Consider the following 102,222-nt stretch of genomic DNA (forward strand, 5'->3'; position numbering starts at 1 on the left):
GTCCGCACATAAGAAGAAATATCATCATCAATGGCTCATACCCCCGTAAGCAATCAAAAAGGTGTAATGGCTCATAGCCCAGGAAGCCAGAGGCAACAAGCACTCAGCACAGTGAAGTGGACAGTGCTTACATTTTTTCTAATCACGCATACAACATACAGAACAGCAAGTTGAAAACTATCAGCATCAGTGGCTCATACCCCCGTAAGTCAGCAGGAGGAAAGAGAAAAGAAGAAGGCAGGGAGGTTAACCAGAATAACGTCCGGTTGGCTACCCTACACCGGGGGAATGGGAAAGGGGAAAGCAATGATCACAGGGAGAGAGAGGAGGGAAGGAAAGAAGGAAATTGCGGCAAGTTCGCTGACGCGTGTGGTTTTACAACGATTGCCTTAATAGTCACAGGTGGTCGCACAAACCCGTCGTCCACACAAAAGTGCCTTCACCGCTTTATGGGCCGACGGGCGATGTGGGCGGTGTTCCAGCAGCACCTGCACAGAAAGCGGCCAATTGTCCAGTTTTTAGAAAGCTTTGGCAAGTTCTTGTCTCTCTAGGGCATATCTTGGACAGTGGCACAGCAGGTGGTCGATGGTTTCTTCGGTGCCACAGACCTCGCATGCCGCACTGTCAGTCACTCCAATTAATGTAGAGTATGCCTTTGTGAAGGCCACTCCTAACCAAAGGCGACAGAGAAGCGTAGCTTCACGTCGAGGAAGTCCGGGTGGAGGTCGGAGCTGCAGGGAGGGGTTTAGTCGATGTAGTCGTGTCAGTCGTAAGTTTTGCGAGTTCCACTCGGTCACTGTGAGGCTACGTGCCAGGTGTCGAAGCTGCCTTGCAGCGTCAGTCCTTGAAAGCGGAATCAGAACGCTGTGCTCTTCTTGATGAGCTGTGCGAGCAGCGTTATCGGCGGAATCATTGCCACTGATTCCACAGTGGCCAGGTACCCACTGAAAAACGACTTCGTGGCCTTTTTGTTGGACGCCATGGTGTAGTTTCACGACTTCGTATGTCAATTGGTCATGACATCCGTGTCGGAGAACTGACTGCGTGCACTGTAATGCCGGTTTTGAATCACAGAACACAGCCCATTTTCTGGGTCTTTCCGAATCAATGAATTCCAGTGCTCGACGCAGGGCCGTTAGTTCTGCCGCCGTTGAGGTCGTGACATGCGATGTCTTGAACCGCAGTGTCATTCCTCGCGTTGCTATAACCACGGCACCACCAGAACTGCATGACGTAGTCGATCCATCGGTGTAGATGTGCACGTGGTTGCTGTACTTTTCATGCAGAAGAAGTAAGCTCAGCTGTTTTAGAGCAGGGGCCGGTAGATCTGTCTTCTTCTGTAGTCCTGGAATCATTATCTCAACTTGTGGACGGCTCAAACACCACGGAGGAAACGCTGGCGTGGCCGCAGGTGCGTACCCTGAGGTAAACGACGCACGATTTAGGCCAATCGGTGCACTGGACGGTTCTGGAAGACTTGGAACTAGTCAAACCTTCGATCTTCAAATAGGTTGGGATGTGGTCGCTACCCCATGTTTCTAAATCAGAAAACCAGTGCACTCTTCTCGAAAGCGACCGTGACACGAAGGTTATGTCCAAGCAGCTGCCATGCGCTGATCCACGCAGATAAGTAGGGCTACCATCATTTGACAAGCAAAATTCCCGTTCAGAGGCAAAGGACACCAACGTTCTGCCCCTAGAGTTAACTTTGGAGCTTCCCCATAGGTAATGGTGGGCGTTGAAGTCACCAGTGAGCACCCACGGCTCTGGAGTAGATGTCAAAATTCCCCGTAGGCGCTCACAATCTAGACGGCTTGTTGGAGATAAATAGGCTCCAAGAATATTAAACGTGAGCTTTTTCTTCTTCACTGTTAAGCAAACGTATTGATTCGCTTCGTCAGGAGGCACTGGGTGATGTACATAAGTCAAGTCACGGCGTATAAACACAACAACCTTGCTGCACTCTCCGTGGGTAGAGGACATAAAGCACTCATACCCGGACAGTCTGATGGGAGCTGACAGGTGGGGCTCGCAAATCACGATAATGGGGAACCGGTGCGTAAAAACAAACTGTCTAAAGTCGGACATGTGTGACTTAAGCCCTCTGGCGTTCCACTGCAAGACAGATACATGCTTGACTTTCTCTTGAAACGACGGCATCGCTCGGGCCATGGTTTTACCCTAGAGCCGCAAGCACCGGACTCAAGGTGTCCAGCACCTGCAGTGCGCTCTGTGCCCATGGGGTTTTCATGCTGCTCAGTAGAATGCGCATGGCGTCCATAAGTGACTTCAGCACCACTATGAATTGGCGATCCTCAGTCGTCGTCTCATCCGCGGTTCGTGAGGTCATTATGGGCGGCGCACTTTGGTGTAAGTCAGCAAGCAAAAAAAAAATATACGATGGCTCATAGCCCCGTAAGATTCACGGATACTCATTTTACGTGGGTTAGCTGCGATGACACCACACCTTCGGTCGTTGTCGGAGATTTTAATGTGGACGTGTCGGGGCTGGAAAAAGAGTGGTTTACGTGTTTCGTGTTGCGCACATATATCGCTTGAGATGTCACACCGATGCGGCCCACCCGACCACCCAGCGGTGTACGTGTATCGATTTGGCGATATGATTTATCCAAGAATGTGTTTGCATTTGCGACTATGCCGATCAGTGTATATCATAGCGACCACAAAGCCACTGTTACCGATGCAATAAAGTATTTACTACAAGATTTCTTACCGGGATGTTTACACCTCCACTCGTCATTCACCTTTACAGGGCGGAATGAGCTTGAATATTTTGTTGTTGCTCGAAGGCTGCTCCGAGACGTAACACACGAAGGGCGTCGATCTCATGTATACGAAAAAAATGCATTTAATTGGAGTTAGTGGCAGATTCGTTCTTTGGATATTTTCACGTATAACACGTTGTACTAAATTATGTCAATACCACAAAGCCCCTCCCCCTCCCTCCCGCTGAACTCGGGGGAAGAATGACTTCCATCTCCCCGATTCTCCCAGCATTTTTAGTGGCACTCGGACAAATTGATAATAGTAGAAGCTTTCGTTTCCTCATCGGAATAATACGACATAATATCGTAGCGCCGATATTTGATTTGATTTATTGATTTCCATTTACACACACACATGTACAGAGGAGTGGTAAATGGAGGTGGATGAGGGAAAAAAGCCGCACAGACGCGGCTTGAGGTAACCTCACCCCCTTAGGTACAATATGGCTGCATGGGGTTACACATCAAGCGCCATATAAATTACATTTATCTAGTGGCCATAAAACATTGCAATTATATAATATATGAAATAACAGTGAAATGTTTCCACAATAACAATGCCAAACACACTGCGGCATTGAAATAAATAAATGATATACACTTGGTAACAGACAAAAAAAGAGGAACATAACACACATTACTAATCACTAACAAACGTGCTCTGAAGTGAAAGCAATAGAGTTTTAAATTCTGACAGTGATAAATCCTGTAAATTGAAGCCTGCTCTGTCGTATAAATTCAGTAATCTTGGAAGGTTATTACACAGCATTTGACAACCATAGTTAGTTCTAGAGCGCGGAACCTTCCAGACTTCAGGTGTACGAATGGAATAACGGTATGAATTGACGGATAGATTTGCAAGTTCTACAAGTAAAGTATTGTTACGTTTGGTATTAAAGTAATACTCGCGTAATAGTCTGCAGTTATAGATTTTATGGGCTGTCGCAATGTTGTATTTCTTGAACAGGTTTTCAGTATGGGCGGCAAACGGTACATTAGCGATGACACGTATTATTTTCTTCTGCATACGAAATAATTTACTCAAGTTACATTCAGTTGTGGTGCCCCATACAAGATGCCCATAATGTATGTGAGACACGAATAAGGCATTATAAATTAATAATTTTACAGAGACGGGTAAAGTATATTGTCTGTAATTATTATTAGCGCTATATTTTGAACGTATCATGGCCCCCAGAACGTTTACCCCTCTTTAACTGTCGTTCAAGCTTATTGATGGTCTCGCCCATATTACTTGAACAAGCACACAGAGCATAGTTCAACTTAAATATGGAGCTTCCAAGGAGCAACTACGCAAAACACCTCTTGTGTAGCGTTATTAAACGGAGGGGCTGCTAACACAGTTCTATAATAGCTGTGAGAAATGAAAATCCATAACAAGGAAGCCTCTAAAAATAAAGAAAAAAATGTACTGAGATATTCACGTCCTAGCTTTCTTTGAAAAGGAAGCCGGCGCAAACAGCTGACACGCCGGGCTTACGAATATTTCGGCATCGTATGGTGGTAATATAATCTGTTTACGGATCACAATAACTATGAAAAGCAAACAAACAAACAAAGAAACAAAGCGAGAAAAAAACGCGTGTGCAAATAAACAAAACAAACGTAGAACAAACAAAAGAAACAGCAATTCGAAAATTCGAGAAAAATTAAACCATAAAAAAGCGGATTACATCAGGACGATGTCTTGATAACATTCTGGCTGCCACAAACCCCACAATTCTGACTCGTAAAGCGCAAGAGTTAACGTGTCTTTTAACGATCCTCGCCGACTATAGAACGATTTGCAGCACAAGCACACAATTGTTAAGCTCCGGGAATTATAGCTGCAAGGGCGTTCAAGAGAATGGACAATATACGCCGACTTCACTCTTTTTCGAGCACTTGCTGCCTGTCTTTCAAAAACTAATAACCCTCGTCGCCCGGTGCACCATTACGACGACTAAGGATCTACAACATCGTCTCTCTTCTCGTCTTCGTATAGATTCATTGGTGGAGTGAGTATCTTGGAATTCCTGTTTCTGAAGGTTTTCATGTACCGCGTATTAAGTACATATCCTCGTAAAGAACATGCGGTCTCGAAGCCCTTGACGTGGTCACGCTATTTGAGTAAGCCTTACGCGCAGGTCTTGCTTTGCCCGAAACAGCAACTATGGAGAAGAAATTCGCCGCTCGCTCGTCCTGGCACTGATAGCCATCGGTCTTCTGGCAAGCCTTACACCGGAGAACGGGTACGTGTTGACAAAAGTTTTTAGTCAGTTTCGTTCCGTGGCCTTTGTTTTTTTAAAGCGAATTAGGCTTCCTTTGCCTGTTCCTTAGAATTTCCCACTGCTGCTCCTGCTGCTGCTGTTGCGCAAATCGCGTCGGAGGGGGGGGGGGGGGGGGCGAGGAGTTCAGAGCGTGTATATAGATGACAGGTGCGAGTACGTGAGTAAGAGAGGAAAGGGACCGCTAGAAACTCGTTTTCACCCCGCCGCGTCGAATGTGCACAATGCCCTCTGGAGCAGTCTGGGCGTCGCCGCTTAGCCTCTTGACAGCTGTAATTATCCCTGACCACCCTCAAAAGCATTGCAGGAAATCCAGCACTTCTCTTTCTCTTAACGTGCGAGTCCAGAGGGGACGTAGATAGAACTGTAGAGAAGAGGGAGGAGAAGAGGTAGTTGCCATACAAGGGGGAGGGGGGTGAAGGTGACGTGAGAAGGCAAGGAAACCCTACTACTATACGACAATGGTTGCGGGGAAAGTGGATAACCTTAAGTTCGGGGTACGGTACAGTATGTTCCTGCTATGTCTGAAAAGTAAACACGATGCAAATATGTCAAGGGGTCAAATTACGCAGGGCGCGCAGAAGCAGTGTCGCATTAATTAATGCGCACCGCAGGGCCCAGACGACAGTGTGGAAGTGGTCCACCGTAAAACACACATCTTTGTGCCCGCCGCGGTAGCTTAGCGGCTATGGCATTGCTAGAGGAAGTGGAATTGATCCCAATCACGGCAGCCGCCTTTCGACGGGGCGGAAATAGAAAACGCATGTGCACTTAGATTTTCGTGCACGCTAAAGAACATCACGGTGTCAAAATTATTCCGGAGTCCGCCACTACGGCTTGCCACCTAATCCGAGTGGGATTTTGGAACGTAGAGCCCCGTAATCCAATTCAAGTTTAGTACTGCCACAATGCGATGTGGAACGTGAGGAAATTACAACACTCAACCATCTCAGAGGTTATAAAATGTGGCACGCAACAACGCCTCAAGCAATCACCTCTCCCTCTCTGTTCTGTGTACTACGCAGAAAAACAGCAGTGGTGCACGCAAGGTAACGTTTAACATCAACTCACGACTGTCGTGTTAGCCTAAACGTCGAAAAAGTTAAGCTTCAGCCGTTCACATCACGGCTAATTATCGTCATTCAAAGCATCCACAACGGAAAGCTTCGCTTACATCGATTCCCACAGTGCGTGAGATCTGCATAACTTATTTGCATAGTACTTGTGAGCAAGGCGAAGGAACTGCAAAATGGAAACTATTAATTATTTTCATCTACACTAAAGAGGAAAAAAGCGGGATGAAAGAAACTTTCGTGTTCTGCACCCCGGACTATCAACACAGTCCAAACATTCAATGACAGTAATATTACAACTATAGCCTAAAAGTTCTAGCCTAACTACTGTAAAATAAAGTTTATAGGTTTCCTCACAGTCCTCGAAACTGACACAGATGTTTCGTCTAAACGGGAGTGTGGAAGGAAGCAGCGTGTCTGACGTAGGAAAAAGCTGATTGGTAAAGGATGCACGAGAGCACTGGCTCAAAGTTTCTGAACACTCTCGCGTGCCCTGCCTGCAATGATGAACCGTGACCCAATTCTTGGCAACGTTTTTACACACGACACTCATTTACAGCCTAACAAAGTCATAATGAACAAATTAGGCGCATGACATGGTCAGCTGATTTTTGTTTGTTTTAAGCGCTCTCTGTAAAGTGTAAAACAAGAAATGTAAATACATCGACAGCAGTAAAGGCAAACTGTGGACGCAGATGTCGTTCTTTCAGTGTGCGATCATCATGACGGATGCTATTTTCTTTTCTTCCGTAGTCTGGTGAGAACTTTTTCGTGATTATTCTTGGAAAGTTCACTATCTTGTAAACAGCGGTTAGCAAAAGAAATAGCCATTGCGAATCGTCATAGATGCCCTGCTCACGGCACGTGACTGACTAATTTGAATAACCAAAGTGGAATGTTTGCTTTCGCGCGTTCCTTCGGCCACGCGGTTTGGAGCGCGCTCGAAGCCTAGGGTGTCGCAGTAGAACTGCAAGGACACCATTCCTTCTCTAACGTAGTTTATAACTACGTCAGAGATACGTCACTGCACACACAACCTGGGCCACACATGTTGCCGCTTCAGGGACACTCTCACGGTGGACTCGTTGCTAACGGTGTTGCCACGTTGCTTAAAACAATGATCCCGATATGCCGATATAAATATTCGCTAGAGTCCTCAATAGTGTCGCCAATGCGCTAGAAATGTGTTTACAAGAATAGTGTCAAAGTAGGGTACGAAATAAGAATCGTCAAGTAGTGCAATGGCATTTTATAAATCATGTTCCATAACCTTCTTAACGAATACCTATGAAATACCATAGGTTTCACATATGGTTGTTTATGACCACATGATACTCTTTCATGTTGAGGTAATCAAACATGCGTGTATTTATCAGGGAGATATCATCCACCATCACAGCCGAGGCCTTTTCAGATAAGAAAGAGCGCAACCAGATTGATCGACAAATAGCTACTAATCGGTTCTGACGAGGAATATCACTTCTACAATGACTGGAACTCCCAGTCATGCCATGACTCCGATTCACTTTGTCGCATTCACTACGGAGTTTTTGTTTATGTTTTCTTTAAACTATGACACGTGGCAGGCAATTTCTTATGGTATTTACCATCCTCCATTAATATTACCGTAATAATAGGCCGACATCCGAAGTGGCCATGTGCTGTTGCCCCCGAGGTCTCCAACTAAGGAAATACAACTAAGAGTTGGGTTATTTTGTCATGGTTCATAATGATGACAGACGCATGAAAAAGAAAGAAATCATGAATGCATGACGATAGAAAACAAAAGAAAGACACCAAATGGAAAAGGGACTGTCCCTTGTCTTATGCGTTCTTGTTTTTCTGTAGGCCTAATTTTTTGTCGTAATTATTCATCTGCGGCCAGAACCACTACTACGACATCAGGTTGCGTATTTCCCTCTACTTTGTCGCAAACGAGCAAAACAAAAGACGTAATCTTGGCACTTCATTCGAAGTCACGTATCCGCAGGCTTTTTTTTTTTTTCGTAATCGATTTCTTTTCGCTCGCTTGCTGGTTACACAAAAAACTCCGAGATCTCCCATATTTGTGTAATCATGCAAGGGTTGACTGTCAAATGAAATATACAAGTACATTGAGCGAAAAGTAGATTTATAAGAAATGCAGAGAGTCCTGGCCCGAGGCACATTCTTCTAGCCAGCTACTCTACACCAGGGGCGGGGAGAAGAGTCAAGGAACGATGACGTAATAGGGGAAAGGCAAAAACACGTTATCGCACAGGTCTAGTCATGGCCTAGAGCCTAAACGCGTACTTTCTGGAAATAAAGTAAGGCTCGAAGTTAGTGTTTAATAACAAATGTACAGCCTCATAAATAAATGAATGAATAAATAAATAAATAAATAAACAAATAAATAAATCCTATATAAGCAGTTTACGAGAAGATATATACGAAGTATCTATCTTCTTGCTCGCAAGTCGCTTTGCCAACGTTTCGGCAAGGGGACTTGTCTTCAATCCCGCAACTGTTTTCGTTGGCATCATTTGCTTACGTAGCTCACTCGCATAGACGAGTAGGATAGAGCAAGCCGGAGAAAGGCGAAGGTGAGGGAATCGTTAAAGGCATAGCGCGTGAACGGTCGTTACGCATGTAAGGCCAACAGATAATGAAGCCAAGAGCAGTTATTTGTAGTTTTAATTGAAATTTAGAAATGACAAACTCAAGGGAAATGAAAGGGGACCGAAAAACAAGCAACTTGTCGCCGGTGGGAGCCAAACACAACTTAGACATTACGTGCGCGTCACAAAATTTGTGCCTCGGCGGCAGCAGTACCCGCGTCCCCATCCTCGGGTATTTTATATGTGTACGCGAACTAACTCCGGTTGTGTTAGCCTGCGCCACTCATGATCCTGAGGGCGGATGTGGGACGCCCTTGTGACTGACGCATCACGTAATCCGTTTACATTAGGAGCAGACAGCTGACCCATAAACCTTCACATGCCACCTGAAGTAATCAGTCATGTTGAAGTAGAGAACCTCGCCATGAACGAGAAGGGAGACCAATGTTCATTAATCCCGATCATGTGGGCCCAATAGATGACGAAGCAACGGGAAGCATAGCAAGAGTTATTTGTGGCTTTAATCAAAGTGCAGAAATGACCGCCCATTTTCATTTCCCTTTAGCTTATCATTTGGTCACTTCAATGAGAACTACAAATAATTTATGTGCTTAGCTTCATTATCTGTTGGCTTCAAACGGTTGATAATAACTAAAAGAGGGTCCCCTGCTTACTCCTCACTTACTCTCGCTCGTACGCGTAAGAACGCTTTTCTAAAGCGAACAGTTTGCACTACCGGCAGCGATTTTGTAAACGACGCGTGCAGTTGCCGCGGCCAGTACTAACAAGTTGACGTGATCTTGGGCGCTGCAATGGGAAGCTCTTCTAATCGGTTTCCATTCCAATTCTGCAACTAGTCCTCCATGAGAGGTGAAAAATTTTTCGGGCTACCTCCCACTTCGCCCGTCTGTCACGCGATGTCACGTAAATTGCAAGAACTCTCATCCTAATATGATGTGTACACACTGATTAGGCATAAATATATCGAAAAAGAGCAAAAAAAATATTGCTGATTGTACGCCGTTGCCATCAGCCCTCCGCTTTCAGCGAAACTTTTGCGGGCCGCGCCCACTACAACTGTCAGTGATGCGATGGCGCAAAACCGCGAGAACTCGCCCCGTCCAAGTGACGTGCATGCCCTAAAGACACATTAATGTACCGAAGAAAAAAAAATTGTTTTGGAATAGCCTGAGATTGTCTGGTTCCGTAAGAAATATTAGATGAATGCACACCCACTGCTCAGGCACTGGCTACTCGGAGCTACCAGCGAGACTGGATTTCTCAGAGTATAATAAAAATAAAAATTGGGGGCTCAGTGCAACGTTGTCCAGGCCTTTCGGCACGTACAGGATATCTGACAACGATTCTTCGCTGAGGACAAGCTTTAGCGGTATTTTTTAACCTTGCTTTGCATAAGTAGCGATTTTCGGCCAGCCACCGCATGCTAGAAGCAAGGGGAAGCGGACCAATTGCAGACGCCGTCACCACCCTCCCCATTCGGTTGTCGACTTTCACTGCGCTAGGTCGGACCCACCGAAACCCTCTGCACTTGTGGGCGCTCCTCGGCTCTAGTGAGCCATAAAAAAAAAGAAACCTGTCAAGGCAGCCAGCGCTATTGGCTTTCAAAGAAAACAGAAGTGATCTCCTATAAACCATGAGAGCATTTGGTAGGGCTGTTCAAACAACGCTGCAGGCCGCCTTCCGATACTTGCGTTGGCGGTTACGTAAATTTGACGTGCGGAGATTGGAATAATAAATGGATTGCAATAGTTTTCCGTTATAGGGCCCCTTATAGGCTGCTTATTGGGGAGTATAGCGACAGCGCTAGAAAGGCGGGGTAAGATAAGACTCGCTACGCAATTAAAAGGGTTCCAGTAGAAATAAGAAATTCCGACTTGCTGATTCCGAATCCTAACTTTTGGATTGAAGCTTATGCACGTCTTATCAACGCTACAGATTTACTGGCGTGTGCTTAAGCGATCAGTGGCTGACATTGCTTGCGCCTCTCACTACGTTTGCGCTCACTTTAAAAGCAACGACGACACCTTTTGCGGGAAATGAGTGGCTGCTAATCAGAACTTTACAGTTATTTTTTTTTCTTTTGCTGAAATAAAAGATTTCAGTTGAACGATTACTTAATGAAGCATTTCTGCAAGCAGTGCTATTTGGTGCTCATCTAATACATTGCTTGTTTCCTCCCCATTCAACACAGGGGAGCATGCAACTTCGAGTACACGCACATTCTTGTCTTTCGCCCCGGGTCGTAATGGTTAAGTAAGGAATAAATTTTATTAGAATTGAAATAATAATTTCGAAAAATATTTACGCGTCGTTGTGGGACTTAATCCCGATTTCATCACGCTATATTGTGATGCTCTATTCAATCAGACACATGCTCGTTTTATGGCTCGTTGTGATAACCTTTCATTGACGAGCGTTGCCTACGGATAACATGCCACAAAACAATTTGGGTGAGAAAGCGTGACATGGCCCATTGAGCGAAAACGTCGGTGGCGCCTGTAGCAGTGAAACGGCACCCAACTTTCCATTGGCTGCGACACTAGGTCACGAGCGTGCCTCGCGCTCTCGTACCCTCGCTCACGGAAGCCTGTGTTATCCGCGCATTCCTTGTCTGTGCAAGCTCTAACCTGCGCACTAACTACGCCTCGGTGAGGCCAAATCAAAACGTGCCAAGCATCTCAGCGCGTTCGCTTGTCCGCAAGGAGTTCATAACTCGAAGGACCGTTCAGCAGCGTTCAGTTGGATATTAATGCTTTCGTATTTACAACTCAAAACAAACGCTTACGTGTACTCGGACTTTCTTCCTGAGTGTCGGTATCGAGTACGAAGTTCCTGGCTAAATGTATTCGGCCAACACTAAATGATAGACAGTAAGCGTGATGTGTTGGTTTAGATTGGGAACACAGGAAATGTATTTCACGCAACTCGCTTTCTTTTTCGAGCACGCTCGGAGGAGACAGACCGATGCAAGATCTCTGGCTGAGGTGGTCTGACACATGTGATGTAAAGAAAATGAAATCTGCACATATGGTTCACGTATTATGAGAGCTGTCTGTACAATGGCGTAGCTAGGTCGTCTGGCACCCGGGGCCCTTAGCTCTTCTGTCATACCCCCACCTTCGGGTGTAGTCGGGGAAGGCGAGGATATCGACAATTTTCGGGTGCCTTCAGACGCATAAGACACCCCCCCCCCCCTCCTGGCCCCGTGCACCCGGGGCCCACGGCCCCCCGGCCCCCCCTGTTGCTACGCCACTGGTTGAGTGTCATCAGCCAAACATCGCACCATTCTTGTACCCGTCTTCACTCGTCTGTTATTGTGGAACGGTAAAAGCCTATTTATTTATTGAGCTGAAATAAAACGCTAGCTTCGCTGCAGCTATTTACTGTCAAATTTCACTTCAATTGGCATTGGACTTTCATGGATTCAGTGAAATAAACTGTACCGTGGACTTTTGAAGAGTGAAATGCTCAGACTTCATACACTTTGTCCACGTCTGTTGCACACCTCATTGCTTCCGCCTATGAAAGGACTCCTCAAGAGCAGCAGATGCTCAGGAGGTATCAAGTACGACGTCATTTTGAAAACGTCGCATGACGACTTCGATTGCTTCTGTGATTGGCTAGCGGACTAACCCCGGGCGGTTCGTGTGCCTTGGTTGCCAACTTTTTTTAATTTGTGTCCTACTATAGTAAGCTGGGGTTAGCGTTTACTACACCAAATATTGTGTACTTTGGTTCCTGTCAACTAGGCAAGCTATGGGTCAATGATTACTGCAATATACAAGTTCTCCTCACTGTCTCAGAGGATGTGACGATCTCCTGGCCGCTCCCTCACCTTCATCGTGGGTGGAAGTGCTGCTTAGCTCCAACCCGGACCTGCAACTCCGAGCCGTGGAGCGAGCCGAAGAGGTCGCCGTCACGCATTGCCTGGTGGTCATCTGGCCTTCCTGACGGGCCCATGAATTTGCTTCCCACTCAGGTGAATAACGTTGTGTCTCTCTCTCTATGTATAGACAGGCTCATTGAAGAGTCAGTAAGGTTTCGCTGCTAGGGTACCGACAGTGGGACACTTTATTTATACACTTTACACTTTATTCTCAATTTATGTATAGGCCCTGTAGAAGTTTCTGTTAGCATTTAGTTGCATAATGCTTCATTTTGAATATTTGCCTTCACCCCCTTTTGGTATTTTGTTAGATGCACTTTTCAATCAACGCAGTGTGGTTAATCCCACCTGTGGGTACGAGCCATGTTTTGAGGCAAAACTCTAACAAAAAGGCACATCGATTTTACTCCATTTTAGGAGTAACTGACCCCTGACAAGCAGTTTCCACCCTTCGGGGTGTAACTTGTCCCACAAGAATAATTGTTTGCCCGCATTTTCTTTCTTTGACGTTGCGAGCCCAGTACTTACAAGTCACGAACGGCATGTGCATTATCAGCGTGACATAGCATTCTTGACAGGAAAGTAGCGGGCGCAGCGTTTTCAATATAGGAAAGGTAAGCGAGGCAGCTGACGATTATTGTTGTGCGACAAATGTACACCCCAAAGGGTGCAACTATTTTGAGAATGCTTGCGGCTTCTCCTTCAAGGACTACCAGTGGCCCTTTTTCAATGGTCTTTAAGGGAATAGCGGACATACTATGCTCATCAAATAAGCAAATAACAACGTGAGCTATTTATATGCTGCTAAAATAATTTTTGAGCTGAGAAAACAAGAAAATAAAAGCGCTCCAAGGCAGGACTCGAACTCGAGTTTCCCAGCGGCCCGGTGTTGATGAGAGACAATACTGAGACCATGGTAAACATTTCAGCCCAGGTGAGGCATGAGGCAAGAGACACGGCATTTTGTATATGCTTTGCAGGAAAAGTCTAACGTTGCATGCTTGCACTTGCAAACATATATGCGACTACAAAACGAAAGCCCCCCATTATTTTTAAAACGAACTTAAGAATAGTGACTGGCCGAGCTTTTTGGTACGAACACATACTTTAGGAAACAGCGCAAGTAACGGGACAAAGAAAAGGGGGCACACGACACAGCCGCTGACTTCCAACAAGAATGTTTATTGCGCGGTCGCGGAATATGTAGGCAGAGAAGCAAGAATGAAAACATAAATGGCGTGATAAACGTGAGTAGAATGACTTGAGCTTGCAGGTGGGCGGAATTTGCAGATCCGTGGTTTTCTTAGTTTAATAACTGGATGGATGGCTAACTAACGCATGAAGGAGCGCGTTGGATGATGGCAAATGCCTCGATAATTTCACGCGTGCGCTTGTCAGCGTGCTTTTGGATGACGGTGACCTTTCTAAAACAAGGGATGCATTTGCAAGACCTGCAATGCAGGGCAAGATTGCTGCTGTATTTTTGTTTTATGTTAGCGTGTTCCCTGAGGCGATCATTAAGGCAGCGTCCCGTCTCGGTCGACGAATCTGCATAAGGAGTTCAACTCGCCTGGGCCTGAAAACACAACCGAAACACCCAACCTTCAGGCGGCCTTCTTCAGTCTACACTATGGGACATCCCGTGCAAATCGGGGATGACAGCCATTTTTGAAGTATTGATCTCGGTATTGCGTGGCATCCTCCATCGGTGCATTTCCGCTAACATGTCTGCTGCTAGCTGTACACGGAGTACGCTCCGAAAACCAGCCCGCAAAAGCAGCTGACCCTGGCCTTCAAAGGCCACTTCAATCTCGTGCACGCACGATCTTTGCAGTGCATTACGGAAGGCGGCTTTTGCGATTCCCCTCTTCACTAACCTAGGGTGAGCCAACGAAAAAGGCAAGATGCTTTTTGCTGAGCGGGATGCATACCGCCAGCATACATGTTCTTTCCTGAAAGAAAGATAGAACGTCCATAAAACGCAGGGTGTTGTCCTCCGGTAGCTCCTTTGTGAGGCTGATACTCTTCATAGCATCTACAAAAATGTAGATACGGACGCTGTCACACGGATGCTGATTGCCTATCCCGTCTCCCTTCGCCTCACACTAAAGCTGAGGATGATGACTTCGATGACTACCTAGTTTCCATCTCTTCTGACTTTCCAGACTTGCGTACCTTCGAGAGCGAGGAACGTTGCGACCTTACCTTGAAATCCCTACGGGCAGCTGCACGTGAGCCGGCAGGAACAACACCGTTTACTTTTCGTAATGGTTTGCTGTACAAAAAAAAATTACTCGGCTGATGGTCCCCCATTGTTTCTAGGTGTGCCCGAAAACCTGCGCCCTGCTGTCCTTCGTCCCATGCATGACGATATCACGTCCGGGCACCTTGGCTTTGCACGCACACTACACCTACTTAGAGATTTTTCTGGCCCAAGCTCTGGAAAACAACGAAACAGTATGTCGCCAGATGTACTGTTTGCCAGCACCACAAGCAAACGACGACGACCCCAGCAGGCTATTTACAACCAGTTAGGCCACCGACGTTACCCTTTGAAAAAGTCGGCAACGACTTGCTAGGCCCGCTCCCAAATACGTCAGCTGGCTACCGCTGGATTATAGTATGCGTAGATTATCTTACTCACTACACGGAAACGGCGGCACTTCCATCTGCCACTGCAGCAGATGTCTCTTCATTTTTGTTGCATCCTGTCATACTCCGTCACGACGCTCCCCGTGTTGTAATCAGTGACCGTGGACGGCAATTCACCGCCGACGTCGTTGAAGAACTTTTACGGCTTTGTGGTTCTGCATATTGTCATTCCAATCCTTACCACCCGCAAAGCAGTGGCCTCACGGAGCGGACGAATCAAACTCTTACCAATATGTTATCAATGTATGTCACTGCTGACCACAAGAATTGGGACGCCGTCTTACCTTTTGTAACGTACGCGTACAATAGTGCCAAGCACGAAGTTACTGGATATGCGCCGTTCTTCTTGCTGTACGCACGCGCTCCCCAGACCTTTCTGGACACTGTTCTACCTTTATCGTGCCAAGAAGATCCTTTCATCGCCCAAACTCTGTGTCGTGCTGAGGAAGCACGTCGACTGGCGCATCTTAGGACGTTGTCCTCACAAGGCAACAGCAAGATTCGCTATGATGCGCGGTATATCTCCGTCAGCTTTTACTCCCGGTGATTATGTGTGGTTGTGGACACCTGTTCGCAAAAAGGGATTGTACCCCAAGTTTCTCGCCACTTAAACTGGACCATTCGTTATACTCAGCCACTTGAATGATGTGAACTATGGCGTCGCCAAAGTGCGGCAAGTAATCGCCGTTCACGGGCGACGCAAGTTGTTCACGTGGCCAATGCCATCACAGGTCCCTTTAACTCGCTCAGCGAGCTTCGTCTGCCCCCGGGGAAAATGTCGCAGTCGCAGCACTGCGCGGCTGAGGCAGAGAAAGAAGAAGTAGAGTGCGCGCGTAATTTCGTGGTACTCTGCGCCGGCTGGGCCTAATACCTTGAGAGTACTGCATTAAACAAATAAATAAATAAATAAATAAATAAATAAATGCGTTCTAAGAACAACTGCAGTCGGGGCAACTCCATTTCAGGGAGTAAATTATTGTCTCATATATTTAAATCTATTTTCGGGAATTCTTTTTCACTACGCACGCCGTGCAATAAGCTCACTCTGCTTGTGCTCGGAGTGAATATGCTAAACACTAAAAAAATTACACCCTTTGGGGCTTACCTTGAACCCAAACAACAATCTTTACCTTTGTGCGTGCGTCTCCTTTCTTTAACACTCTGCGCTCGGTACTTTTTTGTAATAAAAACAACAACGACATTTCAAGCTAATACGCGCATACCTTTCGCGACCGGACTGCAGCTGGCGCTCAGGAAAGGTGCGCACAAAAAAAAAATCATGAGCCGTACCACTCTGTGAAGGTGGATGACCAGCGAAGCTGTGTAGCAAATGACAAAGAGGTGACGCGGAATTTCGAACAAAGGTATGAACATGTTTATGTCTTGATCGGTAGTCGTCGGCACGAAAGGCACGCACATACATTTATTTTTATACTTTCGCGTTCATTCGTGTTACACATTCATTACATACATTCGTGTTTTCATTTCGCGATATACTGAAGCAAGGAATCTGAGACCGAAATCACCGTACCGATAGGCATGTGGGCCAGTGCCGTCAGCGCCTTCGCACAGGGAGGGGCAGTATGGAAACGCTTGCATGATGGGTACCATCAGAGTCAGCTGTGGAAATTACAGTGGCACAGCTCGGCTTGCCATTTAACACTCCGGTACTGCAGTCTTTCGGAGCTTCTGTGCTTGGGCACTCACGCAGGAATGTGTGCATCGCCATAAAAAAAATTCATAATTGAATCAAACCGTTTTCATTGTTGACCGTATTATTCATTTTATTCCTCCTTTATTGCCTCATATATATTACATATACTTTTTTATCGAATGACTGTTTACTAAATTGTTTTGAACTTTCCTCGCTTTTATTCATGAAAATTATAGATTTTTATATGTATTACCTTAGCACTATGCACTCTTGCCCAATCTCCGTACGTGGTTATGCGCCAAACGCGTGAAGATCATCATCACCATCATCAAAAGAATCTGAGACCAAAATCACCGCACTGACTGGCAGTGGGCCAGTACCGCCAGCGCCTTCGCAAACGGAAGGACAGTGTGGGAACGCTGGCACGATGAGCACAGTCGGAGCCAGCTGTGGAAGACGACGAAAAACACGTGAGCAGTGGCACGAGCCATTGCTGATGATTATAGTTTTTGCTCACACACATGAAAATTTCACGGAACCCTAGCCGTAAACAGCTTCCCTGTAAAAGTTCGGCAGCATATTACACTTCTGTAACACGTTAAGGCTAAAGCCTGTTCACCTGGTAATGCAATAAGTTTATACGATCGGAGGGTCAGTCTTCTTGCAAGACATATAGCAAGCCACAGTGTGAAGTACACGTGTGGCGCTTTAGGTCGACCCCCTCAACGACACATGCGAGCACTTAAAGCACTGCCTAAAGATGCAGCATGCTTGTCGCCAGTAAGCGTTACAATTGCGTAACACAAACCGGACACAATTACGCTGCATCCTCTTAGCAGAGGAGAGCGGCACGCCTTGCTCCCGCCACTTCGCACGTCGCGCCTCGTTTGTCGCCTGGCGAGCATCCTCGACCGTAACGTACTCCCGAGGCCTACCGCGCAATCCGTTATGCCGCGGGCCAGCGCCCTCCATCGCCGTCTCTCTCGCTTCGCAGTCGACTGTCGCCACAACCGCCGCCGCCGCCGCTGCGTGACGTCAGCAACGGAACACCTGTCTGCGCGCGCCGCTCGTTCCACCCTCCATCGCCCATCGTCGCTCGCTCGGAGAAGGTCACGTGGTCTTTTTTTTTTGTACTGCTCGAGTAGACGCTGTGTTTTTTTTTTCAAGGCCATCGCGCAACCAGCCATTCCGAAATGCTTTTGTGGGATAAGCCCAGGGCCGATTTTAATGAAATTCCTGGCGTTTGACTGAAAAATTAAATTCTAGTGACTGTTAGAAGTGGAATTTCGATTTATGGCCTTATTTTTTTACAAGAATCTTTATATAATTTTGTGTTTAAAAACATGGAAGCCCTAAGTTTACAAATTTGTCCCTCTGCGTCAGAAACAGACATCGCCGTTCTGTAAATAGCATCCACCAGAACATCCAAGGCGGGCAAATTTGATACAATAATTTGTCTGTTTACAAAGGTTTTGCGAAAATACTACTCGCATATTATTGGTGTACTTGAGAAAAATGTATAATAGATACATTTTTTTCGCTTTAGATGTGCTATTAGACGCAATTTACAGAATTGTGATATCGTTTTGCATTGCTGAGTTACGGAGTCGTGAACTTTATAGTTCCGTTTCCTGAGAATTTGCGATGTTTCATATTTAAAAAAAAACGAACGGCCTAAATAAGAAATCCGCTTCCATCAGTCAATAGATTTTGACTTTTTCTTTTAAATGTAATGAATCCCGTCAAATTCGTTGCAGTGGCTGTTGAGAAAAGCTATTTCTCCTTTCCTATGTATTTATACAGGAGCCCCCGAGCTAAATCTTTTGTAGTCTGGGAACAAGGTAAGCATCAAAGTTTGCAAACTCTTCTTACAGCGTACAATAAGTTGCGTTAAGTGGAGTTAAATAAGACTCAAAGCAAGCAGTTACTCTTGAAGAAAGAAAGAAACGTTTCCAGTACTCGCTTTGTTCTCGGGGTTTATACAAGACGATTGCAGCACTGGAAAAGCGCGCGCAAACGTTGACAAGTTTTCCTTCGTCCGTATCCTATCCGTGCAGTTTCTCGAAAATTTTCTAGACGGAGTTCTGGCGTTAGTGTCTACGGGAGCTGCCAGTGTGGTTGTTCAGCCATCGTGGGAATTATATTGAGAGTATGCATTGATTTGCTTAAACCTCGCCCTTCCGACTTTGAGACTTCGCATGTTGATTGTTCACAGTTTATATCACACTATAAGTTCAAGAACTCGCAATGATTATGCAAGCACGCAGAGACTTAATGCCTTCCGGCGTTTCGAAAAATAATTTTCGGCGATTTAGACACATAAGCCCAATAAACGAAGCCACAATTATGAAGACTTACGACACGATTCGGCCTATCAAGGTAGATTATCTAAGAGGCGGGCATTAATTAATGTCCATGTAGCTAAATAAAATATTTACTAAAGCTAAGCAGTAGTGGAACCATGCCTGCTTAGCCCAAAGATAAGACTAGTGCTACTCTTGAAAGATCCGTTCCAAAATTCTAAAAAAAAAACGCATTGGCCTTACAGTTAAGCTCATTTCAAACTGCTTGACCTACGCATGAACATCGGCTTGATAAAAAACAGATAAATTAGTTGCGGCTAGGGCCGCACTTGCCTGCTTCCCACTGACGTCGGCGTACAATCGTTATCGCGCTCACATACGACTGTTTCCAGTATGACTGCATGAACATGATAGCGATTACAGATAAAATAATTGATAAAAAATGTTCTAATGCGTTATTTCGCGTTGCCATTGCAGGATTGGGCATTCCGACCAGTAAGCCTTCAGTTGCCCAGCTGAATAGGTGCTATAAAAACTGGCTGTCGGTCTCTTTAACGGGCCGGATATTAGGGAAGTGGTGCTAGTTTTACGATTTCTGATAAGCAAACATGGCTTCACTGCTGCTCAACTTTAATTTTGTAATTGGATCATGTGCCCCAACATTAACAATTAAGAAAAGGAAGGTAACACATTCTTAAACTTATCCACCTGTACATAGCAATTATTCGGGCAGGCAACGCTGCCCTAAAAGTAATCCACTTGAACAGACCTAAATCCGCTGTGTTTCATTGGCTATTCCAAAGTTTCGATCTACGATATACACTAAACTGAATATTTAACGACGATGACGCGTACATGGAAGAACCAGGTACTAACGCACACGCTTTTCCTCACGTCCTTAAGTAACAGCTTATTAATTGAAGCACGTTCCGTACGGAGATTGAGGCAAAAAAGCAAATGCGCAAGCAAAAATTATAAATGAATCAGGAAAAAAGTTGAGCTGCATGGAACGCAACATCTTTCGTACGTTGAAATCTTGATCAAGAACTGCGCTTGTCCCTATGTGCCTTCTTTTGTCGCAACTTTTAATCGCGCTACCGTACTCCCCTTGAAGATACATTACCCACAAGCCCACATTGCAACCCCCGTGAGCTCAGGCGAAGTATTAAAAAAAAAGAGCGCAAAATTGTACTCATATCGCACGTTATTTGCAATTCATAAAACTCTGATGCAAAACACTATGGGCATACAAACGAATGGTGCCTCTCGAAGGAACTCGGCAACCACTGTTCCATATTTGGCGAGATATATCACGCCTGCTCAAAGAAGGAGCACTTGTCGGCGCGGTTCATGGGCGCATCGGGTTTACAGGAGAACGCGCGGCTAAACGCAGCCATGTTGCTCAGCACCTTGGGACACAGTTCACAACGGCCGCACAGGCTGCGGCAGAGAGTCACGAAGAAGAGCATGTCCGGCGTCAGCGAGATGTCCTTGCTCACGGCGTAGCGTCTTGGCTCGGCCGCTCGGTGTTCCTGAAAGGCCCGGTACGCGACCTGGGCGGCGGCCACGTCCATGAGCACGGAGGATCTGCCGCCAGCGCACGAGATCTTCTTCTGCAGCTCTTCGCGCGTGGCTCTCGACATCCAGCTCCTCACGGTTCTGTTGGAGTCCAGGAACGCGCCCTTCTGCGATGTTGATGTTTTGTGGAGCGTGTAAGCAAGCGTGGCCTCCGAGATGGAACAGCGCTCGTGATCTCGGGGGTTGTAAGTGTGTGCGCAGAGGGAGTGCGCTCAGGACATTGCCAAGGTCTAATTGGCACACGGCGTTGCCACGGCCTCTCTGACTGGCTCAAAGTACCATCGTTGCAGAATTCGATTTTAGGCGGAATCTATACAATAGCACCCTCTGAGACCGCGTGAGAAAATACGGTGCTCAAGTTACGCCCTCCCCGTGGCGGCATCCTCAGAACATAACGAAATGAATCGCGAAGGCATTAGCTTTCATATATACTGGGTCTATTCTATCATCCGTCCCTGACAGTCCCTGACTGCCCATACAAGGCGGTGCTTTCAACCAATGAGCGTCGCGCAGTCCTGGACGGCATACGAGACGGCCAATCGAAATGGCCCGCTGAAATGCCGGAACCGGATTGAAGGGGCCAGAAATACGTTATGGCGCCCCACGAGCGTGTGCGCACACACGACCTTCACACGATTACGCGCACCCGCGGGGTCTCGGCCAAGCGCGGCGGAGGAGGAAAACCCACCTGCGGGTCAAAGCCCCTGACCAGCTGCCTGGCGACGGCCCAGCCGAAGGCCGCGTAGTTGACCGAAGTGGGCGCGTCCGTGTAGAACATGGGCGGCGCCGCCACGGCCAGGTGCAGGTACACCGAGTTCCACCAGTAGTCGTACTCCACCGGGAACGAGTACTCGCCGTGCCGGTGCAGCAGCGAGTCGTTGAGGGGCCAGCCGGGGAACGTGCGACGGTGCAGGTCGGCAGCCTGCGCAGTCATCGCCGCTGGTGCAAAGGCTGTGCACGCATAAGGTTTGCTCGATTCCGAAAAAAAAGGTGCACGGCGCGACAAACGAAAAGGTGCAGGGCGTGGTGCCAGTTATGGTGTGCCGGGCAGCGCCCACTCGCTGCAAGGTTCAAGGGTGCACTGCACCGCGGCGGCACCTTGCCTTGCACACCGTTCAATCGTGCACTGGGGTGCAGGGCGCACCGCTGCACCTCGGGGAACCGAAGGCCTAAGTGCAGCGCACCGTGAATAGGTGCAGAAGGTGCAGAGAAACTTGGCTGAATCGAACAGACCTATACTGCATACTGAGCGTGTCCTGTTTTTTTCGTTGCTTAGTAGCTTAGACAAGAACGGCATGCTCGTCGAGAAGAAAAAAATTTAAATTATGCGGTTTTACGTGCCAAAACCACTTTCTGATTATGAGGCTCGCCGTAGTGGAGAACTCCGGAAATTTTGACCACCTGGGGTCCTTTAACGTGGACCTAAATCTAAGTACACGGGTGTTTTCGCATTTCGCCCCCATCGGAATGCGGCCGCCGTGGCCGGGATTCGATCCCGCGACCTCGCGCTCAGCAGCCCAGCACCATAGCCACTGAGCAACCACGGCGGGTTCGGTTACGAATAGTGCACGTTGTTGGGCGAGACGGTCGTTCATCGTTGTAAGCAAGGTGAGGGCCCGCCCTTGTTCTCTTCTCGTCCACGTTTGTATTGCGTAGCACCTTGCTTTACGCACGTTACCATCCTGGGTACACGCAATAGTCGTCGCACTGGAAAAGCCCAACGTCTCTACGACCAAAACAAAGGCCGGACAAGTGTACAGCTCGATGAAGTACATGCTCACCGCCTTTTTTGGCTGTTGTGACATTGTGCGTCAGCAATTTATGCCCAACGGCCAGATGCTGCTGCAGTTGCTGTACGGCGATAAGGCACCCAGCAACTGAGCACTCCGCATACGCGAGCATCTCGCCCGAAGGAACAATGTTTCTCCTCAACGCTCACCCAAATCGCCCGATTTAGCTCCCGCTAATTTCACTCTCTTTACCAAAATTTAAATACGTGTGCTTATGAAAATCCAGCTAAAGTTGCAGTTTTGACCCAATCGCTGAAATGAAGCACGAATGACGGAAGGTCTTCGAACACTTCTGGAAAGGAGACTTCTAGGACATGTTCGAAAGGATGTAAAAAAGTGCTCCGAGCGCCGTATTGCTCTGCAAAGGGACCATTTCGACCGTGGCAGTGTATGAGAGCACACTGATAAAATCCTTGTTTCCAAAACAGAGTCAGTGTCGAAACTTTTTGATACCACCTGTTATGCGATCAAAACATTTCATTACAAGATGCGTGGATCATGTTGAGCGTGTACAAACAGGGGCCGTACATTGTAAGACTATTACATTTCGATTTTATTCCAATCTCCTGACGTCAGGTGTACTTAATCGCCGACGCAAGCATCGCGTTGTGACCCGCAGCTTGTTTGAAAAGCCCAATCAAGCGCTCCCCTCGTTTATGGGAGATCGCTTTTGTTTGCCCTCAAAGCGGACAGCATTGCCTACATTCACGGGTGTTTCTTATATAACTGGCCGAAAAGAGGGGAGGAGCACGTAAAATGGGAAAGGGATGCAGTGGGGCCGGGCTAGCGCAGTTAAAGGGACGCTAGAGAGAAAAATGATTTTTTCTGCATCAGTTAATTAGCTCTATATGAAACCAAAACCACCACTCTTACCACGATAAAACGCTTGGTAAACAAGAAAAAGAGCAAGAACGAAAGACGGGTGGTGACGCCGCCTTGAAGTTCCGCACCTGGTCGCCTTGACGCCATGGATTTTGGTGGCATCTTCTAGGGCCTACTTAATTATATGGCGGTACAGATTTACTACATTGCGTTCTAAAGGAACCAACTATTAAACATGGCAAGTTTCGAGAACCGTTACACAACAAACGCGGAGTAAACGCGAAAACATACTTTGGAATCCCTGACGTGCTGGCGTCGGGGTTTTGGCGCGAAATTCGAATACTCATACTTCGACCTTCATTTTCTCATCTTATAATCAAACTATTATTTTGAAATGACTGTCTGCAGGGTTCTCAAACAATGCTTTATTAGTATCAACTGATTTATTATTTCGCTTTAGTGTACCTTTAAAGTAGTAACCGGGTGAGGACAGTGGCGCCGGAATCTGCGATTGCTCCGCTTGTCCTTCCTGAGCTTGCGGTGGCTGGTCGAAAAGCACGGAGGCGTGCAACTGGGAGTCAAATATACCACAAGAATACCACGTGCTGAAAGGGCTCGACAGCGTTATATTGCCGCGGAATTTTTTTCTTATCGGGGAAGGAATTCGTTCTCGCCGGCAGCTCCGAGAGGCCAGTGCCAGAGTAACCTGAGACCAGTCATCGTCTTTTCCTTTCGGAACGGAGCAGTCCTCGGCAATTAAAAAAAAGAATTGAGCTTTGTTCGGCATATGAATGAATCTTTAGTGCCTATGCGTCACCGTAACGTGGTTAAGTTTTTTTTTTTTGCGGTTTTGTGACGTCGCGCGACAGATGGGGGAAGTGAGCGCAGCCTGAGAAACTTGGCCAATAGTGGAGGACTAAGGACGAAAAACGCATATAATCGGAATGAATTGTTATTATTTCGTTCGCCCTAATCATGCGTTATCTTGTGTACGTGTCACAGCAGACGGAGTTTTTTTTTCGCAGTTTTCGGTGACGCGAGTCACACACCTGAAGGGGGCATGGTCCGGGAATTTTCGGCCAATCGTCAAGGGCTAATGGCAGAAATTAAATAGAAGCAGAATGGAATAACTTTATGTTAGCGCACCCTAGTATACATCATGGAGGAATACACCTCACACTAAATAAATACTTTGAACACAGCAATTAATGAAATTTGGAAACATGTCGAATTGTTACTTCGTACAAAATTTTACTGCAACAACGGTACGCGGCTCACACAAGGCTCCAGATCCATCACGTCGTCTGAAACTAACGACAGTGTTCTAGTTCCCAAGCGAGCGGAAGTGTTTTTGTGAAACTTTTACGTTACAAGTCAACGTTACCACATGTCTAGCCAATGCATGCACCTCCCCTATGAAAATGGCCATTGCCTTTATGTTTCCTTTATGTTTCCTTCTTGTGTCCTATGTGACCTTTATGTTTCCTTGTCCTTTGTGTGACCTCCAGGATGTGAACTTTGTGTGTACTACGTGTTTACTCATCCTAACGTATACCTCGAGGAAGTTACCTTTATTATGCCTCTAGGATGTGTCCTTTATGTTTACGGCAGGATGTTAACTGGATGTGCACTATGTGTTACCTGAGTGTACACTTGAGTGCACATGTAGGTAACATAGAGTGCACATAACAGCTGTCTTTACATATAATATAGGCAGATCTATCTGTACTGTGTGACAGGCATTGATACACTCAGCAGAGTCATTGTAAGTACTAAATCTTGACTTATGCTTTCATTTGGTCCAAGAAAACAACCCTTATTATAATTCTTGTAGGATGTGTCCTTTGTGTTTACGGCAGGATGTTACCTAGGTGTGCACTTCAGTACACACGTAGGTAACATAGAGCATATAGTGGGCGAGTTGGTTACAATTCATCGTACCTTTAGCAACAGCGCAAAAGCAACGCGGAAACAAGGAACACTCCGAAGAAACAGAGCCGTCTTGTTGTGTTTCTTCCTTTTGTCCGTGTCGCTTTCGCGCTGACCACAAGTACGAGTAACTGCTGTGTCGATATTAGCACGCGTAGAAGCAGGGCAGCGCGGATCCCGTAAATGCTTGCTTGGGCGTACAACTGAACAATTTATAATTGTGAGTTGGCTAAGTATGAAAGTTGTGTGCGGAGTATGGCCGTATTTGATTACGCGAGCATGCAAGCAGTACGCCTGTTTCACTTTGGCCGAAGTTCCGCTGCCGCTGCAAGCCAGCTATCGCCACATTTTGTCGCCTTCATTCCTTACGCTACGAGCAAATATGGTGCCACCTATGCAAGATAAAGCCTGACATTCTCAAAAACACGCCACTGGGCACCATAAGAAGCGTGTATATGTGTGGCAATTCCGAATTTCTGATCGGTAGGCGTCACAGCTCTCGCAGCTGCCCGCACACCGTGCGCCATCCCAAGCGACGGAACAGCACATGATGTGCGCTGATTGGCTCGTGTCCGCCGACAAACCACAGGACAAGCGTTCGCGCATAGTTCGTCTAAAATCTCTGCATATACTTTAAAAAAACAAGGCAGCGCACCAAGACACTTTAAAATCAATAATTTGTGTTTAAATACCAGCCTTCCTTCCAGCAACGACGTTTTTAAATCTCGAAGGCCGTGCTTTTCCAAAATGCACGCCCTAAAGAAAAATGTAGATCTCGGAGGCTAAATTCACGTTTTAACCGCAGTGCGGCGCTGCCGCAGTGTAACGGTTGACGGTGAGATGGGTCACGTTGTTTTGCTGTGAGCGGTGAGAGTGTTCGTTACACAGTAATTTAATCATATTTTCGAAGTGCCTAAACAAACTGTGATCCGTACCGTGTGCATTAACCATCAGGAAACCTCTGGACTCGTGTAACGCCATTAGTTCGCCTTATGTTTCATGTGATACGCCAGTGTCTTGTGTACTATAGCGCCCGTCCGAGCGGCCTTTGTTCTCGCCTGTCCGCGTTCGCTCGTGGAATACCTGATACTGTGGCTTCGAATTATGGGGACGTATTCTGAAACGTTCGCCGCGGCGAACTTTTCGCACTGGCCACGCCTCCGCCGTTGCGGCGCGCGCTGAATGGCTGCTTTGACAAAACCGGAAATTCACTTGCGCCACCTGAATTTCCGGTTTTGTCAAAGCAGCCATTCAGCGCGCGCCGCTACGGCGGAGGCGCGGCCAGTGCGAAAAGTTCGCCGCGGCGAACGTTTCAGAATACGTCCCCTGGTGCGTGAAAGAATTTGTTGACAGTTGTGCTTTCGTGCGCTGGTGTTCATCGGCGATTCAACAGTGTTCGCGCTGGAAAGAGTGTCGTCGCGCGGTGCGCCTGCGAGACGAAGAAGCCGTTTGCTGACCACATTGAAGGTAAGCAGATCTGACGCTTGCGCGCATTCTCGCAGCTTTTGGTTCATGTAGTAAGCTTTGTGGAACGACAACAGAACACTTTCTGAGCGTACGTTGACCATGTTGCTGTGCACATTTAGCAAAGCGTTTCACGAGGGGAGTTTCCGTGAAATGTATCATTTCTTACCGCTTACTTGCTTTATGGAGTGATGTGCTACCACCGCCGATTGTTGGGACTTAATGGGCAAATATTTACGTAAACGCTGAAAGGTACTGTTTTCTCGGTAGTTTCCCGGCAAGAAATTCTTCCGTAGATATGAATTTCCGCAAGTTACGTTTGTAATGCATGTCGATGTGTCACGGGCATCGCGAGTTGGCACGCGACTGCGATGTTTGACACTTGAACAGGTATTAGCTTGTGTGAAGATTACTTTATTGATAGTGTTCAGATTGAAGTGCAGCTTCGCGAGAACTTGTCTGCATTGTTTGTGTTCTTCGACGTGCTCGTGTATTTGTCTTCTATATTGTAGGGCAAATGTAGACCGACATTACAACAGCGAAATTTCTTTTTATTCGAGGCATCTCAATCAGACGCTCGTTTTCATTAATATTTTCATCCGAAGAACGGGATGTGAGTTCCTGCGATTGTTAAAGACAGTGGTTTGTAGCACTGCCTAATAAGGGATGCGATTTTCTTGCGATGCTTTGCGCTCGATGTTTGCCACTCTTATAACCCACCTTTCACGGCTGGCTGTTATAGTTAATAACGATAGCGGAATGTCGGTCAGATCAATGAGCAAAGGAGTAGCATCGGAAAAGGGATCGCTACAAAATCGCGGTCTAGGTTTTAGACCCTTCGTAATCGATTGTTCGTTTGATTTACTAGATCTTTAAGTTTTGGTGATAATTTCCCATGTAGTCTGATGTTTGCGGCTGGTTTTATTCCCGCCTGAATTTTACCATATAACAGTGTAACCACTTGAGATATAACTACGAGACATCTGTACAAGCAGGCACACAAAGATTTGTTGGCCAGTTGCCTACTCCTATAGGTCATGTACTACTTAGCAGCTGCTGCAGAAATGTTTAAAAAAATTTGTGAGCAATTTAATACCTGAGTGGACTGGCAGCTCAGTCTCTTTCAAACAATTAGTTAAAAGCTTCTGTGTTGCCCTGATGTTTTTATGATCTGTTTTTGACTTCTCCACGTTTCTTCGCTGTGTGCATACAGGCCAGGCTGTTCTTGCTTAAATGAATATTTTTGAATAAGTGAAAAAGATTGGCTTTTGTTTTGTTTTTCAGGTGCCTTGTGAGCTCTCACCCAAGCAACACATTCCAGAGGTCTGCAGTGAGCAGACGTGGCAAACTGAAGTAACATTCAGATAGTCCAATAAACTGTTCGTAGTTTCAGACAAACTTTTGCAAAGTATAGTCAAAACTTTCTTTTAAAAGTGCAAGCACTGATCCAACCTGATCTTTCCATCCAAACATTACATATTATATTAGTCACAAAGACATAACTAGAACAGCAGCACTGCAGTGAGGAACGTACAGTGGTTCTCCAAGTGTTATACTGAAATAATCTATGAAGGCTAATTAGTTTGCAATTTTAGAACAAATTATCATGAATTTCTGTGCCATAGCAGAGTTTCAATCCATGCGCTGCATCATGTAGGGAACAGTAACCTTACAATGAAAACCAATGCAAAACTTTTTAACTCAGTAAAAATTTATAAATATAAAATGTGTACACGGAACTCTTCATCTATGCATGTCTACGTAAAATACAGGATTTAGTCACTGCGGCCACATAAAGGATGCATAAAGGTAGGACACACGAAGGAAACATAAAAGCAGTGGCCAAATTTCAACATGGAGGAAACATAAAGTACGGTAACATAAGGGATACATAAAGGGAGGACACACGAAGGAAACATAAAAGCAGTGGCCAAATTTCAACATGGAGGAAACATAAAGTACGGTAACATAAGGGATACATAAAGGGAGGACACACGAAGGAAACATAAAAGCAGTGGCCAAATTTCAACATGGAGGAAACATAAAGGATATTTCCTCATGTGAACTGCGGGAAACATACAGTAAACATAAAGGACATAACCATTTTCATAAGGGCTTACTTGGCGAATTTTCTGAAAATGCTGACTTTGAAAACTTCACTTACTGAAAGGCGCCACCAGTGCTATGTGGCGTGTCAAGAACAAGGAGACGTCGCAGTGTGTAATGAACGGCTGTCGAAACTGAGAACATGTATATCTGGTCTTCCGAAGGCGTGTTGTCATCGACTGAGTCCAGATTTGGATAACGTAACACGACTTCCCGATCTCGTAACAACAAAGTAATGCCATCAGCATACGCTGATATTTTTATGCATCCTGGGGCGCTATAACGTAAAACTATTCCAAACTTTTCTATTCCAATTCTGAAACCAGCCTTCCGCGATTGGTCAAAAACCTTTTTGGGCCACCCCCACTTCACCTGTCTGTCACGCGACGTCACGAAAACCGCGATAGCTCCCTATCTCATATGACGTGTACATACTGACTATGCATTATTTGACCGAACGCAAGAAAAATAGTTATTTTTGATTCGACGCCTTTTCGCCATTAGCCTTCGGCTATTGGTCAACAGTTTTCGGGCTGCACCCACTTCACCTGCCTGTCATGCGATGTCACAAAACCGCAAAAACTCACCGCGCCAAAGTGACGTGTACGCGTTAAAGATGCATTAATAAGCTGAACAAAATTGAATTTTATTCTGAATAGCCGCAGGCTGCCCAGTTCCGAAAGGAATAAAAGATGGCTGCCGCCGATCGCTCAGGCACTGGCTGCTCGCACTTGCCAGAGAGCATGGGCTTAATTGCGTGCAATAAAACTTTTTGCGTGGCCGTGTAACGTTCGTGGCCGTTCTGGAAACTCTTCTTTACTGAGGATTAGCTTTAGCTTAATTTATAAGCTTCCGTTGCATGCCGCCGCGATTGTCGACGAGATAACGCAAGCTATGTAAGGTAAAGCGGACCAATCACAGACGCCGGCACCACCCTCTTCATCCGGTTATCGATTGTTAGTGCAGTTGCTCGGCCCCATCGAATCCCTCTCCACTTGAGCGCGCTCCTCGCCTCTTGTGAGCCAATTAGATAAGCCAAGCCGCTCAGTGTAGGCAATGTTATTTGTTTTTCAAGCAAACAAAACTGATCTCCTATGAACGAGGAGAGCGTTTGATTGGTCTGTTAAGACAACCTTGAGGGTGACCGCCCGATGATTGCGTCGGCGGTTACGCAAGTTTGACGTCAGGAGATTGGAATAAAGGCACATTGGAATAGTTTTACGTCATAGGGCCCCTGTTCCCTGCATAGAAAGTCCTCTTATAAACGGGCTCTCACTAAAACGCTTCAAGAACGAGTCGATCGCAAGCACGAATACAGGTTACAAAGGAAAGCTCTGCCACATTCCCCTTCGCTACGTGCCAAAAGGCTATTAAGTAATAGCTCCCATTGTTCCCAACTACAATATGCACAGCATGCTTACAAACACTTTGGGGAAGTTATACCTTTGTAGCACCTCAAATGTATACGGGTGTTCTGAATTATGGTTTTCACATATTCGAATTACAATACAACGGTACCATGTCTGCAGCCTGTGCGCAAGCTGTATTTTACAAATTTTCTCGGACATTAAACTTTGAGCAACTGAGTTAGATCAATAACGCACTTGCGCTAGGTGGAAGGCCTACAAGGATGAGGATGTATGCTTTTTCCAATGACTCCGCCACCAATTCGAACAACAATTCGAAGCTATCATCTCCGCGGCTTGTGCGCAAGTCGAACTTGACGCATTTGAGAGCGCAGGCGTTTCAGCGTTTAGCGTCGGCGTCGCCCCTCGGCGATCGAGCGCATCAAAGGATGAAAGAGCGAACGTGGAGAGCAGCGGCGGATGAAAGACGGCGAAAAACAGCACCATACTGTGACTCCATTGTCAACCTTCCTGCCACCAGACACCTGGATCAGAGAAGTCAACGTCGACGTACCTGGCGCTTTCCCACCTTCCCAAGATTGTTGCTACATTCTTACCTGTGTCGATCGCTTACTCGCTGGCCAGAAACCTTTCCTATGCGAGATATCTCTGCTGAGACCGTCGCAAAGGCAATCCTTGCAGCAATGGATTGCACGCTTCGGAACACCATACACCATCACAACAGACTGCGGACGCCAGTTTGGGTCTTCCATCTTCGAGGAACTTCTCGCTCTCCGTGGCACACATTGTATTCGCACCACTGCGTACCACCCAGCAGCTAACGGCCTGGATGAGCGAATGCATAGGCAGCTCAAACCTTCTACAACTGCCTACGGAGGAACATGTCGGTGAACCGAAGTCCTGCTAGTCATTCGTATTGCCTTAACGCGGAAAAGTCACTTGAAATGTACAAGCGCTGAGTTGCTCTATGGCACAACCCTTCGCCACCCTGGCCAATTTATGGAAGCGAGCAAAAACTAGCACTTGCCCGATCCTCTCCTGTACGTGTCACGCTTGCGGACTATGATGCACAGCCTCCACCCCACGCCGACCCGAGCGAAGGAGAACACTCTTCTCTACGTGTCCGAATTTGGCAATGGAACTGCCGTGGGTACCGCAGGAAGAAAGGGCTGCTGGCACAATTGATCGCTCATTCCTCAAAACCACCAGGGGTCATAGCCCTACAAGAGCCCGGTACCCGACCAACACTACATGGCTACGAAGAATACCACACAAGTCAAGACGGCAAGTGGAAGGTAGCCACACTAGTAGACAGAAACATCACAACCATACAACACAAACCCATAGACGACGTGGACGTACTACATGTACTTCTCGAAATAATATACAAAGGCAACCAGAAACAGAGCGCCTTCGTACTCAACATTTATTGCCCCCCTAGACAAAGGCGGGCAAACATAGGAAAACTCCTTGGGGACACCCTCCGCCTCGCTAAAGACAGTCCCCTGGTAATCATGGGCGACTTCAACGCTCAGAACACCCTGTGGGGCTACCAGAGGCAGGATTGGAAGGGTCTCCAGCTACAAACACTAATTGAACAGTGTCTCCTCACACTCATCACAGACCCGAACATACCGACGAGGGAAGGGAACAGCGTAACACGCGACACCACTCCCGACCTCGCCTTCATCACTCAAGCCACTCGAGCCGAATGGCTCAACACACTCGAAAACCTAGGCAGCGATCACTTCATATTAAACATAACACTACAGACTGGACGCCTACGCAGGCAGATCGGCACAGCTAAACTCACTCACTGGCGAAAAATCAGGGAAGCCCAAGAACAGGACGCCGACACAATCACGAATCTGGAAGATTGGTGTGACAACCTCCGTCGACATAAACAGCGCCACACAAAGGAAATTGCAAGAACGGAAGAGACCCCAGAGGTGGATCCCCACTTACTACACCTGTGGGATGCGAAACGGGGCCTTACCCGCCGCTGGAAAAAACAGAAATATAACAGGAAACTGAAGACGCGCATAGCACAAATAACAGCGGAAGCAGAGGAATATGCCATGCAACTCGCTTCTGCGAACTGGTATAGATTCTGTGACTCCTTCGGTGGCACGCTGGACACGGCCAAGACGTGGCACATCCTCAAAGTCAACCTGGACACCACCAAAACCAAAGGAGAAGGACACAGGGCTCTGGAACGGTTACTACACACCTACCCAGGCAGCCAACAAGACCTCATCGATGCCATCAAGACCAAGTGCTATGGAGATCCCACTCCCACGCAACCATGTAGAACACCCTACACAGGACAACCCAACCCGCTAATGGACGAACCTATCACCGAAAATGAAATGAGAGCGGTCATCGCAGCCACCACCCGTAACACAGCGGCGGGCACGGACCAGATCACAAATTCGATGATCAGAAACCTGAGCGACAAGTCTATCTCGGCGCTCACGGCTTTTCTCAACAAACAATGGGAACAAGGTACGGTACCGGTGATGTGGAAACGCGCACGAATAATCATGATCCCCAAACCGGGCAAGAAATTGGCAATTGAAAACCTCAGACCCATATCGCTCACGTCCTGCCTCGGCAAGGTGTACGAAAAAATTATGAACACGAGACTACAGAGACACTTGGAAGATAACAAACACTTGCCGGACACCATGTTCGGTTTCCGCGCAGGCCTGTCCACACAAGATGTGCTACTCCAAATCAAGGAAGAAGTCCTCAGCAACGTTTCCCGCTGCGGCGAACACGTCCTCCTAGTAATCGACATTAAAGGGGCTTTCGACAACGTCAGCCACCAAGGAATCCTAGAAGGGCTGGCCAACATCAACTGCGGCGTGCGAACGTACAAGTATGTTCAGAGCTTCCTGAGCCACCGCACGGCGGAGCTGAAGATGGGAGAGATCCAGACCCCAGTCTACCACCCTCCCAACACGGGAACACCACAAGGTGCTGTCATCTCTCCCACGCTGTTCAACGTCGCCATGATCGGCCTCGCAAGCAAACTGCAGGACGTAGCAGGTCTGCAGCACGCAATCTACGCAGACGATATAACACTCTGGACCACAACAGGGTCCCTCGCTGAAAAAGAAAAACTCCTGCAAACTGCAGCAAATCTAATCCAAGAATACGTGAGCCAACGGGGACTACAATGCTCGCCCGAAAAATCTGAGCTCCTACGAGTCTGGCGAGGCCGGGGTAACCACGCAGTCCCCACAGGCCCAACAAGAAGACTCGAGGTACGCCTCAACGGGGGCCTCATACCAGAGAAGCCATTGCTGGGGGTGCTGGGCATGTGGTTGCAGTCCAACCAGCGCGCTACACACACCCTTACACTCCTCAAAACCAGTGTCAAGGCGATATCACGCATGATCTCCCGCGTAACATCCAAGAACAGAGGAATGAAGGAAAGGGACACCCTCCGACTGGTCAGTAGTCTGGTGGTGAGCAGAATCACATACAGCCTGCCTTACTACCACCTCACACAGTCCGAGACGAAGCAGGCCGACATACTTTTGAGGATGGCGTTCAAGACCGCTCTCCGCCTGCCGATGAGTACATCGACTGAAAAATTATTGGCGCTAGGGTTGCACAACACCCTCAGCGAACTGACAGAAGCCCATTACGTCTCGCAACAACAGAGATTAGCGCGGACTCACACGGGCCGGCAGGTCCTGCAAACCTTGGGGTTCCCAGCAATAACAACACGAACCCAAGAAACCTGCTTAATACCTCGTCACGTCCAGGACAGGTTTCACGTTGCCCCGATACCACGCAACATGGACCCTAACCTACACTCCGGCAGGAGGAGAGCAAGGGCCCAGTACATGGAGAAAGCGTTCGGGTTCAATACCACGGCCCGTTTTACGGACGCCGCCATGTATGGGATGAACAACAAGGGCGCAGTGGCAGTGGCATGCGACCACCGAGGCCACGTTACCTCCGCTGCATCGACCCGCCCCTGCACGATTACGGAAGCTGAAGAGATGGCCATCGCGTTAGCCATCCGCGAGGGCCTACACGCAAACCAACCACTGACGATCCTCACGGATTCCCAGCAGGCCTGCTGCAACATCCTACAAGGAAGAATTGGAAGACCTGCTGCACAAATCCTAGCCCGAATACTTAAGGAGGACCCTGAGGACTTCACCACCCAAACCATCATCTGGATACCGGGCCACATTGGCATCACGGGCAACCTGAGGGCCGACAGAGCAGCTCGAGGATTCGTACATAACCGAGCACTCATCACGCCGGCTGCAGAAGACCCGGACCCTGTCGACCTCGAGCATTCAGCCATCGTTAACTACCACAGAGGGCGTCGCTTGCGATATCCACCACCCCATCGAAATCTAAAGACAGAAGATGCCGCTGCCTGGCGTAGGCTCCAGACAGGCACTTACACGAACCTACACATATTACATCGGATACACCCCACAGCCTACAGGGACTAATGCCCATGGTGTGGGGCCACGCCAACCCTATACCACATTACGTGGGAGTGCACACTACAAAACATAGAACACCTAGACACGAACACCACGAGGGAGCAATGGGAGGCACTGCTGGCCAGCTCAGCCCTCGACGACCAGCTCAAGCTGATAAAGAGAGCTGAGAAGATGGCAAGAGCCAGCGGAGCCCTGGACTAAGGGCCCCGACCATTAGCGGTTTTCTGATGATTCTTTTTATAAAGTCTATCTATCTATCTATCTATCTATCTATCTATCTATCTATCTATCTATCTATCTATCTATCTATCTATCTATCTATCTATCTATCTATCTATCTATCTATCTATCTATCTATCTATCCAAATACTTGCCTAACAGCACCCACGCTTTCATGTGCCGCGATGCTTCGAGCAACCCCTTCAGCCACCACACGACGGCCCGTTCAAAGTACTTGTCGCAACCCGAACCCTTCCACAATTGAAATTCTTACGCGATCCGAAGTCATCTCCGTAGGCCGACTGAAACCAATGCAAGTAGATCAACAACTCAACCACATCGACACCGAATAATGAACGAGATTCCCACACATGTGCGAAACGAATTCAGGAAGAACTGTGCATCAACCTCAGTGGCTTGGGACATGACTCACTATTAACCTATACTTGTGCTGTCGACGTCCTTGCTATAATATACTTGTCTCTTCATATTTGGGAGGAAGGGGAGTAGTGTGGGAGCACACAGTTTCGGTTCAGCAAGCTTCTGTTTCGCCTCCGGCGTCTGGCAACCACTAGTGGCCCCTGTACGCCGCCGGAGGGCGCCGATTAAAAAAGAAATATGCAGATCCTACGCACTGTGGGAATCGATGCAAGCGAAGCTTTGTTTGCTGTTTGCTTTGAATGACGATAACTCGCGGTGACATTGGCGGTGAATGTGTAATTTCTTCAGCGTTTAGTCCAATACGAGAGGGGTGAGTTGATTTTAAATGTTACCTTGCGTTCACCACTGCTGCTTGTCTGCGTAGTCCGCAGAACCCACAGGGACATGTATATGTTTGCTTGAGGCGTTGTTGTGCGTTATTGTTCATAATTTCTGACAGGGTTGAGCATTATCATGGCCTCACATGGTACATCGCATCGGGACAAAAATGTTAAACATTAATTTAATTCTGAGCTGTACGTAATTCGATTAATTAATATAATTGTGTGTACACACTGCATACATACATTCGCGGTCTGCAATAAATTTCGATGAGTAGCGTAGACATCCCTGCTTCGCACGCGCGACGCTTCTTTCGGGCCTGGATGTCCTCGACGCTGAGTGCACGCTTGTAGCCATTTTGCTCGCGTATGTTTACGTGCTCCTTCTGCATAAGTGGCCAGCACGCTATTGAGACGCCAGCTCCAAGCGCTGTCTTCAGACTATGGACGATTGTAGTGTATACACTATCGCAGCCCAGCACGCGACCTCCACAGTCCAACACCTGACCTGCATTTGTGTCGCATAGGACAGCTAAAGTCCATAGATTTTTCTGCTCTTAAAGCAAAAAAAAGATATCTAAGAACTTCAATTAAGGAAAGCAAGCACAACACGTGCCAAACGCACAAACTGTGAAACGGTGTCGCGGTGGGCCCGGCCGGGGAGTAGGGATGCGCCAAAGCGAGCGCCATCTGGTAGTGTGGCACGAAACCCAGCAGCGCGCGCGAGGAAGATCTAGGATGACCTAGGGTCGGGGAGCCTACATGCAAGCTCTGTTCTAGGGTGGTGACACCCTTTGTAAAGGCACTTGCCACCGCCAGCTAAATTGACGGGTTAAACTTTCCGAAAAAAATATAAGATGTGGGACAAAAAACGGTGAGAGACCAGCCGACCGATCACGTTTCCCGCAAACCTTGGTGACGTGAAAATAATTAACTTTTTTAGAAATAAACATTGCCCTCAGCAGCCAGAGACATATAGCGTGTCTGAGCGCAGTGCAGGGCACGTGTACATTTTAGTTAAAGAGGCTAGTAAGCACGGTCCTTATTAAAGCAGGTTTCGACAAACACCCCTTTATAGATTATGAACAAGTGGAAGGCAACGACAATGCTTAATGCAGTTCATATTCTTGGCGTGAGATAATAATACTACGAGCACGCCACCGTGCCTTATAACTCGTTGCTTTATACGTGTTTTTCGTTCTTATCGGCGACAACGCTTGCGTGGTTGACCAGGCGTAGGTGAATAAACTTTTCAGCAATAAAATGTGCTGACCGCCTGCCATGCCAGTTGTTCAGGCTCTCTGGGCAACATAGAACGGGAGAGTCTTCCACATAGGCTGTCACAATGAGGATGAACACTTCCTCAATTCTTCTCCGGTAGAGATGATGCACACTTTTTTTGTTTTGAAAACACTAATAATTTGGTATAGGAGTACCAGAAATTCAGGGTCTAGGCAATGAAGACCAATTATTTCTTGGTGTTTTATAAACAATACATGTAATTATCTTTATTGCTCCTCGAGAACAACATATATACAACATACATACTCACTGATGAGCTTTACTGAGTAACCACCAAGGTATGTCACTTGCAAAGTGGCACAAATCAGTGCACCATTGTCGCTGAGCCGGATTCAAGGTGTAAGAGAGATATTGAAGCTAAACATTTCGACAGAATTGCCTGTCTGGTTGGGAAATTGATTAGAACTTGAGACTGACTCCAACCAAATAACTGAATTTTATTAGCCCGACGTTTCGGAGCCCATTCGGCTCCTTCTTCAGGGGGTTGTTCTTCGGGGGATGGCGGTGTGCCGCTTTTAAAGCGTCTTTTTTGAAGAAAGGAGGGGGGGGGAACACGGGAGGTGGGGAGACACTCCACAGACGGAAAGGTGGGGGTGAACAAAAGGAAAGGGGGGGTTGTGTTGTTGACCGCTTCCAAGGTGCTGCGATGACTGGTGCTGGGTGGAGTGCTCACGAGGGTGCCCTTGATGGGCCGCGGGGGGGGGGGGAGGTTACAGGGTCGCGCCGACGTTCTGTGTTGGTGAAACGAGCGGGAGTCTATCTGGCTGTGCGTCCTTTTCTTCTTTTCGTCATGTCGCCAAGGCCATACACATAGACCGAGGGTAGGTTGCCCTTCACACGGTTTATGTTATTCTCCGTATTCTGAATGTGCCATGACTCCAGTAGTAGTCTCTTTCGCCAGTTCGTTCGTCCACCAAAAGAAAAAGCTCAAGGCGTCGTCTACAAAATCAGTTGTGCTGACTGTCCGGCGTCGTACATCGGGGAAACCAAAAATCTAAAAGAAAGGATCAGACAACACGAGAACGACGTCAGGACACCCAGTTGAAAATGACAACAGAGGTTGTGTTCAGTACTACAGAAATTTCTGTTGTACAACAGGATTTTTCTGTAGTAACTACAGATTCCTGATGGAGCGACAGACTTTTCTGATGTACAACAGACATTTGTTGTTGCTACTACAGAAGTACAGTCTGTCGTATGTCTGTTGTTACAACAGAAAACTGAAGCTCTACAACAGATTTTTGTAGTACTACAGAAATTTCTGTTGTACAACAGGATTTTTCTGTAGTAACTACAGATTCCTGATGGAGCGACAGACTTTTCTGATGTACAACAGACATTTGTTGTTGCTACTACAGAAAACAGTCTGTCGTATGTCTGTTGTTACAACAGAAAGCTGAAGCTCTACAACAGATTTTTGTAGTACTACAGAAAAAATTGTCATCACTACAGGCACCCTGTTGTCCCAACAGAAATGTTCCTGAAGTAACCCGAAAAACTTCTGTAGTGCTACAGAGAGCTGTTGAAATACTACAGAAACCTATTGTGGCAACAGGCCCCCAATTGTCACAACAGAAGTGTTCCTGAAGTAATGCGACCAACTTCTGTTGTACTACAGAAAAATGTTGTTGTATGACAGAAGCCTATCATTGCAACAGGCCCCCAGTTGTCATAACAGAAGTGTTCCTGAAGTAATGGACAAACTTCTGTTGTACTACAGAGAACTGTTCCACAACGCAAACCTATCTCCGCAACATGTACCCAATGATGACAACAGAAGTGCACTGAAATTGTGTGATGCGACAAGCTTCTGCAGTGCCCGGTTGAAAAAGACAAAAGGAATTCCTGTCGCAACTACAGAAATTCTGTTGTACGACAGAAGTTGTTGACATTTCTTAATTGGGAGACATTTCTGACATTACTACAGAAATTCTGATTTCGAAACAGAAGCATTCTGTCGCGACAACAAGAGTTCTGAAGTCGGAACAACAGCTTTATATCCTGACAGCGACTCCGACGTTACGACACCAATTCTGACGTCGCAGCAGAAACATTCGGTCGCGACGGCCAAGAGTTCCGAAGTAGCAACAGAAGCGCTTTCCGTCGCGGTCCTTTAAAATTGTATGTTTTCGCATCGGTGGTGTACACTGTACTTTTCTCTTGCGCGGTATTCAATCGCGCTCCTCTGAAGCCGGCAATGCTGATGGCACCGACACCGGTAATAAAGTCGACGTGGCGAATAGTTATAATTGTGCCGTGACGACGCGGCACCAGCAACGCCCTACCGGCCTCCTCAAAATCGGCCGCTGATCAAAATCATACCATCTGCGGGAATGGCTGCGTATCCATTTTTTTTTTTTGGTAAGATGTGGCACACAGGCCTGTGGACTTACATGTGCTGTTACACTGACACATTAGTTAATTTCCCAGGAATATTTCACAGGCTTATGCGAAGCGGAAAAGAAGATTTCGGTTGTTCCACAAAGTTGCGTGAAAAGCTGTCTCGCTCGGGTCTCATTAATCTGGTACGGCGCTGCCGTGAGAAGCCAGTATGGTGTCAGAAAGAACTCTCATCCACGAATGTTTATGTAGCTATTTTGCATTGAACACGCGAATTATATGCGCGCTCAAAAGTGTAAAGAATGAGAGACGACTGTCGAAACTAGCAGTAATACCCCAAAAGTCAACGCGTTGTCTATTTCTGAATTTCTTATTTAATATGGATATCATACATCAAAATCGATGTTCTAGCACTGCACGATGTACCTGTCGATGGTACGAACACTCATGCTCTTCTAGAGATGCGGCACTTGACGCGGTCGAGTGATAGCGGATCTTGGCTCACAAAATGCAAATGTAAACAGCAGCGCATCAGCACGTCGTACTGTTCACATGGCCAAAACGTACCCTAAATAAGCATGTCAGTGGTGGCGCAGTGTGGCGATTGTCTCGGATGTGGTTCTGGCGTTCGGTTTACCCATTACCAAGGAACGAGTCACGCGCGTCTGGATCGGGCGTACGTATCTGTTGGACTGATACCGTACTGCAGCGAATACAGCGTACAACCAGTGCCGTTCAGTGACCATTGTCTTGTTGTATTCCATGTAGGTAAAAGACAAGGAACGAAAAGCAAATTTGTGTGGGAAAACTGGAAACTTAATGAGAAGCTTCTAAACGACGATATCTTCGTGGATCGCGTTACGTCGGCGATACATGAACTGCCAATGGAGGACAACGAACTTCTGGGAGCGAAATGGGAAAGATTTAAGCAGGCAATGAAAATGATGGCAATTGAACGATCGTGCGCTATAAAGCAAAAGCAAAGGCTGCAGGAAAACACGCTGAGAGATGACCTAAAGTTTTTGATAATGCAAGAAGGAAAGCAGCCAGGCACTTGCACCGAAGAAATGCGCACCGTCAAGCAGAAACTAGAGGCAATAGATACGGAGCGTTATCGAGGAGCGATCGTGAGGGCGAGGGCACAGCGGCTGATAGCGGGCGAAATGCCCACAAAACGTGCTCTCGGCTTGGAAAAAAGGCACGCCCGCAAGAATGACATACCAAAAATAGAGTGGAACGGTGTAATCTACGTAGACAAAAGAAATATAGAAAGGGCCTTTTATGAATACTACAGCGGGCTCTTTGGTTACACCAAAGTAAGAACCGAAGACTTCAAGACCCGTTTCCTCTCTTTAATGCCGCGGCTTAGTGATGATACGAAAGAGCGGCTAGAACTGCCCATTTCAACAGAAGAAGTGCGGAAAGCCATAGAAGACCTCAACCCGGGAAAGTCTCCAGGACCAGACGGGCTAGTAGCACCGCTTTATAAGGCATTCAAAGATGATTTAGCACCGGTTTTGGCTACACTGTTTAATGAGGCTTATGACAAGGACATGCTTCCCCCTTCATTTTTAACATCCCATACAATTTTAATACCAAAAAGCGAAGATGAAGCTAAACTGCGACAGGTTACCGCTTACCGACCCATATCCCTGTCTAATGTAGACTACAAGATCTTCATGAAAATTCTGGCTAAAAGACTCCAAGCCGTGATGCAAGAATTAGTGGGACCACATCAGACCTGTGGTATCAAAGGTCGCACCATATATACCAACATACACACAGCCCGGTCCGTGCTCGAGTGTTGCGATGCTTTGCATCAAAGCATCGCAATGCTCCAGCTCGATTTAGAGAAAGCCTTCGACAGGGTGCCGCATGACCTCTTGTTCTCTGTTTTAGAGCACGTTAATGTTGGATCAGTCATCCGCCAAGGCGTGGCCATGGCGTACAGAGGATGCACAACGCGGTTGTTAGTAAATAAGGGGGTGGGAGCGCGCATCCAAGTGCAACGCTCTGTGCGTCAGGGTTGCCCCCTGTCACCACTGCTTTTTTGTTTGTATATTGAACCTTTTTGTTTGAGTGTTATTGAAAGCAACAGCGTTCATGGTTTTCGTTTGCATGCGGCGGAGGTCCGCTTTCTCGCGTATGCTGATGACATTGCCGTATTCTGCGCTGACTACGAAAGCGTTCGTGTTGTGGTTCAAATTGTGAAAGACTTTTGTTCTGTGAGCGGGAGTGCTGTGAACTGGGCCAAGTGTTTGGGGTTCTGGCACGGCGACTGGCCCTTAACCCCAACGAATTTCGCAAATATGACTTGGACAGCAACCCCAGTAAAATATTTAGGAGTGCCGCTGGAGAATTATCGCGACAGTGAGCCATATTGGAAAGGCCAAGTTGCTGAAATGCGTGAGAAGGCCGACAGGCTCAAAGGCTTCAGCTGGTCTATTTTCGCGCGTGCCACAATTTGTAACCTTTTTTTTGTAACCAAGCTGTGGTATGTCTTGCAAGCAATTCATTGTTCACGCGTCAATGTGCAGAAGCTGCACCGTGTATTTGCGGTTTTTGTGTGGGGAAGCACTTGGGAGCGGACACGACGCACCAATCTGTTTCACCGCGTCCGCTCTGGAGGACTAGGTTTGACCCATCTATATCTGCGCCAGTTGGTTAACCGATTTATGTTTTTTCGTGACACGACTGACCCCTTTTTGCGAACTGTGTGTCAGGTTAGGTTGGGCAGGGTTTTGCCAAATTTGGTTGTTAGTTCGGAGAGTATGCAAGGGAGCATTTTTGGCTTCCTTAAAGAGGTGTACATGGCATGTCGCGTCTTGCAAGTGCGATTTTCGTTTGAATATTTGTCAGTGGTGTCGCGAAAGAAACTTTATAAGGACCTGTGTGAGGTCTTTCTTCCGGTACCGTTGTACAGGTCGATGTACTGTGCAGGTCCATGGCAGTCAGTTCTAAAACGTGTGAAAAGAATGACTGTACCAGGCGGAGTTAAAAGTTTCTTCTTTAAGCTCCATACGAACACTCTTGAAGTCAAGACGTATTTGGAAGCGAAGGGTTTCTTTGTGCCTTGGGGAAATCATTGTTTTATATGCCGGAAGCCGGAAACTATCGAACATGTTTTCTTAGATTGTTGGGGAGCCCTTTTCTTTTGGGACATTCTCCAACGCACGATTAAAAAAGACTTACCGGTTGATGCTTTCGGAATTAGATTTCTGCCCGTTGAGAGTGAAGACGGGATTCCTTTTGACATGATTATGATATTGGGCCTGCACAGTATTTGGCGATCCAGGATGGCGGCCAGCCACGCAGACATTGATGCCAGGCCCATAAGACAGTATTTTTGTGAATCTGTTAGCAGAGCTATGGAAGGCTACAAGATACAAGACCCAGTGCCTGAGTGGCTTCCAAGAATGGAAGCTTTGCTACACATGCGTGAATTTTAATCTCATCACGTAACCCCAAGTGAGGGTGACGTTTTTTTTAACATACGTGTTGTGTTCTTCGCGCGGACTGATTTGTAAACTGACGTGTTGAAGTCGGCAATAAAGAAAAAAAAAAAAAAGTGGTGGCGCAGTGGTAAGATGCCGGACTCGGAATCGTAAGGTCGCATGTTCGAATCCTAGGCAAAGACGTTTTCTTTTTTTTTAATTTTTTTTTACATTTATGTTTTTCTTTTTTGTACTAACAAATTTACATAACCTTACGGACGTCTCTGTCAATTTTTAATTAAATATTGATCAAGAACTACAGAACTTTCTACTACAGGACGTCACACTACAGACAACAGAACTACAGGCAACAGAACTACAGGCAACAGAACTACAGACAACAGAACTACAGAAACAACGTCCCAAAATACGACAGACTGTTAAAATTTCCTGTTGTGTTTTTCAACTGGGCATTCAACCGTATTCGCAGCGCCGTCGCTGAACACTCTGAAGTCGCCGACCACAAAATTGCTTTCAAGGAAACTGAAATCCTTCAAACAGAAACGAACTGGCGAAAGAGACTACTACTGGAGTCATGGCACATTCAGAATACGGAGAATAACATAAACCGTGTGAAGGGCAACCTACCCTCGGTCTATGTCCATGGCCTTGGCGACATGACGAAAAGAAGAAAAGGACGCACAGCCAGATAGACTCCCGCTCGTTTCACCAACACAGAACGTCGGCGCGACCCTGTAACCTCCCCCCCCCCCCCCGCGGCCCATCAAGGGCACCCTCGTGAGCACTCCACCCAGCACCAGTCATCGCAGCACCTTGGAAGCGGTCAACAACACAACCCCCCCTTTCCTTTTGTTCCCCCCCACCTTTCCGTCTGTGGAGTGTCTCCCCACCTCCCGTGTTCCCCCCCCCCTCCTTTCTTCAAAAAAGACGCTTTAAAAGCGGCACACCGCCACCCCCCGAAGAACAACCCCCTGAAGAAGGAGCCGAATGGGTTCCGAAACGTCGGGCTAATAAAATTCAGTTATTTGGTTGGAGTCAGTCTCAAGTTGTAAGAGAGATAGTATCGCTAAAGAAAGTGCCGTGATTGAATGCGGTTAAACTAAGTTTGTCGAGCAATAGCACGGTTTTGCTTGCTTTAGGAAAGTACACAGACGCTGCTCGGCACCGTCAGTGACTACCGCATCTACAATTGCACCACAAGATAACACGCAGACGTTCCTCGGCGCGGCAGCAGAAGCGAGTGAATTGACCTTCATGCCGCGTCTCGCTTCAACGCGAACTAAGCGTCGAAAGCACAGCGCGTACGAAGCTACCAGCACTCGATCGGCGCTCTTTGTACACGTCGCAGATCGCTTTCAAGACATGGGCGCCCACGCGGCGTATGCAACAGCCGCCGGTAGTGGCACGCTAAGTCCCAGTTTGACCTTGTCGCAGCTTGCAGGTCAGATTTACGGAACCAGGCGTTTTCTGGGTTTGCACCTAAAGTAGTAGAGCTATCGCTCTAAAAAATATTTTCCTAATTATGCTCCTTGTGGCAAGATGTCTTGCTTTTAAAACGCGGAATTTTAATCGATGTTGACAAGTTAATAATAATAATATTTGGGGTTTTACGTGCCAAAACCACTTTCTGATTATGAGGCACGCCGTAGTGGAGGACTCCGGAAATTTTGACCACCTGGGGTTCTTTAACGTGCACCTAAATATAAGCTAACGGGTGTTTTCGCATTTCGCCCCCATCGAAATGCGGCCGCCGTGGACGAATGTTGACAAGTTGGCTCCAAAACATAGAGTTTCCCTGTGACCTCAATACGGATCATATTTGCAGAAGCACTGTGCGATGTCTTCGACACTGGCTGTTATAACCGCGATAAGGGACGAAAACCTCAACCAGCTCAATCAGCGATAATTTACGCGCTTTCCTCTGAACACGCCTCTCTGTGCGCGATGGTAACAAGCGGCAGGGTAAGGGGTTAGAGTTATCGTATTGGATGGAGCCTATCTAAAGGGAGCCTATACAGTAACTCTAGCAGGGGTCGGCGGATAGCGGCCGCCGGAGAGCGGTGGTGCCGGTGGTGAACATTCAATTTCCGAAGACCGGGGGACAATTATGTTCGCCTATTTTCCTTGTGTAAAGCGCTCGGGCGAGATTACGACAATTCTTTCCGTAGAGAATTGTCTTTAGGTCACTGGTTTAAGGACGAAGATAATATTTTAGTTTGGAACAACGATCTTTTTTTTTTTCGATTGACCCAGAACTTATAAAAAAAAGGCAATGTCACTAAGCTGTTAGTGGACTACAGCTGGCTCGGCTCTCTTTCAGACGTGAATGGCAAGTGCATGGCGTTTTTGCGGGTGGAGCTTGTTTGTATGTTTTAGGTTGTCGCCGACTATAGTTTTGTCAATGTTTTCAATGTTGCCCGGTTACCTGCATCCAGCCTTTCAATGGCGATGAAAATTGCCTCGGGAAGGCGTCCAGGTACTTGTGGATGGCGCTGGGAGGCAGCATCGGTTTGAATCCCTCCGCACCGAACAGCGACCAGAACGGTTCCATGTGCAACCGCTCCAATATGGCCACCGCCTCGATTCGGGCGGCCGGATCTATCCAAGGCGCCGCGTCAGAGAGCAGCCGCTGGGTGGTGTTCCGCAAGTCTTCGAAGATGGCTTTGACGGTGTTCAGGAAGCGCGGCTGCAGCTGTTCACCGACCCTCCACACGAAAAGCCACTTCTGGAAGCGGCTCTCAGTGAACGAGTAGCATTTGCGGGGCCTGAAGCGAGCCACGGCTTCTCTGTTGCCGAACGTGGCGACGGCGGCGGCGTACGAGTTGGCGTACGAGTAGTCCTCGATGAAGCGCCACGCGACCTGCTCCAGGATGGCTGCGTTGCTGAACCTTGAGGGCAGAATGAGGAGGAGAAATGCCTCACAGAAAGAACTTGTGGCAGGACTATAGCTATACGCTTTAAGTGGATCATTCATTGGTACCACAAGCATTCCCGGATTTGAAGGTCGTTGCACGTGTAGTTTCTTACGCCTAAAACTGCCTGCTCCGTCAATATCACCCACAGGTTCATGGAGACTTCTACTTGCGCAGAGTATATAGTGCACAATCTGGACCGGCCCTCTTTTGGAGTCGGAGGCTCGCAGAGCCAGAGTTAGTTTAGAGAAAATATTCGGGAACACCGATGAACATAGGTGGGTAGCTAGAGTGCTCAGATATCTTTATACCTCAGAGACCCGGAACGATGGAAGAGCTAAGGAAGGTTGGCAATCACACACACACGAAAAGAAGGTGAGAAAGAGATGGTAAACTTATTGCAGAGGATGAAAACGATGAGGATGAGGATATGAGGATGTTCAAAGTATTTTACAAAGACGGCAAAGACAAGGGCAAGAAATAATATTTTTACGATAACACAAATGGCAGTGCCTTGCTTTACGGTGCCCGAATTGACTACTTGAGCACAAGAAACACAGAGGAGCTAGTATTTGCAACATGGTGACACATGGGAGTGCTGCAGAAAAAGAAGTTCACAGACGATTCCGATACTCCTTAATACGACATTTGAGCGCAACTCTATATGTGTTTTCATTTCGCGATATATTGGCTGGCGCAGGGATGTTTCGTTTCACCGAAAGGGAGGGGGGGGGGGGGGGTACCTAAGAGCGCCACGCGTGTAATTCACACTGCGGCTCGTTATGTCTTGCAAGAAGTCTGGTCCTCGATTTTATGACTCAATTCATTACCAAGTGTGCAGCAGGCTTTCGCCTTCAAGTGTTACAGGGAATGTAACATGCTGCCGAACTTCTTTTTATATCACTGGCGCTTCCGGTACTTTACACCTCAGGAACACTATGCGAATGCACAGCATTGAAGAAATAAAGTGCACCCGAGGTTGACGAGCAATTTGTATTGTGAAAAAACAACAACATTATAACGAAGTAGACCGAAAAGTGACACAGTGTAATAAGGTAGTCTCGAAAAAGACAAGTCGCCGTTTTTGAGAGCTCTGATGTTCCGTTCCCTACAAAAGTATGAGACACGCAATACCTCTCGAAGATGTTGTTGGTCACGGTGCTCACAATCTTGTCGACGAGCAGCAGATTGTCGTCCGGTGAGAGGCGGTGCGGACGCAGGTGGTCATTCAGGTAGTCCAGCCAGCGGTGGCTGCTCACGTTCGGAGTGAGCTGGTCGAGGTGGGCTAAGCGCAGCTTCATGATGACGCGGTTGGAGCTCGCGATGCCCTCGGTGACGGCTTGAACCCACGCGTCCTCGTCGGCCACCAGGTCCCGCAATTGGGCCAGCGGCGTGTCTCCGGCCCCGTACAGTCTGTACATTGCACGCACGTATTCGAGCCGCTTGCCGTACGCCTTGGAGTAGTTGAGCCACTTGGCGCGGTGGACGCTGACCTCGCTGTAGGCCATGTGTAGGCTGTACCTGCACTCAAAAGGTGGAGTCCGTGCGTATAGGACACGATTGGGAAACCTGGGACAACTGGCACGAAACGCACTTTTACCGTGAGTAAACTTCAACCCAAGCGCAAATGAGTATGCACAATAAACATCCCTGATGCCTGTCGGCGGCGGATGAGAAGCGCCTTTTCAATAGGACTTTTATTGAGGAAGTTCACGGGGACCGCTAAACGTTAGTAACGCGACAGCATTAAGGACCCCGTGTCGCAAAAAAATCCGATATCGGCATCGGACGTCGCCTAGCGAAAAATAATTCTGAGCCGCTAACACGCAGGCCATCCGAGTGACGCAGAGGCGTTGCTGAACTAATTTAATTCCTGAAAGTACCATGCGTCAGAAAAATCGTAAGGTAGAATCTAAACACAATTTACAGGCAGGACAGCACCGGCCTGTAATATGAATATGCGAGAAGACATATTTCTGTTACGCGGAAACACAAACACATTTTCCAACGTTTTTACTCTTCATAGGGGGGTCATGGCCTCCAAGATTGGCGCGAGCCAAATTTGGAGGCAATGGAGCGGCGCGTCCGTTTCCTTGCGACATCTCCAGATGGCACTCGCCTCCGCAGCATTGCGTGTCATTTCTAGCAGAAAGCTCACCTTCGTGAACAGCATTTGGCGCCAGCGTTTCCCGTTAAACATCACAGTTACATAAGCTGCAGTTGCCGGGAAGCGTGAGGGATCTTCGAATGCTATGGCGTTCACTCTTAAACGCGAAACTCAAGCGTCCTCAAATTTTCTTGCGTAAAAAGGGACATCCGAAAGAACACACACACACACCCACACACACACCCACACACACACACACACACACACACACACACACACACACACACACACACACACACACACACGCACACACACACACACGCACACACGCACACACGCGCGCACACACACACACACACACATACACACACACACAGGATTGAAATGACCTTGCATAAAGATTATATGCTTAAGGCCAAAGTGGGTTAACCTGTGTGGTAAAATTTGTAGAATAAAGTCGAATGCCTCTACAGCGGAATCACCTGTACAATGAAGGATTCATTATGCCCCGGTCGACTTCCTATATACAGCATAAAGGCCTCGACAACAAAGACTACTACGATGGCTTTGCCTTTACAACGAGCAAATTTATGCGTCCCCATAGTTGAAAGACTAGCTCGGAAAGCTGGCCCCAACTTGTCGCTCATCCGAGGGTGTCACTAGCATCGAGCAGCGCCCAAGTCACGTGGGACCTGGTCGCTTTTTCTCCTTGCACTTTCTTCGCCGTCGCCGTTTTTCATCCCCCGCTGCGCTCCGCGTTCCCTCTTTAATCCTTCGCTGTGCTCGTTCGCTTGGTTACGCCGAGGGACGGTGACGCCCAACGCAGGAACGGGCGCATAAAAGTGGCCCTCAAGAAAAGAAACACTGCTTGTCTCCGCGCAACGTGCAAGAGCTAGATTTGTGTGTACTATGTCACACATTATTTAACAAACTGTGCTTGGTCACAACCTTATGGGTGACAGGCGAGCGTTTTCTTTTAGCAAGGCCACCGCGATAAACTGCATAGTTCAATGCCCAGTAAATTTGAAGGACTGTTTTAATGTGTGAAGCCGGACTTTTCCTGTCGGCTTCGTTGATAAGCGAAAAATGTGGAGTCAACTCACACTGAAGTCCAACTCTCCATCTCCTATATAGCCCCGTTCCCCCCCCCCCCCAATTAAAGCTTATCAAGGAGTGCCCAATATATTTGGGAGTCTCTATACCTATATCTATCTCGTACTTTGGCACATAATTATCTAAACTTTTTGAAAGAACTCGTCCAGAACCTTAAGAAAGAAAAATGAAAAATACACTCGTTTACTGCCTTTGAAAGAAGGCAAAGGGTTCTACAGAGATCGTGGCGTTCCCCGTGCATGTCCCTCTTGAATAAATGGATTCTAAGGTTTTAAGTGCCAATAGCAGGATTTGATTATGAGGCACGCTGAATCGGGGGACTTCGGGTTAATTTTGGCCACCAGGTGATCTTTAACGTGCCCTCAATGCGCGGAGACACGGGCGTTTTTGCATTTCGTCCCCAGATCTCGCAGTGCCAAAATAGAACGCTGACCGTAATAAGTACGACAGAAGTGCTTCAATAGTTTGTCCACTTCGTCCAGTGTGGGATGAGACTAAGTGCCACTGGCCTTTGTTGCGATTGATTTTTTGTTGTCACGACGGTGAATGAAATCGCGAATTTAAATTGAACAACGCGCGCGGTCCAGGCGCTGCCTGGTTGTTACTCAATAATGGTAACCGGAGGTAGCGCCGCGGTAGCCCACGGCATAGGATGCGCATGCGGAGTGGGTCTAACGTGTCGTACTAAGCTAAAGCACACTGGCATGTCAAACCAACTAGCCCATCATCTCGCGCGGTCTGAAAGTCAATACAAGCAATTCATGTAATGCAGCTAAATTCACATACTGCAGGCGCATAAGGTAAACGGAGAAGACGTGTCTAACGAGCAAAGCCTTTAATGAGTAATGCTTTTATCTGTTCAAAGGTTACCGAAGATGGTGAAATTAGGGAAGCGGGCCGCGGGGGCGGTGCCGCCTCTATAGCTGACCGCGTATAGAGACACGTGCCTGGTGTCGCCAGGCAGTTGTTTCAGGCTTATCTCGAGCCAGAAGGGCACGCCCCAGTTGATGAGGAGGTCGAGGATGACGTTCAGGGCGTGCTTGGTGGCGCCCACGCCTGTCACCCGTTGGGGCCAGTGCAGTCCGCGGTCCCTGAGGAACGACAGAACCTCTTCGAGGCGCTCGTAAGTGTGGCCCTTCCGAGAGACGCAACCCTGGTACAGCGCCGACGCAGCTGCAGAGACGAGTTGAGGTGTATTTGTTTCTACGAGAACATCGGTTACGACCTAAGAGCGAGAGCAGGCGTCCCAAAACTTTCTTGCCCCACCTGCCTGCCCTGAGGTCTGCGGTACCAACGCCCCTTCCATTACTCTGATGCGGATGTGGCGGTTTTAATTGATATGTCCAAACTGAAATGTAAAAAAAAGAATATGCCCGAACAGGAATGGGGTCGGATTCGTTTTGGCTACACGTGGAAGACTAAAATGCCGTTTGTAGAACTGGGAGGTGTCGCGGAAGCCCAATTTGGGAACCCCTGAGCTAAAGATTGGGCCGAGCGCGTCAATACGCTCTCAAGTATCTTGAACGGGTCTCGTAAGATATCAGGATTTTGCCCGGTGGCGTAGGGAATAGAAACGGAGCGTGCACCGTCGAGCACTCTCACCAATTCTAATACGATCGCCCTTTACAGTCTAGGAGACAGGCTAAACATGTCCTTCCGTGGATGAGGAGATTCCGCGGCCTGCGCAGAACTATGCGCAACAGGAAGGGTTTCGGCATGATGGTAGTGCGGCCATACAGATATCCGAGGAAAACAAAAATAGGGGTCCTATAACGTAAAACTATTCCAATATGTTTTTATTCCAATCTCCTGACGTCAAATTTGCGTAACCACCGACGTAAGCATCGGGCGGTACCCGCAGGGTTGTCTGAACAAACCAATCAAACGCTCTCCTCGTTGACAGGAGGCCACTTTTGTTTGCTTGAAAAACGAATAACATTGCCTACGCTGAGCGGCTTGTCTTATCTAATTGACTGATAATGGGGCGAGGAACACGCTCAAGTGGAGAGGGATTCGATGAGGTCGAGCCACTGCGCTGAAAATCGATAACCAGATGAAGAGGGCGGTGCCGGCGTCTGCGATTGGTCCGCTTCCCCTTAGCTTGCGGTGGCTGGTCGAAAATCACGGCGGCATGCAACGGAAACTTAAGAATGATGCTAACACGGATCCTCAGCAAAGAGTTCGCAGAATGAGGTCGTAAACGTGCCAAAAGTGCTCGAAAACGTTACACGGCCACTCAAAATGTTTTATTATCCGCAAATAAGCCCATGCTCTCCTGCAGGTGCGAGTAGCCAGTGCCCGAGTGATCGGCAGGAGCCATGTTTTATTCCTTTCAGTATCGGGGCAGCATGCTGCTATTCAGAAGAAAATTCAGTTTTGTTCAGCATATTATTGCATGAAAACTCTTGACCAATAGTCGAGGGCTAATGGCGAAAAGGCGTCGATTGAGAAATAAATATTTTTCTTTTGTTAGGTCAGATCATGCATAACCAGCGTGTACACGTCACAGCGGACGGGGGAGCAATTGCGGTTTTCGTGACGTCGCATGACAGGCCGGTTAAGTGGGGGGGGGGGGGGGGTCCAAAAAGTTTTTGACCAATCGCGGGGGGCTGACTGCAGAATCGGAATAGAAAAAAAAGTTTGGAATAGTTTTACGCTATAGCGCCCCAGATTACGCAGATCCAGTGCACATCTTGGAATCCGCGAGAAGCGACGCTTTCGTGAAGGAGTTAACCGAATGCTATAAATTTGCCCATTGTCTTTCCCCCTGCGTCTTCGATGTAAAAGAAGTTCGCGTGCGAGCATGTTCTCTCGCGCACCCGCGCCACGCAGTCTGGCACATGCGGCAGTCACCTCAAAGAGCTAGTCGCCTTTGCCACGGTACAAGTGTACGTGCGGTTTGTGGCCTAATGGTTAGAGCACTAGGCTGCTGTGCTGGGGCACCGATATTCAGTCCCACCATCGAGCACGTAATTTAGTTTTTACAGCCAAACTGTTAAGGCTACTTTCTCTCCTGCTATCGTGTCTGCGTGTAGAAAAAAAATCCCGACGATAGTGCAACACAGGCCCCATCCACAGCGGAGCTGCAGTTCGCCATTAAGGGGCCCGCATACACAGCTTCACTGGTCATCCTTCTTCACAGTGTGGAAAGATACTGAGTTATTTTCTTCTTTTTTTTTAGGTATGAGCTCTCCAGCTAGACAGCAGCAGCATCCATCGGACACGGACATGAATGTCCGGGATGCGCTGCAAAGGGAGATACGACAAAAAAAAAGCGTGCCGGTATCACTATTAGCATAGCGTATATGATGCTGCGGAAACGCGTTACAGCGTTCTATTAGTCTAAATGCAAGCGTGTAAGATGCGAGATGGGCGATCACAGCAACGTCACAACCCTCATGCGCAACATTTGACTGCACAATGCACAGGGACTGTACGTGCACAGGATAAGTACGTTACACTTGCAGTCAATTTTCTGACCTTCCTACTGCTGCTGCTGCTGCAAACAGAGACGCTCGCGAGAATTCGAACGTGCTACCGCCGCCTGCGTGACGACATTCAGCCGGGAGGCTAATCCTACATCTCGTGAAAAAATTGGGAAGACGCTTAAGCCTCGCCTTTATGAGTAGAACGCGATAGCATTCCAAGATCCCTGATTGCTTTTCATGCTTCCCGGCAACTGCAGCTTATGTAAATGTAGTGTTTACTGGGAGACGCTGGCACCGAACACTATGCACGAAGGCGAGCTTTCTGGTAGAAACAGCACGCGATGGATGGATGCTATGATCGCCCCCTTTGGAAGAGGGTGGTGGGTTGCGCCACCAAGCTCTTGTTATCATATTGGGTAATGTCCTACCTATATTAAAAAAACAAAAGGAAAAAAAACACGAAGAATTCCCATAACGAAACTTTTTGAACTCCTTTTGGGAAATTTATTTTTGTTGGCCTCCATTGTTTGTCGTTGCTCTACTTCCACCAATCTTCCAATCGCCTCTTACCAATCTTTATTCCGGACATCAAGGAGGGCTTCAAGGGGGCCAGACGTGCCTAAATCAACCGCTGGGCAGATATCTTCACATTCTAATAAAACGTGCCCCATAGTTTCCATAGCTTTACCGCAGCAAGCATACGCTTATTCTTTCTTCTTGAATCTATAAATGCGTGTTCTAAGGCATCCAAATTTCGGTTCGAGATGTAATGAGCTTCCCTTTGAGATATCATAAATTGTTTCTTTCCCAATTTTGTTTTTATGCGAAGCATATTACTAGAGCTCAACCCAGCTCCTCAGGCGCGGCGGTGTCGCCTTCAATACCACGTGACACCGCGACTTCACGTCAGAGGAAAAACGGGGCTCCAACTCGCGCCGTCGCTCGAGAGCTCAACTTAGCTCCTCAGGCACGGCGGTGTCGCCTCCAATACCACGTGACACCGTGACATCACGACAGAGGAGAAACGGGGCTCCAACTCGCGCCGTCGCTCGCGGCGTCGCCCCCCGCATCGGACGCGGTGAGCGTCGAGCAACGCAGCGTTCGGCGCGACAACGAAATGTGCGCCTGAGCAAGCGGCGCACGCCTGAGCCGACGCCGACGACACCGGCTTTTCTGCGACACGAGCTCCTTAACGCTATCGCGTTAAAATAAAGGCTAGTATGCTTCGCATCCTGGGCTTAACCTTAGCTAAGCCACAGCCAGTTTTTTTTTTCCTTTTTTTGCGACAGAGAAACTTCGTTTCTCATTCGACCGCTCTTATTCACATTTCTCCAATAGAAACAAAATAAACCTTCACCTTCGTAAAAGCATACAGACAAAAGCCGAGCTACACAGCTGCGCGCATCACTCACGCGATGGTCTTCGCTGCTTTTGGAGGAAGGTGGCGCCGAGCTCGTACCAGCGCACCAGCAAGTCGGTGAGCGCGTTCGATACGATCTCGCTCCGCCAGCGCACTTTGTCGCACACGTAGGCCATCGGGTCCCTGCACGGGTCTACGGTCTTGTTGAGGGTGTTGGACAGGTGATCCAAGTGCTCCTGGCAGCCTCTGCGCCGCGAGCATGGGAGAGCCCCGGGCGTGAGACGACGTCATCGCTTCGACTCGCGAGAACATATGTTGCCCCCGCTGACTCATGACTTTCGGGCAACAAGAACGCGTTAAGAAGACGCACGGTATTCTGTCAGCCATCGGGCCGCACGCAAAACAAAACAAACAAACGAGCAAAGAAACAAACAAACAAACAAAGTACGAGTGAAACAGGACCATTAAGACAACGACAGTTAAAGCCGTCGCTGGGTCGTCTGCCCCGAAACAGTTCGAAACCACGTCGAACGTTTTATGCTCCACGTGCTCTGGCACCGAACTGCGAAGCAAGGGCGTCGCCGAATAATTGGGCGTGCGATTCTTTTACTCATGCGATAAAAAGCAACAGCAGACCAATGAGACGCAGATGCAAAAAAAAAGAAAAAATAAGACGATATGACGCACGGCAGCCACGCGCATTTTCGTCTCCCGCAATAACTTCCGGCGTTTGCAGTGTACAAAAAGAATCGCCTTCGATATTGGCTTTGGTTAATCCGAGAGAGCTGTTTCTGGCCGTGCGATTTCATTGCACCACTACTCAGTGTTGCCACATTGCTGTAGGGTTGGAATGCGACATAAAACTTATACTACGAATTTTCTAGAGCACCGAATGCGGTTCATTTTTTGCCGGCTTGTTGTGGGACGTGTGTGGTCTCACGTGCTACGCATGATTGCGAGCTTAAGAATTGTGGCGTCAATGCCCCTTTACCGAAGATTACAGGACGCAGGTTTAGGAAAGGAGCTCAATAAAAAAAAATTACCAGTGAATTGGCTCGGCTATGCCAGGATATACGTAGTGAAAGCTAAGGCATAGCATGGTTAGCCTTGGTTAATCTTGATTGCAAGTCCAGGTAAGTCTGGTTGTCTAGCTATGTTGCGGCGTTTAGCCAGTCGTTCGGCGCGCTGTTTGTCTGCTTCCTGGGCGATTCGTTTCCTCTTCATCTCGTTCCGATGTCGATTCCAGGCCTCGCCCTGCTTATCAGAATTGTCGCCGTCCATACTGCCGCCTCAACTGTGCTTGCGGCGCACGCGAGCACTCCTTTTCAATCCTCCGACACGTTATCAGGCATGCGACGCAGCTGGCGAAGCGAGCGGAGGCGAACGCAACGACGAGGAACGCTGTGCGACGTCATGTGCCTCCTCGGAGCACGGTCACGGTGTAATCGCAAGTTCGCGGCCAGTAAAGCTTTCGCTTTCAAAACATCCGAGGACACCTAAGCACTTCTTATGCGTTGTGAATGCGAAAACATTAATGTCCAATTGAACGCCGCTGAGCGGCCCTTCAAGTTACAGACTGCTTGCGGGCAAGCGAGCACGCTGAGATACTCGGCGTGTTTTGGTCTGGCGTCACTGAGGTGCAGTTAGAACGCAGGCGAAAGCTTGCGCGGAGAAGGAACACGCGGATAACGCAGGCTTCCCAGAGAGAGAGCGAGGGTGACGGGCTGTCGCGACGATGTTCTCTCCCCTTCCGCAACACCTGGCGCGCTAGCAGAACAATAGATGTTCCCTTTCGTAACCAATAGGAATTTAGGAGCCGTTTCGCTGCTCCAGACGGCAGACGCCGGCTTTTTCGTTCAATGGGCTATTTGATACTTTCGCATAAAAAAAAACATCTACCACCTAAAACCAACAGCTGCCTACGATCTTGTCGACCAAATACATGAAAACATAGTCATGTTTCATGCAGGTTTATTCTCAGGATACTCGCACCCATGAGCTCCATTCACCGCCACCACCATCACCACCATGTCAGTGCATTTTTCTACTATGCTGGTGTTCAAAATATGACCGCCATGACGTCGCTTTCGCACCTACAATATGCAAACGCGTGCCCTTCGATATTTGTTTGGCAGTATACTCTTCGGGAACTGATCACTGGTTGCATGGAATTTTCTGCAATGATTGCTATAGGTAACTCTCGCACTGCGGTTTTCCAGTTAACATGCGAGTGGTTCTTTGTTCACGGGTTTGTCTAATATTCGCGCTTGCTTGTAGCTTCAAACGTTCTTGTCGGCTTACTTATTATGCCGTATATATCTCAATTTCCAGGCACTTAGTTTCTTTAAGCACAGCAAACAATTACACGTAAATTCACTCATACATACTCATTGTGAAGTGTTGCATTCATAATACAATATTTTGTTAAAAAACAACGATTTACGAAGTCACAAAACCGTTCGAAGCCACTAGGACGATGTTTAGTAGACAAATCCATGTCGCCTTCGCCGTTCACAGGCCGGCTGAACCACCATTCTTGATAGACACTAGCGCCGGAGTACCCACTAGAAATTTTTGTGAGGCAATGCTATATGTCGCTAGAAAGGTAGATATAGAGTACACCGTTATAAGACTAGACAGTTTACGAAAAAAAAACACGTAATTACTTCCACAAAAAGAACACACTAAGAACAAAACTTAAATGGCTAGATGCTTGCGCACGTAAATAACAAAAAAAGCAAAAAAAGTCATTTCTAATTCATATGATGCCCACTTTATAATTTCTGCAAAATTAAGGCAATCAATGTACTAGTTATTCATAATTCCATGGGGTGTAGATACAGGGATGGGGAAATTCGTGTATTAGGGTACCTGGCACACAATGGCGAATGACAACACCCACCCACCCTCTCCCACTTTCCCAGGTCAAGCGCGTGCTTCCCTCCCCCCCCCCAAAAAAAAGAAAACAAAGAAAACTAGCTACACTGTTAATCATTTCAACTATACAAACTGATTATCGAAAAAAAAGTCTTTGAAATAAATAAGCTGCTTCTTTCTATATCTTGCATCAGATTGCACTTTGCCTTGCAGAAAATGCGTTGGTTACGCCTCCAACCTGCAGCTGCAAGGATAGATTTCAACATAGTAACTTCTGTAGGACACTGAACGGTTTTAAGAAACCGAAAGTGAGAACATCCCGCCATCAGTGACTCCCCCCCGCCCGTGGGAGCGTGAACCACGGTGTCACCTGGTCGTGCAGCCTTTGTACTGGAAGGCCATCTGACGGGCCTTGCGCGTCGCTGACGAGCCGAGGATCAAGGCGGTGAGCACGCCGGCACCGACCAGTGCCACACAAAAGACACAGAGTGGAGTCGCGGTGCGGGCGCACGACAGCCCCGCCACCTTCGCACGCCGCCATGACGACTCGGAGTGGCGACGCTGGTCTTCCCGGCCAATCAGGGCCTGCGGACGACGGGAGAAAGAAAGCCAGGTCATTTTGGGAAAACAAATAACGAAAAAATATCGGACGGAACGCGTAAAAAAAAGGTAACCCGACACGCCCACACTGTAAAATAATTTACGTCTTTAAAAATTAAATTAAATTATGGGGTTTTACGTGCCAAAACCACTTTCTGATTATGAGGCGCGCCGTAGTGGAGGACTCCGGAAAGTTCGACCACCTGGGGTTCGTTAACGTGCACCTAAATCTAAGTACACGGGTGTTTTCGCATTTCGCCCCCATCGAAATAATTTACGTCTGTTAAAAGTGAATAAAGGTGTAAATCAATGCATAACTCCCGCATTTACACCCTTCGTGTGTAAGGGTGTTAGTTATATAGTTATTTGCACCCTCGATAACTTTTAAGGCCGCCAATAAAGGAAGCTTCATAAGGAGGTAAGATTCGGGATACCAGCGTTGGAACGAAGAAAAAAAAAGGGGACAGGCGAAGAGTTAAGACACAGGAAGACAGGCCGAGCGGTTTAGAGAGCAAACTGGGGTGGCCGATATTCTGTGAAGTTTAGAGGAAGAAATCACATTGGTTATACCGTGTAATATAACCGATTGTCTGTTAGACATGTAGAATGGGTAGTAAGAGAAGGGAAGCGCAGTCGAGGACGGCAACGAATTAGGTGGTGTGGTGCAGTAAGAAAACTTGCAGTCATAAGACGGAATCAGCTGCCGCGAGGCAACGGTTATTGGATATCGACGGGAGAAGCCGTTCTCCTGCAGTGGAACAGGAAATTAATTCACATCGGAATGAACGTACGCTAGAGAAGCGCGCCTCATTGATATAAAAAAAAAATCCCAAATGCAGTTACACTAAAAAAAAAGTCGCAGTTTGGCCCGAAAGGCGGGGCATCGATTGCGATAGCAAATAACAGGCAGCTCTACGGCAGCAGCAGCGAGTGACTTGACCTTCGCGCCGTCTATCGCTTCAGCGCAAGAGCGGCGAGAACACAGAGCGCAAGAAGGTATGAGCCGTCTTCAGATTCCTTTCAAGAGATGGCGCACGCGACCGCGCGCATGCGTGCAAAGTACGCATTTGTTGGCGGAGTCGAAGCCGCCTCTCTCCCTCCTGCGCTGGCTCGCCGCTTTCCTCCAAATATGGAGCGCGAGATTGAGCCCGATTGAGCCACGATTAATAGTTCCCTTTGAGCCCAGTAGCGAAATGCGCAGTTGCTGCCGTTGCATAACGGCGCCCTCCCCACCTTCCCTCCTTCCCCCCCCCCCCCCACGGCCTTTCGCGCGACGGAAGACGGCGCGCTTGCTCTCCGCTTTCTTTCTTCGCGCGCGCCAGATTGAGCCACGATCACCGGCTTCCCTCGCGTGCTTTCACTCGCCCACACATACGACACGCGGCGACGATGTTATCGCCCTTGCACTTTATACGGAACATAACGCCGACGGCGACGACAAAAATGCGGCTGGGGTGCGCATATAACGGCCATCGCAATAAAAGAAGCTAAGTTGTAAGAGATTACACACGTTAGCCTTGCTATTTCTTTTCCCTGCAACACTACAGATTGTGTACATACACGTAAGCGTCCGCAAAACTGTAGATGTAAAATACGAGGTTGAATGAGTCATAGGCACGATAACCCGTAGTTTGTCACCTCCCGGAAAAGGGTACCTCGTGGCAGGAATATGAAACAGGTCCTGCGGGAGCCAATGACTCATTTGCTGCTCACTCATAAGCAAAAGCCCCGAGAGACTCTCAGGGTCTTCATGGCTTCGTAGAACGATGAACGGAGCTAATTGTTGGTCTTCACTGTTACAAACGCAGCTGATTCCTCTGCGTTAATTGGCTTGAGATAGTTGGTTGGTTTGCTGATGTGGTAGCTTATATAGTCACGTAGAAGGAAAACATGCAGCGCACATTAAGAGGACTAGAAATCGCTGTTTAATAAGAGGGTACTAATTACAAAAGTAAGTTGAGTTGTATTGGTAAATTATGCTTCCTCAATGAAAAGAACGCCATTCATACCATGTTGGGAGGGCTGGTAAGCCAGAAGAGGCGCTAGAACAAAAGGCGGTTGGCGAAGCCACTTTGAAGTTGCCGTATCAACCCGCCCTGAGATAAATGGTTTCGATTACGTCTGCCCGCGGCTAGTAAATTTTCTTTTTCGTGAGGATGGACTAAATTGTAATATTTGACAAGCGAATGACTGAAATTAGCAAGTTATTTATATTTCGAAAACTTGTGCTCTTCACCACAGCAGAAACGCCATAAACACTTTGAAATCGGCGGCGTCACACTGGCTGATTGGCGCTGTGATTACGGTGCGAAAATCAAGGAAGGGAAGTGTGATCCTCATTGTCCCTTCTGGCAACCAGCCTCATATGACAAAACTAAGGGAAAAGTAGAAATTTTAAGTAATACTGTATCGGTGTAAACCGATTAAGCGGTTTTCTTTAGTGTTCATTTCAACACAGCATACACGATAAAAAAGAATTTCGAAATTTTTTCTTGCCTTGGTCTTGTAAAGTGTCACGGGATTTTCGTGATACTGTTATAATAAAATAACGACATGTATCGAGAGAAATACGGTATGTCCAACGAACTTGTCGGAATCAATTATAGGGAGGAAGCACGAAACGGTAATTGAAACCCATCAATTAAATTCATTGCAAAGACGGACCTGATGCGCGAACTTTTTCTTTAATTTCCAAGTTGGAGCCACGAACTGTTCGCGTTTTTGTCCCGTCGCAGAAGTTTTGGGTCGTTTGGGTTTCCGGCAACGCGACAGTTCGTGTTCCAGACCGCGTCTTGCAGCGTAGCGCGCAAAACGTAGCGTAACCTAGCGTAACGTAGCGTAGCGAATGCGTGCATGCCACGGCTGGACGGCAAGACGCGGATACGACACAAGTGCCATACGCTACCGCGGACTGCACTACCTCCGAGTTCGGCGAGAAACCGACCGAGCAGGCTCACCATATTTCCGAGGAGGAAATAAATTAAGGCTTCACTTTAATAAGATAATTATGTGCTGGTAGACACATGCTTGTTGCGGTAAAGCTATTTAAGTAACGTTCGTTCCTTCATTATTTAATCCAGCTAAGAACAAAACCATTCACCAGCGGATCTGTAGGCGTAGAACGAATGGCTATAAAAGCTGTATCTGTGATATAAGTGTGGCGTCCTTCGTGCTGGGCTATTCAACAAGACAACCGCGGCGAGCAATGTCCTGTATGGTTAGACAGGAAAGCTTCGCTAGAAAACCTCCAGGCTCATCATTTAGGAAAATGTTTTTCAAAGCATTAGCAGCCGACGCAAATGAGCGGTGCTATGGAACTGAGTGTTCAGTGGCGTGTGCCTTCTTGCGCAGAACGTCGCGCCGGCGCCGATGCTAATGTGCTTTCCAAAGTCGATCCAAACGGGCCGCGCAGCTTCGGCCGAAAAGCGGTCGAGAACCAATTTTCACGAGCATCAGCAAGTGCGTTTATGGGAGCAGCGATTGAAAAGCGACCATGTGAGGAAGGAACGAAGACTGAGAAAGAAAAAAAAGACAACCTTTTAATTAAAACGAGAGAGAGAGCTTGATTTCGTGAAACCAATAAAATTCCTGCTCAATGTTATATATGTGTGATGAGGAAAGAAAACGAAAGAGAGTTTGATTTCGCGCAACCCGGCCAAAAAAGACCTGCTCAATGTTATATGTGTGTGATGAGGAAAGGAAAGACAACTGCCTTTTAGTTATTATCATTAAGAACAAAAAACCACTCGGCTGCTGCTTTGAATCGCGCCCACGCGTCACCCACGCACTGCCTCTCGCGATCTCCCGATGGGTGAGGCAGTCGCGCCCCCTTTCGTTCCGTTTTGCAATGTGCCGCACGAGACAGATCGTCCGCGACACCCGCGCTACGGACAGCGCTCTCTTCCTAATATAAACCCTGTACACTTATAATCATGAAACACAAAAATGAAAACACGTATCGAGCTACGCTCAAATTCACCTTTAGGGAGTGTCGTGTTCACGGTGAATTTCTTTCTTTGAGATCCCGTGGAATTCCATTGAGTTGTGGCATTCAACACGTACATACCTCGCTCCCCCCTAGGACAGGCAGTTTCCCCAATCTCTAAGATATAGGCGCGTTTAAAAAAAGTTACTTTTGTTTTGTGCACGAATTGCGATTTTAATTTGCAGCAGTGTCATTTATTGTGCCTTGTGCGCTCGATTATACTTACAATCTATAGTTCTGTATAACATTACATTTTTTGCTGCGTACTCTTGTTTTATCTGTGCGCGTGCTTGGTAATCATATCATTCCTTTGCTGCATTTGTATTAACTGTTTTCTTTTTTTTATATATCTGCAAGAGACCCTCTGGCAGCACAGATCCATTCGACCTCCCCCTGTAGAAGAATCGACATTTGGGCAAGTTGGCACTTGTTGAACATCTTGAAGGGGCAGCGTAGAAGATTGTTAAGCGTGTAAAATTAGGAGTGCCCACAAAATTGAATAATCCAGAACCTGCCGACAAGAAAAAGAAAGCAGTTGTAATTCCATATGCACATAAACTATCACAGAACCTCAGGAATGTAGCCGGTATATTTGATGTAAAGGTTCCTTTTTCTTCCCCTAACAAGATGATCAAAATTTTCGGTAAGATTCATAGCAAGTTGGCACAGGTTGCCTCCACGCTTGCTGGGAAATGCTGCACTGTTAAGCACACGTCTCTGCCTGTGCAATGTAGAATGGGAGTTGTTTCAGTTTTTCTATGGTAACGTCTATATCGGCCAAGCAGGTCGATGCCTGAACATTATATTGTCAGAGAATAGACGCTCGCCAGCTGGTAATGCCTACTCACACGTCAAGCGGCATTGCTCCGAGCATGGGTGTACTCCATTCTATGAAGACACCACAGTTATTTACGCACATAGAAATTAGACTGCGAGGGAGATTATTGAAGCCTACCATATCAGGAAAAAATGATCGCTTTGTGTGCGCATGCCTTCATTAAATTTGCATGACAGTGAATTTGCATTTTTAAACCACTTCATAGTATAGCATTCGATCACTGGGTTTTGCTGTTTGCCTGTGCACTGATCATGAACCCATCGATGGGAGGGCACGTGGTTATAGGTTGTAGTACTAAAGTTGCGCATGACTTCTGAGAAAGCTACTCGTGAGTTCAGCGCAGTCCCTCGTGCTTCCCGCCTTCGGTCTTTGTCTTCTAGCGCCGCCCCTTCAAGATGTTCGACCTCCTCCACCTGTATATCTTGTTATCCGCGTTTGTCTTACAAGAAGGAATGAATAAAGATTCTCCCGAAAACACGGAGGGTGCTCACCAGGTCTTTCATGCGAGCCAGCGAGTTGCTGCCGATGGAATCGCTGCGCTTAGGCGAAGGACCCGGGCGCGAGTCCGCGGGGCTGTCTTGGGCGGCGGTGCGCTGGGTGCGCGGACTCGCGTCGAGCGCAGCCGGCTGCCCAGCCGGTTCCCGGTGCTTTTTCGGCTTCGAGGCTTTTCCGGCAGGCGAACCGGTGCGACGACTGTGTCTCGATTTTCGCTGGGCCGTCGCACCTTTCGCGGTCTTCGTCGGAGTTCCAGAGGAACGCTGCTCCATGGCGAGGCTCGTCCTTCTTCGTCTTCTTCCTCCTCTTCTTCTGACGCCGGACGCTTTCGCCCGCCTCGAAAAACGTCGAGCGCGTCCTTCCTCCTCGTGGCGGCGCTGCGTCGACGTTTTCGCATTGCGGATTCGCACGAACTGTTGGCTGCACTTCGGCGCTGCTTGCGAACGTTGTAGTGGATAGACGTTGCGTGCCACGAAGGTTGCGACCTGTGTGGTTCGCAAGCACGGACATTGCGTACGATTACACTTTGCGTCGAATCCCAATAAAGACAATTTTAGGCGTCGTTATTTTAGTTCAATAGCATTTATTCGCCCGCTTCGAGAGATCTTCCATTCACATAGATTTCAATATGTGTGATGGATCTACATAATAATTTTACAGCGGAGCTGTACATGTCTAGGGTACCATAGAATTTTCGCGTCCGCACATAAAAAGAAATGTCATCATCAATGGCTCATACACCCGTAAGCAAGCAAAAAGGTGTAATGGCTCATAGTCCAGGAAGCCAGAGGCTACAAGCACTCAGCACAGTGAAGCGGACAGTGCTTACATTCTTTCTAATCACGCATACAACATAAAGAACAGCAAGTTGAAAACTATCAGCATCAGTGGCTCATACCCCCGTAAGTCGGCAAGCAAAAAAAAATATATACAATGGCTCATAGCCCCGTAAAGTTCACGGATACTCATTTTACGTGGGTTCGTTGCGATGACACCACACCTTCGGTCGTTGTCGGTGATTTTAATGTGGACGTGTCGGGGCTGGAAAAAGAGTGGTTCACGCGTTTCGTGTTGCGCACATATCGCTTGAGATGTCACACCAATCCGGCCCACCCGACCACCCAGCGGTGTAAGTGTATCGATTTGGCGATATGATTTATCAAAGAATGTGTTGGCATTTGCGACTATGCCGACCAGTGTATATCATAGAGACCACAAAGCCACTGTGGCCGATGCAATAAAGTATTTACTACAAGATTTCTAACCAGGATGTTTACAGCTCCACTCGTCATTCACCTTCACAGGGCGCAATGAGCTTGAATTTTTTGTTGTTGCTCGAAGGCTGCCCCGAGACGTAATACACGAAGGGCGTCGATCTCATGTATACGAAAAAAATGCGTTTAATTGGAGTTAGTGGCAGATTCGTTCTTTGGATATTTTCACGTATAACACGTTGTACTAAATTATGTTAATACCACAAAGCCCCCCCCCCCCCCCCGCTGAACTCGGGGGCAGAATGACTTCCATGTGCCCGATTCTCCCAGCATATTTTAGTGGCACTCGGACAAATTGATGATAGTAGAAGCTTTCGTTTCTTGATCGGAATAATACGACATAATATAGTAGCGCCAATATTGTCTGTAATTATTATTAGCTCTATATCTTGAACATATCATGGCCCCCAGAACGTTTACCCCTCTTTAACTGCCGTTCAAGCTTATTGATGGTCTCGCCCATATTACTTGAACAAGCAGACAGAGCATAGTTCAACTTAAATATGGAGCTTCCAAGGAGCAACTACGAAAAACACCTCTTGTGTAGTGTTAGTAAACGGAGGGGCTGCTAACACAGTTCTATAATAGCTGTGAGAAATGAAAATCCATAACAAGGAAGCCTCTAAAAATAAAGAAAAAAATGTACTGAGATATTCACGTCCTAGCTTTCTTTGAAAAGGAAGCCGGCGCAAAAAGCTGACACGCCGGGCTTACGAATATTTCGGCATCGTATGGTGGAAATATAATCTGTTTACGGATCACAATAACTATGAAAAGCAAACAAACAAACAAACAAAGCGAGAAAAAAACGCGTGTGCAAATAAACAAAACAAACATAGAACAAACAAAAGAAACAACAATTCGAAAATTCGAGAAAAATTAAACCATAAAAAAGCAGATTACATTAGGACGATGTCTTGATAACATTCTGGCTGCCACAAGCCCCACAATTCTGACTCGTAAAACGCAAGAGTTAACGTGTCTTTTAACCAACCTCGCCGACTATAGAACGATTTACAGCACGAGCACACAATTGTTAAGCTCCGGGAATTATAGCTGCAAGGGCGTTCACGAGAATGGACAATATACGCCGACTTCACTCTTTTTCGAGCACTTGCTGCGTGTCTTTCAAAAACTAATAAACCTCGTCGCCCGGAGCAGCATTACGACGACTAAGGATCTATAACATCGTCTCTCTTCTCGTCTTCGTATAGATTCAGTGGTGGATTGAGTATCTTGGAATTCCTGCTTCTAAAGGTTTTCATGTACCCCGTATTACGCACATATCCTCGTAAAGAACATGCAGTCTCGAAGCCCTTGACGTGGTCACGCTATTTCAGTAAGCCTTACGCGCAGGTCTTGCTTTGCCCGAAACAGCAACTATGGAGAAGAAATTCGCCGCTCGCTCGTCCTGGCACTGATAGCCATCGGTCTTCTGGCAAGCCTTACACCGGAGAACGGGTACGTGTTGACAACAGCTTTTACTCATTTTCGTTCCGTGGCCTTTGTTTTTTTAAAGCGAATTAAGCTTTCTTTGCCTGTTCCTTAGAATTTCCCACTGCTGCTGCTGCTGTCGCGCACACCGCGTCGGGGGGGGGGGGGGGGGGAGGGGGGTTCAGAGCGTGTATATAGATGACAGGCGCGAGTACGTGAGTAAGAGAGGACAGGGAACGCTAGAAACTCGTTTTCACCCCGCCGCGTCGAATGTGCACAATGCCCTCTGGAGCAGTCTGGGCGTCGCCGCTTAGCCTCTTGACAGCTGTAATTATCCCTGACCTCCCTCGAAATTATACGACGTTAGGATGGATAGTTGGGCGTGTTGGTTAAGCATGATCTGAAGTGAAGGCGCTAAAATGACGGAGGTAAAACGCCACTGATTTATACTAAGAAACACGCAATTGTGTGTGTGCGCGTTTCTTCTTTGTCCTCCGTCATTTTAGCGCCTTCACTTCAGATCTCCCTCAAAAGCATTGCAGGAAATTCAGCACTTCCCTTCCTCTTGACGTGCGAGTCCAGAGGGAACGTAGATAGAACTGTAGAGAAGAGGGAGGAGAAGAGGTCGTTACCATACAAGGAGGAGGGGGTGAAGCTGAGGTGAGAAGGCAAGGAAACCCTACTACTACGCGACAATGGTTGCGGGGAAACTGGATAACCTTAAGTTCGAGGTACGGTACAGTATGTTCCTGCTATGTCTGAAAAGTAAACACGATGCAAATATGTCAAGGGGACAAATTACGCAGGGCGTGCAGAAGCAGTGTCGCATTAATTAATGCGCACCGCAGGGCCCAGACGACAGTGTGGAAGTGGTCCACCGTAAAACACACATCTTTGTGCCCGCCGCGGTAGCTTAGCGGCTATGGCATTGCTAGAGGAAGTGGAATTGATCCCAATCACGGCAGCCGCCTTTCGACGGGGGCGAAATAGAAAACGCATGTGCACTTAGATTTTCGGGCACGCTAAAGAACATCACGACGTCGAAATTATTCCGGAGCCCGCCACTACGGCTTGCCACCTAATCCGAGTGGGATTTTGGAACGTAGAGCCGCATAATCCAATTGAAGTTTAGTACTGCCACAATGCAATGTGGCACGTGTGGATATGACAACACTCAACCATCTCAGAGGTTATAAAATGTGGCCCGCAACAACGCCTCAAGCAATCACCTCTCCCTCTCTGTTCTGTGTACTACGCAGACAAACAGCAGTGGTGTGTGTGTGTTTGTGAAAACATTTATTGGAATGAGGTCCGGAGGCTCGACTTCTTAAGTCAAGGCGGGCCGCTCCCACGTTGGCACCGTAAGGCCAAGCCTTTCAGCGACATCATGGGCCCTCTGGACGGCCCTTAGTTGGTCCTGAAACAATGGGCTTTCAATCCTTTTCTCCCACTGTGTCCATTCTTCAATGAGGTTAGGGAGAGTCGCGGGGCACCCCGCCAGCATATGTCTGTTTCCAATGATGCCATTACAATCGTTGCAGTCCATCCTAATCTCCCTCTCCGGATATATTTTATTAATGCTGTACGGTGTGGGATATGTACCTGTTTGCAATAAGCGCAGTGAGACTGCCTGATCCCTGTTCAGTTTTGAATGTGGCAATGGGAGTTGCCTGCGTCCTCAATAGTAGTGTTTGATAATGTCATTGTATGTTATTAAATGATCTCTAGATTCCCTGGCTTGATGGTGAACGGCTCGATTGTGACTGTCACGGTTAGCAAGTCCTCGTGCCAAGTCATGAGCAACCTCACTGAGGTTTATCCGAGTCTTGTCCACATTTCCCATATGCGCAGGAAACGATCGAATTTCAGTTCTCATAATCCCAATGTTTTCAAAAAGTTTCGCTGCAACACCAGCTACGTAGCCTTTATCAAAACACTTTATAGCGGATTTCGAATCACTGTAAATGCAGGCCCACTTATTACTCCTGATGGCTAGAGCAATTTCCACTTGTTCCGCCACCATGGGGTCCTTGGTATAAATAGTGATAGCATCTTGCACCTTCCCTTGATAATTTGAGACAATGGCCGTATATGCTTCTTTACCTTTCACCTAGGCTGCATCAACTACAGCTGCCAATTGGTTCTGCTGTTCTATTTCCTGCAAGAGTGCTTTAGCTCTTGCCTTTCTCCTTTCGACATTATATTCTGGATGCATGTTTCTGGGGAGAGGGTTGGTTCTGATCTTGTTCCTAATGTCAGTCCTTAATTCTACTTCAGCCTCTATTGGGCTCCTTGATGTATTCAGTTCTGCACCTATTGCTTGTAATATGTTCCTGCCAGCTCGTGATTTTGTCAATCTTTCGTGTTGCGCTAGCTGTTGAACCTCCGCGATTTCTTCCATTGTGTTGTGCACCCCTAGACGCATGAGTTTGTCAGTTGCAGCGTTACTGGGTATCCCTAGGGCTACTTTAACGAGCTTCCTGAGCATCACATTAAGTTTGTTAAGTTCTGCCTGTTTCCATTTGAATAATCCAGCCACATAAGTGAAGTGACAGAGAGCAAAGGCGTGTATTAGCCTCAAAGCGCTGTCCTCTCCTAAGCCTCTGTGTCTATTGGTAATTCTCCTTAGTAACCTAATGACTTAATCTGTTTTATTCGGGATATGTTGTATTGTTCTATAGTTAGCATTGTTTCCGTCTATGTGATACCCAAGAACCTTGATTGTTTCAACTAGCCTGACTGCGGATCCTTCATGAGTGTATAAGCACACTCTTGGCTCATCTTCCGGAATGTAACCTCTTGGTTTGCGACCTTTTCTTGATGTTTAATGACCAAGAGTTCTGATTTGGCTGCCGAGCATTTCAACCCCATGTCTTTTAGTGTGTTCTCTACAACATATAAGCTTTCCTGTAATCTGGTCTCTGTCCTACATTACCCTTGGCACTCCATATGGTTATGTCGTCGGCATATACCACATAATGTATACCCTTAATTTTCTCTACATTTCTTGCAACCTTGGACATTGCTAAATTAAATAGCATGGGTGAGAGCACAGCCCCTTGTGGAGTGCCCCTATTTCCCAAATTCTTAGCTTCTGATTTAAGCTCACCCAGCATGAGTTCTGCAGTTCGATTTCTAAGAAAATCCTTAATTATGTTAAAGAGTCTCTTACCTAACCCATCTAAGTCTCTTACATAACCCCATCTCCGAGAGGACGCCAAGTAGTGCCTTATGCGTTATACGATCAAAAGCTTTTTCCACATCCAATCCCAAAAGAGCTTTCGTATGCGCTGGGCTGGCCTGTATAAGTTGCTGTTTGATCAGCAGCATAGCATCCTGAGTTGACAGCCCGGGACGAAAGCCGATCAAGTTGTACGGGAGGATGTCGTTCTGCTCAACGTATTTAGTGAGTCGATTTAGGATGACATGTTCCATAGCTTTGCCTAGACAGGACGTTAAGGAAATAGGACGGAGGTTGTCCAGAGTGAGTTGTTTTCCTGGCTTTGGTATGAGGATAGTATTGGCCTCCCTCCATTCCCCTGAGTATAGCCCTTTTCTCCAACATTCATTGAAGTGTTCAGTTAGATAAGAAATTGATTCATCATCCAGATTTCTTAATATCTTATTAGTTATTCCGTCAGGTCCAGCCGCCGATCTACTATTAAGACTGTGAAGAGCCGCCCTCACTTCACTCTCAGTAAAGTCCCGGTCAAGTTCTTCATATAGGCCTCCCGTATATTCCGGGCTCTCGTCTTCTTCGTTTGGTTGTTTAAGTGGGAGATATTTGGCGGCGAGACTATCCATGATATCCTTCTGTGTTTTATCTTGGCTTTCCTGATGAACCAACTTAGATATAGCTGTTCTCTTGCTTGTCCTTGTTTCATTCTCATTGAGCAAGTGCTTGAGGAGGTTCCAGCTACCTCCATGCTTGAATCTACCATCAGCTGAATTACAGATCTCATCCCACTGGTGCACGCAAGGTAACGTTTAACATCAACTCGCCACTCTCGTGTTAGCCTAAACGTCGAAAAAGTTAAGCTTCAGCCGTTCACATCACCGCTAATTATCGTCATTCAAAGCATCCACAACGGAAAGCTTCGCTTACATCGATTCCCACAGTGCGTGAGACCTGCATAACTAATTTGTATAGTACTTGTGAGCAAGGCGAAGGAACTGCAAAATGGAAACTGTTAATTATTTTCATCTCACTAAAGAAGAAAGTAGCGGGATGAAAGAAACTTTCGTGTTCTACACCCCGGATTATCAACACAGTGCAAACATTCAATGAAAGTAATATTACAACTATAGCCTAAGTTCTAGCCTAACTACTGTAAAATAAAGTTTATAGGTTTCCTCGTAGTCCTCGAAACTGACACAGATGTTTCGTCAAAACTGGAGCGTGGAAGGAAGCAGCGTGTCTGACGTAGGAAAAATTGGTAAAGGGTGCACGAGAGCACCGGCTCAAAGTTTCTGAACACTCTCGCGTGCCCTGTCTGCATTGATGAACCGTGACCCAATTCTTGGCAACGTTTTTACACACGACACTCATTTAGAGCCTAACAAAGTCATAATGAACAAATTAGGCGTATGACATGGTGAGCTGATTTTTGTTCGTTTTAAGCGCTCTCTGTAAAGTGTATAACGAGAACTGTAAATACATTGACAGCAGTAAAGGCAAACTATGGACGTAGATGTCGTTCTTTCAGTGTGCAATCATCATGACGGATGCTATTTTCTTTTCTTCCGTAGTCTGGTGAGGACTTTTTCGTGATTTTTCTTGGAAAATTCACAATCTTGTAAACATCGGTTAGCAAAAGAAATAGCCATTGCAAATCGTCATAGATGCCCTGCTCACGGCACATGACTGACTAATTTGAATAACACAAGTGGAATGTTTGCTTTCGCGCGTTCCTTCGGCCACGTGGTTTGGAGCGCGCTCGAAGCCTAGGGTGTCGCAGTACAACTGCAAAGACACCATTGCTTCTCTAACGTAGTTTATATCTACGTCAGAGATACGTCAGTGCACACGCAGCCTGGGCCACACATGTTGCCGCTTCAGGGACACTCTCACGGTGGACACGTTGTTAACGGTGTTGCCACGTTGCTTAAAACAATGATCCCAATATACCGATATTAAATATTCGCTAGAGTCCTCAATAGTGTCGCAAATGCGCTAGAAATGTGTCTACAAGAATAGGGTCAAAGTAGGGTACGAAACAAGAATCGTCAAGTAGTACAATGGCATTTTAAAAATCATGTTCCATAACCTTCTTAACGAATACCTATGAAATACCATGGGTTTCACATATAGTTGTTTATGACCTCATGATACTCTTTCATGTTGAGCTAATCAAACATGCGTGTATTTATCAGGGAGATATCGTCCACCATCACAGCCGAGGCCTTTTCAGATAAGAAAGAGCGCAACCAGATTGATCGACAAACAGCTACTAATCGGTTCTGACGAGGAATATCACTTTTACAATGACTGGAACTCCCAGTCATGCCATCACTCCGATTCACTTTGTCGCATTCACTAAGGAGTTTTTGTTTATGTTTTCTTTAAACTATGGCACGTGGCAGGCAATTCTCTCTTCCATAATGGTAGAGAGAATAGTCTAGAAGAATTTGAAATCCCACAGGTAACGCCGGAAGAAGTAAAGAAAGCCTTGGAAGCTATGCAAAGGGCGAAGGCAGCTGGGGAGGATAAGGTAACAGCAGATTTGTTGAAGGATGGTGGGCAGATTGTTCTAGAGAAACTGGCCACCCTGTATACGCAATGCCTCATGACTTCGAGCGTACCGGAATCTTGGAAGAACACTAACATAATCCTAATCCATAAGAAAGGGGACGCCAAAGACTTGGAAAATTATAGACCGATCAGCTTACTGTCCGTTGCCTGCAAAGTATTTACTAAGGTAATCGCAAATAGAATCAGCAACATCTTAGACTTCTTTCAAACAAAGTACCAGGCAGGATTCCGTAAAGACTACTCAACAATAGACCATATTCACACTATTCACACTATTCACCATATTCGCCGTATGCAAAAACACTGAAACATCTCTATAGCGGCTCCAAAGCCACCGTAGTCCTCCATAAGGAAAGCAACAAAATCCCAAATAAAGAAAGGCGTCAGGCAGGGAGATACGATCTCTCCAATGCTATTCACAGCGTGTTTACAGGAGGTATTCAGAGACCTGGAGTGGGAAGAATTGGGGATAAAAGTTGATGGAGAATACCTTAGTCACTTGCGATTCGCTGATGATATTGCCTTGCTTAGTAACTCAGGGGACCAATTGCAATGCATGCTCACTGACCTGGAGAGGCAAAGCAGAAGAGTGGGTCTAAAAATTAATCTGCAGAAAACTAAAGTAATGTTTAACCGTCTCGGAAGAGAACAGCAGTTTACGATAGGTAGCGAGGCACTGGAAGTGGTAAGGGAATACATCTACTTAGGGCAGGTAGTGACTACGGATCCGGATCATGACACTGAAATAACCAGAAGAATAAGAATGGGCTGGGGTGCGTTTGCCAGGCATTCTCAGATCATGAACAGCAGGTTGCCACTATCCCTCAAAAGGAAAGTGTATAACAGCTGTGTGCTACCAGTACTCACATATGGGGCAGAAACCTGGAGGCTTACGAAAAGGGTTCTGCTGAAATTGAGGACGACGCAACGAGCTATGGAAAGAAGAATGATGGGTGCAACGTTAAGGGATAAGAAAAGAGCAGATTGGGTGAGGCAACACACGTAGGTAAATGACATCTTAGTTGAAATCAAGAAAAAGAAATGGGCATGGGCCGGACATGTAATGAGGAGGGAAGATAACCGATGGTCATTAAGGGTTGGACTGGATTCCAAGGGAAGGGAAGCGTAGCAGAGGTCGGCAGAAAGTTAGGTGGGCGGATGACATTAAGACGTTTCCAGGGACAACATGGCCACAATTAGTACATGACCGGGGTAGTTGGAAAAGTATGGGAGAGGCCTTTGCCCTGCAGTGGGCGTAAGTAGGCTGTTATTGCACTTTGTCAAAAGGCACGTGCTATAACTTGCGCACTATTTTTCGGAGCTTCTCAAAGTAGGCTAAATGCGTAAAGTGGCACGTGACTGCACGCCCGCGTCCCAAGAACAACAGTCCAAAAAGTGATCGGAAGGACTCAACTAGGCTCAGTGCCTGAATCGAAAACCGCCTTGTCATTGCGATAGGCCGCAACTTGTAAGGAATGGCCGTACGGGGTGGCAACGTGCCAGCTTTCAGCCCGCTGCACGTGTTCCAAGCCCACCAGACGGGGAGCCCTTCCGAGAACTGCGGATGACCGGCAGCCACGTGGCGCGCGGTCAGCTCAGGAATGTGGTACGGAGCAGAGTTCCACGAAGCCCTCTGACGTCGACTCCGGAGCCTTTGTGTGTGTGGGCTCGAACTTGTGTGCATTAGTGTGTGTGGGCCGTACTGCGGGGCGGCGGCAAGTTTACAATGATTGGACGAACGTTTCCGACCACTCGGACTCCGTCCACGCCGAACGATGACGTCGAACTATGACGTCAAGCGGAGAGCTTATAAGCAGCGTTTGCCGGCTGCTAGAGTGTGCTCGTGTCGTGCTCGTCGTCGGGAGCTGAGTGCTCGTTGTCATGCTCGAAATGTAGTAGTGAGCTGTGTGCTCGTAAACTGTTTGCTGCATGCTAGTTTTGCGGGCTCCATATGGGAGTCGCGCTAGACTGCCAATGTATCTTGTCTTAAAATGTAAAATCCTGTAAATAAATCCTGTTCCCCAAGTTCATCCCTACGTCTACGACCTTCAACTCTTCTGGTGGCAGCGGCGAGATAGTCCGACGACTCATACATCTGGTTGACAGCGGTAGGATCGTCCGCGAAATCTAATATCTGGTGGCAGCGGTGGGATCAGCCTACGGCTCCTAGATCGGCCTACGGCTCGTTAATCGGCCTACGACTCGGAGACAGCAACGGCAGCTGACGGACGTTGGCACTTGGTGACCGACCGGCATCCTGATCAAATTGGAGGCGACTTGGGCGACCACCTCTTGCAACTTACTGGATACGGCGGGGAAGGACTGGTGATATGGTGCTGCTTCAGTGGGTAAGAGTTTGGCTTTGGCTGTAAGATTTACCAGGCTTCAATTTCACTGTGTTTTTGGATTTGATTCGCTGGGATCTTTTACTTGTATTTTGATTTGCGTGGGTATCGCAGCAAGTATTGTGTGACAGCAGAGCCAAAGCTTAAAGTAGCGACCATGGTCCTAATGTGTTTGACGAGAGCTGACCTGTTGTGGTTGAGTGAAGAGATCGAGGTAAACGTAGAGGAGGACTTCACGGAAACAGAGATTCGTAAAACCATTCTAGAAAGTAACAAGGATTTGAAATTCATCGAACAAATGGGTAACCGAATTCTAAACAAAAAACGGGAACAGGAAGCAATTAGGCAAGAGCAGGAAGAATTTAAGCAAGAACAGGAAAAAGCAAGGCAGAAACTGAAAAGCATTTCACAGGAAGAAGGCCTAACAGAAGTAACGAGGCAGTACATTGAGGCATTGAACAAAGAGATTGAAGGTTTTGAGCAGTTCATAGAGCAAAGTCAACAGCGGCTTGAAAAATCTGTAGGCTGGACGCAGCGAAAGTGGTAGGAAGTAGGTAGCAGATTTTGTTCGAAAGCCGAGAGTAGTAGTACCTGTGAGAATAGCAGCACATTCATAAGTGAACTCGAAGTGCTAGCAGCTAACGATGCGTTAGTGGCAGCAAAGGCCGTTAAAGGCCTGAGTGAGAGCGACGAGGTGCTGTGCCAACAGATGACTGTAGAGACAGCTAGGCCAGCTGCGAACAAATTGGCACAGTTACCGCGTGTGTGCGTCGCATCTCATGGTATCGAGGTCGTTAGCGAGGTACAGAATACTACGGACTTGACGGGCGCGAGCACCCATGTCGAGTCAGATCTGCGTGCAGAAGTAATGTGCCAGCTGGACGATGCAGTTGAGAGTAGTTCTCGGGATGGCGAGCTCTGTAGTTCACGAGAGAACAATTGCATTGTCCAGGGATCGGTGCGGCTCTCTGCCAGTCTAGGTAGCCTAGAGATGGATGATTTAATTAGGAATCATTCGGACTGTACACGTGAGACAGCGATCGAGACCGACGGACTGTGTGTCGATCCACAGCGTGAGCTGGGCAATGCAGTAGAGGGCAGTTCGCAAGAGTGCGAGTTGCATAACTCGAGTAAAGCCTGCTGCATTGTGCCAGAGTCGGTTCAGCTGTCCGCCAGTAGAGGCAGAGAGAATGTTGATCTAAATGAAAATCAATCAGACTGTGCGGGTAAGAGACCGATCCTGGCCGACGAGATGTGTAACGGCCAGCACGAGGCGCGAGATGACGGCATGAAAGAGAAGTCAAAGAGAAAGCGCCGCAGAAAGAAGCGCCGAAAAGATCGGAATTCGGTGACTAATGTAGCGCCGCCGAAGACGGCGAGAGACCCAGAAGGGCAGGGCGCGGAGAAAAGACAGGTGCGGTCGTCACGGACGATGTTGACGCATCAAACACGTTCGAGCCACCGGTCAAAGGGGGACCGCGAAGCATGTTCTGCACGGACGCGGACAAAGGGCACGGGGCAGTTAAATTCCTCGTCGTTCCGTAGTTCTCTTCGAAGCTCAGCGTGCAGTACAAAGAAGCGCAAGGTGGCAAGACGAGACCAGGTGGGGAGTAGCGACGCGGTCAATCGAGTTTGTGAGGAAAGCGGGGCGCCAGGACGCAAATTGGCAGGAGACCGTAACGTCTTGGGGGAGCTGATAGTGAGTCAGCCCTTTTGTTGTTCCTGGATAGCCAGAGTAGCTTTCAAACCGCGACCACCTGGGGTATGCCTCAAAGTGTGAGTCAGACGTAAGCATTTGGAACAGGAGGCCAAGAGCTTCTGTGGATGTAAAGCATGTTGTTTTGTTTTATTTTTGAGCACTCGGATAATTTTCGCGATTTAAGTTTCTTTCAATATGTAAAAGTATGAGCTTTGTTTGTGTTTTGTTAGAGAAGCTCCGAGATTTGAAAGATGCGTTTTATGTAAACCTGTAGTCTCGCGAGATGTTCATTACTGAGTACATAGGCTTTCTTTTTTTGTGTGTGTGTGAGTAACCTGTAGGTCAAGGTTATCGTTGAGAGGCCTATCGTAACGCGCGTCTGTGTTATTTAACCTTCTTTCTTTTTAAGTGTTTTTGAATTTGCTAAGGTTAAGCTCGTAGATTTTCAGTAAGTGCGTGATTTGCACTGAGAAGAGCTCTTAGGTCAATTAGCGCGTGTCCTGTGCGGACGGAAGGAAGCAGAACGTTGATGACTGGGTTGCTCGTGTGTGTCGAGGGCAGCCGTATTCTGACTTCTCTAGTACGCGTGCGAAGAGCTAGTTAGTAAAAGACACATTTGTTCAAAGGTTCCTCTGTGTTGCGTAAGTTACGCAAGTGTGGTTGTTTGTTTAAGGAACGTGTCCTGTGTGGATTAAAGGAACAAATGTGAGTCAGCGTGATGAAAACTTTGTATGATGCAAGCACGTGTTCGGAATAGGGACCTCAAACTTAGCGCGTTTGTGATGACGTACCTGTGGAGTTGGCCAGACGGTTCAGTGGCAGCAGTGCATGAATTAAGTACGCCACTGCAATAGGGTAAGAACAGGCTGTTCGTGAAGTTAAGCTGCTTAAGTTATGTTTGGGTATCGGTGTTTGAAAGCCTTCGGTTTCATTCTGCGTAAACCTTTACTCTTGTGCAGCGCGACGGTCGGGTTTGGTCGAACTCAGGAGGAACGTCAACGCTCGCTTTGGCGGCACGAAATTTTGGGGCAAAATTTGGGTTTTCCAGTTGAGTGACTTGCATAGAAATTGTGATAGGAGGCCTGGTGGGTTAGCAGCTAATTCCGGGCGTTTGAACGCTGAGCAGTATTGTGTTGCCGGGTCGACTCTTCTGTGCCAGTTGTTGTAAGATGGTTGAAGGCATTCCAAGCACGCAGGGGTTGCAGAGAGCAAAGCCATCGTCTTGCTCGCCAGCCATTCTCTTCCTGCCCAGCGGTTGCCAGCACTGGCCAGGCGAGATTTTCCGGGCCATGGAGGAGCTGTAAGGAATGGCCGTACGGGGTGGCAACGAGCCAGCTTTCAGCCCGCTGCACGTGTTGCAAGCCCACCTGACGGGGAGCCCTTCCGAGAACTGCGGATGACCGGCGGCCACGTGGCGCGCGGTCAGCTCAGGAATGTGGTACGGAGCAGAGTTCCACGAAGCCCTCTGACGTCGACTCCGGAGCCTTTGTGTGTGTGGGCTCGAACTTGTGTGCATTAGTGTGTGTGGGCCGTACTGCGGGGCGGCGGCAAGTTTACAATGATTGGACGAACGTTTCCGACCACTCGGACTCCGTCCACGCCGAACGATGACGTCGAACTATGACGTCAAGCGGAGAGCTTATAAGCAGCGTTTGCCGGCTGCTAGAGTGTGCTCGTGTCGTGCTCGTCGTCGGGAGCTGAGTGCTCGTTGTCATGCTCGAAATGTAGTAGTGAGCTGTGTGCTCGTAAACTGTTTGCTGCATGCTAGTTTTGCGGGCTCCATATGGGAGTCGCGCTAGACTGCCAATGTATCTTGTCTTAAAATGTAAAATCCTGTAAATAAATCCTGTTCCCCAAGTTCATCCCTACGTCTACGACCTTCAACTCTTCTGGTGGCAGCGGCGAGATAGTCCGACGACTCATACATCTGGTTGACAGCGGTAGGATCGTCCGCGAAATCTAATATCTGGTGGCAGCGGTGGGATCAGCCTACGGCTCCTAGATCGGCCTACGGCTCGTTAATCGGCCTACGACTCGGAGACAGCAACGGCAGCTGACGGACGTTGGCACTTGGTGACCGACCGGCATCCTGATCAAATTGGAGGCGACTTGGGCGACCACCTCTTGCAACTTACTGGATACGGCGGGGAAGGACTGGTGATATGGTGCTGCTTCAGTGGGTAAGAGTTTGGCTTTGGCTGTAAGATTTACCAGGCTTCAATTTCACTGTGTTTTTGGATTTGATTCGCTGGGATCTTTTACTTGTATTTTGATTTGCGTGGGTATCGCAGCAAGTATTGTGTGACAGCAGAGCCAAAGCTTAAAGTAGCGACCATGGTCCTAATGTGTTTGACGAGAGCTGACCTGTTGTGGTTGAGTGAAGAGATCGAGGTAAACGTAGAGGAGGACTTCACGGAAACAGAGATTCGTAAAACCATTCTAGAAAGTAACAAGGATTTGAAATTCATCGAACAAATGGGTAACCGAATTCTAAACAAAAAACGGGAACAGGAAGCAATTAGGCAAGAGCAGGAAGAATTTAAGCAAGAACAGGAAAAAGCAAGGCAGAAACTGAAAAGCATTTCACAGGAAGAAGGCCTAACAGAAGTAACGAGGCAGTACATTGAGGCATTGAACAAAGAGATTGAAGGTTTTGAGCAGTTCATAGAGCAAAGTCAACAGCGGCTTGAAAAATCTGTAGGCTGGACGCAGCGAAAGTGGTAGGAAGTAGGTAGCAGATTTTGTTCGAAAGCCGAGAGTAGTAGTACCTGTGAGAATAGCAGCACATTCATAAGTGAACTCGAAGTGCTAGCAGCTAACGATGCGTTAGTGGCAGCAAAGGCCGTTAAAGGCCTGAGTGAGAGCGACGAGGTGCTGTGCCAACAGATGACTGTAGAGACAGCTAGGCCAGCTGCGAACAAATTGGCACAGTTACCGCGTGTGTGCGTCGCATCTCATGGTATCGAGGTCGTTAGCGAGGTACAGAATACTACGGACTTGACGGGCGCGAGCACCCATGTCGAGTCAGATCTGCGTGCAGAAGTAATGTGCCAGCTGGACGATGCAGTTGAGAGTAGTTCTCGGGATGGCGAGCTCTGTAGTTCACGAGAGAACAATTGCATTGTCCAGGGATCGGTGCGGCTCTCTGCCAGTCTAGGTAGCCTAGAGATGGATGATTTAATTAGGAATCATTCGGACTGTACACGTGAGACAGCGATCGAGACCGACGGACTGTGTGTCGATCCACAGCGTGAGCTGGGCAATGCAGTAGAGGGCAGTTCGCAAGAGTGCGAGTTGCATAACTCGAGTAAAGCCTGCTGCATTGTGCCAGAGTCGGTTCAGCTGTCCGCCAGTAGAGGCAGAGAGAATGTTGATCTAAATGAAAATCAATCAGACTGTGCGGGTAAGAGACCGATCCTGGCCGACGAGATGTGTAACGGCCAGCACGAGGCGCGAGATGACGGCATGAAAGAGAAGTCAAAGAGAAAGCGCCGCAGAAAGAAGCGCCGAAAAGATCGGAATTCGGTGACTAATGTAGCGCCGCCGAAGACGGCGAGAGACCCAGAAGGGCAGGGCGCGGAGAAAAGACAGGTGCGGTCGTCACGGACGATGTTGACGCATCAAACACGTTCGAGCCACCGGTCAAAGGGGGACCGCGAAGCATGTTCTGCACGGACGCGGACAAAGGGCACGGGGCAGTTAAATTCCTCGTCGTTCCGTAGTTCTCTTCGAAGCTCAGCGTGCAGTACAAAGAAGCGCAAGGTGGCAAGACGAGACCAGGTGGGGAGTAGCGACGCGGTCAATCGAGTTTGTGAGGAAAGCGGGGCGCCAGGACGCAAATTGGCAGGAGACCGTAACGTCTTGGGGGAGCTGATAGTGAGTCAGCCCTTTTGTTGTTCCTGGATAGCCAGAGTAGCTTTCAAACCGCGACCACCTGGGGTATGCCTCAAAGTGTGAGTCAGACGTAAGCATTTGGAACAGGAGGCCAAGAGCTTCTGTGGATGTAAAGCATGTTGTTTTGTTTTATTTTTGAGCACTCGGATAATTTTCGCGATTTAAGTTTCTTTCAATATGTAAAAGTATGAGCTTTGTTTGTGTTTTGTTAGAGAAGCTCCGAGATTTGAAAGATGCGTTTTATGTAAACCTGTAGTCTCGCGAGATGTTCATTACTGAGTACATAGGCTTTCTTTTTTTGTGTGTGTGTGAGTAACCTGTAGGTCAAGGTTATCGTTGAGAGGCCTATCGTAACGCGCGTCTGTGTTATTTAACCTTCTTTCTTTTTAAGTGTTTTTGAATTTGCTAAGGTTAAGCTCGTAGATTTTCAGTAAGTGCGTGATTTGCACTGAGAAGAGCTCTTAGGTCAATTAGCGCGTGTCCTGTGCGGACGGAAGGAAGCAGAACGTTGATGACTGGGTTGCTCGTGTGTGTCGAGGGCAGCCGTATTCTGACTTCTCTAGTACGCGTGCGAAGAGCTAGTTAGTAAAAGACACATTTGTTCAAAGGTTCCTCTGTGTTGCGTAAGTTACGCAAGTGTGGTTGTTTGTTTAAGGAACGTGTCCTGTGTGGATTAAAGGAACAAATGTGAGTCAGCGTGATGAAAACTTTGTATGATGCAAGCACGTGTTCGGAATAGGGACCTCAAACTTAGCGCGTTTGTGATGACGTACCTGTGGAGTTGGCCAGACGGTTCAGTGGCAGCAGTGCATGAATTAAGTACGCCACTGCAATAGGGTAAGAACAGGCTGTTCGTGAAGTTAAGCTGCTTAAGTTATGTTTGGGTATCGGTGTTTGAAAGCCTTCGGTTTCATTCTGCGTAAACCTTTACTCTTGTGCAGCGCGACGGTCGGGTTTGGTCGAACTCAGGAGGAACGTCAACGCTCGCTTTGGCGGCACGAAATTTTGGGGCAAAATTTGGGTTTTCCAGTTGAGTGACTTGCATAGAAATTGTGATAGGAGGCCTGGTGGGTTAGCAGCTAATTCCGGGCGTTTGAACGCTGAGCAGTATTGTGTTGCCGGGTCGACTCTTCTGTGCCAGTTGTTGTAAGATGGTTGAAGGCATTCCAAGCACGCAGGGGTTGCAGAGAGCAAAGCCATCGTCTTGCTCGCCAGCCATTCTCTTCCTGCCCAGCGGTTGCCAGCACTGGCCAGGCGAGATTTTCCGGGCCATGGAGGAGCTGTAAGGAATGGCCGTACGGGGTGGCAACGAGCCAGCTTTCAGCCCGCTGCACGTGTTGCAAGCCCACCTGACGGGGAGCCCTTCCGAGAACTGCGGATGACCGGCGGCCACGTGGCGCGCGGTCAGCTCAGGAATGTGGTACGGAGCAGAGTTCCACGAAGCCCTCTGACGTCGACTCCGGAGCCTTTGTGTGTGTGGGCTCGAACTTGTGTGCATTAGTGTGTGTGGGCCGTACTGCGGGGCGGCGGCAAGTTTACAATGATTGGACGAACGTTTCCGACCACTCGGACTCCGTCCACGCCGAACGATGACGTCGAACTATGACGTCAAGCGGAGAGCTTATAAGCAGCGTTTGCCGGCTGCTAGAGTGTGCTCGTGTCGTGCTCGTCGTCGGGAGCTGAGTGCTCGTTGTCATGCTCGAAATGTAGTGGTGAGCTGTGTGCTCGTAAACTGTTTGCTGTATGCTAGTTTTGCGGGCTCCATATGGGAGTCGCGCTAGACTGCCAATGTATCTTGTCTTAAAATGTAAAATCCTGTAAATAAATCCTGTTCCCCAAGTTCATCCCTACGTCTACGACCTTCAACTCTTACATCTGGTGGCAGCGGCGAGATAGTCCGACGACTCCTACATCTGGTTGACAGCGGTAGGATCGTCCGCGAAATCTAATAAACTGTCACGCGGAACACGTGGTTCGCGACAAGCGGAAGCCAATACCAACAACTTGCCACTTCCCGACGGTTATCGACGGTTATAGAGCCGGACAGTGAAGACCATTTACCGCTCAAGAGAGCCGAGTGTCGGGTCGGGGAGTCCTGCGTGGTACAGGCGGGAAAAAATCGAAAGGGACGTGGGGCCATTCTTGCTAATCTGCCTTCACTTAAGTCCGCCAACGGTTGCCACTGTTGGTCCCACGGTGTAGGTTCAGCAGAGTAAAAAAAAACGAGTTCACATTTTTGGCATGCTTTGCTGCTTTGTTCCTTCTCCCGCACTATGCAAAATATCACAAATATTCGCAATATGCAATTGCTTGTCTGTGTTGCGCAGTACAGGAGGTGCCGACGTTGCTGGAGGCTGCTGAAGCTAGGCAGGTCACATGAGTTGTATTCAGACTTATGCATGTCACTGCAGTGAATTTGGTAGATTGAATGGTGTCATAGTAAACAATGCATACAATATATGCCCTCAATCATGTATTTGCAAGACATAGCACAATTATGGGCACCCACTGAAGAGTTTAGCACCGACAAACTGTGCAAGGTTACAATGAAGTTAGGTGAAGAATTAGCCACAATATACTTTCAGCCATTGTTTCACTCATCATAGGGAACGATTACAGGTTAATAGAATTCAAGCTGATAACGTTTAGTAATTTACGTTAGTCCAAGCACCAATGCGCCGAAATCAGACGTTGAAAAGGCAGAAACTATAACGTTCTTGCATTTAGAACTCCTAATATCGCTGCATCTAATTTCAGAGTGTGTAGCTTCAAAATGTGAAGACTACTGCAAGATGGAAGTTCCAAAAGCGGACCCCAAAAAGGCGACCTGTAAAAATAATCTTTGCTACTGCGCCAAGCCACGTGGTACGTACCTGCTTAATTCAACATAAAGTCAATGAAATAAACACACCAGTAGTTCGAGCTGTATGAGTAAACATTAGGTTTTTTAAAAAAGCAACATAGAGAGTTGTCATGAAAAGCCGCAAAGTGCTCAAAGGAGGTGTACTGTGATAAGGCACTGCCTCTCAAAATGTGCTTACCATTACCCAGTAAAACACCAGAGCCCCTTCGCGTAATTTGCGAAGACGAAACAAATTCTGCAGTATACGGTGATGCACAGACTCAGTGCTACCTTTTAACGGAAATAGCTGTACCCCTGTTTGATTTTTGCAAACAGTTGTTCTTGTATGGCTCGTTGCTGTGACTTGTCACTACTACACTGTTGCTATAGCAACCTTAAGTAGTTTACAATATGGGCACACGTTTGCGACCGTTACATCAAAACAGTCTACGGTATTTTGAGACTATCTGCCCAGTTAAGGCAAAATGTGCCGAGGCCTGGACCATTGCACCGATGACAGGTTCCCGAACATTTTACCTTTGTTGAAGTTGCAAAAGTGGTGGAACAGCCATTTGACCCTCTGGCGCAGGCCTTGGCGCAGGCTCAATCCTGGTTTAGCGAAGTGTTCAACATACATCTTGCTATACACCTGATATGGTTTCAATTGTAACAGAAATAGTGGGAAAAAGTTGTGGCGGCGCCGGCGTTATGCGCATCAATGAGGCATTCAGACTGAAAATTACCGAACTAATTACATTATCTTTTAATATATTAGCATCCGATGCGCATATATAGATTCAGAGCAGGTGTTGCGTGTTCTGTGCGCTTCAATCGAGCAAGAACAACAAGTTCACGGAATTACATCATGTAAACAAAATAACGCCCTAGTATGTGCGTGACTAAACCGAAGTTAAGGTGAGCACGTCGACAGGTTTCTTATAATGTGCAGATTCAATGTGCAGATTTTCTTTAAATACTGTGGTACTTTAAAGTACCACAGTATCTTTAAAGTGGCACCGCCAGCACCTGTGCTAAACAATGTGCTACCAAACATTATTCGAGGCTTTCTTTTTTCATCCGACATGCCTTTTGAGCGAATTCCGTGCCATGCACAAGGAACACAAGAAGACTGCACAACAACAGTACATTAAAACATCTACCCAGGGAAAAGCAACATATGCGCAAGAACAGCTAACGGAGATCGGACGGTGTGGCCGCTCTGTTGAATTCTAGGATGATGATGATGATTATGATGATGATGATGATGACGACGACGACGACAACGACGGTCAACGACGGCGGGCTTCTGTTTTGCTTCGTTTTACTACCGAGGGCAGCGTCAACGGAAGGAGGCTTTCGTGCTTATGCTTCATTTGGAGCAGGCTTGACGCAATTTTCCGCTATAATGCCGATTTGGAACAGGATGGGCCGAAACACCGCGCTCTTGGCGCAATTGGCGCGCTGCTCCACCATTGAATTTCTTAAGCATGCACCTATGCTTTTTTTATGATTTGTTGACACATCTCCTCCTTTGCGTACAACTCTGAGAGCAGTGGCAAGGTGTTAAAAAAAGTCAATGTCGCCGTAATGAATTACTGACACAAATTTTGCTTGTCCTTTTGTTTTTAGATAGCTGTCAACTTCATAATTACAGTATGAAGACTCTATTCCTTGAAACTGCTTACAAATAATTATTCACAGCGCATTTTATGTGATACTTTCAAAACATGCACCAAGTGAAGCATGGATATGGCCGTTAAGGAGACTATTGAAGCTACCGAAAGCTAAGGTGGCGGTCATGAGTTATCGCAAACTCAAGAGCGCGCCAGTGATGCCAGTTGCAGTTTGTTTAAGGCCACGCAATGAACGTGTCTTTGAAAGTTGCCAAATTGGCCCTTTCGGTTATTCGTTCCTCGCGGAAATGCAGGGGAACTCGCTCTCCCACCAGACCCATCGAGTGCTGAATAAACTCAGCTTTCGTAAACACGGTCCCAGAGCGTGCGAATGCGTCTGGCACCACAAAGCACAGAATAAGGTTTCGGTGACGTGAGCAGTCTTCTTTATCCTCGTCCAAACGAGCACTGCACTTGGCGCACGTTTTCAACTCGTCACATTACCTATAAGTTCCTTTGAAAATCTAATGCTCCATAGTATTATTACTTTGTCAACTGCTATCGAATAAAGACATAAAAACCAAATGAAGACATCCTGTCTGTACTCCCTAAGAACGCCTCATAAATTTACCAAGAACTGAGTTCAACAAGTGGCTGAGGAGTTCTATAGAGATTTATACAGTACCAGTGGCACCCACGACGATAGTGGAAGAGAGAATAGCCTAGAGAAATTCGAAATCCCACAGGTAACGCCAGAAGAAGTAAAGAAAGCCTTAGGAGCTATGCAAAGGGGGAACGCAGCTGGGGAGGATCAGGTAACAGCAGATTTGTTGAAGGATGGTGGTCAGATTGTTCTAGAGAAACTGGCCACCCTGTATACGCATGCCTCATAACCTCGAACGTACCGGAATCTTGGAAGAACGCTAACATAATCCTAATCCATAAGAAAGGGGACGCCAAAGACTTGAAAAATTATAGACCGATCAGCTTACTGTCCGTTGCCTACAAACTATTTACTAAGGTAATCGCAAATAGAATCAGGAACACCTTAGACTTCTGTCAACCAAAGGACCAGGCAGGATTCCGTAAAGGCTACTCAACAATAGACCATATTCACACTATCAATCAAGTGTTAGAGAAATGTGCAGAATATAACCAACCCTTATATATAGCTTTCATTGATTACGAGAAAGCGTTTGATTCAGTCGAAACCTCAGCAGTCATGGAGGCATTACGGAATCAGGGTGTAGATGAGCCATATGTAAAAATACTGGAAGATATCTATAGCGGCTCCACAGCCACCGTAGTCCTCCACAAAGAAAGCAACAAAATCCCTATAAAGAAAGGCGTCAGACAGGGAGATACGATCTCTCCAATGCTATTCACAGCATGTTTACAGGGGGTATTCAGAGTCTGGAGTGGGAAGAATTGGGCATAAAAGTTGATGGAGAATACCTTAGCAACTTGCGATTCGCTGATGATATTGCCTTGCTCAGTAACTCAGGAGACCAACTGCAATGCATGCTCACTGACCTGGAGAGGCAAAGCAGAAGGGTGGGTCTGAAAATTAATTTGCACAAAACTAAAGTATTGTTTAACAGTCTCGGAAGAGAACAACAGTTTACGATAGGTAGTGAAGCACTGGAAGTGGTAAGGAATACATCTACTTAGGGCAGGTAGTGACCACGGATCCAGATCATGAGACTGAAATAGCCAGAAGAATAAGAATGGGTTGGGGTTCGTTTGGCAGGCATTCTCAAATCATGAACAGCAGGTTGCCACTATCCCTCAAAAGGAAAGTGTATAACAGCTGTGTGTTACCAGTACTCACATATGCGGCAGAAACCTGGAGGCTTACGAAAAGGGTTCTGCTGAAATTGAGGACGACGCAACAAGCTATGGAAAGAAGAATGATGGGTGTAACGTTAAGGGATAAGAAAAGAGCAGATTGGGTGAGGCAACAAACGCGGGTAAACGACATCTTAGTTGAAATCAAGAAAAAGAAATGGGTAAGGGCCGGACATGTAATGAGGAGGGAAGATAACCGATGGTCACTAAGGGTTACGAACTGGATTACAAGGGAAGGGAAGCGTAGCAGGGGGCGGCAGAAAGTTAGGTGGGCGGATGACATTAAGACGTTTGTAGGGACAACATGGCCACAATTTGTACATGACCGGGGTAGTTGGAGAAGTATGGGAGAGGCCTTTGCACTGCAGTGGGCGTAACTAGGCTGATAATGATGATGATGATGAGAAAGCGGCACCCTCCGTATGACCTGCCCCGCCCTCCCTTCCCCCCCCCCCCCCCGTCAGAGCATTTGTGGCGCCACAGGACAGGCATCTAGAACGCTATGGCTAAAGTCATCGGTGACCTTTAGGGTCTGCTATTATTAACAAAATATACTACTTACGACTCGAACACAGAATACAGCACTGTAGCAATCTTGACATTACATTGCATGAATTGCATTGCATTGCAGCGCATGAATCAGAATTTTCTTATAGCTATTGTGTTGAAAAAAACCCTCATAACACCACTTTCTCCATAAGCACTTCTACTTCGCCAAGAGCGATCTAACTTTTCTTTCCCTATTTCAGTTGGGTGCACGCCAGAGGCATGCCACAAGTCCTGTCAAGATGCCGAACCCGACAAGAAAGTGCTCAACACATCGTGTCCCGACTCCGACATAATGTCACTGCATATACGAAGACGGTGAGAAAAAAAACCTGCCTCACACACAGAGCGGTACCACACGGTTCACTTTGCAATGACAATTGTGATTATGCTCAAGCTTTGATTGGACACGCTCAGAGCTCACTGGTAGTCGGACGCAGCTCCCGCAATGTGTTCGAAACCTCTACGGTAGTTTCGCAACAGCATACACATTGTTTCAGTGTGGCCTCCGAGAGTGGGGAGATCGCAAGCCACACAATTTTGGAGGCTATGGTTTCAGTCATAAGAGTTTTCCGCAAAAATTACTAGAGGTAACTCTGGCGCTGCGGTCGTTCGACGACCACGGCAATGATGGTGAGTGGAACGTGGTTTTATCTAATCTTCATGTCTGTGGCTTCAAACGTTCTTGCGATTTTATTACACTTTATCTCTAAATTCCCAAGCACTCCTCGTTTTCTAAACTCATTAAGGCAACGATCGAGTCATTGGCCACACGTTCGAGCATTGCTAATTCTTGCATGCATAACACAGTATGTGGTTGAAGTTGATCTCTTAGCCGTTAAGCACAAGATAAGCTTTGCGCAAATACTACATGTCTTATGTGAAAAGTACTATGTGAAGGAACTACCGCACAGGGAAAGGCCTCTTTCCACCGTTTTTTTTTTTACACAATTTCATATCTCTTCCAGACAACTAGCCCCGCAACAACTATTATACGTTATATTCGCATGCTGGCTGAAAGACCATGTTTGCAGTTCTAGACACTAGTGGAGCTCCCTATGTTATAAATCTCTGCAGAAAACTCTATACTTTCAGTGAGAACTGTCTGTAACTATTAAAAGCTGAAAATATGAGATAAAATGGAAATCGTTTATTAAAAATTAACCCGATAGTGTGTAAATTTTTATTTTCTTGTCAAAAGAAAATCTGGCCACCCTTTGTTTAGGCCAGATATGCCCCAAATACGTCAATATTCCAAACAAATGAATGACTGCAATTTCATGAGCCAAAGCAACCGCGTATCATAAATGATACACCACGCAGTTACAGGAATATTTCATCACTATGAAGAAAGTCATTTTAATTGCGGAAAACTGGCAAAAATGCCGGAACAATTAAAAAAGCCTTGAGACATTGCTTTAAAAATGGAGTGTTTCGCTGGCAGCTCCAGATAGTACTAGTTTCCTTAAAATTTGCTGACGTCACACTTGACCAACTTACAACAGCTTCCAATATCTAGGCAGGATCGTTTATAGACCATGGTGCTATGCTAATTGTTTGCTTTGCGCATAGTTTTCAAGAGCTTTGCGCAAGCTGAAATTTAACCTTCCTCTTCCCCGAGTTATTTATCAATGTTGCAGGCTTTGGAATGATAGCCTTCATGTTATCTTTACCGCAAACACTGCGGCAATTTTTATTTTCTGGCCCAACGAAGAAGCATTACATTTTGCTGCCAAATTGGTTGTTGTATTTTTCTTGTTTCTTTTGCGAGGAAACAAATCTCTACGCTCCTCCACGTAGCAACCCATAACTGTATGCTGTATCAGCAAGGCCAGAATGTCTTTTTTGGTAAAAACATTACATATTGTGAGTTGCATAAAAAAGACAAAATAAAGCACGGCACTACGCTAATAAACAGTAAACAAGCACCCTGGAGTTTTTGTGCACTAATTTGGAGTGCGACAATTTTGAAAATAATCTTTTTGTTTACAAACTTCTAGCACATGGTGCGACAAGCTGCCACCATGCATTTTATTGTTGCAGCAATTATGGGACACTTCAGGCAAATTTTGTCGTCGTCGCCGCCGTGATGTTCCATAATGTCCATGTGCGATAAGATCGCGCCCCGTGCGCCGTATACGTATGCTGTGGGCAGTGTGTCGGAACGGAACGAAAACAAAAACGAAAAACGAAAAAAACATTATTTTTGACTGGAACGAAAACGTAACCGAAACGTTATTTATTTTGTTTTGGAGTGAAAGTGAAATATTTTTGATCGGTTTTTGGTTCAAGGGAAATGTCGGCAACACGAAACAACCGACTCTAGGCAACTTCAGAATTACCGTGTATCTCAGGGGCCCGCATAAGCGCACATCTCGGGCAGCGATAGCGCAAGCGATAACCGATCAAGCGCTCCGCTAATCTAAGCATGCCGCTCGGTGCACAATATCGGTATCGCAGCAAAACCCGGGGCTTGCACGGTGAAAAGCTCATCGTTCCGTTTTCTCCGGGTATACAACTCTTTGTTAGCGAAGTTTCATCGTTCGATCGCCTACGTTCCTTTAAAAAAGCTCGTTTTATCGGAACAGAGATCTCACATTTCGGCGAGCGTACTCTGCTTCTGAGACCATACTGAGTGCGTTGACTCAAGGCACTGAGCATGATCCCAGAATACATAATTCACTTGAGAAAGATTAATACTACGTTTTCATCATTACTTCGAAAATTTTTGCATGTGAGCCAAAGCCGTTATGAACCGTCAAGGCCAAACTACACGCATACGCTTGCCGGTGCGCGGAAGCTCGCGCCCACGCGCCTCCCGCATGCGCAGATGGTGTAGGACAGATCGCGTACGCGTCAAAAGCAGGGCGCGAGCCCAGATATCGTACATTCGGCAGACAGCACTGGCGAAGGTACGAGGCGTGCACTGGTAATATCCGTGTGCAGCTGTGTATAGCTCCAGGCCTAACAGGCATATTGGTTGCAGTAGAAAGTTTTAATTTTGCTCGCTAAATGATACGGTACAGTGATATGCGACAAGATGGCCCTTGCGCATTACCCCTTACGTAATAGCCACCCTAACCGTGATCACTTATAGCAACATAGCAGCGCCCATACAGCGCCGACCGAATTCGCGCTTGTTACTGGCTCTCCGCCCTGTCAGCAAGAAACAAGTGGCAAAATCTGTCACCACTCGGTCTCTTGTCAAGCTGAGGTCAAAGTATTCGGCATGTTTGCCGTAATTGTTGAGATCGGCTATTAGTTTTCACGTGCGTCTTGTAGGTTGCTTTCATAGGCCGGCACGCGCACATGTAGTTTGGTCTTTACGGATAATTATTATTTTTTTTTTTCGTTCTAGAGCAGAACCGGAACGGAACGTTTTTCACTGAAACGAAACTAAAACCAGAACGAAAAACATTTCTTTCCGACACCCTGGCGATGGGTGCGAGGGAAAGCTTGCGATGCTGAGCTGATAAGGATGGTGGCTTGATGGTAGAGGTCACGTGATCAAACACGCGTGAGAGGGTGAGGGTGTAGAAGTAAGCGAACACCTCCTCCTCCTGACCCGCTGAGGCTGCACATGGCTGTCCGCGCGGCAGAGCGCATACGCGGCCCGAGCGTCCCATATTGAAGGCAATATGCGACGGGTGCAAGATTAGGCGAGCCAGTATGGCTGGTCGCTTCATGTGTACTGACATCCCGCACGGCTCGTGTTGGGTCTTCATTACGCCGTCGTTGTGACAGCGAATGTTGGCGGTCGTCGAGTGATATCTGTTCATGTTCGCTGGTGCGCGTGATGCATTATGCTTGGTAATTTAATTCGTAAGCGAATATTTACTGCGATTTATACGCCGATAAAACTGTGAGCCTCACTTCGTGCAATTGTCTACTACTGTGCTATCACTATCAACGTATGCCTTTCAGGTAGAACTGCGATTTTTAAAAAACCACTAAATATTATTTCCAGTGCTACCATCGCTGTGTATTTCAATGCTAGAGAGGACAAAGTTAGATCCAAGGCAAATATAAAGGCGTTTTTTTTTCTTCTATTCTATTATGCTAGAACTTGTTCCATCTGTACCATACATGATACAAGTACATTGCGGTAAAGGATTAATTATAAAATAACACAAAGCCCAGTGAAATCAAAGGTCAGTGGAAAGGCACGGAATGAAAGCAAATGCTTAGCCTTTCCCTGTACAATTCATATTCCGTGCAAGTGTGAGGTCGTATACAATTAACTTTACTATTTGAAGTGTGCTTATATTCAAGTGTTTAAAGAAAGTGTTCCACATCATTTTTTGTTATTTTATTTGAGGTGTGCTCACCATTGAAGTCCTCAGAGGAAGAATTGTTATGCCAACTGCAAGCAGCACAACTAAAGCAGTTGCAAGCACTAAGTGTCAATATTCTGTACAAATACATGCAACTGTTTCTTTAAACCATTTTTTTTCAGAGTGCACAGAAGATATATGCCCTTGACTATTGTAAGGAAACAGTCCCAAGCAATATCCTGAAAGGTTCTATGTGCATACACAACTTCTGTTACTGCAATAAAACAACAGGTACGCACTTAAACAGCCCACATAAGCCAGTAATACGAATTGCCCACTTACAAACATGGAAAGTTCTTGAGTGTTCTTCTGGCTTGCAAAATATGTTTTTAAGTGGCCACAAGTACTCAGAATCAAAATGAAAGTTAATTATTATTAGAGAAATAAACGTCAACATTGCACCAGCAAATGAGCACAATGTTTGGGTTTTGCAAAGCCCATTGTGTTGAATGTGATAAATATGTTAGCAACATAAATAGCTGAAAGTGAACATCATCATCATCATCAGCCTGGTTACGCCCACTGCAGGGCAAAGGCCTCTCCCATACTTCTCCAACAACCCCGGTCATGTACTAATTGTGGCCATGCCATGCCTGCAAACTTCTTAATCTCATCCGCCCACCTAACTTTCTGCCGCCCTCTGGTACGCTTCCCTTCCCTTGGAATCCATTCCGTAACCCTTAATGACCATCGGTTATCTTCCCTCCTCATTACATGTCCTGCCCATGCCCATTTCTTTTTCTTGATTTCAACTAAGATGTCATTAACTCGCATTTGTTCCCTCACCCAATCTGCTCTTTTGTTATCCCTTAACGTTACACCTATCATTCTTCTTTCCATAGCTCGTTGCGTCGTCCTCAATTTGAGTAGAACCCTTTTCGTAAGCCCCCAGATTTCTGCCCCGTAGGTGAGTACTGGTAAGACACAGCTATTATATACTTTTCTCTTGAGGGATAATGGCAACCTGCTGTTCATGATCTGAGAATGCCTGCCAAACGCACCCCAGCCCATTCTTATTCTTCTGATTATTTCCGTCTCATGATCCGGATCCGCCATCACTACCTGCCCTAAGTAGATGTATTCCCTTTCTTCCGCTTTCTATTCCCCTTTCCCCCACCCCCAGTGTAGGGTAGCAAACCGGATGCTGTTCTGGTTGACCTCCCTGCCTTTCCTACCCTTGTTTTCTCTCTCTCTCTCTTACGACTTCCAGTGCCTCGCTGCCTATTGTAAACTGCTGTTCTCTTCCGAGACTGTTAAGCTTTACTTTAGTTTTCTGCAGATTAATTTTTAGACCCACTCTTCTGGTTTTTGCCTCTCCAGGTCAGTGAGCATGCATTGCAATTGGTCCCCTGAGTTACTAAGCAAGGCAATATCATCAGCGAATCGCAAGTTACTAAGGTATTCTCCATTAACTTTTATCCCTAATTCTTCCCAATCCAGGTCTCTGAATACCTCCTGTAAACACGCTGTGAATTGCATTGGAGATATCGTATCTCCCTGCCTGACGCCTTTCTTTATTGGGATTTTGTTGCTTGCTTTATGGAGGACTACGGTGGCTGTGGAGCCGCTATAGATATCTTTCAGTATTTTTACATACGGCTCGTCTACACCCTGATTCCGTAATGCCTCCATGACTGCTGAGGTTTCGACAGAATCAAACGCTTTCTCGTAATCAAGTGAACATCAACGACTGTAAAACAGAACAATGCTAAATGATATGATGTGTGTGGCAAGATGTTCTGGAGTTAAGCAGAAACATACAAAAAGAAACGACCCACTGTATGTCTTGACTTTTAGCATCAATAATGTTGTAGATGATGTCTTTGATGTCAACACAGTAGTCTTGATTTGCTATTGTGCAAAAAGTTATGAAGAATTATCACATATAGAAGAACTGAGCAAGCCACATTGAAGGACAAGAAGCACGACTAAATATGCGTCCTTACATTAATAATAATAGTGTATTAATAATAGCTTATGGAATAACTGTCATTACTGAAATGCTTAGCACATGCTAATGACAACATAAATGTGTATTTAGCAGAGAATTTTTGAGGGAAACAAGTTTGCAATTTCTCTATACTTAGTTCAAAACAGCCTCGCAATTCTATCTCGACAAACTACAATTTCATCGGCACACTACAGAAAATTAACAAAAGCTGTACTTTCCTAATGTGTACCTGACTGTAGCAGCACACAATTCATTAGAATATATACTCTAAAACATTAGGCAAAAGCTTTATACAGCCTACATTTATTTTTTAAGACATAACCCGATGGCAGTGTTTTGTATGGAAAACAAACCAAATGGCCAAACAATATACTAGCAGTAGTTTGGTATCAAGTATGACCATGTGAACAACACTAAAACTAAAAGATGAGCGGACTGTCCGGCTATGATTTAGCGCACTCTGAGCCTCAGTCAGAACATTTCGCACAATCAATTCTCAGCCTTTATTTGATAAGTAATAAATCAATTACACACCTTTGACAGTTGACATACATACCACTATTCTTAGAATGGGCAAAGCTGGCCATTTTAGCATTTCATTTCAATGACGTGTTCAGTGTTTCCTTGCTTCTAGTTATGAATTATTTGCCCCTTCCTAGCCATCTCATAAACTGCTTTCCTCGACAAATACTGATATAGCTATGTGAAACGTTCTTGTTTCCAATGACGCATGATTACATGAAATAAAACTTGACTTAAGGTTGGGAATCGTACCAACGACCTCGTGCTCAGCAACAGTATGCAATAGCCACTGAGCGACCACAGCAGGCGAACGGGCTTGCATTATCGTGATGCTGCACACAAATATCGGTTACCAATGACACATCCAGTTCTAATGAGCTGGCAAATGTGCGTCCCTGCTTCTGGGCAAGACATTGAATTTACATGCTGTGTTATCTGACGCAGCTATCCCTCTTGTGCAATTTACGTATGCAGTAACTGCACTGGTACTTTTAAGCCTCATTTCACCTCTAGCTGAGATTATGACCACATGTATCTAAGAAATATATTTTACAGCATAACGAAAAAAAAGAAATGGTTGATCACTCTTTCATAGGAATCGGTAGAACACAAAAGTGAAACATGTCTTCACAGAAGGCTTTGCATGTTTGCTTCGTGAGCTTCGTCCACTGCAGTGAAAGGCACACAATTTGCAGGCCGGCCACTATGTTACAGGTTTGCTTGGCACATGCGTCCTGTTGGCAAGCAGCATACTGCTGCCGAGTCGCTCGGACGAAAGTACGAGCATTTTGGCCCGGCTTCGTAATGTCTTGGGCAGCTGCTTGAGCTGTGATGTGCTCAGCTTCAGGAATGCGAGTGGCAGAGTTCATACCATGCATCACGAACGCATGAAGGCATTCTGCTTCATGCTAGCATGTCTCTCGCCGGACCAAAGCAAGATTTGCCCGTCGACGCCCTTGCCTTCCTGCGCCACTTAACACCACAGTTTTCTTAGTTGGTGCCATCGCAAGCGAAGCAGTAGGCGGCGTGCAAGCACTGCTGATGCATGTTGAAGATGCACTCCATAGGCGACGAGGCATCACAGGCTAATCGGACGCGAAAGACGAACCATGTGCGGAAACTGTGTCGTCACCTCAGCGGAAGACCTACACCGCTTACTCCAGGCTACACCGCATTGGAGCCTCCGCAGCGCTGAAACTACCGAAACGCTCACTGTCGGCACTCATTAGTTTCATGGTGCAATGCTTCGCTTCACTGCTCCTAGATGGCAGCACTATCTCGGTAAAGAAAGACAATACTTTACGCGCCCGTCACTTCAAGCCAACATCAGATCCGTCAAAAGAAGTTGATGGTGGAAGCCAGCATAAACACTGTCATAATATATTTCCTTACGCAACATATCCTGAACATTGTAATAATTTCCATTGTTTTCTCGATTATTCGCACCGAAATGGCTCTGTTTATAAATTCCGTGGCTTTCTTGTAAAACTTACTTGATTTCTCCAGTAATGAACACACTTTTTATGTTTTTGTGCTGGGTAGGGCCTCACACGAGGTAAGTTGGCCGCTACACTCAATGAAGCCTTGACTTACATGTGTATTGAGGATGCTAGGCAAAATAACCGAACCACTCGTGGCCTGGTATGAACACATTTATAGTCACCGTCCGATGTTTAGAACTTGAAGAAAGCCGGAAAAAACAATATTCAGGGAGTCTGAAAACAAATGGATAGTAGTTATAAAAGAAATTTCATTGTTTCTTTTATAGCGCTAGCACATGGGAAAAATTGTTCACAATATTTTGCTTGAAGTTTACCTACTTGAAATTTCCTGGTGGTGAAGACCGCGAATGCGGTTCGCGTTCACCCATCACGCAGCTCCATGTGTCATCGCGAAGAGCAAATACCGCGTGCGAGGCCTTGCCTCGACCCTCTCAGTTTACGCTGTGCTGCAAAAAATTTCTTTCGAGCTGGCCTAATGCTCACATGCTAGCTTGCCTCGTTCTGTCCAATAAGCGTAGCATGGAGAAAATAAAATAACTACGAGGCCCTGACATCACACTTTCCGAAACCTCTGTGACGCCAAAAGTGGGCATTACTGTCATTTTCTCGCGGCAGATTCTTCTCTCTTGCTTACATTTGATGCCTCGGGCACGCAACCACCCCGATCTGAGCGGATAAGCATGTGCCGTAGCTATAGTGTGCTTTATGGTAGTGATCTGGTCAACGAATCCGGTTGCAGTGTATCAACGCTGTGCCGTTGCCAAAGCCATTTCGTCTGAGTATTGCGCTACTGCATTAAAAATATTTATGATGAACTCCACAAGTTTTAAAGCTGAGTCCCCGCTACTTTTTTGCCAGCTTTTCTGAAAACAAATCTGTGCATTCTCGCTGCATTGCAAGAATGCCCAGGTGACGATCAGTAGCGCACTTTACGCACATCACGACCTATGGCTAGCCCATCTGCAGTTAATGAGAACAAACATGTATGCTGGTCGTGGATTTATAGGAATCATTTTCCTTACTGAACAAGTTTCGGGCAGCAGTGCACCGTGGAAATGTGGCAAAGCACAGCACGCCAATGAAGAGGCCAGCAAAGAACGACGTTGCTACGCATTTAAATACACTGACTGCAGCCTGAGGTACATTGTTCTCCCCGTAATTAGTGACGCTTCACAGAAACAAAGTTCTGCGGTATCCTCCGCGTAGTGATGAACAGTAAGTCCGTGTACATGTGGGCCTACATGCAACCATCAGCCATTTGGTGTGCACGCAGGCATATGTTCTTCTTTCGAGCCTTGCTCACTGTTGTATCGCATCCGCCAACCTGCAATTCCCTGCGCCTCTCAAGCACACAGATTAGATATCTGCGGCAAGGAAAGTTCTTCCTTGAATTACTCACAGCAGCCCCTTCTTTGCCGTTCTTCCACATGGCTGCTTTAGAGCAGAGCGCTTAGGCAGCAGTTCCTGCAGCGAGCGTCAGCGCCCTTCGTAACCAAGCGAATGAGCACAGGGAAGGATGAAAGAGCGAACACGGAGTGCAGCGGGAGATGAAATACCACTATAGCAATGATAGCGCAAGGAGGAAATCGGAGGAAGAGGGTATGCCACATGAGAAGAAAAGCGTAGTGCCTCGCAAGGCGGGCTCTGCAGTGACAATGGCTATGAGATGGCGCCAGAGTAGCGCACGCCATCTGTTCGCTGACGACCCAACCGATACCACCTATGGAAACACAGCGCCGCATGAGTGGAGGTCTGTCTGCAGTGGGTGCTGTGAATTGCGCCTACGCGTCAGCCAAGACGCTGCCTCTCATGACCTACCGATTAGTGATGCAGTAGTGCCACACTTCGCTCTGTTTGCAACGAGCCGCACGACATAGACTGTCCGTGCCAGCCAATATATCGTGAAATGAAAATACGTACAGAGCTGCACTCATATCTCAGATTAGGGAGTACCATATTTTGTGGGTGAATTTCTTTTTACATGCGACAAATGCATAATCTGCTGTCAAAAGCAGTAACACTGCACAGCTCTCCCTGACCTGCAAGGTGCTTATCGTACATACTGCTTAAGTACAGCAGTTTGTCTGTGGTTACAGGTTAGTATGAATCCACCGAAGACGGCAAATATATTCCCAGATCATCCTTCGTCCATGGTGTGGTATGTGATGTACAGTGTCGCATGTGCGCTCGTTTCATACTTTTTGCTTCTCCCAGTCCCACCTGGCCAAAACAACAGCCGGGAGAGATCAGTCTAGATAACACAGAGAAACAAAACACAGAGGATAATGCAATTCTGCACACACAACGCCTTTGCCATGGTGCAAGACCTACGGGGCATCACACGCATGAGCACACGTCATAACAAAACCACCATTGTGCCCCGACAACATGGCCGCTACAGTGAAGAACACCCCGTGACTTCTTCCGCACGTTTCTCTATAGCACACTTAGTGTGCAGAGCCTCACACTTGTTTTTTTCCTTCCTCCATGAAGTGCACACATGGACTTCGTAGGTATTCGCGAAGGTTGCCTGCTGATATTGCCCGCGGACCAAAACTCCACTTTAAGCATGTCGCCATCAGTCCAGCTCCTGCACGTGACCTCACGCCCAATCGCCAATGCGGTCCACCGGTAAAAAAAAATTCAAGGCCAAACCTCCCGCAATGGCTTGCCACCCACTGCACCAAATGGTTAGGCCTAACCAGCGCTGTCGCGTTGCTTTGTCGAAACTGGTAGCCGATGGTAGAGTTTCGGTTTGGTGCAAACTGCGGGATGCTAATGCCATCGTCAGCAGGACTACTTCCATCTGGTAAAAGCTTGCGAAAACTAACCAGCACGTGGTCATGCACATGACGCTTATAGTGAAACTTTTTTTTTTTCAAAGTGGGGTGCGAGCCTTACACGAGGGCAGGCCTTACACGAGTAAATACGGTATACAGAAAGGACATAAAATTATGAGAACAAAAGAATGCACACGAGTTCCTTGAATTCCTATGCATACTTAAGCCAGTAATATCAGAGCCGTTACCTGTCAGATTTTTTCTGAAGCATTAAAGAAGCATGTGCTCTCCAACGATGCACACCAATAGACCTGCTAATCATAGTGCTTCCTCCTGCAAATTACAAAACGCATCAATGAAGCATGCGTGAACATACGTGTGCGTACAGCAACATCCCAATATATCAATGCTGCAAGCCAGATGTGAAGATGACAACGAATGTAGTTGTGTTTATATCAAGAGACTGAATTTAACAAAAGTATGGTGTGTAAGAAAGAAGGCACCAGCATGCGATTTTCAAATCTGCTATTGTCATTATTTCTTCAACACGCGAGAATGTGTTGAATATCACAGAAGCATTTGCTCATCAGGCCAGAATCGCTCAGTAAGCGAAAATAATGTGTTTATATAAATGGCAAACTTTTTGTGTTCAAGATTTTACTTACCTTGCGCAATTCTTTTGAATTCTTGCAGTCAGGCTAATCGACTTTTTTTCATTGGCCAACTGAGCATATTCTAGGTGAAGCTAGACAGACATATTGTGATTTGTCACTGCAACATACTCATTGCTGCCTTGTTTCTACTGGATGCTACTTTATGGTCCATAGAGTACTGGTTGAGAACCCAAAGCTCTTCTCTGCATGGCATCTGCCGGCTATGTGCCACACACATCTTTTCCCACACTAGAGCATTTCGCATCTATAGTGCAAGGGTACAATTTGCTTCAGCAACAGTGTGTTCTACCAAAATAAAGCTCTCCAAACAATGATCATGATCTGTTTCTGTCACTGGAAAATGCTTTTGTTCCCACAGGCCAGTAGGAATGCAGAAGTTGCGTGTATATGAACGCACCTTACAAGGTTAAGGCAGCGCCATGCAGGTCTCGGCCACTTCCTTCATCCTTAGCTTACTAGTGACACGCCACGAGCTCTGTCTCAAACCAGCTATGCCTGCATTAAGAATTTCCCTTGATGCGAAACACCTTGGTGCAAATAAGGCATAAAAGAGCATCGGTGCATGTGCATATAGCACATGAAATTACTAAGTGCCAGTGCTACCTTTCGTGGCATTTGAATCATTAAGACATCACTACATCTGTCATATGGGTTGCTTGAACAACGAACTGAACAATTCACTCTAGACAACCATTGTGGCGGCTGCAAACACAAACTACTTAATGGAAACAGGAAAGACCACATAAATGTAGGTAATTTGTTAAGGAGAAAAGCACTAGAATCAGAAAAACTATAGTCCTCTCAGTCGGCGAACATAACATGGCGGGCCTTGAAATGTCCTGCCAAGTGCTACAGACATAATCTTCAGTGACCAATTTCATTTTGAAGAAAGGCTTTGTACCTAGCCTGTTGGTACACATCACTACAAACCTTTGGAACTGTGCAAGGAAGAGTCTATACAAGACAAAAACGAGCATTTTATTTTGAATACTTCTTGCCTGCTGTCACTGGCTTGGACGCCGCTGCCTTGCTGTTATCATCAAGGTCAGCCACTCAATGTGGTGAATGATAACAGGAAACGAAATTGGTTGTTAAAAGATATGACTCCTGGTCTTGAGGACAGAAGGAGATAGTGGTCTGCCAATGAGCGATGTGATCCAAACCAACCAGTAAAACATGTTAACTTGCCTTGAACTGACCAACCAACAACTTTTCCAACACATGAAAGAAAAACCTTCAACTCTGCAAGCAAAAGTGAGGGTGTGAACTTAGCACAAATGCTCTCAATTTCTGCACCATTCTTTGACCACATTTACCACAAATAAAAGTTATTACACAGATTGCTAACCATGAAACCAGGAGCTTTCTTTCATCAACAGCATCTGATATATGGTAATTGAAGAGAGTTCTAAGAGTTTCAAATGTGAAGATGAACACACTACACATTCAGTCGCCATGTGCAATGTCTGGTAACTTTGTACTTTGAACTAAGCTTGGTCATCAACGAAAATCTCATTCTCTTTCACTTTTCCAGATGACGTTTCTCACAGTGGATTTCACTTCTTTGACGCATGGAATTCGTTCATACGTAGCCTGTGGTAATCATGTCCCTTTGTGTAGTTTTGATGGTTATAGCCACGAAATAAAGCTTTTACTGAGACCTGAGGGGTGTGAATGTGATTCTTCACAGGCATCTTGACAGCCACTGCAATAGTAATCTTCAATGGCTAAGAGGAAAGAGCCACAGATTCTTTACAGCACCACAGACACCTGCTTCTACTGTGAAAGCTATACAAGGTGTCCAAGCCAAGATTAGCCAAGCTGTTCAAAAAATCTGGTACAGCATAAGACCTCCAGTGTTTGCTCATCAGTCCTCTTCTAGTACCATGTTAATTTTTCTGTCCTACTAAGTGCCTGCCTAATTATTCAAAAGTGTCGCAGTATCAGCCAAAAGGCGAAGCATCTATTGCGATAGCAAATTAGTGGACAGCTATATGGAGTAAGGATAGTAGTTTTATTGCCCGTGTAAACTTGTAAATATAGGCACGCTAACTAAATGACCTGGCATGGTGTCGCGTGCACACAAGCAAACATGAGCACATCTCACTTGATAACCTCGGAAGCTCGCTGTCAAAACAATGGAGTGAGGAAGCACAGCAGCAGCGAGTGGATTGGCCTTAGTGCTGCATCTTGCACCACCACGAACTAAGCTGCGAACACACAGCACGCGGCGAACTCTGTCCTCATCACAGATGGCTTTCAAGATAGAGCGGCCCGGGTGGGCCATGATGGCACAATGCCACGATGACGCAAGCATATACTTGTGTCGCCACCTGTTGTCACGTGCAGAAAGCAGCATTTCAGGGAGGGCAGTCACCTGTTCCACAAGCGGGAAATACGTGGCAGCCCTCCCTGCAACGCTGCTTTCTGCAGATGACAGCAGGTGGCGATACAAGTCAGTGCCAGCGCCAGCTTTTTAGATGCCATTTTTCACATAGACAAAAAGTTTCTCATTTATGCCTTAAAAAAAACAAGCGACTAACCCTGCCAAGTATTACACTAAACGAAGTTGACGCCAAAATGCGATTGTTCTGCAAAATTTGAGCAAGAACAGGGCAGCGGTGAGCGCTAAATCTTTTTTTGAATACACGCAGGCAAATATTCAGGACCCTGTACTAATTCCACACAAAGCCATAAGTGGCTTGGGGCAAAGCTCACTTCTAGTGTTCCACCTGGTGATGCCTTCAGACAATGAACCCACTGTTGAAATGGTTCCTGCAAAATTTTTTAATTTTCTTGAATACCTTTATTATCACTGTACTCTGTACAGTTTGATGAAACAAACATTTCTTTCTGGTATTTTTATACCTTGTGCATAAAGGTGAAGAGTTAGGTGCTCTCTTTAAAGGGTCCCTGAAACCATTTTTGTCATATGCTAGACATAAAGGGTGTCTCGCAAGGAATGCTATCTCACAATAATATTGTGTCAGTAAACAGGTATGAGTGGTGAAACATTACTCTCCTCTCAAGCCACCATGTTCCCCTCAACTTTTATAATGGGCAGCCATTTATATGGCCCGTCTCCTTCGTGTGGTGACAATTGTTGTCAAGTTCTAGTTGATTTGAACCAAGTGTGTTCTCACATAATTTTTATTTGCAGTTTTTATCACTAAAGAAGTACTGACACAAAATTTCGAAGTTGAGATAACTTGTGAGATCGCTTTTGTGGACAAACACACACAGCATCTACAAAATATCAACAGTGAAGGTAGCCTAACACATAATTAAAATAAGTTTTTGAAATACATGCATGCAGAAAACCACAAAGCACCTTGCGACATTGACTTCAGCAAGGTGGGTTCGTAAACATCCCGGAGCGGACGAACAACAGTGCTATGTCACGAGTTTGTGTTAGCTACTATGCTCTCTGTATGTGCTATTGCTCGTCCCACAACCTCCTTCATCGCTGAGCTCCCAGTCTTCCTCGGTAGTGGAATGCTCTCTGTGTCGCTGCAACAGTTTTTGTTGTGCCTGTTGAGATTTTCCTCACTATCTGCATTGAACATGCACAAAAGCAAGTACAGCCCAATGTCAGGTGCATACTGCATCACAGATTTCTACCAAATGCTTTCAGAGCTCGGTATAGTCATGCATAAGTGTCTCTGCAATGGCCGTTAGCAGCAGAAGCAGACAGAGTTTTTGTGTGCCAGTGGATGTAAGGAGTGGACTCCAATGAAGAGCAGCCGCATTGGCTCACCACATCTTGAGTACAAAAGAAATAATTTTTCTGCTAGCCTTCGCCTTGCCTTACTGAAAATTGATCAGCAGGGAAGCCAGCTGTTGCCAAGATGGCGCTAGCTTGGACTTGTGTGGCCGCCTGTTGGCAGCTGCTGAAAGCAAAGGAGTCGTTCCAGCAGGATTGCCACGTGGGAAAAGCAGTTGGATTGAAGATGCCTATACCCACATGTGATCAACCATGTTTAGTACGGCGGCGAATGTCGTCTGCAGGAAATTGTCGCCGCTGGATGATGAAATGAGGATGACGAGCACAGCGAGGACAGTGCAAGGCATATGTGTTTGTAGATGGAGAAAAACAACAAACAACGAATTTCACGTGCTTGCATTCATGCAAGTTTTGTGCAATCGCATGACCACCTGTGTTAACAAACTTACCATTCCCTCTCTTTGTTCTCCGAAATTGAAATTTGAACTGGTCGCTATAGAAAAGGCTCTAAATAACAAGTCATTTTGAATTGGTCGCTATAGACAAGGCTCTAAATAATTAACCATGAAGCAAACAAGATTTTGTGCCGCGGTAACTGGTTGATTAGCTCCTTAATGCAGCAGAAAAGACAAGATCCAAAATTTTTGCACCAGTGCTCCTTTAAGCCTGAACTACAGGAGCAAGCTTTATCACATGGCTAATGGAGATGCTGCGGCACGACATGAAATGTCTCCTGGCTTGCACTACATGAAGTAAAAAGAGACAGGTGCTCACCACACTGCTGCGAGTTTATGTTCAATGCACAAACTACACTCAAACCCCATTATAACGAAGCTCAAGGAGGAGCTAAAATTACTTTGTTATGTGGACCACACTGCATACCTATAAATTTATGCCTACCA

General features: G+C 46.9%; 1 protein-coding gene and 1 long non-coding RNA gene across 4 annotated transcripts; one reads left to right on the plus strand and one right to left on the minus strand.

Annotated features, from left to right (window-relative positions):
* Positions 1-4,568: 4,568 nt before the first annotated feature.
* Positions 4,569-99,261, plus strand: LOC135898613 (uncharacterized). 2 transcript variants are annotated; one of them, XR_011507972.1, is made up of 8 exons: positions 4,569-4,804; positions 4,934-5,038; positions 12,569-12,744; positions 65,238-65,321; positions 81,742-81,849; positions 86,037-86,151; positions 90,290-90,398; positions 99,131-99,261. It is a non-coding gene; the product is annotated as an uncharacterized lncRNA (long non-coding RNA). The 2 variants fall into 2 exon arrangements; XR_011507971.1 differs by having other exon boundaries at positions 4,955-5,038.
* Positions 16,674-62,927, minus strand: LOC135898680 (endothelin-converting enzyme 1-like). Of its 2 annotated transcripts, XM_070523637.1 has the most exons (9): positions 62,583-62,926; positions 57,039-57,253; positions 53,844-54,037; positions 49,951-50,176; positions 46,918-47,304; positions 45,297-45,759; positions 21,527-21,760; positions 20,670-20,945; positions 16,674-17,404 (listed from the first exon to the last, which is right to left on the minus strand). In XM_070523637.1, the coding sequence occupies exons 1-9, from the start codon at positions 62,856-62,858 to the stop codon at positions 17,249-17,251; spliced, it is 2,427 nt and encodes an 808-aa protein (XP_070379738.1). In that variant the 5' UTR covers positions 62,859-62,926; the 3' UTR covers positions 16,674-17,248. The 2 variants fall into 2 exon arrangements, with proteins under 2 accessions (XP_070379738.1, XP_070379739.1); XM_070523638.1 differs by lacking the exon at positions 20,670-20,945 and having other exon boundaries at positions 62,583-62,927.
* Positions 99,262-102,222: the final 2,961 nt, after the last annotated feature.

The sequence above is a fragment of the Dermacentor albipictus genome, chromosome 8 (genome assembly GCF_038994185.2).
Source record: "Dermacentor albipictus isolate Rhodes 1998 colony chromosome 8, USDA_Dalb.pri_finalv2, whole genome shotgun sequence".
In the NCBI taxonomy this organism is placed as follows: domain Eukaryota; kingdom Metazoa; phylum Arthropoda; class Arachnida; order Ixodida; family Ixodidae; genus Dermacentor; species Dermacentor albipictus.

Excerpts from the sequence above, each read along its gene's own strand:
- LOC135898680 (XM_070523637.1), bottom strand. The coding sequence starts at position 62,858 with ATGGAGCAGCGTTCCTCTGGAACTCCGACGAAGACCGCGAAAGGTGCG. Across the intron at positions 54,038-57,038 it reads TACAAAGGCTGCACGACCAG|AGGCTGCCAGGAGCACTTGG; the intron begins GTGACACCGTGG and ends CTCGCGGCGCAG. Across the intron at positions 21,761-45,296 it reads CATTGAAAGGCTGGATGCAG|GCTGCCGACCTGCACCGTCG; the intron begins GTAACCGGGCAA and ends ATGACTGCGCAG.